This window comes from Neovison vison, chromosome 6 (assembly GCF_020171115.1).
Source record: "Neovison vison isolate M4711 chromosome 6, ASM_NN_V1, whole genome shotgun sequence".
NCBI classification, from domain to species: Eukaryota; Metazoa; Chordata; class Mammalia; order Carnivora; family Mustelidae; genus Neogale; species Neogale vison.
The window spans coordinates 66452257-66569699 of record NC_058096.1 but is presented as its reverse complement, the minus strand read 5'-3'; the positions used below and the strand labels follow the sequence as shown (position 1 = coordinate 66569699).

Below are 117443 nucleotides of genomic sequence, written 5' to 3'. Positions count from 1 at the left end.
CTCCTGATACTTCTTTCGTTTAAGATTAATTTACATGTATTTATTTACTTTTTTATTGTGGAAAAATGTACATAACACAAAACTTACCATCGCAACCATTTTTAAATGTCCAGTTCAGTAACATTAAATACATTCACCTTGTTGTACAACCTATTTACTACTTATTCATTAAAAAAGAAACAATAACTTTATGTCCTTAGTAATAAATTCAAATAGGCCCTAAAAGGTGTCAAATGAAAAATGAGAGTCTCCCAGTCACTCATTTCAAAAGAAATCACTCTTAGGTTTCTTTTTAGATCCTTCCAGAAACATTTTTAGTTTATATATGTCAGTATGTACATTCTATGCAATAGATACTTTTAAAATATTTATACAAGCAATGTCTTATTTTCAAAGATTTGTGTATGATGTGCTGCCCTTTGCTTTTTTCATTTAACAAAATGTCTTGGAGCTGTTTCTATGTCAACGCTCACCGCTCTCCTTTCAGTCTTGCTTTTTAAAATACGAGATTATGAGATAATTGATTTAACCAGTCTCCTGTTGGTAGCATTATGTTGTTTCTAGTTTTTTGTTGTTGCTGTTGCTGTGGTTTTTCTCATTACTGCTGGTTTTGCTATTACAAATAATGCTGCAATAACCATCCTTGTATATCTAACTTGTCATACATTAGCTGCTGTATCTGTCATCTCAATTCCTAACTGTGGAATTGCAGGATCAAAGGGGATGTGAATGTATCTGGTTTATTTTAAAGACTCTCTTCTTGATACAGTATAAACATGAAGTAGTTTTGTTTTACCTATCATCGCTTTTAACTATGTTATATTGAACACATTTCAAACTCTTAAGGGTACCTTGAGCAGACTTGTAAATTTCCAGTCCGTTTAAAACTTCAAAGCTGATTCAAAGCTGTCCCCTTCCCTCAGAGACTTGGGGAGGGGAGCCTCATTCAATGATAGAAACGGAATGGAGGCTGAAGAAAAGGCAAACACCTCTTGACTTTAAACAGCTTGTTGGCTGTGTGGCTGCTCTGGCTAACCCAGGCAGATGGATGATGCTATTTGTGTAGCAGGCATCAAAATTTTGAGTTTTTTAAAGGGGTCTGGCGAGGTTTCCCTCTCTGTTGCATAGTTCCCCTAACATAGACGATCTGGCTCCAGTTCAACCTTCTATTCATTTTCTACCTTTGCTCCTAATACTGGACCACTGGGGTCCTTCACCCACAGCTGTTTCTCCATGAATTGGTAACCTTCTTGGATGGAGTCCTGGCAAGATAATTCAAGCACAGGTATTTTCTTTCTTTTAAAAAAATTTTTTTTATTTTTTTATAAACATATAATGTACTTTTATCCCCAGGGGTACAGTTCTGTGAATTGCCAGGTTTACACACTTCATGGCACTCACCATAGCACATACCCTCCCCAATGTCCATAACCCCACCCCCCTCTCCCGACCCCCCTCTCCCCAACAACCCTCAGTTTGTTTTGTGAGATTAAGAGTAAATTATGGTTTGTCTCCCTCCCAATCCCATCTTGTTTCATTTATTCTTTTCCTACCCCCCAAACTCCCATGTTGCATCTCAACTTCCTCATATCAGGGAGAACATACGATAGTTGTCTTTCTCCGATTGACTTATTTTGCTAAGCATAATACCCTCCAGTTCCATCCACGTCATCGCAAATGGCAAGATTTCATTTCTTTTGATGGCTGAATAGTATTCCATTGTATATATATACCACGTCTTCTTTATCCATTCATCTGTTGATGGACATCTAGGTTGTTTCCATAGTTTGGCTATTGTGGACACTGCTGCTATAAACATTTGGGTGCACAAAGTACAGGTATTTTCTGTAGGGTTATCTCAATCCACAGGATAACCAAGTGTCCTTGCCACACCAGATCATGGAAAGCTAGCTGCTATACACTATCTCAACTCTTTTTCCCATAGTAGGTAGGCACACAGGAAGATAGACCTGTATATGCCTAAGCAGACCTCCATTAGGGAATGAAATGTCTATCTCCCTTACTTGCTGCCCCATTTCTATTAATGATTCTCTTGGCATAACCATTCACTTGGATTCAGGGAATGGAAAGCACCCATCCTTCCCTCCTCCAAAGAAGGGTAAAACCTCTAACATTGATCTTTTTTCACAAGACCACCACTGACCATTTCTCCCATTCCTCTCAAGTCTTCTTAAATTGACTCAGAACGTTGTTGGGAGTGCTGGTGGTGGTGGTGGTGGTAGTGCCAGTTTTCCTTTCTTCCAGAAGCTCTGTGGAGGTGTCTGGCCCCATCTCAAGGTGATCAGTCGATGGTTCTATTGAAAATGTATCCATATCTATTTTTTCTTACCCAGTGCCTTGTAGTGTCAGCTTCGAGTTTTAAATACAATTTAGAAACAGATGAAGTTCCCCTCAATTTCTTGTTACGTGAATTTAACTATTTATAAACTGCCCTCCAAAAAGTAAGGCCATCAATAATATATGGAAATGTCTGGTTTGCCCAAGTCCTCTCTAACACTCCTTTAACATGCCTGAAGACAAAACTTTCTGACAGAATCAAACCTCTCAGCTTTCTTTGTTTTCTACAAAAGGAGGAAGAGGAAGAAACCAGGTTGGAAATGCAGAACACCAGTCCCCTGCTATCATATAAGTATTTCCTGTGTAGATGGTGAACTACATTTTAAAGATTTATTATTTATGTGTGTATTTATGTATGTATGTATGTATGTATTTATTTATTTATTTTGGGGGGTGGGGTTGGTAATAACAGAGGAAGAGGGAGATAGAATCCTAAGCAGACTCCACACTGAGCATGGAGCCTGACGCAGGGCTTAATCCCACAACTCTGAGATCACATCCTGAACCAAAACCACAAGTCAAATGCTTAACTGACTGTACCACCCAGGTGTCCCAATGTTGGACTATTTTGTGTGGATTTGCTTGACCTCTAATAATTAGCTACAGAGTAATGTCTTTGTCCTGCCAGCCTGAGAGCAGGTACTACCAGAAGGCAATACACCTGTTATGAATACAGGGCCTACAGAGTAGAGGAGAAACCATCTGTCCGTGAGGCCAATATTAAGGTGCTTAGGGAGAGACCTCAGAGGAAGTGTGTAATAAAAAATTTGGCTGGCCTTGGAATTTTTGGAGTGATAGGAGAGTCTTTGTTATTTGTGGTCAGCCCCTCAGACCATACCTGATAGTTTATGTTAACAAGTGACTCATGGTGGGCCCCTAGATAGTTTTATGCTTATGAGATGGCTCAGGATGGAGGTTAGCCATGCCAGAAAGACTAACCATGTGATTACACAGTTGGGGTTTTAAGTGACCTGATACCAGTTCAACTTCCAGGAAGCAGAAGGGCTGGAGACTGAGTTCAGCTACATGGGCGATGATTCAGTCATGCCTGTATAATGAAATCCCAGTAAAAACTCTAGACACCAAAGCTCAGGTAACCTTTTCTCTGCTTTGTGTATTGTCCACATATATGTGCAATGTGTCCTTAAGGAAGATGAAAGCTTTGCTCTTGAGACCCTCCTGACCTGAACTGCCTCCTTCTTTGGCTGATGTTCTTTGTATCCTTTTCCTATAATAAAACTGTAATTGTAACTACAGCATTTTCTTGACTTCTCTAAGTCATCCTAAAAATATTATCAAACCTGAGAGAAGAGTGGGAACTCCTAAATTTGCAGCCAGCAGATTAGAAGTTGGCTTTGGGACCTCTGAACTTGTAGCCAGTATCTAAAGTGAGGGCAGTCTTGTGGACAACTGTACACTTAACCTGTGGAGTTTGGCCTAACTCTGGCTAGTTGGTGCCAGAACTCTTTACCAGGAGACAGAATCTCAAGACAAAAGTTGGAGCCATGAGGTTAAGTCACTTTTACTCTTGTGGAGAAAATATTTCCATGACACAAAGGATTAAGAAAATTAGGGGGACCTAGGCGGCTCAGTTGAGAAAACATCTGCCTTTGGCTCAAGTCATAATCCCAGGGTTCTGGGAACAAGCCCCACATAGGGCTCCCTGCTCAGTGGGGAGTCTACCTCTCCCTCTGCCCTTTCCCCTACTTGTGCTCTCTCTTACACACTCTTTCAAATAAATAGATAAAATTTTTTTTAAAAAAATTAAGAAAATTAATTTCCATCAGTTCTTCTGCTCATTAATGAAGGGTCAAACAGCCCTGTGGCTAAGCAAATAGATAGTACACCTGCAATGTCCTATCCTATCTCTGCTCCAGAAACTTGGCCCCATGGGCTACTTCTATAAGCCAAGGGAAGAGAACAGTAGATTCATGAGGGACCATAAGTTATTCAATTTTGTGTCCCTCATTGAGAACACACAACAGTTCTTCCTTATGCTAGTTACTCAAAATAATAATAGTAATAATAATTTAATGAAACTCAGGAAGTTCCACATATATTGGCCAAATGGCTTGAGAATCATCCAATTTATGGGTTAAAAAAGAATAGACCAGGCCAAAACAATAAAGACTAAAAGGAGTTATGATAAAAGTTTATGAAATAATAAAGGGCAAGGATGAGGTAACCAGAGAGTTCTTACTCTCTGTTAAATTTCAGTATTTAAATCTTGAAGCAGGAAAATTTAATATAAGAAGTATGCACAGTGGGTAATGGACTAAGAAAATCCATTACTCAGAGAAATAGTGCAAGCTGAAAATATCAAAAGCATTTAGAGGAAACTCGAGTGACCAACCAAAATAGAGTATTTCCTAAGAAAAAATAAAAATTAAGAAGATTTATCATAACTTTGTGAGGTCATGGAGCAGAGCCAAGTCTTCACACAATATGTGCTTAGGATTCACTCCAAAAGTAGAGCCCTCAGCTGAGTGGATAATGGAAATGACTCAGTCTCATCTCCCAAAAGGAGGGGACCCATTACATCAGATCCTGGCTTAGCCTGCTTAGGATTCTTTGGGGCTCATCCAGTTGTCGTGCTGAACTCTCCGTCTTGCCCTCAGATGTCAGTTTGTATACCCTAAAAGAAATCACTTCAGTCCTCCCTACTGAATCCCTGACAAACTTCCATTTCAACTGGCATTCTCACATACTCTGGTGGGAAGGGATACTGGTCAAATTTTGGTAATTTGTCATTATTTACTGAGGAATCCAGCTCCAGGTCAAAATCCTATATGTGATATTTCCAACCTGATCATAGGAAATTGCAAGGTTTTCCCTGGCTGGCCTCATGGGGAGAAGCTGCCCTCCTCACACCACACTTGAAGCCCTGCCAAAGCATTGCAATATTCTGGTGGGAGTTTTAGTCAAGGACTTAGCCCTCCTTCTCCCCCACTGCAATGAGCAAGGCTCACACATGTATCTATATTCCTAACCCAAATACTTCCACTTAGAGCCCTCATTATTGGGCTTGGCTAAGATAACTTTCTCCACTTTGACTCAGTACCTCTCCATTACTGTTCCTTTCCTCTCACTACTTCCTTCAGGCCCAAAGGTCCATAAAGAGGCATGAGCCTTCTGTTCAGGTCTTCTTGACATTGAGATGATTCCCCTCACACGTACTGCATTCACCTGAAAAATCTTTTAAATCTGTACCTTAACAAGCTAAATAGCCAGCAATAAGAATTATGCAAATAAATGTTAGTGTATCTATAACACTATGTAGATGTTAAAAATGATAATGGAAATAAATGAAAAGAGGCTTATTGTGAGTGTTCAAAGCAGCATATAGTCTATATTTGTATTTATGTAAAAGGAAGTATAGAGTCAGAATAGTTACCAATGTTCATCTCCACTACATTACTAATCATTACTCTGGGTGGTGAGGTTATGCATGTTTGATTTCCTTGCCTATCTGTATTTTCTCGTTTAGGACAACAATATATCATTTCTTTAATAAAAAATGACAAAGCTATTTTTCTTAGTGTGCATATACCTTGAAAGAACAATTCAGAATCAGGAATTCATCTTAAGAGTATAATTTTAAGTGTGCATGCAAAGACTTAGCTAAGTAATATTTATTGCAAAGTTACTTATAATAGTGAAAACCTAGAAATAACTCAATTTCTAGTGCTAGGAGATTGGGAAAATAAATATTAGTACATCCATAGGTTATAACATTAGGTAGCTAAGTTAAATCTTTTATGAAAAGACGTTCATAATATGTAATAGGTTTTTAAAAAACAGTTTACAGAACAGTGTATTTCCATATCTTTTGATCCAGAAATTCCACTCCTAGGAAATATTAGCACAAAGAAACAAGCATAAATATCTTGATTATGTCATTTCAGCGAAAAACTAGGAGCTACACAAATTTTATCAATGGAGTATCTAAAACAAATAATGACACGTTCATCTAACGGACTATTAAAGCAACTGCTAACATGAAATAAAATCCTATGACCTAACATGAAAAACATCATGATATATTCTTTCTTTTTTTAAAAAAAGATTTTATTTATGTGACAGAGATCACAAGTAGATGGGGTGGGGGGAAGCAGGCTCCCCATTGAGCAGAACGTCTGATGTGGGGCTCAGTCTCAGGACCCTGAGATCATGACCCGGGCCCAAGGCAGAGGCTTAACCCACTGAGCCACCCAGGTGCCCCATCATGATATATTCTTAAGTGAAGACATACCTCTATAGAGGGATTATAAAGTACTTCTAAATTTATATTTCTATACTATTCCAATAGTTTTACAATAAACATCCATAAGTTTTATAACCAGAAAAAATGATATAAAACATATTTAATATGATAAATTATATGAGTATGTGAGAGTATAATATGCATAGCAAAAAGTCTGAATGAATATCAAAATGTTAACAATTGTTATTTCTGGGTGATGAGGTTAAAGTTGATTTTTATTTTGCTATTCTTGCTGTTCAATATTATTTGAGATTTTTACAATTAATATGTGATTTTATAATAAAAAAATAAAATTGTTTTAAATTTTAGAACCTTCATTTTCATTCTTAATGATCTTAAATGCCCTGCCCAGGGCTTGCCAACAGCTCCTAGCTTCCCCTTGTGGAAATGCAGTATCTTACAAACAGAGGCAGCTTAGTTAGAGGCAAAAAAGACAAAGAAGCCTATTCACAAACGACCACACATTTTATGATTCCATTCATAAGGAATCCCAGAATAGGGAAATTTATGTATAAAGTAGATTAGTGGTTACTTAGGGCTGAGGGATGGTGGAGAGGTGAAATGAGGTCTAGGAGGTGATAGCTAAAGGGTACGGGGTTTCTTCCATTTTTGGTACTTAAATATTTTCTTGTATGTTTTATGCCACTTATATTGGGGAATATACAGTGGTTTAAGAGAATTTTAGATTTCAAGAAAGCTCAACAACTATCAGAGCCATGCTTCTTCATTATTCCCATTTTCCTGATAAAGAAGCATGCTAGAGAGCAAGTAGTGTTGGTCGCATGGCTCACAAGTAGAGAGGCAAGATGCCTGTCTATCACCACAACCCACCCTTTCTCTGCACATGACCTTTAGTTGTGCTGTGTTGGAGATGGGTTGGAACCTTTTCCTCTCAAGGGCCTCTTCACGATCCCCCCCTTATTTAAAACAATATGGTAAAATAGACAAAACAAAATTTACCAATTTAACCATTTTTTTAGAGAGAGAGGTGGGGGTGGGTAGGAAGGGAGAGGAACAGAGGCAGAGGAAGAGAATTTTAAGCAACTCCACACTGAGCCTGGAGCCTAATGTAGGGCTCCATCCCTTGACCCTGAGATCATGACTCCAACTGAAATCAAGAGTCTGTTGCTTAACCAACTGAGTCACCCAGGCAACCGCCACTTTAACTGTTTTTAAGTTATACTGCTCTATAGCATTAAGCACACTCACATTTTTGTACAACCATCACCACTATCCTTCTCCAGAACTTTTTAGTCTTCCCCAATTGAAACTTAATTCCCATTAAACAATAACTCCTCATTCTTCTCTCCCCTTCCCCACAACCCCTGGCAGCTACTATTCTACTTCTGTCTCTATGAATCTGACTACTCTGATCTGTCATATAAGTGGAATCATATAATATTCAACATTTCATTACTGGCTTATTTCATTTAGCATAATGTCTTCAAGGTTCATCCATGTTGTACCATGAATCAGACTTCCATCCCTTTATAAAGCTGATAAATATTCCATTGTATGTATATGCCACGTTTTGTTTATCCATTCATCTGGTGACAGACACCTGAGCTGCTTCCACCTTTTGCCTGCTGTGAGTAATGCTGCTATGAACACAAGAACACAAATATCTGTTCAAGCTCCCAATTTTGATGCTTTGGGGCATAAACACAGAACTAGAATCATACAGTAATTCTACATTTCATTCCCACCAGAACGGGTTTCTTTCTGAAGTAATAAAATCACCAAAAATTGATGATGGCTGCACAACTCTGTGAATATGCTAAAAATTACTGAATTACAAAGTTTCAATGGGTAAATTGTACATTATTTGAATAAATAAATAAATCCGGGGTTTTTTAAAGGCAAAAAAAAGGTATTAGCTTAAGAATGCTAAGGCTGAGCCCATTTCAACTTTCAACTATCCCCCAAAACGGCTGGATAACCAGCAAGCTTCCCAACCTTAAAGGACTGGCGTTTACGTCAACTGTATTGGATTCTGGACATCTAGTTTCAGGGAGTCTGGTGCTTATTAAAACTCTCCCTCTGGCTGCATGGGGCCACAGTGCATTAAACATTGGGTGACTAAAGTGGGTTGGAGAATATCCATTTTATTAATTTAATTATTCTTAATACAATGTTTACTTTTGTTTCCCACAGGTGTTCCTCTCTATATCTTGTTCCTGCCTGTCCCATGGAACTCATTGTCTGACAAGTGAGGCCTAGGAGACAGGTTCCCTACTCATAATGGCAACCCTTTCCATTGGCCATCCCATCAGTAAGCACCAACAAAAGATGTCTCTTAGCTTTTAAAGGCTGGCTGGGGTTGAAAAGTTAACCTAAGAGTCATTTAGGTGCATGACTGTAACAAGAAAAAAAAAAAAAACTTTACAATAATCTACTAATTACCATGACTCAGTCCCTCTGGTTCATATGAGACCAAAATCCACACATGTAAGGACCAGAAATCTTCCTACTCATTTTATAGGAAATTATTTATTTGTGTTCCTGAGATAGTTCATACCCATTGTGTTATTGGAATTCTTCTGCCTTTCTTGGTCAAAGATGTTGCTGCTGTTGTTTTTATTTTTTAGGATGGATTTCTTTTTTTTTTTTAAGATTTTATTTATTTTATTTGACAGACAGAGATCACAAGTAGGGAGAGAGGCAGGCAGAGAGAGAGAGGAGGAAGCAGGCTCCCTGCTGAGCAGAGAGCCTGATGCGGGGCTCGCTCCCAGGACCCTGGGTTCATGACCTGAGCCGAAGGCAGAGGCTTCAACCCACTGAGCCACCCAGGCGCCCCTCTTAGGATGGATTTCTCACATTGACATCATCTTTAAGGTTTTTAGGTATGCTTCCAGTGTTCATATGAATACTCGGTTCATCTCTCTGAATTTCTTTCTTCATTTTTAAGATAAAAAAAAAAAACTTTGCCAGTTTTGATAGTCTGTGATTATATAGCAAGTAAATTATAGAGGAAAGTATTTTTTTAGAGATTGATTTATTTTAGAGAAAGAGAAAGTGGGAAGGAGGGAGGGAGCACATGGTGGGAGAGGCAGAGGGAGAGAGGAACTCAAGCAGACTCCACATTAAGCACAGAGCCTGACATGGAGCTCAATCTCATGACCTGAGATCACTACCTGAGCTGAAACCAAGAGTGGGATGCTTAACTGACTGCGTCACCCAAGAGCCCCTAGAGGAAAGTATTTATTTGGGAGACATTTTTCTTCTCTTAAGGACTTTAGCCTCTATTGGGACCCTTTTTTTCCTACCCAGGGTCACAAACATGTAACCATTAGGCTCTATTAGTCTGCTTGAGGCTTTTTTGTTTGTTTGTTTTTGTTTTTGTTTTTGTTTTTATGGTAATGCTAGATTAAAGAACACAGCCTGGATTAGAAGCCAAAATTCAGACTCCTTCCCAAATTGAACCTAACCACACAAGCATAAGTAAAACTTGTACAACCACAGGCTTTCTACAGAAATGGGTTCTGCTCCAGCTAGTCTATCATACAAGGAAAAGATGAGTGCATCTCTCCTGTGGGCAGCATCATTCCAAAAGAAAGCCAAGCAGGGACATTGAATGCAATGATCCTTTTTCAAAAACAATAATCATACAAACCATTCTACTTCCCATGAAAGACAACAGGTGAGAGGTAAAAGTAAGAAGGATTACAGCCTTCTCCCTAACACTTCCAAGAAAGCAGAAGGCTATGTTTTGGGCCAAGGTAAGAAAACATGGAAAGAGAGAAGTTGGTACCTCTTACACTGGATAAATATTTGTTGAAAAAATAATAACAAAATAATAAATGTCATTCTGACAACAGTCCATTCTTAGAATGTAGCATTTGCTAACTACCCACAGCCTTCTAGGTATGAGTGAAAGTTGCAGCCAGCTTTTGGAAGTCATTTCCAGGCCAGGCAGGGAGCATCTCAAGAACCTAAGCTGGGTGCTGAATCTCGATGCCTAATGCTGCAAGTTGGTTAAAGAGGATGAGACCTGGGTAGCCTAGTAACTTTCAGGTCAATTTCAAGGTAAAAATTCTAAAGTCTTATTTTAAATTCCAAATGAAACAAATGAAAAGAGAGTTAAGATGAGGAACCAGGAAGGTGAAGAAAGGAGGGTCTTTTTATGAGAAGGTTTAGCATGGGTGACAAGAGGAAGGGTTCATTAGCGCTTAACCTGGGCAGAATTCTATTATTAATTCCACTTCATTGATTCAGTGTTCAGCTAATACCATGGGAGAGTCTACAGCAAGAATAATGGCTCTGCCTATCCCAAACACACCTGCCAGTCTGATACAGGGGTGCCCTTCCTTCTGATCTATCTTGAATTCCCCCACTCCAATTAAGTAGAGTCATTAATGTCACAACAGTTCTGGCAGAAATTGTATCTTCAGAAAGTATCCATGAAAACATGTATGGATGTGTTCTCTAGCTCTCTTCAAGGTACCTGTAGTAATACCTCAATTTATAATTCAGCTGGATGCCTAAGTAATTCCAGGTAAGGAGATATTTCACAAGCTACCTTTAAGTAATAGCCCAGAATATTGTGAAGACTTAAATTAAAAAGTTCCCCAAAACCTTGTGGACTAAAATTTCAATTTAGTTCAACATTCATTGTTGGAGAAGAAAAGTATTAAATATGATAAAGTTATTCAAAAAAAGGCAACATCAATTATTCTAGAGATGGAAACTATTAAGACATTTCTGTTAAATCAGTCATGATACAAGACATTTTCCATGATTGTTGTTCACTATTGTTTTGTAGGTCCTGGAAAATGTGATAAGATGAGATAAAAATGTGGTCACTATAAATGCTGTGAAGATATTAAATTATTTGTTTTTGATACGATTGTTTATCTAGAATTTTCAAAAGACTCTATTAAAATACATAAAGGGGTTAAAACACAGTTGGGTCAGATGACTAAATATCAAACAAAATTTTTAAACAAATTTTTTCTCCATATATGCCAATATGTAAATGTGGAAAATAGTACCCTCAGAATAGTGACAAAACTATAAAATATTTAGTAAAAATTTAATGAGAATGGGAGAAACACTTCCAGAATAGTAGAAAAGGACCTTCCAAAATCCACAGTTTATAAAGCAAGAACAAAAGTCTTGTCACATGCAACACATCTTTATAGAACAACAAAAAACCATCAAAATCAACCTTTTCTCTTCTGTGGAAATTAATCAAACTGTGGAAATTAATCAAAAGCCTGTATCAATCTGAAGGATATTTATTCAAATAAAATGCCTGAATCTTAATAAGAACTATAAGCTTTCTAGCATTTTAACCTGCCCTATTCCTATTTGCCTCACCATAGTTATGCCATAGACTGAAAAACCAACAGCCTTACAACTATAGTAGTTGTGGAAACCAGCAGTCTAGCAGCCACTGGAGGGAGCAGAGAGGAGCTGAGGCTCTCCCAAAGGTTCCATTCAAACAGAATTGTTATTATGTGACTATCTGGTAGCTCCCAGGAAAATCTCATTCACAGGGCTTATCTTTATCTGACCTGGCTCAGACCTTGATCACTGAAAGAAGCTCTATCACCAGGGTGTTTGTCAAAAACAATCAGTGGCAATTTTTTTTTAATATCACAGCCTCTTGACAGCAGTATGAGTTAGGGAATACAAGAGGCCAGCCAAAAAAAAAAAAAATACAAGAAAAATATGGAAAATGAGATGTTCATAGACACATGTTTTTGGTGATGTAGAAGGCCAAATTTAAGTGAAAAGCTGTGTGCACACCCAGAAAAAAACCTAATCTTCACATCTAGATGGACTGGAGGCTCTGAAAAGCAGGCAGTGAAGGCTAAATCACAGCTGTAAACTGCTGGACCATTAAAGTCTTGCCACACACACATACACACACACATAGCTCTTTGGCAAAGGATGAGGAACTTATTGTTTCAAAGCATTTAAGGAAAGCTCTGTTTAATCATTAGCTAATTGAGTAGAAACTTTAGTGCAGCACAGGACAAAGACAAAAACACAGACTTCACAAAATAAGTCCAAGAAAGTCACTAAACGAGCAAACAAACAACAACAATAGCTTCAACAACAAACTAACAAGAAATACAACAATAAACCTTGAAGCTGGTGAAGGAAATCAGATTACAAAGTTGTCACGGTATATAATTTAAAGTGCCCTATTTTTCAACAAAGAAATTATGAGACATACACAGAAATAGGAAAGTATGGTCCATACACAAGGGGAGAGAAAGCAATCAATAGAAACTGTTCCTGAGGAAGTTGAGATTTTGAACTTATGAGACAAAGTTTTTAAGTCAATTATCATAACTATGTTCAAAGAATAAAAAGAAATTGTATGTAAAGAATTAAAGGAATGAGAACAATGTCTCATAAAATTAATAATATGAATGAATAAATTATAAAAAAGAGCCATGTAGACATTTCAGAGTTGAAAATTACAATAATTGAAATGACAAATTCCCTGGAGGAGCTGAACAGGTTTAACAGGTAGAAGAAAGAATCTACAAACTTGAAAATAGACCAATTGATGGGGCGCCTGGGTGGCTCAGTGGGTTAAAGCCTCTGCCTTCGGCTCGGGTCATGATCTCAGGGTCCTGGGATCGAGCCCTGCATCGGGCTCTCTGCTCAGTGGGGAGCCTGCTTCCTCCTCTCTCTCTCTGCTTGCTTGTGCTCTCTCTCTCTCAAATAAATGAATAAATAAAATATTAAAAAAAAAAGAAAATAGACCAATTGAGATAATCCAGTCTGAAGGACAAAAAGAAGAAGAAAAATGAACAAAGCTACAAAGACTTTGTGTGACACCATCAAGTTTACCAATGTAAGCATAATGGGAATCTCAGAAGGAGAAGGAAAGGGTAAAAATAATATTTGAAGAAATAATGGTTTGGAATTCCCAAATTTGATGAAAAGCATTAATCTACACATTTAAGAAGCTCAATACCCTCTAATACAATAATGGAAAAGCAGTCCATACCTGAACACATCAAAGTCAAATTGTAGAAAAGCAGACAGATTCTTTAAAGCGGAAAGAGAAAAATGGTTATTCCAAAACAAGGATGCCTCAACAAGATTAACAGATGACTTTTCATAAAAAACTATGGAGGTTAGAAGGCAGTGGGATGACACATTCAAAGTGCTGAAAAGAAATACTTAAGAATTCTGCATCTAGCAATCATGTCCTTCAAAAGTGAAGGACATTCAGTTATTACAAGAAAACAAAACCAAAGATTTTGTGGCTTGCAGACCTGCCCCTCAGGGGCCATGCAGGTTTCTCCTATTCTGAGGGTTTTACACAGCTAAAGGGAGACCCGAAGGCTAAAATAGAAGGATACTAGAAAGTGACTGGAATCCACATGGAGTAAAGAGCACTGGTAAACTTAACTTCATAGGCAAATGTGTAAAACAGTATAAACATAACTCTTTTCTTTAAAAGATTTTATTTATTTGAGAGAGAGAGAGAGAGGGAGAGAATATGAGCAGGGGGAGAGGGAGAAACAGACACCTCACTAAGCAGGGAGCCAGATGTGGGGCTTGAGCTCAGGACCCTGAGATCATTACCTGAGCTGAAGGCAGATGTTTAATGAACTGAGCCACCCAGGTGTTCTTAAACATAACTCTTTTAAAAACATTTGTAACTCTTTAAGAGATAACTGCCTAAAACAGTAATTAGTTATAAAACTGTGTTGATGGCTTATAATGTACAGAAATAAATAATATTTGTGTGAAAATAATAGCACCAAGGAGAAAGGAGGGAATGGAACTATACTGGAACAAAATTTTTGTATGCTATGAAAATTAAGTTGGTATTACTCCAAATAGATTATTTTAAGTTCAGATGTTAATTACAATGCCCAGAGCAACCACTAAGAAAATAATAAAATAGATAAAATTAAAAGCAGGGTAGATCTGAGGATTTTAGTGCCTGGAATTAAGGACAATCATTTTAAGACATGTCAGCCTAAAATTCAAGATTCAAATTCCTGCAACAGGGAATCCATTTGTTCTAGTACAGGTTATTACCATTACTGTGGTCAAAAGTGTGGGGTTCCAAGATTGACAGGCCTCTAGAATTGCATGGGAGGGAAAGCAGGAAACATTTTCCCAAAGGAGTGAATCTGGAGTAGAAAAAAGATAAATGATAACTACTAAATATGTTAACACTTTGTAAACCAGATTTGATTATCTAATTTAATGTGACTCTGCCAGATAATAATATATAGAAAATTTGTGCTATAATATAAATAAAAGTACATTTGTGAATGGGGAAAATGGATTAATAGTGACTAAGCATGGCATTAAGGAGTAGGATGATATGTCAAATTCTTGAATAAACTGTGAAATACTGAAATAGAAAATTAGATTCTGAAGATGTTGCAAAATCCAGTATAGTTTCCTAAGCACTGTATTGTCTCTAATCATAAGGCATGTGAAATTAACTTGATGTCAACTTGAATAAGTTGTAGCTGATTGTTAAAATGCCAAATAAAGTTAAAAGAGAAGATACTGGGGAAAGTATGTGCAACACATACAACATATTAAAGAGTTACTATCTGTAATGTATAAGAAATTCTTACACTTTGGAAGGACCAGTAACTCAAGAAGGAAAATGAATGAACTATATGAATAAGCAATTACAGAATAGAAAGTCTAAAGGGGAAAAAGAATAGCTTCACCACTAGTCAGAGAATACAAGTAACAGAACAACAAACTACCTCTCTTCTTCTGTCAAAATGGCTGAAGTTATACAGAGTCAATCGTTACAACCTTTTAGAAGACAACTTGTTGACATTATAAATAGATTAATCCCATACCTAGGAATTAATCCTTCAGAAAGTAAAGTACCAAGGCATTTGGATATACATATAAAGATGCTTATCAAAACACTCATGGCAGTGGCAATTTAAAAAAAAAAAAAAGATTTTGCCATGAATAGAAGAAACTGTGAATAAATTTTGGTATATCTAAAACATTATGCATTCTCTAAAATAAATGAATTAAAGCAATACTAGTTGAGTTGAAAAGATTTTTAAGATGTATTACTTCCTGAGAAAAACAAGAAGCAGAGAAGTATATATATACGGTGATACCTCATTTTGTAAAATAAATAAAAAACAAAAACAACTGTATATATATATATATATATATATATATATATGAAGTTGTGTTCACCTGCTTAACTTTTTAAATAGTTGAGAGTGAGGGAGAGTAGTGAGGGGGAGAGTCAGGTAAGAAAAGATTTAAAAAGAGTGGATCTGAAAGAAAACTCAGCACACATGAAATGACCCCACATGGACATATATAGATGGACATGTGCATAAAGAGATGCATGAATATATGATCACTGAAATACTGACAGTGGCCATTTCAGGGTGTGGGAGTTTATTTCCTTACTTATACTTTTATGCACTTGAACTTTTACAATAAGCACAAAGTTTTTATACAACCAAAGAATAGTTATTTATTTTAAAATGTGTGTGTGGCCAAGTGCTACGGGGAATGAAGATGAGTCAGAAATATACCTTGCCTTGCAGGTCCTGACAGTGAGGAGACCGGAGGACACAACCAGCTGTAACATACAGGTGAACTTAGTGCTGTAACAGAAACACAGAGCATGGAATAGACATTAATTGATCACACATATCTGACAGGGAAGATCTGGAAGGACTTCCTTAAAGCAGTAGGCAGTTGAGTTGGATCGGGAAGGCTTGGAAGAAATTCAACTGGCAAAGATGAGGATAAAGGGAAATCTGGAATAAGGGGAGACTGAGCAAAATAAACAGGGGCATTAAAAATCCAAGGGGCATTCAAAGAATAGCAATTGACCTAGTTTAGTATAACAAACACAGGTGTTGAGTGGACAGAAGGGATTGCGAAAGTAGTTTATATTCCAGTTGCAGGAGGGAGTTACTGCAAGTTTGTGTGTTGGGGGTGGGGTAAAGGTAGGAGGAAAGTTCTGCCAGGAGAGTGGCATTCTTGGGTCTTTGTTGGGAGTGAGGAGAGAAAGGAGGCAAGAAAACCAGTTAAGAAACTATTAAAACGATTCAGCCCAAGGTAATAAAAGTCTGACAAGAGCACCAATGTGGGGACGCAGGGGAGGAGGGGAAAGATTCCAGAAACCTATCTGAGGTAAACAGGGTACCTTGGTGGAAGATGGAAGACCTTCTGGGCCTGGAAGTGAGGGGTTGGGAATACTACATTCTGAGAAAGAGAACGCTGGGATTGGAGGTGGGAGCCACATTCAAAGAAAGATGGCACTATCTTGCAGAATGTAGAGGGAATGGTGAGAATGATGAGTTAAAAGCATAGAGAAATTATGAGGTAAAATTAAAGCCCCACAGAGATCAGAAAGACATCCTCAATGTAGAACTATAGAACCAAAGATCTAGTTCTGCTCCCTGAAATCCTCTGTCCTAAGGAAAAGATGAACCCAAAAGCCTTCTTAACTATAGCAACACCCAAGGAAGAGAATCAAATGCGTCCTCCTCAGTTTCTTCATGTTCCAAATGAAAGCATCAGGAGCTGTGGAATGAGAACTCCAGAAAGAATCCTGAATAAAATCTCAGACATAGCTCTTGTTCTTAGACAATCTGGCTTCTTGCTCAGCTGCATTGAGATAACCCTTGGCTATCCGTGTTTCCTCTTACTCTCCTCCTGGGTAAAACCCTTTCTGTGAAAAGGATTCTTCTGGGCAATTAACTTCATGTATGAGACATCTAGGAATGTCACCACCGTCTGGTTGGGGTGGGAGAGGCTCCACCTGTCTTTCCTCCCTTGTCCCCTGGCCAGCCAAGGGTTTCCTCGAGGCACTCGTAAATGTGTGGCATTTCCCAACCAGCATAAATACGTCTGAGATTTTTAAAATAGAATAAATGGAAATATGAAAAGTCTAAAAGATTCCCGAGACCCTTTCCAGATCTCCCAACCAATGACTTCTTCGGGGTGTCTTATGCACGGAGGCTCAAACATCTTTGAATGGATGGACATCTCGTTTGTGGTTTACTTTCAGCTTTCCTGATAAAAGTAACGCCCTTGTCTTTCTGATTATAAAATAAGTACGAACTCAATGTAAAGACTTTGGAAAACCTAGAGAGCATAAAATAAGCACACTACTTGGTGACTCCACCCCAGAAATAAAAAAGGAACTTTCCCGTGGAAACCTTCCAGTCTGTTCCTGGCCAGTTTGGACCCCGCCCGCTGGGCCGGGGCGCAGAGGGACCGAGGGTCTCAGAGCCAGATGGGCGGAGGTGGGGCTGCCCCTGCGGCCGCGGGTCGACAGAGAGCGCAGCGCGTGGGGTGTGTGGGTTCGCGCGCCCTGGCCTTGCGGACCTCCCTGGCTGAGCAGGGGGCCGACGCGCCACGCGGGGCGGCGCCAGGGGAGGAGCGGGAGGCGCGGCCCCAGCAGCGCCCCGGCCGGAGGCGGCCAGGGAGGGCAGCGCGCGCCCCGCGCAGACCGCAGAGGCGGGCGCCGCCGTCCCGCCGCCTCCACGCCCGGCCCCCGGCGCGGCGATGGGCGCGGCCGCCCGCCCTGGCCCTGGCCCTTGCCCTGCCCCCCGTCGCTCCAGGTCCTTTCCAGCCCGGCGAACCCGCGAGAGACCCGGGGAGCGCGGGCATCCCGCCGCCAGACGCGGGCTTGGCGCTTCTCGGCGGTCGGAGACCTGGTGAGGTGAGCAGCGCGCCCTCGAGGATCCCAAATTCGGGATTTTGTAGGACCTCTCTGTGGACACTATGTATCCACAAAACATCAAACACTTACATGCGAGAAGTGGAAAGGGGAAGGGCTTGCTCTCCTTTCCAGAATCTGGGTGGTTTCTTTGGAAACGGTTAAGAAGCTGTCTTCGGAACTGGAGGCGAGCCCGACGTCGCTCACCGGGAGTGCCGGCGGCAACTTCCACAGAGGCGTGGGGAGGGTACTGGTTTTTGGTGGGCAGGGGCCTCCGGCTGTTCAGTTTTGTTCAGTGAGCGACACGCTGCTGAAATTGAGAGACCCTGAAACAGTTTTCCACAGCCTCCCCACGGAGCTTGTCTCCCAGTGTTCTCCCCAGGGTGCAGGGTGGCTGGCCGGGGGGATGGGCTCCCTCACCGCGAGTGTGAGGTCCCTAGCAGAGAAGGTTTCATTGCCTGTCAAAATGCCTTGTTCTGGGCAGAGAAGAATTGCCCGGGAACTGCAGCATCCTTGTACCCCAGCAAGTGCCCGTTTCCAACGTACCTAGAGGCCACCTCTTAGATGTTTGCATGGTGTTTAACTAAGTATACTCGTGCTTCTGTCAAAGATGAACCTTGTTTTGAAAGTTAAGTTTTGTTAACATTGCAGAATAGAAATCTGTGGGGAGAGAGGTCATGGCATGCGCTTACTCTTCCCTTTGTTGGTTTTCTAGGTACAAGCATGCATGAATAGCAGGCAAATTATATCCTAGCCTGTAATGAAATGTCTTTCTTGGTAGAGGACTTAAATTATGGCATCCCTAAGTAAAAGCAAAACATTTTCGGGTATAGATTAAAAGCTGGAAAAAATGTTGAGTAGTCGTGTTAAGTAGCGAGGCCTGCAAAGGAAAATTAATTTTTCTCCATCAATGGCGATATTCAGCACAGAAGGCCTTCTTGTAGGCTTGGGTAGCAGCAAGTCCATTTGAGTTCTGGAGGATAAAATGCGTTGGCAGGCCTTACTTGAGTTGTGGTTCTGGAAGTGTGGGGGTGGGGGCTCTCTGGTCTCCATTTTGGCAGCCTAATTCCACTTCAGGGCCACCATTGTCTCTGGAGTGCTGGTTTCACCTCCTCTTCTACCACCAGCTTTTAGCTTCCCCCTCTCCCTCAATAAAGTCTAAGTTGGACCTGGTCAGAGGCTGAGTTATGGTAGCCTGGGGATAGAGAAAGTCAAGTCTAGTGAAAGCAGAATTGTGGCCTAGGGGAATCTTAGGAGTGAAGGGATGAGGCCACAGACTTCCAGACTAGAAGGCTCTCAAAAGAGAGAAAATAATGATTAAGGGAAGGAGAGTCTCTCAGGAGGACAATAGATGCTTACAGTTCGTTTCGTGCTGAGGATTTTAATGTTTCCTTTTGTGTTGTCTGAACATAAGGGCATTTCCAGATGGGGTCGAAGGAGTTTGCCCTCCCACCCCCACAAATTCACATTTAATGGCACTTGCTTGTAGGTTTCCAGAAAGTCATTGGGGGCAGCGGGAAGAGAAGAAAGAAGCACCAAGGCTCTGACTTGCCAGAGACAGTGGAACATAGACTCACTTGGGCAGAGAAGTTGGATTTGAAATGATTGGAAGGAATGTTCCACGTTTAGTTAAAAATCAGAACCTCTATTTTACAGAAAGTTGTTGAGAATTATAACATTCATATTTAGTTGCTGATTAATTTTGCCTGATAAAGGATGCAAACCCCTACTTCTCCTTTGTTTAACTAGAACAGTTTATTATGAAAAAATTTCCAACCTACAGAGAAGTTACCTACCTCAATTTTTATCTTGAGGTATAAACTTGTTAATGAAAATCAGAGTTTGAAATCCAGAAATATGTGATCTGGCCCCAAACAGAGCTTGAATCAGAAGGTGGTTAAGAAATAGACGCGTGGGTCACCTGGGTGGTGCAATCCGGTAAGTGTCTGACTCTTGGTTTCAGCTCAGGTCATGATCTCAGAGTAATGAGATTGAGCCCCAGGTTGCGCTCTGCCCTCAGCAGAAAGTCTACTTGAGAGTCTCTCTCCCTTTCCCTCTGTCCTGCCCCACTTGTGCTCTCTCTCTAAAATAAATAAATAAAATATTTTTTTCTTTTTTAAAGAAATAGATGTGTAAAGGTTATTAAGAGTTTGAAGGGGAAATCTGGATCTTATTCTGACCCTTCCCTAGGAATTGGGCAGATGTCTTAATTTCCTTCTTTTTACCATTCTTAATACATCAGTTGGATTATATTTCTCTCCTGCTTAACACTCTCTAATGGTTCTCTTCACACTCTGAATAAAATCCACTTTCTTCCAAGGTTTACCTTTCAAAGCCTTATGCAGTCTGACCTATTTGACCTCATAGTCACTCTTCCCTCTCTTGTTCTTCCTTCTGCCTGAACACTCTTCCTTCAGATACTTGCACTGCTTCTGTCCTTAATTCATTCAGATCTTTTTTCAGGTGGGACTCCTTGATCAGGCCTTCCCTGATCCAAAATATGCCTTTGTCACTCACTCCCTGTCCTCTGACCCTGCTTTATTTCTTCATTGCTTTATCATTATCTGACATTACAAAATATAGCTGTTTCTTTGTTAATTGTCCAATATACCCCCACTCAAATGTCAGCTCCATAAGGACAAGAAATTTTTTTGTCATGTTCATCGCTGTGTTCCTGTTTGGCATATTATAAGTGATTAATAAATAATTATTGAATTAATTAGATAATTAAGTGACACAACAAGGCACTAACTCCCATAAAGGTTCAAAACCCTTGGTAAAATACTAGAAGTCTTTTCAGGTAATTTGGGCCAATCAATAATTTATAGGTTAATGATGATCCTGGAGATTAGTGGCTTCTTTTATCCTCACAGCACTTCTTTTTTAAAGATTTTATTTATTTATTTGAGAGAAAGACAGAGATAGAGAGAATACAAGTGAAAAAAGAAAGGAAGATGCAGGCACCCCACTGAGCAGGGAGCCCAGTGGATTTGGGACTCGATCCTAGGACCTGAGCCAAAAGCAAACACTTAACCCACTGAGTGACCCAGGTGCCCCCCCACCCCACGGTGTTTTGAAGCTGAATCCTGTGCTAGAGGTTCAGCCAGTTTTGACAAATGCACATTCCAAACAAGTTTCAAAAAAAAAAAAAAGTAACCCTAGAAATTTCCCCAGTGTCTCTTTCTGGTCATCCCTACCATCCAGAAGCAGACTTTGTTATGACTCCTATCTTCGTAGATTTGTTTTGCATTCTTAAACGTCCATATAAATGCATTCACTCTGACATACTTTTGCATTTGACTTCGTTTTGCTCAGTATGATGTCCGAGATTCATCCATGCTGTTGAGTGTATCTGCTGTTCATTTCTTTTTATTCCAAGATTGTATTCCTTCATACAGCTATCTACCATGTACTTACCGATTCTCTTACTGATGGGCACTTGGGTTATTTCCAGTATGGAGCTATTTTAAATAAAGCTGCCATAAAGATTCTTATAGGGTCTGCCTCATCTGGAGTCCTGTGTACGTAATTTGAAAATCTTCTTTGTGCCACCAGTGCTGAGAGAAGTATGACAAGGTTACTGGGGCTGTGATGCAGTAGCAGCCTGCCTGCAGCCCAGTGAGTGCCTTCTCTGAGACCACTCCAATGGGCACTGACCAACCTTCCACTTCAGAGGGAGAGCACTTGGAAAATGAATGTCTGTGCAAATTGGGGAGACCTCAGGTTTTTAGATCCTTAAAAGGAACTCTGTAGAATGCCTGCTATCATTGCTGTTGTATTCCTTCTTCCTCTCAGCTCTCCACCTCAGTACAAGTTGACTCTAATCAGCCACTGAACATTATGCTATCAAGGAGTTTAAATATTTATGAGCAAGAGTCTTGTTCAGAGCCTGATAAAATATTTATGTGTTTCCATGGGGCATTGGTTTCCATCTAGACTTCTCAAGGTGTTTTTCTGAGGCACTTGTCATAATCATGAGGTACTCAGAGATAGATGATATAGCCAGAGAATATCCCATGTTGTTGAACCCCACCTTGCAGTGTACCCTGCTTTGTAGGGAGGGGGAGAATGAGCAGACAGTAAAATGGGTATTAGTAATGTCTGGATCAAGAGAAAGGGGTGTGTGTTATGGATTGCAAAAAAGAAAGACCTGTTAATAGAGCACTGCTAAAGGTGTGAACCCAGAAAGGGTTGTGCAAAGAACCTGTTAGAGGTGAGGAAGAATTAATGAAGGTGGGATTCATTCCAGATGGAAGCATGAAGGAACCAGCCTATAAAAGACATAGTCCCTTTGACACTGATGTAGACAGGCCTTATACATGACAACTATACTGAGTGCTGTAATTATCACACCTGTTATGAAACTGTGGGGAAGGCGTGGAGGCTAGCCAGGGTTTCCAGGTGGAGAGCAGAGAACTAGCTATTTCAGGAGTGATTGTTATTTTCCTCCAAGGAAGAAGTGTCTTTTGAGTAGAGCTCTGGAGGAGGTGTGGTGCTTTGACTGGCAGCTGTAGTGTGGAAGAACATTCCCTCAAAGAGAGTAACTCGAGCTGGTATTCAGTATTGGGTGTTCGAGTCAGGGCCAGAGTTCTGGTGTGGCTTGAGTGAGGTGAAGAGGTGAGGAGGGTCAGGCCAGGGCAGGTTTGCAGTAAGAGATAAAGCATGAAAGCTATAGGCCAGCTTGTGGAGAACACAAGAGAGTGGACTTCAGTCTGTTTGTTGTAGGGAACCATGTAACTTTTGACCAGAGACTGGGTCAAAATGTAAGCAATTCGTGGGAAGTGCATCCAACCCAAGCAAGGCCTTGAGGTCTGTTTATGTCCAAGGTGCTTCCAGAATATCTGGCTGTGTCCAGTTCAGCCTAGAGATGTGCAGTCTATTCTAAAGGAGGTAGAATAGATGCATTCAAAATAATCCTAGAATTGACCAGAAACAGTTCTCACCAACTACCTTCTTGCCTCACATATACTCAGAATGTGCCAACTCAAATTAAATTTGTAGACTGTGTGCTGCATCCTTGCTCTTCCCCATGACCACTTTGCCAGGTGAGAGGGTCTGAGTACCCCTTTAATACCTGAACCCAGATCTGGGTTGTGTACTGAAGAAGTGGGTTGCCAGGCAACAGAGGACTCAGCAGTGAGGCTGTCAGACCATCACTGCAGAACTCAGGCTTGCTTTGACCGGGCTACTGGACAGAAGGTTGGAGGTCATGCAGATTGATAACCTATAGGCTGAACTGCCTGGCCCCTTTCCACCTGTGTTCTCCCTTCATATTGTAAATTCCTATTTAAAAGTGTCCCCAGGATGTTGCCTTTTTAGTTCGTTGTGAAAATAGGGAGGGAGATAGGGGATAGCCTATCACATCTGTACTTTATGATGTTTGTGACAAGGAAGAGCTCATTGTAGAAGTGATATAAGAAGAATTCCTCAGAGGAATTCAGTTTTCAGTTCTGCAGTGGGGAGCTTTGCATAGATGTAGATTAGCAGGAACCTCTGGAGTTCTGATGGAGAGAAGTGCTTTCTTGGTAGGAGGACAAGGAAGAGCATGGGAGGGCCTCGTAGATAAACTCCAAAATTCTGCCCAGGGTTTTGTTGCTTGGAATTGCTCTTTTGCTCTCATGCGTACCTGTTCCAGAAGGACAATGGGAACACCCAGGGGATAGTATTCTGGACTTTCCCACTGCCATCTCTCTGTGTTGGAATGTCAGACAGTTAATTGGCACTGCCACCTATTCATCCTGATTCTCCAAGGGTAACTGGGGAGACCTGGAGAGAGAAGACAGAAGCAGGTGTCTTAACTAGGGAAATGGTAAGCGCCTGAAGATGTGGCCTGGACTGGCGATGTGGTAAGTGTCTAAAGTATTGGACAAGCAAGACTCTAGACCAACAAGGTCCTTCTTGCCTCTAATCTGATACATTCCTGGTTTTTTCCTATGAAGTGGAGTCTCCCAAAGGCCACATTAGCTATAGTATTTTCTCTGAACATGTGAACAGAATGCATGCTTAATTGAGTGTCTTTTCCAAATGGGCATTTTGATGATTCTTTGTGTCCAGGCTGGTGATGGCTGCCTGTTTTTGGATGCTGTTAGGATAAACCCAGAAGATCCAATAAAGAGGGAGCAGAAATGGTAATATCAAGAGACAGGGAAGGGAAGAGAATAGTGACCTGCTGGGATCCTATGTAGTAAATTATCTTCAAGTGAAAATCTGGGATGAAAGAAGATCCAATAACTACCCAAGGGGATTTTTCCATGCAAATGTTGCTGAGTTCCAAGGCAGCTGTAAGGAGAAAAGTAGGGCTGAGGCATGAAGGCTGTTGTCACAGTTAGTCTGAGGAATATGAATACCAGCTTGACACACCAGAACACATAGCCACACCACAATTGTGCAGACGACAACAGCAACACAGTGCCCAAACCCTTTTCCACCTCCACATATTCTCTCATATTTATTTATAATATTAGGTATATATGTGAGACATTCATCTACACTTGTGAAGCTACACACAGACCTGCTTTAAAAGGATGGAAAAATAAAATAAGATGAAAATAGAGAGTGAGGAAAACCATAAGAGACTCTTAATTTTAGGAAACAAACTGAGGGCTGCTGGAGGAGAGGTAGGTAGGGGATGATGGGCATTAAGGAAGGTACTTGATGTAATGAGCACTGGTTGTTATATGCAACTAATGAATCACTAAATTCTGTGATTCTACCCCTGAAACTAATAATACAGTATATGTTAACTAAATCAAATTTAAATAAAGAATTAAAAAGAAAAAGTAACTATAAAGACAAAAAGAAAGTGTTCTAAAATATTGTCAGCAGTAGGATTCTAAGTGATTACTTTTTTTTAAAAAATGTAACCATATTTTCCATGAACTCTCTAGCATTTCTATGATAATCAGGAAAACATTGAGTAAAAAATCTATTAAAGGGTCGCCTGGGTGGCTCAGTGGGTTAAAGCCTCTACCTTCGGCTCAGGTCATGATCCCAGGGTCCTGGGATCGAGCCCTGCATCGGGCTCTCTGCTCGGCAGGGAGCCTGCTTCCCTTCCTCTCTCTCTGCCTGCCTCTTTGCCTATTTGTGATCTCTGTCTGTCAAATAAATAAATAAAATATTTTTTAAAAAAATCTATTTAAGACGTTAACTAGGGAGAAGAAGAGGCCTGGTTGAGGACAGTAGGATTTTACAAGAAGAGAAAAGATGCTGAAAGATGAATGAGTGATCAAAAGAGTTAATTCTTCACAGGCTGCTAGCTTCTGCACATTATTTTCTTTATTATTGAATATCATATATCTCTTACCCCTCAAAAGCTCTGGAAGCTTCTATCAGCATGAAACCAAATGCAAATACTGAGCCAGTGTCACTCCTCCAGGGCCTTAATTCTATTCTGTGGGTAACAATTAGAAAGCCCACAACTAGCTTCCAGTGGTCCTCAAAGAAACATTCCCCAAAGTGCTAACACGGGATGCTTCAAAACTGGGCGGCAGCCTCTTTCCCACAGAGTGTAATGTTTATCCCTGCAGAGGCTAGGCCAGCCTTGTGCATCTATTCTCTGAAGTTTGGAACAGGAGCCAACGAAAGCAGTCAGGAGTTGAAGTAGCGGGGTTTTTCCAGACAAAAGCCTGTTTTGTTCTCATCTGTGCATCTGCTGGCTGCTCACTGGCTCAGGCGGCGCCTTGGGAAGCTCCGTGGCTGAGGCTTTGGAGGGGTACCTATAGTTTTCATTTCACAGCCACCGGTCCTCTCCAGGGACACTATCAAGTCTATGCTTTAACTGGGTGTTGTTGGGGGACACAAGGAGAGGCCTGTCTTCAAGAGCAGAAGTTACTATTTACCTCTGCCCACCAGGATCCATTTAAAGCAAATGCCAGAGAACTACACATCCCACTGAACTCTGGGGCCTGGCATTGCTTGTAATTATAAAGTCAATAAATCCTTTTTATATTTTTAACTTATTACATTTTTAAATTATAAAAGCAGTACACATTCATTGTAACAAGTCTAATAAAACAGTCGTCTATAAAGAAAATGTTATTAATCTCCACTTCCTCCCCCACCATCTTCCTGACAGATCCACTATTAAAATTTAAGTGTGGGAGCGCCTGGGTGGCACAGTGGATTAAGCCCACCGAGCTGCCTTCGGCTCAGGACATGATCTCAGGGTCCTGGGATCGAGTCCCACATCCGGCTCTTTGCTCAGCAGGGAGCTTGCTTCTCTCTCTCTCTCTCTCTCTGCCTGCCTCTCTGTCTACTTGTGATCTCTCGCTGTCAAATAAATAAATAAAATCTTTAAAAAAAAATTTAAGTGTGAATTCCTTCACTCCTTTTTTATGTTCAAACAAATATGTAGTTATTTTCTATTTCATATGTAAATGAGATCATATACCATTCACTGTTATTTGTTTCATTTTATTTGTTATGTTATGTACATTATTCTACATATAAGTCTAATCGATCCAATTTCTTATTTTTAATAGCTACTTAATAGTTCTTTGTAGAAATTCCATAATTTTTCCCATTATTTCTGTATTGATAGATATTCCAGTTTTCCCTCCAGCTTTTTTTTAATACAATGAATTATGCCACAGTGAACATCTTACATTCATCCTTACACTTTGGTTTCCATTTCCATAGAAAGAGCTCCCAAACTGGCATTTCTGGGGCAGAGGGAATTCACACAATTTTACTTCTCACTGTGGGTCTCCCCTACAGCAATAGTTTTCCTCCCTTCTTTTGTCTTCCTCTCCCCTCTCCCACTGCCTTTCTCCAGGGGAACCTGTGTCTTTAGGCAGGAAAGCCCTGCAGTGAGAATTCCTCCTTGCCAAGTGTGGATTATATTAGCTCAGTGGGAAACAGGGTCTGCAGTGCCTTGGTTGTATTGTGTCTCTATTGCTTCTGGTTGGACAGACTGTTTACAGTTCCCCTTGCTCATTTATTCTGTGCTGTGGAATTATACATGGTCTTCATCTGTGGCAGGAGCAGCATGATAAGTTGCGGAGTGGGGGGGGTGCAGGGTTGCAGAGAAAATAAGCTCTTACAATGCTTTCTCACAACACCATATCTGCTATGTTCCCTTTTATGCCTTTTCTTTATTTTTTTAATGCTTTTTCTTTAATAGTGGAATTGAGAAAAGTTCTTTAATTCAATCCCAGTTTTTTCCCTCTATTTTGAGGGACTTTGGGGAGTTTTATGAGTATATAGTCAATCAACTACAACTGATTACTTGACATGAGGATAATTAGTTAAGAAGGTAGGGGTCTTGAAGCTTAAGGATCAGTGCCAAGCAACAGATGCGAACATTTTTAAACAAATGATTTTAATAAATGTGGTATTAGGAGTGAACTTCCCAGCACTTTGTGGTTCTCATATTTACTTTTGCTCTTGTTTGGATATAAAACTGTAATCTGGTCCACCAAACTAGAGAGGAGTGGGATTCCCACTACACCAGGGCTAGGGAAAAATAGTAGAGAAGCATGAAGGGAAGCTAGTGAGTACAAACAAGTGAAATACAAAATGCAAACTAATAAAATAGTAAGAAGTAAATGAGATCTTAAAATCCTCAGATAAAGGCTGCTGTATGACCAGGGACCTATGAGCTCATAGACACTTTAGAGAAATCTGTGATCTCTAATTCTTGTTAGAAACCCAGTTGTGAGTCTATGTTCAGAATGCAAACATTAGCTAATAGAGGGAAAGAAATGAAGTTCTGTAGCAGACATTTTGCTATTGGCACCCATAACACATGCTAACTTTTACTCAATAGCTTTGAAATGGATTTCTATGTCCTAGACTGAAAAGTAAAGGAGGAAAAGAATACCAGCATAGAAGTTATTGCAGTGAATTTCTAAGGAGAAATTTTAACTTTAGTTTGAACATGTATACACCTGTAGAATAAGCATTAGCCTTTGTGTTAATACATACTTTTATAGAAACTTTCAATTTTCAAATACACACTGACCAGTAATAATGATAGTAAAACCAGTCCCTATAATAGGTTTGTCTTTTATAACTTAGGAATTCTATAATGTATCTTAATTGGTCTCATAGTTAATAGTAAGGGTAGTTATATCTTATACTGTTTTCACTGTCATTTGTGTCTATAAAGATTATCTTTAAACAGTTTGGTCTTGTCAGTAAAAAAAAAAAAATGTAAGGCATTAAGCATGTGCATATAGTAGACTTCTGCTCCCATAGAGGACATCTGGAAAAGCTAAATTTAATTTATATATATATATATTTTTAAAGATGTCCTATTTATTTGTTTTAGAAACAAATAAACAAATAAACTTCTGCTGAATGTGGAGCCCAACATGGGGCTCAGTCTCATGACCTTGAGATCATGACCTGAGCCAAAATGAGAAGTCAGATGCTTAACTGACTGAGTCACCCAGGTGTCCTGAAAAGCTAGATTTCAAAAATTGAATTGAGTTCATAAAAGAGCTACTAAGGCAACTAGAACTTGAGAGCTAAGAGCCCATAAAGAAGAGAAACTCATTGAGTGCCCCCACATACTAGGTTGTTTTTCCCTTGAGACATTTGCTATTTACTAAGTAGCAGGTGAGGAGGAGCTAACCCTAAACCAAAAGCAGCTGCTAAGATCCAGAAAAGCTGTGTATTACATTCTACAGTCTGATGAAAGACCTGATTATGGAAAGAAGAGAAAGAGAATTAGCCCAGCAATCTGAGCAATTTTCCTTCCAAGTTGTTCACCAGTTTATAAGTAGCACAGAGCAAAATGGCAGAGGAAGGTTGAAATTTCACTCCCTCACAGTTTGAGCTGGGACATTGATTTTCTACTATCCTTGGTGCTCTTCGTTCTCAGGCCTTCACACTTGGGCTGACACCTACACCGTCAACTTTCTGGCTCACAGGCCTTCAAACTATACTGCCAGCCTTCCTGGGTCTCCAGCTTGCAGACAGCTGATCACAGAATTTCTCAGCCTCCTTAATTCCCTGAGCCACAGAACCTTATAATAAATCTCTTTTATTGATACATAAATTACTGGTTCTATTTCTCTGGAGGACCCGATTAATACAAATACCCTAAGCTTTCAGTTGGGACTTCTAAAAACTATGTCTAGGAATTAGCCCAGAAATAGACCTGGTCATATTGAAATGAAATCTAATTCCCAATCAGATCAGTCACTGATTAATTTCACTAATTAGATTAAAATAATCTGTTTTTATTCTAGCACCCTAACAGAAGCAAAATAACATATTCATTGGAGAAAAGGAAATGATCCAAAACTACTATATTTTTATTAAAGGGTTTCTGATATTCAGTGAGATAAAACAAAACAAAAGCAGGCATATCAAGATACAGTTTCCAAAATATGGTGCAAAAGAGAGAAAGCAGACTCCTTGAGTTGAGAAGACAGTTTCAAGTCCAGGGAGATGAAGGCAATTGGAGTTTACAGGACAGATTATCAAAGTGGAGAGTGCACAGAGAATTTCAGAGATCCTCACTGAGTACACCAAGTATGAAACTGAATCCTGGTCAACACAGGCCTATAAGGAAACTATCTAGAGATGGAAAAAGAACCACTCAAAAGGATTAGAGGGAGCACTAACTTGCTGCTCATACAGGGCTGGGAATAGTGCCTGTTTCCAATAGTCATATGAGAAAAGCTAACAACTCTGAGGCTATTGGGTAGTGTGCTTGGAGTGCCTTAGCAGTGGGGAATAATTAATCCTACTTTGACCACTGCTCTGATCTTGTCTAACATCTTAAAAGAGGACAAAAAGGATGGAACTATTCCCAATTAAACTGCATCCCAGAACAATGTTCAAGAATATTTAGAGGAAGAAACTAGTATTATGTGTAGTTATAATGACCCTAGAGGGCACAGAAAAATATCTGAAGCGATAACAAGTAAAACATTTTCATCCAAGATAAGGATAGCAGTGATTTCTCCTCAAAAACAATGTAAACAAAAAAATCAGTAGAACAACATCTTTAAAGTACTGGGAAAAAACTCAAACCTTTGACCATAGAATTCTATGCCCAGTGAAAGTACCTTTCAAAACAAAGGCAAAATAAAGACTTTTTCACATATATAAAAGCTGAAAGAATTCATCCCTCACAAATGTGCACTACAAGAAATGATAAAGGAAGTTCTTCCATAATAAGGAAATGTATCAGGAAGTATGGATCTATTTAAAAAAAAAACAAGGGGCACCTGGGTGGCTCAGTTGGTTAAGCAGCTGCCTTTGGCTCAGGTCATGATCCCAGCGTCCTGGGATCCAGTCCCGCATTGGGCTCCTTGCTTGGCAGGGAGCCTGCTTCTCCCTCTGCCTCTGCCTGCCTCTCTGTCTATCTATGCTCACTCTCTCTGACAAATAAATAAATAGAATCTTTAAAAAAAAAACACAGACACAACTACATAATGATTTGTCTTATGATTTAAACCTCCTTTAAAATATAATTGACAGCTTAAAGAAAAATAAAAAAACTATGGGGTTTATAGCATATGTAAAAGGAAATGTACGACAATGAGCACAAAGGCAAAGAATGGAGATATGGAAGTATATTGTTATACTACATATGAAGTGATATGGTATCATCTGAGATAGACTATGACAAATTAAGACATATCTGTAAACACAAGAATAATCACAAAATAAAGAAGCATAGTTAATAAACCAAAAAGAGATAAAATGGAAACAATTTCCCTAGGAGAAGTCAGAAAAAGAAAAAAAAGGAACAAGGAAGAGATGAGATAAATAAAAAACAATAGCAACATAATACATTTAAACTTAAATATATCAGTAACTACTTTAGATGTAAATACTCTCAACACCTCAACTAACGGTTGAGGATTTTAAAAAATGGTAGGTTTTTTTTTTTTTTTAAAGTAAAGCCAGAAATATACTAGGTACAAGAAACACACTTCATATATTATGATACAAATAGATTAAAGGATGGGAAAGATTTACCATGCTAACACACCAATCAAAATATAGATTGCAGAGCAAAAAATATTACTATAAATAAAGAAAATCATTTCTTGAATGATAAAGTGGTCATCAAGAAGACATAACAATATTAAACATTTATGCATCTAACAACAGAGTCTCAAAATACATGAAGTAGAAATGATACGACTTCAAAGAGCAATTGACAAATTCATAATTGTAGTCTAGAATTTTTTTTGAAAGATTTTATTTATTTCTTCATTTATTTAGAGCAAGGGCAGAGGGAGAGGAAGAGAGAGAATCTCTGACAGACTCCACACTCAGCAGGAATTGGGGCTCCATCTTACTACCCTGAAATCATGACCTGAGCCAAAATCATGAGCTGGATTCTCAACCTACTAAGCCACCCAGGCATCTCCGTAGTCCAAAATTTCACTGGCTTTTTCTCAGTAATGGATATAACAAGAAGACAGGAAATAATTAAAGATATGGAAGAAGGAGCCAACAGAATCATCTGGACCTCATTGATCTTTATGGAACACTATTCCTATCAACAGCAAAATATTAATTCCTTTCAAGTGGAACATTTAGATAGACCATATTCTAGGTCATAGAACAATCCTCAGTACATTTAAAAGGATTCAAGTAATATAAAGTATGTTCTTAACTACAATAGAATTAGTTAAGAAATCAATAACATTTGGAAACTAAATAATGCACTTCAAAATTGCTCATGAGTCAAAAAAATCAAAAGGGAAATTAGAAATTATTTTGGGACTGAAGGAAAATGAGAAGTATTTTCAAAAGCAGTACTTAGGTGAAAATGTATAGTGCTTGAGGTTTGTAAGAAGAAAAGTCTCAAATTAATGTTTCGGCCTCCATCCTAAGAAACTACACAAAAAGAGCAAATGAGATCCAAAGTAAGCACAAGAAAGTAATAACTATCAGAGCAGAAATCAATACAGTAGATAACAAAACAACAGTAGAGATCAATGAAAGCAAATGCTGATTAATTGTGACTATCAATAAACTCAACAAGCCTTTAGCCAGATTGATAGGATAAAAAGAGAGCAAGAACAATTTACTAATGTTATGAATTAAAGAGGCGATGCCACTATAAATTCTACAGATATTATAAAAACTTTATCTCAATAATCCTATCAATGTTGATAAGGTAAAAAGATTCCTTGAAAAAGACAAATTACCAAAGTTTATTCAAGAAATATTGTGAAAGCCCACATCTATTAAAGTCTCAGCAAACTAGGGATGGAAGAGAACTTCTTCGCAGTCTCTCCTTTGCTGTCCTGCCTGCTGCTCCTTTTCAGTGCTTTCAGTAAACTTCTGTCTCTTTTGTTCTGTCTTTGGTGAATTCTTTCACCACTCACACCACCAGCCTCCACCCCATTGGGTCCCCCGACATTTGGTGGAGCCCATACAGGAACCCTCTGTCAGCCTAGAACCGTCCTTGGATTCTCTGGGAATTTCTTGGGACTTTCCCTTGGTAGACTGACTAGTACCCCTTGGGGAACTGAAAACCTCCAGGAGAGGTTACTCCTCAGTGAGGTTACAAAGCCTTAAGGGGATCCAATGGGACTGCCCTTGCCGGAAAGAGTAAGGGATTTCCCCTTTTGCCCTTTGAAAGAAACCTTCCCTCCCTCTCCTTTTTCTTTTCAGCCCTTCAGAAGTCTAACCCTAGTACTCCTTAGACAACTGAGGGTCTCTAGCCAAGGCAGCTCCCCGTGTGGCCAACAGGTCAGACTGCCCATGCCTGAGATGGCAAAGGACCCCTTTCTTCTCATCTCCCACTAAAGCGTCCTGAGGTCTTCCGTTCCCAAAGTGTGCAGCAGTTGCCAGTGGAAGCTTTGTCCAGGGTGAATCCACGCACATTATGGACTTAGTTGGGACCCTTTTCTGACACTGGCTGACTCTCAGCCATCTTGCTTCTTTTAGCCTTCCCCCACCCACTTTTTTCCTTTGTTCCTGCAGATCTAGCCACCATCTTGATCTACAGATAAAATACATTCCTAACCGTCTTAGTGAATCCAACAATTCCATATACAAATTATGATTCAACAAGGATCCCAGCCCATACCATCAGAGGGTCCCCTCCCCTAAATCCCATGGACCTGGCCACGAGGGAATTTCACTCACATTCCTGTCAGCATGTTAATATAATACCCTGCTCTGCTCTGCACAGAACCCCTGATGGACTGACAAGTTAAAGTAGGGACAGCGTGCCCACCCCCCCGCAACCAGCATGAAGCAGCTGAAGATGAGATCTTCGCCCAGATGCCAAAGATTTGTTTTTGTTGATCTGCCGAGGGAGAATGTAGAGGCCACTTTTAGGCAACAGGTTTAAGCAATGGAAATCTGAGTAAGGTAAAAAGGCCCACAATGACCTCCTGGCTGAATGTAAACAGGCTCGTTAGGGAACCCACCTCAAAATATCCATAAGCCCTAGCTAACCAATCGGATACTTAAAACTGGGCACAGGAAGAGTCCATGTATTCCCATACCTCTTCAGTCTCCCTCTTTACTACAGCGCCCACCCCCACTGCCTCATGGCAGGCAGCCTCCTTTACTGTCCTGCCTCTGCTCCCTTGCAGTATATTCAATAAATTTCTATCTCAATAAACAAACTTCTTAACCTCATAAAGGGATTCTATGGAAAACCTGCATCTTACATTATATTTAGTGATAAAAGACCAAATACTTTCTCCCTAAGATCAAGATCAAGGCAAAGATGACTACTCTTACGAACTCTTACGCATTCTATTCAACATTGTCTTGGAGGTCGTAGCCAGTACAATAAGGTAGAAAGAAATAATAATAAATGAAAAGCATCCAGTTTAGAAAAAAAGTTAGAATGCCTTTATTTGCAGGTGATCTAATCGTCTATGTAGAAAACTCAATGGAATCTATAAAAGAACCACCAGAACTATTAAGTAAGTTTAGCATGGTTGCAAAATATAATATCAATATACAGATATCAATTGTAGAGATATATAGTTAAGCAATCACAACTGAAAGTAAAAAGTTGTAATATTTTTATAATGTGAAATACTTGGGGATATATCTGATATATCTGATAAAACTTGTGCAAGAACTACACACTGAAAACTACAAAACCTTTCTGAGAGAAAGAGGACCTAAATAAATGGAGAGATAGACCTTGTTCATGGATGGTATGAATTGAATGTTTGTGTCCCCCTGAAATTCATCTGTTGAAATCTAGTCCTCAATGTGATGGTATTTAGAGACGGGGCCTTTGGGAGTAATTAGGTCATGAGGATAAAGCCCATATAAATAGGATTAGTGCCCTTATAAGAAGAGGCCAGAAAGCCAGGTAACTCTCTTTCCATCATGTGAGGATACAAGTCAGCCATCTGTCTTGGACTTCTGCCAAGATCATGAGAAACAAATTTCTGTTGTTTATAAGCCAACCAGTGTATGGTATTTTGTTGTACCAGCTGAGCTAAGACAAGGGGTATATGGCTCAGTATTGTTTAGATGTTGATACTCCCTGAATTCATCTAGAGATATAATACAATCTTAATCAAAATCCCAGATGCTTTTCTTATAGAAATTGATAACCTGATTCTAAAATTCATGTGAAAATGTGAAGTATTTAGAATAGCCAATACAACTTTTTTTTTAAGGAACAAAATTGGAACTATTATTACCTGTTCATTATTTTGAATGCAAGAATGGTTTTTCAAATATATATACATGTCAAAATTTATCAAATTGACATTTTTAAATATTAACAATTTATTATATGGACTTTGTACCTCAATAGAGCTGTTTTTTTGAAAAGCTAATGATGGATGGGAAAATGAGAGTAAAGAAGTATAATAAAAGGAACATAGAACAAGCTGGAAAAATAAAAAAAATAGTAACATAATAGATATTTAACTCATTTATGTCAGTAATTATCCTAATAAAAATACTATTCTAATTAATGAGAAAGATTATTAAAGAATAAACATTAAAAATGATTATTAAAATATTTTAATTGCTGAAAGAGTTTATCATAGACTTCATTATCTTAGTGTACCACACTTTATTTGTGTATAGCCACAAAGAAATAGTTGATTCATGAGCATAATATAAGGAAAAAATTTAAAAATTTTTCTCAACACCAAAAAAAATTTTTTTAAATGGGCAGAGGACCTTATTGGACATTTTTTCAAAGAAGACAGATAGAGAAACAACAGACACATGAAAAGGTGCTCAGCATCACTCATCATGAAAGAAGTGCAAATCAAAACTACAATTAGATATGGCCTCACACCAGTCAAAATGTCTAGTATCAAAAAGACAAGAAATAACATGTATTGGTGAAGACATGGAGAAAAGGGGAACTCTTGTGACCTGTTGGTGAGAATATAAATTTGGTGAAACTACTGTGGAAAACAGTACAGGATTTCCTCAAAAAATTAAAAATAGACATACCATACGATCCAGTAATTTCTCTAGTAGGTACTTAAAGAAAATGAAAACACTCTTTCGGAAAGATATATGCACCCTGTGTTTATTGCAGAATTGTTTACAATAGCCAAGATATGGAAACAACCTAAATGTCCATTGATAGATAAATAGATTACAAAGATGTATATGTATATATTTATACAATGGAATATTACTCAGTTATAAAAGGAACATTCTCTTGCCATTTGTGATAACATGGAGGGAGCTAGAAAGCATTATGTTAAGTGAAATAAGTCAGAGGAAGACAGATACCATATGATTTCATGTATATGTGGAATCTAAAAAGCAAAACAAATGAACAAATAACAACAACAACAACAAAAAGCAGAAAGAGAGCCATAAACAGAGAACCACCTGAGGGGGTGCTGAAGGGTGGTAGGAAGGAAGACAGGCAAAATGGGTGAAGGAGAGTAGGAGCTACAGGTTTCCAGTTATGGAAATCATGGGAATGAAAGATACTACGTAGAGAGTATATCTAGTCAATGGTATTGTAATAATGTTGTATGGTAGCCACACTTGTGGTGAGCATAGAATATATAGTTGTAGAATCACTATATTGTATGCCTCAAATTACATAACATTGTATCAACTATACTTCAATAAAAACAACCAAAACCTTTCTTTTATCCTTGGGTTCAGCTGAGTTGTAGTTTGAAATGAGCCTCTGCACTTGGGATGATTGAGGTTTATTTGGGGGGGGTAGGGGTGATGGGTGGCCTGTGATTTTACATGTAAAATATTACATATTTGTACGTTTCTCAGGAGCAGGTCTATAGCTTTCATCAGTATCTCATGTCCATAAAAATACTTAGATCATGGTTCAAAGAATGAAAACATTGAGTGCTATTCTAAGTGTCTAATTTCTTAATAGTACTTCTCTGAAATTAATTTCTAGTGAACAAGTCGAATGACTTGATTTATATATGTTGTACATGAGCTTCCTCACAGCAGCTTGAAGTATCAAATTACAGGCTATTTCAAATGTTTGTGTGGTTTAAACTTTGATAAAAGCCTTTCCTTTAGTGGGACTACAGTTCTCATGGTATGATCTCCACACCAGCAGCTACAGCATTGCCTGCAAATTTACTAGAAATGCATATTCTCAGAACCTACTGAGTCAGAAACTCTGGAGATGGGGACCAGCAAACTGTTTTTTAAGGTGCTCTCTAGGTCATTGTGATGTAAACTGAAGTTTGATAATCACTGTGTTAAACTATACCTAGAAAAGCTTCCTTTCCTCAGCTTCCAGGCCAAGATTAGGATAATTTGTTAAGGAAGTGACTGCAGAAGGGACAGTCTAGTTTGATGGCTTATGTTTTCCATCTCTTCATCCTCACCGAGCCAGAATGGCTCTCACACAAATATATTGGGTTCCACAGCAACTCTGAACAACAGTTTAGAGAAAATCGGTGTCTAACTGAAGGAATTTAGAGACACAGCATGGAAGTTCACTCATAAAAGTTCTGACTAGGAGGCTTTTCAGAGAGGAGCCCCTAGTAATTCCAAAGGCCTTGGATCTCCACTTCTTTTGAGAAAGAGAACGTTCAGTCTTCCAAACTTTGGTCCTGAACCTCAGGACCAAAGTTTTGTTTACCTTTTTCCAGCTGTGTCACACCCTCACAAATGTTCTTTAAAGGAGTGTTCAGTATCACCATGGCTCTGTTTGCAAGGTAGGTTAGAGAGTGCAGTTCGCTGATGTTCTGAGTAGCCAAATGGAGAGGTCTGAGCTGTAGCAGTATAAAACTTGAGCTGTCCAAAACTAGCCTCTTAAATGTCAAATTCTCAGGTCCTTCTGTTAGCTTCTGAAGCTTGATTTGTTGTGATACCTTATTGTTTTGTTGATGAATAATAGCATAGAGCACTTCACAGCAGTTCTCATTAAAGGAGGGCAGCCAAGTGGAAGTCATTCTTGGCTCTTAATAGTTTTCAAATGAGAATTTTATTGCATATTAATGAGCACCAATTGACATTTGTGACTGGTTTTTATGGAAATTGTGCATGTGTAATTTGCATAATAGTACCTAAGTGCTTTTAGGTAACAATGCAACTCTGAGAAGGGCTTTAGCACGTTGTTTTTTGGTTTTTGGTTTAATTCCCAGCTCCACTCCTTGGCAATAGTGTTGGAATATTAACAGGTCTCTGGGACCTCTCTGTAAGGGGTCTTTAGGATCTCTCTATAAGGCAGTAATGCTCAGTTTCTGTGGTTATGCTAGCTTATACTGAGAGCATAGAAAGAGTCAGAAAAACATATCAACACAGGGTTCTAAAAGCAGGAGATGTTCCCACTAGTCAAAGAGGGATGTTCAAGCCCTCCATGAATGAAACCTCCTGCTTCTACTGAGTTACAGGGTTCTAAAAGCAGGAGATATTCCCACTAGTCAAAGAGGGATGTTCAAGCCCTCCATGAATGAAACCTCCTGCTTCTACTGAGTTACAATCCTGAGGATTGTTCCTAGAAATTAAGGACTCCTATCTGTGATGTTTTTGTTTTGAATTTTATTTATTTATTTATTTATTCATTTGATAGACAGAGATCACAAGTAGGCAGAGAGGCAAGCAGAGAGAGGAAAGCAGACTCCTGGCTGAGCAGAGAGCCCGATGCAGGGCTTGATCCCAGAATCCTGAGATCATGACCTGAGCTGAAGGCAGAGGCTTAACCCACTGAGCCACCCAGGTGTTCCTGTCTATGATGTTTTATGTCTCTGGGTCCACTTCAACAAATATGTATTGATCCCCTACTATGTACTGGGCACTGTGCTATGTGCTAGAGCAAGAACACTTTGGCTTGTTCCCTGCTGCATCCTTAGCTCTTAGCACAATGACTACTGCATAATAATTAAACAATCAGTATTTGTTGAATTAATGCGCATGGCCGCTACCACTGGGAATATGTAATTAATTATTTTTTTAATAAAATCTGATTATAAATATAGTATAAAGATCATTACTTATAATGTTAGAAGATACATTAATGATTCAGAACTTGGAATTCTGTTAGGATATTTAGAGAAACAAGATGAATAACTTCAGTTATGCACCTTCAAGTCTTCTGTATAAATGACCCTTCTGTATCATGGAAATGAACTGAACCACTATTTATTGATGACCTAGTACATATAAGTTATATTTGCATATATCCTATACAGCATATGATTTAGTCATCAGCAAAACCTATGAGGTGTGGATAGTATTATCTTTATTTAATTGATGAGGCAGCTAATAATTGGAGAAGTGACTAACCTAAAGTACCACAGATAGAAAATGATGTATCTGAGACTTAAATTCTTCCTCAACTTTATCTATATCAGTGCCACTTATTACCGCCAATGGTCCTAGGATATGTGAAGTGAAACCAAACTCCCAAGGACTGGGATAGAGGATTGAATTGGCCCAGGGGCCCTGGGATGTGCCCAGTATTCAGTTGACCTATGTTTATAGGAAACTTACTACTCACAACACTGTTTCCTATATGCTGTGGGGGACCCAATCCAATAGCCAGTCTGACTGACTGGCTGACTCAGTATAATTCTATCAAGTAGCCATTTAAATTTAAATACTATACAGTAAAGGAGGAAATCAGATTTAGCAGAAGAAAAGTTATAAGTAATATGAAACTAAGGGTTCGGTATTATCTTCTATAATGTTGAGCAAAAATGTTCTCCATATTTTGGAAAGATCCCTAAGTGTGGGCTGGGAAACACAGGAAGACAGAGACTTTGATACATAGGAATTAGGAAAGAATGGTGGTATAGTTCAAGAATGTATACAATCCTAAGGATTCAAAGTTCTTCTTTCTCTGAGATCCACACCAGACTAAGGAAGTGAATCAAATCCAATCCCCTTCCTCACTCCCTGCCCACCTTCCATCCTTGCCAAGGGACACCCAGGGGTTCCATTCTGCTTTTAAAATCCTCTAAGAGAGATGTGTTTATAGCAGCCATCTCTCCCCAGCCTTTCCTCCAGTGAATCTGGATTCCCTATACAAGCCCTGCCCCAGGGTCCTTTGGAATGATCACTCAGAAAGCAAGTATGTGGAAAATTTAATTGGAGAAACTTCAAAGACTTCAAAAAGAAACTTATCATCTCCCTCTTTTATAAGACAAATCTGAGGTTCTGAGAAGATTCCTTCAATCTCCTTTACATTGTTGGGGAGAAAAAATACAAGTTCTTCCAAAACTTATACTCTCCCAAGAGAATATTCTTTCTCTTTCTACTGTGTCCCTTTTCTCTCTTGGCCCTCCTCCACAGCCTTCTAACAATAGCTCTTGAGTTCTTACCCCTATGACCCTGTCTGCTTCCCCAAGTACAGGTCTCAAATGTCCCAAATGTCCCAACCGCAACTTCATTTAAATGTTTTTAAAGTAGCATAGAAAAAGTACTGAACTTGAGAGACCTAGATTCTCTTCCTACACTAGGTGATCCTGAGGCTCTCAACCTCTGAGGGCTATTTCCTCACGCATAAAATGGAAGAGATTGGACTTGGTGATATCCGCTGCTGCTTCTTGCTCCACCATTCTGTGACATAAGCCTGACCAAACATCTCTTCCTATAGATGCAATACCTTCCCACCCTAATCTCATACTCATGCTTTCTTAGAAAGAATTTACAACTGTGAGCCATCTCCTATATGAGGATCTGTGTGGCAGGTGTTCCTTGCAGGAGGTTGAATACCCTCTGCCCTGCCTGCACCTGGCTGCTGTCCCTTTGAAAAGTAGTGCATGCTCAGGAATAGAAGTGAATTTTACTCTTGGGGTGAGTGACTCATATTCGGGATGTTTGTGAATCTGCTACAGGAACATAACATGATGCATTCAAAGGCAATTAAAAATGCATTTTATATTCCCTGCTGTTTATAATTTCTGTGTATCTGCTGCCTGTATTAACGTAGTTAATGGATAGCTGATACTTCAGACAGCTTTGGAGCCAGAAGGAATCTTAGTGAATGTCTAGTACAATGCTGTTGGTGGTGGTGGTTTGATTAATACATTTTTTATGCATTTGTATGTGGCTCTGTCTTGTCTCTTTTTGCAGGTAACCTGAGGCTGAGGTACTTTGAATAATACATCTATTTGCTCACATTGGGTGAAACATCCCTATTATGGTGTCTCTTCCCCTTCTTTTAACTGAAAACATGTAGTGGGGGGCACCTCGGTGGCTCAGTGGGTTAAAGCCTCTGCCTTCGGCTCAGGTCATGATCCCAGGGTCCTGGAATTGAGCCCCACATCAGGCTCTCTGCTCAGCGGGGAGCCTGCTTCCCTTCCTCTCTCTGCCTGCCTCTCTGCCTACGTGTGATTTCTGTCTGTCAAACAAATACATAAAAATCTTAAAAAAAAAACAAAAAACAAAAAACATGTAGTGGAGGGCACCTGGGTGCCTCAGTTGTTAAGGGTCTGCCTTTGGCTGGGTTCATGATCCCACTCCCTGTTCACCAGAAAGCCTGCCTCTCCCTCTCCCACTCCCCACTGCCTGTGTTCCCTCTCTTGCTCTCTCGCTCTGTCAAATAAATAAATAAAATCTTTAAAAAAATGTAGTGGGATGAAAAATTTGAGGTAAGGAAATTAGGACAAAGAGAAAATAGAGGGTGATAAAATAAGCCAAAGATACCTAACACTGCACAGTTGCTGTAACTGAGCCACACATTTGGTTCTGCACTTCAAGAGAAAGAGGAACATACTATGCATGACATAAAAATGTTCCAGAAAAAAGGTCAATTTTTCCTAGTATTCAAGAGGAAAAGTTTATACCATGTATCCTTATGGAGGAACCACTAAGTCAATGTTATAGACTACACCATCAACAATTTCTTATTGATACTTACAATGCTAAATTAATTCACTCATTAAATAAGCATTTTTTGAGTACATGCTGTGTGTCATATATGTTTCAGGGCATTACAGTTGCAATTCCTTTTGGTGCTAAAATTATCCTGTCATTGGCTAGGGGAAGACAATTGATTCCTGTGTCCTTTCAACATGGTTCTGTAGTCTCTGATATTTTTTATTTTCTAGTATGACAAGATAGCCCAGATTGGTTTTGAATATTTCCATCTCCACAACTTAAATTGACTATCTCGCTAAAGAAACCTGATTCCTTTTAGTGAGTGATTTAGAGACCATAATCTGAGCACTCAGAGTGTTTATTGTTATTGGGTTGTAATTACTCCCAAGCCTCAGTTAACAGATCAGAAAATATGACTGTTTTAAAAGGAGGAAAATAATTCCAAGATCATATTTCTAATTTTTTTTTTTTGGCTTTTTAACAATCTTTATACCTTTTTTCACTATTTTTAGATTTTATTTATATTTAATTAACATAGAATGTATTATTAGTTTCAGGAGTAGAATTTAGTGATTCATCAGTTTTCTATAACACCCAGTGCTCATTAAATCAAGTGCCCTCCTTAATGTCCATCACCCAATTACCCCATCCCCCCACCTACCTTCCCTCCAGCAACCCTCAGTTTGTTCCCTATAGTTAAGAATTTATTATGGTTTCTCCTCCCTCTCTGTTTTTATCTTATTTTATTTTTTCCTTTCCTTCCTGTATGTTCATCAGTTTTCTTCCTTAAGTTCCATGTATGGTTGAAATCATATGATATTTTTCTTTCTCTGACTGAGTTATTTCCCTTAGCATAATAAACTCTAGTTCCATCCACATCATTTTATTGTGTTTCTAATTTAAATTAATGATAGAAAGGTATTTATTTAACTTATTTTTATATGTGAATCTCTTTTCTCTCACTTTGAAAGTCTTATTTCCTAGTAACATAATCATAATTATTTATTTACTTACCTAATAGATACTTATATGTGGGTATATGTGTATATATGTGAGTACCCACATATATAATATAGGAATATTATCCATTTAATGCAGTTTAAGATTTCTTTGTGGGTATTTTTTGTCCTTTGCAAGTATAATCAAATTACAGTTACTTAAATCCTTTATGTGGTTATACTATCAACGTGATATAGTTTGATTAAGTTATACTATCAACTCAGTACAGTTAGATAATTTAATTTGTTTTTAATTTTTAGATATTGACTTTCTTTCTGATTCAATTTTGCTTTTAAATTAAGTAAATTTACATGGTTTCAGAGTCAAAACTATAAACATTGAGAGATCTATTTTACCTCCCTGTCCTCGCCCCCATTTTCTTTTCCTCCTCTTATTGGTAATGATTTTATTCTCTTATTGTTTCTTTTTGAAAATAATCCAATGACCTATCTGGATTTCATATCTTTTATTATACAAAAGGTAGCACACTGTGTATGTTGCGTTGCATCTTGCTTTTTAAAAGATAATCTGTCCTGGAATTCATAGCAGTATGTAGATACTTTCTCATTCTTTTTTAAAAATTAAGATAGTCCTCATTTTTAAAAACTAATTATTATATAAAAGTAATAGATTGATTTTTCTCAGGAGTTGAGGGGACTGGTAGGTGGGAGGAGTGGTCTGCAAAGAATATGCCAAGGTGTTAGTACTTAATTCTGGGTGTTTGGGGTGACTGGGTTGCTCAGTAGGTGGAATGTCTGCCTTCAGTTTAAGTCATGATCTCAGGGTCCTGGGATTGAGCTCCACATCGAGCCCCATATGCGGCTCCCTGCTTAGTGGGAAGTCTGCTTCTCCCTTTCCCTCTCTCTCTCTTTCTCAAGTAAGTAAAACCTTTTTAAAAAATTTGGTGTTTGATATTTTCTTCCTTATACTTTTCTGAGCTTAAGAAATATCTATGAATTTAAAGGCAGTTTAACTAAAACTGCAAACAAGAACAGCAAAGGAAAACTCTCAGGAGTCACTAAAATATGAACATCTAATGGAATTAGATCAAAGAGGGAAAGTCCAGTGGAGGATGTGCATAAGAAGTTTCTGTAGATGGTGGAACTGGGCCTAAACAGAGAACTGTAAATACTCTATGAGGGTTACCTGACGTGTTAGAAATTGCTGGTGAAAAGGGAAGAAGTAAATCCTCCCAAAGCTTTGTTTGCTTATCTGATCATTGTTATATGGTTCTGAATATTCCCTATAAGAACAGGAAAGAGATTGATGTAGAAAGCTGTTGTAATTTTCACTATGGAATTAACCTTTGATATTATTATTTATGTGGCCAAACCTGGCAACCTCATTTAAAATTGCTTCATTCCCCCAGGACATTTCCAAATGTTCTTGCTTTGATCTACCTTTCTCTCCATTGTCTTTAACACCTTCAAAATATTATTTAATTTATTTAGCTATTATGTACACTGGTTATTGTTTGGTGTCCCCCTGTTGTAATATGAATTCTGTAAAGACAGGGATTTTCTTTTGTTCACCAGTGTATTCCACTGGTTCTAGATGCCTAGAACGTGTCTGTCACACTGTTAGTTTCAAAAAAAAAATTTAACTGAATGAGTATTAGCAACAGAATTCTGCGGGAAAAGGAATGTATAACCATTCCTTTTCTGCATAAATGTATATTCAGTCTTTCCTTTCACATTCATCTCATAGCTTCATGGCCCTGGAAGCCTTTCTTGATTCAGCTTTATTGTTGGTAATGCAGGCACCAACTCGGCTCACAATGCGAATATAAACCAAGGAAGTTGTGTTTGAAAAATGAGAGGATGTAGAGGATATGGGTGTAAAGGAGAATTCAGTATATGTCTGTTTTTATAATAGGTACATGCTTATAAGCATTGCTTTAAAAAGTAACAAAAACACTTTTTTGGATTTACCAACAAATTTACCACTTCTAGCACCCTTCATTCCTTTATAAAGATCCAGATTTGCATGTGATATCATTTTTCTTCTGCCTGAAGAACTTCCTCTAACATTTCTGGTAGTGCATATCTCTCCAATTTTCTTTATCTCAAAATACCTTTTTTGTTTAAAACCTTTTCACTGAAACACATTTTCACATTTTCACTGGGTGTTATATTCTGGGTTGACTTTATTTTTCTTTCATTTCTGTAAGGTGTCATTCAGTTCTCATGGCTTAAATAATTTCCAATGAGAAATCTATTGTGAGTCTTACTGTTATTCTTCTGTACATAGTCTAGCTGCATCTAAGACTTTATTGCACATTTTTAGTAATTTCCTTATACTGTATATTAATGTATGCATGTGTGTTTTAACATTTATTCTGCTTGGGTTTGGTTGAGCTTCTTGATCTGGATGTATATACGTTTTATCAAATGTGAAAATTTTTTGATGATTTCTTTCAAGTATTTTCTTCTATTTCCTTCCTCCCCCACTTTTATCCCCTGGGATCCATTTATGTGTACATTAGAGCGCTTGCTATTGTTTCATTAAGTCACTGAGGCTATGTCCATTCTTATCAATTGTTTTTCTCTCTGTGCTTCATTTTGGATAATTTCTAATGCTTTGTCTCTAACCATTATTTTATCTTTGTAGCATCTAATCTATTGTATTTTTAATTTCAGGATTATATTTTTATCTCTAGAATTCTATTTGGGTCTTTTTTATACTGTTCACTTCTCTCCTCATTTTGTTCATGTTCTGTTTCATATCTTTGATCATATTTATAATAGTTGTTTAAAGGTTCCTCTGTACTGATTATATTATTTCTGTATTTGTTTTTATTGACTTTTATTTTTTTAAATATGTGTATATTTATTTTAGAGAGAGTGGACAGGGAGGAGGAGCAGTGGGAGAATCTCGAGCAGACTCTCCACTGAGCAAAGAGCCCACTTCGGGGCTCAATCTCATAACTCTGAGATCATGACCTGAGCTGAAATCAAGAGTCAGGCACTTAACCAACTCAGCCACCCAGGTGTCCCAATTCATTTTTTTTTTAATGTATGTTTTTTTTTTTTAAAGATTTTATTTTTCCATTGGACAGACAGTAGTAGTAGACACAAGCAGAGAGAGAGGAAGGGAAGCAGGCTCCCCGCTGAGCAGAGAGCCCGATGCAGGGCTCCATCCCAGGACCCTGGGATCATGACCTGAGCCGAAGGCAGAGGCTTTAACCCACTGAGCCACCCAGGCGCCCCTTAATGTATGGTTTTAAGTCATACTTATTGCTTCTTTGCATGCCTGGTAATTTTTTATTTGATGATGGAGGTTTTGAGTTTTATGTTTTTGAGTACTGCATCTTGTATTCCTTTAAAGGACATTGGGTTGTGTTCTGGAAAGCAGTTCATTTTTTTCTGGATAAATTTCATCCTTTTGGGGCTTTCTTTTAAGCATTATTAGGACAGGTCTTCCCAAAAGACTAGACTGGAGTCCAGTAGTACCTAGACTAGAGTAGCTTCTAGTATTTACTTCCCCTACTAAGATATGACCTTTATGAAGATTCTGTTGAATGTCATATAATATGAGGCTTCTCCATTCTGGCTGGTAGGAATGCAAAGCATTCCCAGCCCTGTGTGAGATCCAGGAATTGTTCAGTTACTTACTAGTGGTTGTATTCCATCTCAAGTAGGTTCTTCTCATTCATGCCTAGTTCAGTACTCAGAAAAAGGCTAAGGAGCTACCTTTCAGATTTCCAAAGCCCTCTCTATCTTTGTATCTTCCTCTTCTTCATTCCTCCACCTTATAAATTCTAATTGCTTTGACCTCCCCAAACTCTAATCTATTCTCCTTCCCTCAGCAAGCCATAGATTATGTTTGGGTTTCCTTCCTGGGATGTGGCCTGGAAACTGCCTCTAGGCAATAACTTCAGGTCAATTATCATCACTGAAAGAATATTTTTTATATTTCTTTATATATATGTCCATCATTGTAAGATTCACCTCACTTGTTTTCCACAGTTCTATAACTGCTATCCAGTGTCTGAAAAGAACAATTTCCTGTCTATTGTCTAGTTTTCAAATAGTTTACAGTAGGAAGGCAATTTTTATAGCAGTTGATTCTTTATGAAGCAGAATCCTACCAACTGTACTTTTTCAGACAATAGTTGCAGGACTAGTTTTTCAATAGCCATAAATAATATATAGAAGAAAAGGGAGGGATTTTATGGAAAGACATAGTGCCATTCAAAGTTGTAATAGACTATCCTACACTTGACAACAGTGTAGCTAACACACTACCTATTTTCCTGATCCTAATCACCGGACAGGACTTTGTAATCTGTCAAATAAATTGTAAGCCCCACCGTGTGTAGAGTGTTGGGTCTCCTAACGTCTGTGGCCTAGATAGTTTATGTCTGGAGATTGGAGGGGGTGGGGTGGCAAGGGTTGTTTCTAGAGTTGCCTAGCAAATCTTTCTCTTTGTGCCTTGGATTCTGTATCTATCTTGTTGTCAAATCCCTTACCATTATGCTATCTGACACACTACTCCCCACTCAATTTCCCAATCAACACTTTTTGAAATCATTCAACTCTCCTCTCAATGACTAAGTCATTCACTGTTTCACCAGCTCCTCCTGTATGAATCTCTGGATATACGCTAATGTTGGAGTTGAATGCCTGCTCCATGGCAGAACACAGTATCATGGTATGTAAGTTCCTGCACTAGATATCCATGGACCAAATGGGGGCTTAGCATTCAAAGTTCCATGCCAGTGATTTCAGTCTGTCCAAGGGAACCATTGGAATTTATCCCCCCAGGGAATTTATGTTCATATGTACTACCCCATCATATTCACAGAATCTCCCAAAGATAATGTGAGCTTGAGATTGTTAGTACTTCTCAGATCCACAGTGCTGACCAAGGTTTCTCAACTTTAGAATTATTCTCATTTGGAGCTGGATAATTCTTCGTTGTTTGGACTATTCTATGAATTGTGATATGCTTAGCAGCATCCCTGGCCTCTACTTACTAGATGTCAGTAGCACCCATTTCAATTTCGACAACCATAATATCTCTAGACTTTGCCAAATATCCTCTGGAGATACAAAATTGCTTCGGTTGAGAATTACTGGTATAGAGACCCTATTATGTGCCATACTCCAGGGAACTCCTAGACGTTAAACTTAGGGAACTGAAGAACCCCCAACAAGCCATTTGGTGTCTTCTTTGGAGAGGCCAGCTTAGAGTTTGCCCCCGTAGGGTGGACAGTGGGTGGATATTGACCTTGGAATGTAAATTCTTGTGTTCAAGTGGTGCCTATGCAGATGTGGAAACAGGTTCTCTACTCTGCTCTTCAATTTTCTTATTTAAAAATGAGGAATGATGTTGTTTACCTCACATGACATTGTTGTAAGAATGAATGAGGTTTTACACACACACACACTCACTCACACACACTGATGTGTATTTCTATATGTATAATGTAAGGATAAACTAGCATGGTTTTAATAATGCTTCAAATATAAGTATATATTTATTTGTCAGTATGATTAAAAGGGCAATATAGAAAAAATAACTCTTTCAGTCCTTCATGTAGAATAGCTTCCCTGTGGTTTACAATATTGGACACAATAGGGGAGATCCAAGCTTAAAAAGAGGAAAAGGAAAAAAAAATAGTCTTTGCAGCAATAAAATTTCAACTGAAGTAGGATGCAAATAGCCATGCTTGTATATTTAGTTCTTAATTTTGCATTCAGTAATTGGACAGTCTGTACAAGAATTTTAATGTACTGATGGAAGATAGTGGCTTTTAGTTCTCTTGGGATTTCATTGTAATGAACCTGGTAAATAATTCAGGAACATATGAGAGGCCAATGAATGGGCAACACCTGGTGCTATATTGTTCATGCCTAAGCATGCAGAATCCAAAGATGGCATTCTACACCTGTCACTATTGTTCTGGCTTAAACACAAGTTCTAAGTTCAGTGGCTATTGAAATAATAATAATTGATATTTTTTCCTGTTCCAATTTCCCTCCACAATACAAGAAAACTGTGCTAAGCTGTTTCAGAAACACAAAACAGAAGTGTCACCCTCTTTCAAGTTCCCATTGGTAAAATTTCTAATCTGTCTTGTCTTTCAGGGAATAGATTGCTTTGAAGAATTAGGAACATGTCTACCTTTTCTGTTGAGGGTAATCTGAGCCTATCTGCATTTCTACTTTTGTTCTGTAAATTGAGCTTCTTTTTAGATCATGGTATTCATATTGCAAGCATCTTCCAAGAGAAATACCACTCATTTACACTGTAGGAATTCCTAGAGCTCCTCAGTTTCTCTCCCTATTACCTGAGTAGGCAATCCCACTTCTAGGAGTCTACAAGTTTGAAAACAAACAAAAACCTTTTGTCAAAGGGTTTCTGTATCATTCTGAACCCCCCCCTCCTGCTGCCTGGACCTGGGATGTTCCTCTACTTACTGAGTAAACAAGAACTCCAGTGACTGGAGTTCTTGACATTTCATGCAGACAGCATGGGTCTCCCAAGGCCACTTCCACTCAGGATCAGAGAGGGCTTAAGCCATAAGTTGCATGGAAAGATCTTGGGAGGACAGGAGATTTCCCAGAAGAGAAAAAAGGAAGATGGGCCTCACATGATTAAACTAAAGGTCTTATAGGCTCGGCCAAAGAAAGGATCTGAAAAGAGACTGTTAAACTTTATATCTATAAATTGTTAAATGAGCTTTGCCTTTATTTTTAAAATGTTTTTATTATAGAGGCTTAAAAATATATTTATTTAAATATATGTTAAGCCATTGTTATGTGTAATAAAGTACATATATAAAATAAAAATATAACTATGTGTAATTAAAATGTATAAAATAATATTCTTAAACCTCTGTAATAAACCATTTATATATATTATATATTAACATAATATATATAATTTATGTTATATATGTTTTTATATATGTAATGTGTGTCTATATGTGTGTGTGTAATATATACACACACACACAACTCATAATTTGTTTGTTAACAGGTTTAATTGCCTTCCTTTCCTTCTGGACCTGTGTGAGTACTTGGAGCAGTGACTGCCATCTGGTGGCAAGCCAGAATCATCACTTTGTGTGATCTAATGGTTACAAAGATGCCCGCTCTTGGCTCCTGTGGTCTGCACTGCCAGCGGGACACACGGAGAGCCTGGAGGGTGTCTGATGAAGGATCCTGGTGAAATAACCCTTCACTTCCACCTGAACCAGTTGTTCATCCCAGATTCTGAGCCAAGAGCCAGCTCCAAAATGGTGCCTCTGAAGAAAAGATTTGAATTGTTCTTGTGTTTTAGTCTAAGATGTGCTGGCTAACGACCAGCAGGTAACCAAGACTGTGAATAAGTACATACCAAAAGGGGCATGTGATGACATGGAGCCTGAAATAAACTGTTCTGAATTGTGTGACAGTATTCCTGGCCAGGAGCTGGATCGGAGTCCTCTTCATGATCTCTGCAGGACAATTGTGAGTTGACAGCCATGGATTGTCAGGGCTGCTCAGATATACACCTTGTTGTTGCTGCTGTTGTTAGTGGTGGTGGTGCAGTGGTAGGGGTGAGGAGTAGGAGGAGGAAAAGGAGGAAATGGGGGGGAGGAGGAGGAGGAAGTGAGGAGGAAGAGGAAGAGGAAGAGGAAGAGGAAATGCTCATGCAGGACACATATTCTCCAGCTTTGGGAATGGTGGGGAAGTTCGTGTTTAAGCTATAAAAGAGCCTTCATTCCTAACAGTTTCTCTTTATTCTGTTCTCAGACCTCTTCCCACTATAGCAGTAAGACCATTTCTTCATTATCTCCTGTCCTCTTGGGTATTGTTTGGACATTTCTCAGCTGTGGACTTCTTCTGATAGTCTTCTTTCTTGGCTTCACAATTCGCTGCAGGAATAACAGGTAAGTAGCCCCATAAGTAGTTTCTCACCCCCTGTAGCCTGAATCATGAAACCCACAGTATTAGTATCATTTTGACATCATGAGCTGTTAGGAGGTATCAGTAAAGCTTATCTCCTATTGTGGCATTAAACTATGTGAGTAGTTCCCCTGAAATCATCCTGGCCTTGCAGTACAGTTTCCTTATGAGGAAAAATAATCTAGCCCAGTATTGTGGTAACTACCACAAGGATATCCAAAGAGGAAAATGAAGAGTCTCTCCTCATAAAGGAGAGGTATGATCCTTCTGAGAAAATGAGGTATTGGGGGGTTTTGTTTGTTTGTTTTTTAAATAGTTTTAAGAGTCGAATTTAGTGACTCACCAGTTGCCTACAACACCCAGTGCTCATCACAACAAGTGCCCTCCTTAATGCCTATCACCCTCTTACCCCATCCCCCCATTCACCTCCCCTCCAGCAACCCTCAGTTTGCTTCCTAGAATTAAGAGTCTCTTAGGTTTTCCCTCCCTTTTTCTCTGTTTTCATCATAGAAAATGAGGTATTTGTCTTAAAAACATAGAGCATGTAGATAAATAATCAAAAGCAATATTAAAGTCCATGGCCAATATAGTTTGGAACCAGACTAAGTGGGCTAAGGTATCTGAAGAAAATGGTAAAGCCCTACTCTTCTGCTGACATATTAGATAATTTCTGGTTGGTTAGAAAAGTCACTGACTCAGGTACCTGAAGGGCTCAGTCAGTTAAGCATCTGCCTTTGGCTCAGGTCATGATCCCAGAGTCCTGGGATCAAGTCGCATCAGGCTCCCTGCTCAGTGTGGAGTCTGCTTCTCCCTCTCCACCTGCCTTTCCCTCAGCTCATTCTATCTCATACATGAATTCTCTCTTTCAAATAAACATATAAAATCTTTAAAGGGAAGGAAGGAAGGAGAGAAGGGAAGAAAAAAAAGGGGGAAGAAAAGGAAGGGAGGGAGGGAGGGAGGAAGGCAGGGAGGGAGAGAGAAAGAGAGAGAGAGAGAGAAAGAAAGAAAGAAAGAAAGAAAGAGAAAGGAAAGAGCAAGCCAGTCAGTGGCTCATCAGGGTAGGTATCCATGGCTTCCAGGGCTGGCAAAAGAAACTAAGTGAAGCCTTTTTTTGAAGGGGCTTGCAGAATTCTGCCTTCACTGCTATTGGATTCTTCCTTCAGGGCCCACCCCATCTCTCCCACACCAACACTCTTTACCATCATCCTGCTCCTACTGTCCCAGCCTGTCACCTGAGAAGCCCTGCTCTAGCTCCCTCTTCTTTGCCCACAGCTAAATTCTAGATGGAGTCCACATCAGATTCCAACAACTGCCTCAGAGAGGTGAAACTTGTCTGGTCCCTCTCCAACCTTATACTTTGAGATGATCACCTGTGCTCCATTGCCTGGGTTTGGAACTCAGATGAGGGTCTATCCGTTGGATTTGTCTAGCAGGCATTTTGGGGCACCATTGGCCATTTGAGACATGGAGGACATGGAATTATTAAATAGCAGTGACTTGAATGGCTCTGTTAACCTCAGCATGGTTGTGACTCATGGCAATCAAACCTTAGTATACCTCTGATGCTGCCCAGCCACTTTTCATTCTGTTCCTCAAATTCACTAAGTCTGCTCCTACCTCAAGTCCTTTTACTTACTGTCCCCTTGTGTTCCCACTGCCTAACCGTCTTCTCCAGATCTTCCTGTGACTGTTTCCTTCTCATCTTATAGGTCTTGGTTCAAAAGTCATCTCTTTGGAGGAGCCTTTTCTGATCATTCTATCCAGAGTGGCTTATCTACAGAATGACCACCCAACCCCAGTATTTCATTCCATATATTATCACCCTGTTTTATTTTCTTCATAGCAATTATAACTCTCTGATATCACCATATTTATTTATTTGCCTGTTTATTGTCTGTATCCCCCATTAAAATATAGAGTCTGTGAGCACAGGGACTTCGTCTGCCATGCTCACCACTGTCTTCAGCCTTTAGAACAAACTCTGGAACATAATAGGTGCTCAGTAAATATATTTTCAGTGACCCTGGGAGGAAGGATATTTATATCCCAATGGTGACTGCTGCCAAGAGAATGACTGGGAAAATCATGCATTTCAAAGTTAGAGAACTATAGAGTAGTTCTCTACTATAGAGAACTATGGAGTACAGTCTCTTCAGCTGCAACAGGTTTTTGTAGTGCAATTTAATACCCACCTGGCAAATAAGAAAATAGTACCATTGGTTCATATGTAATTTTCCCCCAGCACATCAATGGTTTAAAGCATTCACGGCCAAGACTTCCTACAAATAAAGAAGAAAGCCTTAAGCTAAGAATATTGCACTACCATGGCAGTGCAAGTAGTAGCTGGTTTAATGGCTTTAAGAACTGTTGTACCTCCTATACTGTGAGGCTACCTAGGAGTAGATGGTGAAGTAGAGAAGGTATTTCCCATGTGTTTAAAAACAATTAATTGTTGAAGAAGCACAGATCCAGAGCAGATTTTTAATTTGGATTATAATGTTATCTACTGGAAGTGAATGTCCTCTAGTATGTACATCTTGCAGATTTAAGGCTGCAAAAATCAACTGTGACTTGTGTACAAATGGTGGTAATTGACATTTGCTGAGTGCTAGTTTTTAATTGGATGATCATTATTTTTATTAGTATTTTGGTTACAAAGTTAAATATGTTCCAGCTGTTTTGGCCCCATACCATTTTTCCCATAACCCATTATTTTTATACACAATTATGTAGAATGCAACTTTTTAAAACATTTATATATCCTGTTAAAATAGGAACACTTATAAAGAGTGTTGTAGTAGAAACACCTATATATCTTTCATTCCAGTAAAGATTTTGCTGCCTGTTTTGCTTGCAGTAGGAGCATGACTTGACATAAAGAATAAAATAATAAGAGGCACCGTGAATAGAAACATATTTTACAATTAAGTAGCTTACAAGTTCAGGCAAGGAAAGATAAAATAACCCAGTTTCAAAGTGCTTTCTTAAATGATAAAATTTATTCAAAGGTGCAGCATCACAGATCATTTCATTTCAGTTCTTTGCTCTCTAAATTTGTGAGTGTGTGTGTGTGTGTGTGTGTGTGTCTGTGTCTGTGTAGCACCAGAGGAAGAAAAATATTCTAATAAAATTAAATATTATGTGATGTTCAAGTTTGGATGCAGATACATTTTTGATAAAGTTTTAAAAATGTAGTCTGTGAAAGAAAATCAGTAAAGATAAAGAAGACTTGAACAGCACTATCAACCAACTTGACCTAATTGACATTTATATAATCCTACATCCAACACCAGCAGAATACACATTCTCTTCAAGTACACATGGAACATTTACCAAGATAGATCATATTCTGGGTCATAGAAAAAGTCTCATTAAATTTAAAAGGGTTCAATTCATACTACAATAGAATTAAATTAGAAATCCATAACAGAAAGAATTCTGGAAAGTTTTGAAATATTTGGAAACTAAATAGAACACTTTAAAATAACTCATGGTCAAAGAAGAAATCAAAGAGAAACCAAGAAGTATTTTAAACTGAATGAAAATGAAAATATAACATATCAAAATTTGTTAAATACCATTAAATCAATACATTTAGGGAAATGATAGTGTTAGGCTCCATATTAGAATAGGGGAAAGATCTACTTTATGAAACAAACAAACAAAAAGAAAGAGCAAATTGAGTCCCAAAATAAGCAGAAGAAAAGAAATAATAAAGATGAAAGTGGAGATTGATGAAATAGAACAACAAAAACAAAGTCAGAAACAAACCATGAAACCAAAGTTCTTTGCTAAGGTCAATAAAATTGACCAATCTCTACTTCAAATGATCAGGAGGGAGAAAAGTAGAATATGTAACTACCTAAATAAGGGAAGAGAGGTGACATCACCCAAGATTCTACAGATATTAGAAGGATAATAAGGTAATGTTAAGAACAACTATAGCAGGGGTGCCTGGGTGACTCAGTGGGTTAAAGTCTCTGCCTTCTGCTCAGGTAATGATCCCAGGGTCCTGGGGTCAAGCCCCGCACGGGGCTCTCTGCTCAGCAGGGAGACTTCTTCCCCCTCTGTCTCTCTGCCTGTTTCTCTGCCTACTTATGATCTCTGTCAAATAAATAAATAAAATCTTTAAAAAAAAGAACAACTAGCAGACAGTCTTTAAAATGTTCTGCATTAATCCCAACCTCTTGATAGTCACACTCTTGGGAAAACCCCTGTCTTTGAATATGGGCTAGAATTACTGACTTGCTTATTAATGTGGTATCAGTTTTAGGATAAGGTTACAAAAAGACTGGCTTCCTTCCTTAGATCTCTCTCTTTCACTTGCTCACTGTGAGGGAGGCCACCTTCTTGTTGTGAGCTGCCCTGTGGGGAGGACCACATGGCAAGCAACTGATTTCTAGTCTGCATCCAGCAAGGACTGAGGCTTACTAACAGCCATGTCAGTGAATTTGAAAACACATCTTCTAATGCCTAATAGCAATGAGATTGGAAGTACATTTTAACCCAGTTGAGCCTTGGAGGACTGCAGCAATGGCTGGCTCCTGGACAGCATCCTTGTGTGAGATCCTGAGCTAGAGGCTCCCAGTTAATCTGTGTCTTTATTGTTGAAGAAGTATTACCAGTTTTACAGAATATCTTCTGAAACACTGAAAATCATGGAGCATTCCCTAAATCATTCTATGAGGTCTGTATTACCCTGGTATCAAAACCTAATGAAGACATTAGAAGGAAAAAACCCTGTAACTTAATACCCTTCATGACATAGATCCAAAATTCTAAATAAGAATTAAACAAGTTGAGTCCAACCAAATACCAAAAGGATAATAGATCATGACAAAATGAGATTTATCCCAGGAATGAAAGATTGAATTAACATCCGAAGATTAATCATATAATTCACCCTATTTACAAACTTAAAATAATGATCATCTTTCTAGACAGAGATAAAGCATTTTGACAAGATTCAACATCCATTCCTGATAAAGTCTCAACAAACTAGCAATAGAAGAGAACTACTTCAACATAACAAGGTTCGTCTGTGGAAAAAAAAGAAAAAACTATAGCCAACCCCATGGTAAAAGACTGATTGCTTTCCCATTAAGATCAGAAACAAGACAAGATCTCCACTCTCACCAGTTTTACTCAGTGATGGAGATTTTAGCCAGTGCAATAAGAAAAGAAAAAGAAATGGAAGGAACCTGGTTTAGGAAGGAAGAATTAAAATGGCTTTACCTTCTGGTGACCTGATTGTGTATGTAGGAAATTCAATAGAATCTATTTGTTAAAGAACTACTAGAACTAATAAATGAGTTTAGAAAGGTTGAAGTAAATGAGATTAAGTTACAAAACTCAACTGTGTTTCTAAATACTAAAAACAGACAACTGAAAAAGCGAACTTAAATGCATTGCCATTTACAATAGCATCAAAAATATGAAATATTTCAGGATAACTATAACAATATGAAATATTTGTACACTAAAAGCTATATAATATTGCTAATCTAACAAATACTGTGAAATACTTATATGCTGAAAACCGTAAAACTGGTGAGAGAAATTAAATCCTAAATAAATGGAAAAATACTGTGCTCATGAAGACTCAATATTGTTAATTCTCTCTTAATTGATCTATAGACTAAGCCCAATTACCATTACAATCCTAGCTGACATTGTTAAAAAAAAAAAAGATTTTATTTCTTTATTTCACAGAGAGAGAGCACAAGCTGGGGGAGCAGCAGAGGGAGAAGGAAAAGGAGGCTCTCCTCTGAGCCTCCCCCCAATGTGGGCCACTATCCCAGGACCCTGAGTTCATGACCTGAGCCAAAGTCAGATGCTTAACCAACCAAGCCACTCAGGTGCCCCTTGAGAAATGCAAATTCAAACCACAATTAAATGTCGCTACATTCTTTTAACAATGGCTACAATTTTTACTTTTTTTATTATGTTATGTTTGTCACCATAGGGTACACCATTAGTTTTTGATGTAGTGTTCCGTGATGCATTGTTTGCATATAACACCCAGTTCTCCATGCAAACATGCCCTCCTTAATACCCATCACTGGGTTAACCCATCCTCCTACCTCCCTCCCCTCTAAAATCCTCAGTTTGTTTTTTGGTGTCCATAGTCTCTCATGGTTCTTTGCCCCCTCTGATTTCCAACCCCCTTCATTTTTCCCTTCCTTCTCCTAATGTTCTCCATGCTATTCCTTACGTTCCACAAATAAGTGAAACCATATGATAATTGACTTTCTGTGTTTGACTTATTTCACTTAGCATAATCTCCTCCAGTCCTGGCCATGTTGATGCAAAAGTTGGGTATTCATCCTTTCTGATGGCTGAATAATATTTGATCGTATATATGGACCACATCTTCTTTATCCATTCATCTGTTGAAGGGCATCTTGGCTTCTTCCATAGTTTGGCTATTGTGGACATTGCTGCTATGAATACTGGCATGCATATGGCCCTTCTTTTCACTACATCTGTATCCTTGGGGTAAATACCCAGTAATGCAATTGCTGGGTCATAGGTTAGCTCTATTTTTAATTGTTTGAGGAGCCTCCACACTGTTTTCCAAAGTGGCTGTACCAACTTGCATTCCCACCAACAATGTAAGAGAGTTCTCCTTTCTCCAGAACTTCTCCAACATTTGTTTTTTCTTGTCTTGTCAATTTTTACCATTCTAACTGGGGTAAGGTGGCATCTCAATGTGGTTTTGATTTGAATTTCCCTGATGGCTAATGATGATGAAAATTTTTTCATATGTCTCTTAGCCATTTGTATGTCTTCTTTTGAGAAGTGTCTATTCATGTCTTCTGCTCATTTTTTGACTTTGATTATTTATTTTTGGGTATTGAGTTTGAGGAGCTCTTTATAGATCTTGGATGTCATCCCTTTATCTGTAGTGTCATTTGCAAATATCTTCTCGCATTCCATGGGTTACCTCTTTGTTTTGTTGACTGTTTCCTTTGCTGAGAAACTATTTATTTTGATGAAGTCCCAAAAGTTCACTTTTGCTTTTGTTTCCCTTGCCTTTGGAGATGTTTCTTGAAAGAAGTTTCTGTGGCCAATGTCAAAAAGGTTACTGCCTATGTTTGCCTCTAGGATTTTGATGGATTCCTGTCTCACATTGAGGTCTTTCAACCATTTTGAGTTTAACTTTGTATATGGTGTAAGAGAATGGTCAAGTTTCATTCTTCTGTATATAGCTGTCCAATTTTCCCAGCACCATGTATTGAAGAGACTGTCTTTTTTCCTTTGGATATTTTTTCCTGCTTTGTTGAAGATTATTTGACCATAGAGTTGAGGGTCCATATCTGGGCTTTCTGTTCTGTTCCCTTGGTCTGTGTGTCTGTTTTTGTGCCAGTACCATGCTGTCTTGGTGATCACAGTTTTCTAATATAACTTGAATCAGCCAACATGATGCCCTCAGCTTTGTTTTTCTTTTTCAACATTTTCTTGGTGATTTGGGATCTTTTCTGGTTCCATACAAGTTTTAGGATTGTTTGTTCCAGCACTTTGAAGAATGCTGTTGGTATTTAGATCGGGGTGGCATTGAAAGTATAGATTGCTCTGGGCAGCACAGACATTTATCTTCCAATATCTGCCTGCAGAATCACGGCTCCCCAGTTCATACCTTAAAACCAACCTCCAGAGATATTCTGTTAGTAGATGTCTGGATATATCTTCTTACATCTCAGGCTGATTTCGTGGGTGTTCAGAGTGGTCTGATTGATATCTAATTCAATTCAGGTGACCAGTTGAAATAGGGTCCCCTAATCTTCTGCCATCTTTGCCTCCTTGACCTACAATTTTTAAAAATTGACTAAGTCAAGGTTGGTATACATTGCTAGTCAAACTTCAATGTGGCACAACCACTTTGGAAAACAGTCTGGCAGTTTCTTCAGAAGTTCAACATACACTTACCCTATGATCCAACCATTCCGCACCTTTGGTTTTTACTCAAGAAAAAAATAAAACTATATGTCTATACAAAGACTTGTACACCAACGTTCACATCAGCTTTATTTTAAAGATTGGAAACAGAACAAATATCCATTAATAGGGGAATGAATAAACAAGTTACAGTGTATCCATACAATAAAATACTACTCAACGTTAAAAAGTATGAATTGCTGATACTTGGGAAAACCTGGATGAATCTCACAGTAATTGTGCTGAGTAAAAGAAGCCAGGCAAAAAATTTGCATACTATATAATTCCAATTATACAGAATTATAGAAAATTTACCTAATCTGTTGCTAACTAATCTGTAGTGACAGAAATCAGATGAGAGTTGCCTGCAGTGGGTGGAGGGTGGCACAGAGGCACAAGAAGGAGGGATTACAAAAGGACATGTAGAAACTTTTAAGGGTGATGGATATGTTCATTACCTTGATTGTGGTATTTCATAGATAGTTACATATATCAAAGCTTACCAAATCATGTACCTTAAATATGTGCAATTTATGGGATGGCAGTTATATTCAATAAAGCTATTTCAAAATGTAGTCTACAAACATTCTTATTTTTCTGAGAAGGTTCCCATGAAGGAAAAATGTACACCATATCTGCTGTCCTTCTTAAAGGGTACTGTTGGGACACCTGAAACCCATCTGATAACTGTGTTAGATATTAATGACTATCATGGGAGAATGCATTATTTTTTTCTAGATTCCTCTTATAGTTTAATAATCACTTAACTTGGAGCAAAGTAGGTACTTAAGGCCCAGAGGCTCTCCTGATGCCTCTTATGTAATGCATAAAATAAGGGCAGTGTCCAAAGTTCTGTATGAAGCTAAACTTATTCAATTAAAGAACTTTTATTCCAAAAACTTATCTCACTGTCACTTGTGATAATGAGTATAAATTTACATGTTATTTATCAGAATGAAAGTGGCATTTGTACAATCATCCCCAGGATCTTGTATTTTACTGCCTGGGAAATCAAGAAATTTGAATAATAAGAATTGTGTAGGGATGAGCTTTTGCCCTGCTTGCAGGTTAACAAGTTAACCTGTTACTATCTTATAGATGCTAACAAAAGACATGAGACTCGGGCTCAGAGACAGAGTCCTTCATTATTCATGGCAAAAGCAGTAGTGAGAGCTTCATGTTGCATTTGTGCTGGTTACCATACCCTCAAGTCCCATGAGGATGATACAGGACCCAAGAGGAGGCTTGAACACATGGGGAGCTGTCATTAAAGGAGGGGAATCTGAACCTGAGAAATTCCCCATTTTTATAGTGAGTCATAACAAGCCTGGTCTTTTTCTGGGGAGAGATGTTACCTCAGTAAATATTTGCTGAGCTGAACACCTACTGGCTCAGGATTTTGTGTAGAACGTAATTTAAGTATTCCCAGGAGCTTCAAATGCATCACTGAGGTGGAAAAACATGAGCAGATCCAAAAAATACATTCTGGTTTTTTAAAAATAGCTTTTCAAAAAATAATGCCTGCAGGGATAGCATTTTTTTTTTCCATATTGTTTGTTTCAGGTCTGCCCTCTTTGTGACTTAAATAACTGGAGCTGAAGGGATGGTGATGGGGAAGAAAGGAAAGCAGTTGGCATCTTGTTGGCTATGAGAAAGTTTGCACTAATATTGTACCCTACAAAGCTTTCTGGTATCTTCTCTATAATCCTTAGCTTGATGGGTTATTGGCCAAGAAGGAAGAGCCAGGGCACCTGGGTGGCTCACTCATTAAGCATCTGCCTTCAGCGCAGGTCATGGTCCCAGGATTGAGACCCACATCAGGCTCCCTGCTCCATAGGATGCCTGCTTGTCCCTCTTCAACTCCCCCTGCTTGTATTCCCTCTCTCTCTCTGTGTCACATAAATAAATAAAATCTTAAAAAAAAAAAAAAAGAAGAAGGAGAAGGAGAAGGAGCCAGACAGACCTAGAATAAATACCATCCATATAGCTGATTTGGGGATAGGTATGCAGAGCCTAGGACTGAACTGAGGCAGAGACAGGAGCAGCTCTTGCAAGAACTTATCCAACAAGAAAACTAAGTTTCATCGTTGGAAAAAAATCATAACCGTTATCACTTCCAAAGGCTTGAGCACAGAACCAAAAGTAAGTGGTGTATCGTGAGGTCAAAGTCATTGGCATTCAGAAATGGTGCTGGAAAAGAGGTGAGAAGCAGAAATAAGGTGACAAGATCTAGGATTATGAACAGACATGAGGTTTTCTTGGGTACTGGCTGGGAGATGAAATAGGGATGATTCAGCAAGAAGTTAATGAGGCAGGATCAGGTTTAATGGATAGGAGTGTTTTCTACACAGTCCTCTGATGCTGTTTGCCCATCCTGTATTCAGACCTAAATCACTATGACCTCTAGATGAAGTTGACACACACCCCCATTGCATACCCACCATTACAGTTAAGCACGTCATTGATCCATCACAACTGATTGGATTGGAAGGAGGAGAGCACTGTCTCCTCTGGCAGATAATGAGCTCCTTGAACTTAGGACTACATCTTACTCATTTCTGTATCTGCATTGTGCCTGGACTATACTCCAGGTTTCCTGACTGAACAAATTAAATGGACGAGAATACAGGCTATGACAATAAAGGTTAAGTTCTTACAAGATGGATATTTTCATCCTTTAACTTTAATATGGTAGCAATTCTACTTAAAATTATGCCACAGGTAAGCAATTGCTTTCCATTGTTCTTTTCTTTCCCTCATGGTGCTTGTCCCCGCAGGAGCCCAGGGAATGACATCCAGAGCCTCAGTTTCCCATTTCTCCTGGTTGTAGCCTTTTATTCTAAACGATCCTTTCAGTCTTATCATACCATTAAAATCTGTTTGCTTTGGGGGCGCCTGGGTGGCTCAGTGGGTTAAGCCTCTGCCTTCAGCTCAGGTCATGATCCCAGGGTCCTGGGATGAAGCCCCATATTGAGCCCCGCATGGGGCTCTCTGCTCAGCAGGGAGCCTGCTTCCTCCTCTCTCTCTGCCTGCCTCTCTGCCTACTTGTGATCTCTGTCAAATAAATAAATAAAATCTTTTAAAAAAAATCTGTTTGCTTTTGATGCCCTGTTGGCCACTGAATGCTGTATTTTTAAAAGGCCTTCTCATAATTAGGTTCTTACAAATGTGCCTATTATTTTAATAAATATTTATTGAATTAGTCAACAATCTATCAGGTACTATTCTTGGTGTTAGGATTACATCAAAGAACAAAGTAGCCAAAAATTCCCTTCCCTTGTGGACTTTGCTTTCCTACAGAGGTGAGCAGGCAATAAACAAATAAAACAACTGTCAAATATATGGAATATTAATATATGGAATATTAATGATAAGTGCAGGAAAGAAAAGTAAAACAGGGAAAGTGAATGGGGAACATCGGGTGGTGGTGCTATTTCAGAGTTCAGTCGGGAAAGAACGCACTGAGAAGATAACATTTGAGTATGGACTTGAAAGGCAAAAGAAACAAGTCATGAGGTGAAAACAATTCCAGGCAGAGGGAACAGAAATTACAAAGGCCATGAAGAAGGAAAGATGACCAATGTGGCTGGAACTGGGTAAATGAGGCAGAGAGAGGAAAAGATAAGGTCAGAGAGGTAATGGAGGAGCGGGGCAGAACATGTAAGGCCTTGTAGGTCACTGTAATGACTTTAGCATTACTCCAGATTATGGGGAGCCATTATAGGGTTTGGAACTGAGGAATAACATGACCTGACTTACATTTAATGGGAAAACTGGCTGCTTTTTGAGAATAGACCTTTAGCATTTGAAAGAGGCACCTATGGCACTCCCTTAAAGTCATGTTCCTTGAGTGCCTTCATTCATGAATACAAATGGCTAAAAAGTGGAATTTAAGACATCTTAACCAGCCCTCAAAATGGCATAAACCAATTGCCTGTCACAAATCCCTGTATCTCCAACTGGTTCTGTTCTCTGATTGAACCCTACTAATATGCTAGGAAAAGATATGCAGTATCTCTACATAGAAAGTCATAAAACATTTTTGAGAGAAGTTTAAAAATTTCTAAATAAATGAAGGATATATTATGTTTATAGATTAGAAGACTCAATATTATAAAGATATATGTAATTTCTCCCCAGATTGATATATGGATTCAGTGTAATTGCAATAAAAATCCAACTTTTTTTCTTTTCTGGTGAAACTCAACAAGCTGATTCCCAAATTTATATGGAGCTTCAAAGGGCCAAAAGTAGCCTGGAAAAAAGATGGACAAGGTGGGAGGATTTCTACTTCAGTATATTCAGATTTATTAAAAAGCTAGTGATTCAAACATGCTAAGTATGCCTTTGGGGCAAGGATAGACAAATAAACCAATGAAGCAGAAACAGAGCCAAGCAAGTATGGACACATTTTAATTAATGGTCCTGGGTCAGTTGACTATCCACATGGGGGGAAAATGCAACTTCAGTCTTACATCAACAAAATCATCTACTGATGGACTATAGATCAAAATAAAAAAGTCAAACAATAAAGCTTCAGGAAGATAAATAGGAGAATATCTTCATAATCTTGGGACAGAAAAACATCTTAAGTAGAAGACAAAAAGCACTATTCATAAAAGGAAATATTGTCAAATTGCCCCACGTAATATTAAGAAGACCTTATGTTCACTAAAAAACCCTAAGAGAGGGAGAAAAGCAAGTCATAAAAGGGAGAATATATTTTCAATGCATGTATCATCAAAAGATTTTTATCCAAAATAAAGGACTGTGAACAGATAAGAAAGGCACAGAGAACACAATCGTTTTCAAATGAGCAAAGATATGAACAAATGCTTTATAAAAGAATATATCCAGGTAGCCAATAAACAAATGAAAAAGTGTTCAAATTCATTAGTCATCAGGGAAATGCAAAGAAAAGCCACAGTGAGATAACACTATGTACTCACTGGAATGTCTACAATAAAAAAGACTGACAATACCAAGTATTGGGAAGAATGGGGAGCATCTGAAATTCTCATGCATTGTTATGAGAGTTTACAGTGTTACAATCATTTCAAAAAACCATTCAGCAGAATCTACTAAACCTGAACATATTCATGCCCTATGTTACAGCAATTCTAACAAAAACTGCATGCATATATTCACAGAAATACCTATACTAGATAGCTCTGAATAGAACTATTTCTAATAGGGCCAAACTAGAAACTACTCAACTTGCCATCAATAGTTTAATGTCTAAACACATCATGGTCTATTTAATGATTGCCTATATACAGTCTTAACGTTAACAGTCTACAACTACCTGCAACAATATGGATGACTCACAAAAACAATGTTAAGCTAAAGAAACCAAGCATAGGTTTGCCTGGGTGGCTGAGGGGGTTAAAGCCTCTACCTTCGGCTCAGGTCATGATCTCGGGGTCTTGGGATCAAGCCCCACATCAGGCTCTCTGCTCGGCGGGGAGCCTGCTTCCCCTCTCTTTCTCTGCCTGCCTCTCTGCCTACTTGTGATCTCTTCTGTCAAATAAATAAATAAAATCTTAAAAAAAAAAAAAAGAAACCAGGCATAAAGGTGAGACCCTATATGGAACTACTTATATGAAACACAAAACAAAGCAAATTTAATCAATGATGTTTGAAGTCCAGATTGTAGTTACCCTTTAAGTTGAGGGGGAAGTTGGGGGAGCACAGTGACAGAAGGGAGCAAGAGGAAGGCTTCTGGAACACTGGCAATGTTTGTTTCTTGGCCTATATGCTGGTTACACAAGTGTGTATCTTCATTTATCTTTTTGAATATATTGAATATGAAAATATTGAAGTATTTATCTTCAATAAAAGTTTTAAAAATTATTCTTGAGTTTCCTAAAAAAAAAAAAAAATCTAAAAGGAAGATGTGTGTCATTTTATCAGAAGAGACAGCACTATTTTTTAATAGTATCTGAAAAAAATTCTCAATTTTATATCCTGAACATTGATGGTTAGAATGGATAGGTTTACTGTAAATGTGAAGGTGAATTCCATAACACTTTCTTATGGTACCATTGTTAATAGTAAAAAAATTAAAATTTCTATTCATAGTGAATGATGTCAAACACAAGCAACAAAAGAAAAATACATTCAGTGTCATCAAAATTAAAAATTTTGTGCTTCAAAACCCTAGTCAAGGGAGCACCTGGGTGGCTCAGTGGGTTAAAGCCTCTGCCTTCGGCTCAGGTCATGATCCCAGGGTCCTGGGATCAAGCCCCACATTGGGCTCTCTGCTCAGCGGGGAGCCTGCTTCCCCCTCTCTCTCTGCCCACTTGTGACCTCTGTCTGTCAAATAAATAAATAAATAAGTCTTAAAAACAAACAAACAAACAAACAGTCAAGAAAACTAAAGGAACTCAAAGAATGGGAGAAAGTATTTTCAAATCATCTATTTGATAAGGATCTTGTATCTAGAATACATAAAAAATGCTTACAACTCACAATAATTTTTTTTAAAAAATAAATAATCCAATTTTAAAATGAGAAAAGAATCTGGATAATCGTTTCTCCAAAGAAGATCTGTAAAGGGCCAATAGGCTCATGAAAAGAGGTATGACAACATTAGCCATGAGAAAAATGCAAACCAAACTACACTGAGATACTACTTCATGCCCCCTTAATGCATCTAGAATTTAAAAAGACAGAGGAAAACAAGAGTTTGCAAGGATGTGTAGAAAATGAAACCTCACATACTGCTGATGGGAATAAAAATGGTGCAGCTGCTGTGGAAAATAATCTGGCAGTTCCTCTAAATGTTAAATGCAGAGTTACCATATTATCCAGTAATTGGATGTTTAAGTAGATACTCAAGAAAATGAAAATATATGTCCACACAAAAACTTGCATATGGATGTTCACAGCAGCATTCATAATATCCCCAAAGCAGAAATAATCCAAATATCCATGGATAAATGAAATTGTATATCCATAAAATAGAACATTATTCAACAATTTAAAAAAGGGAAATCCTGATTAATGCTACAACATGGATGAATCTTCAAAGCATTATGTTAAGTGAAAGAAGGCAATCACAAAAGACTATAAATTGTAAGGTTCCAATTATGTGAAATGTCCAAAACAGATAAATCTACAGAGACATAAGGTAGATGAGCAGTTGCTTATGGCAGGGAAAAAGCAGATTAAAACTATGAAACATACACCAAATGGCTTAAAACTTAAAGGTGATGTTAAAATAAAGGTGTGAGGTTATAAAATTCTCATCTGCTCATGGTGAGAGTGCAAATTGTTATAAACATTTTGGAAAGTAATTTGATATGTCTTATAAAATTAACAACACATATGTCTTGTGAGCCAGTAAATCCACTTCTAAATTATATACAGAAGTGTATGCACATTTGTACAAAGAGTTGTATATAAAGGATTTTCACAGCAACATTATTTGTAATTACCCCAAATGTCCTTTAGTAGTAAAAGGAGTAAGTTGTACTATAGTCTTGCAGTGGAATACTATACAGCAGTGAAAATGGCAAGTTCCAAAAGAATCTCACAAACATAAAATTTAAAAGCTAGCTACAAAAGAGCATGTACTATATGAGTCACCTTATATAAAGCTCAAAATCAGACATAACTAAAGTATAGTGTTGAAAGTCAAGATGGTGGTTTGCTTTTAGTGGGGAAAGGATTAATAATTATAAGTAGAGATTTTGAAATGTTATAATGTTTTCTTTCTTAACTCTGGAGATAGTTACATAGATATATCCTTTGTGATAATTAACTGAACTAAGTATAACTTTTGCACTTAAAAAGTACCTTTCCTAGTCCAAGATTATTTAAAAAAACAAAAACAAAAACAAAACAAAACAAAAAACACCTCAAACTGTCAAGGATCTGTAATCGCAGGAGTCATGGATAGAAAGTGGCAATGTCTTCAGGGGCCTTTTAACATGAGGACGGAGTTAACTTCCAAATACCATATTTACATAATACCAAATGTACCACATGTGTTCAGCGGCTTCACCATAATAGCCTTTTTTACTTTGACCAAATTACCTCATCAAGATTTGTTCTTAAGTTTTGTTTTCTTTTATTTTCATAAATGTAGCTGAGCATTGAAATTTCACAGAATTCGGTTCCTGACAAGATTAGATAGTAATATGACATTAATCACCATTTGACCCTATTCTATGCCTTATTCAATCTCCATCCCACCAAAAGCTTGTTTTTTGGGATGGGGGTTATCAGATGGTAGCATTTTTCAGGCATTTCGAATTTTGCCACTTCACTGGTGAAAGATGCTATTCTTTCGTGTTTGTGCCTTAGGAGGAGGTGGAGCTCAGGAGGCGAATCTATGCACACTGACCTTTGTTTCTATCTGACGGAGCAGATGTAGGAATTAATCACTGTCATTCCTGGATGCTGTGGCTGCAGCTGTCCCCCACTGCTTTTCTGCCTCTGATAGATTTATTAGTGTATTTTGTTTGCTAGAAAACATGCCTCAGCACAGAAGAACTGGCAAATTAGAGAAGCTTATCTATGAATATAATTTTCTAGGAACATGTTTTATCTGCACCTATATACTCTGAACTCTTTAAAAGAAAAAGAGAAAAGAAAAACAAGCTGGTAATACTGTTTATGGAACACCCAACAATTATTTCCCATTCTGAGAAATTTCACCTTAGACCTCTGTCCTGCAATTTCAAAGAACTGTCTTCTAACCTTTATACTCTTCTTTTTGCAACCCCCACCCCTACCCCTTAACTCCCAACACTTAGTTTAGTACCACTCCGAGAATCTGGGCATACTTTGACTCTAGGCACACGAAAATAAGTGGTTTTCTTTTTTTCATTTTTTTTAAAAGACTTCATTTGTTTATGACAGAGATAGTGAGAGAGGAAACACAAGCAGAGGGAGCTGGAGAGGGAAAAGGAGGCTCCCCACTGAGCAGGGAGCCCGATATGGGGCTCAATATGGGGCTCGATCCCAGGACACTGGGATCATGACTTGAGCCAAAGGCAGACACATAATGAGTGAGCCACCTAGGCTCCTCAAAAATAAGTATTTAAAATTAATACTAAACTCATTTTATTGCAGACCCCACTGCAACCTTCAGAACATAATTAATACTCTCTACACTCCAAGCATCCCTGCTACATAGGTATCTCTGCAGCCTCACCAAATCTAACCCCTGACGTGATTGACACCGGCCGGGATGGAAATCAAAGTAGCCCCACCTTTTGGGTATTGGGAATTACCTCTAAAATCCAGTATAAATGTCCGGGGCCTGGTCTATCTGTTTTCATTTCACCCCCTTCTCTCTGTCAAGTCAGCATGCTCCGGGGCGGAAGTTTTCAGGGAGCAGCCAGTGCCTGTTAGGAGTCTGTTCCTTTCTGGTGGCCCACTGCCTGCCAGAGTCCAAGACCTCAGCCTTAGATATGTACCTTACTTGTGCCTCTTTGATACCAACCCCTCCCTCCCTGGGACTTCTGCTTACTTTCTGCACTCTCTGATCCTGCTAGGTTCTCTCCCAAAATTTACTCCTTTGTTGACTTTTCCTCTGAATAATCAGGTTTTAGACATCCTTGCATGTTCAATCCCTATATTACTAGAACTTTCTTTTATGCTCTTAGCATCTGGTTTATGTATCTTAATCTTGATCTTAATCTTGATCTTGGTTTATGTATCTTAATCTTGATCTTATGTATCTTAATCTATGAGTCTGCATAGATCCCTGAATTCAAACTCCTCTGGCATAACCTTTCAGCCACCATTTGAGCCGTCAATTCTGACGAGCTTTCTTTTCTGGTAGTGATACCAATGCCTTATTAAGAGAAGACAGGTTAATCCTCTAGATGTCAATCTTAGTGATTGGGCCCACCTCTCAGAAAAAGAGAAACAAGTAAACCACGTGTATCTGTCAACAGTTGAATGGATAAACAAAACATGTTATATACATAAAATGGAATATTATTCAGCCTTAAAAAGGAAGGAAATTCCAACACATGCTACAGCATGGATGGACCTTAAGGACTTTATACTAGGTGAAATAAGCCAATCACAAATGACAAATACCATATGAATCCACTTATATAAAGTATCTGGCATATCAAACTCAAAGAAATAGAAAATAGAATGGTGGTTGCCAGGGGCTGAGGTGGTTGCCAGAGAGAAATGGGGAATTAGTGTTTAATGGGTACAGAGTTTCAGTTAATGTTCAGTTAATTGTGGTTTAATGGGTATAGAGTTTCTGTTTTACAAAATGAAAAAATTCTGGAGATTGGTTGCACAATAACATGGATATATTTAATACTAATGAAATGTATACTTAAAAATGGTTAAGATGGTCATTTTTATGATATTTTATTATATGTAATTTTACTGCATTTTACCACAGTTAACATTTTGTTTAATTTTAAAGAAAAAGAAACAAAAACTCCTATTAGAAACAACTCATTTGGGTCAAATAATCTATTATAGAGCCATTTCCTTAAAGCCATTTTTTATTGCTTGCACCATCTCTTAAGAGATAATGATCATTCTTAAATTATTGCCTTCTTAAAACTTGTTACTTTATTTTTCATGTCCCAGATTTGTTTATCTAAATCTCTGATATCCTCTCTTTCAAGTATTCCAAGATTTCATTCTATCATACTCAACATCTCTTACTGATTTCGTAGGTTTTGTTCACATCTCCATTGGCCTTCCCCTTTTCAGGCTGCAGAATGGTCTGTCCTCATTCAGTAAAGGCCCTGCCATTCCAGATTTCCTTCTCTAGAATTTATTTATATTCCTCATATAACCAAATCCAGATGTTTCATTCTGGTACAGTATGAGACTTTACCCTGGACTTTAAATTCTCAGAATAAAGGGGAGGAGGTGGCCTAGTTCTATGTGAGACTTAACGACAAACAATAGTACAATAGAAATGTTATTGGCAAAGGGAGTCTTATTCAAATCCCTATGGGTAAGACTCTCTTAGATACAGAAGATAATTATAGGAATATACACTTTCTCTTTTTCTTTTGAGATACAATTCACATACCATGAAGTTCACATTTTTAAAGTATATAATTCAGTAGTTTTTAGTATATTCACAAGGATGGGCAGTCATCAGAACCAGCTAATTCCAGACCACTCATTATTCCAAAAAAGAAATCTCAGACCCATTAGCAATCTCTCTCTCCATTCCTTCCTCCCTGCAAGCCTCTGGCAACTACTGGTCTACTTTCTGCCTGTAGATTTGCCTAATCTAGACAATACATATAATTGGAATTATACAACATGTGGTTCTTGGTGTCTGGCTTCTTTCATGTAACATTATCTTAGCATAATGATTACAAGGTTCATCCTTAGGGGAAGTACTTCATTTTTATGGCTGAATAATGTTCTGTTAAGTGGGTATTCCATAGTTTGGTTTTTTATTCATCAGTTGATAGATACTTGGTCGTTTTCACTTTTTTGACCATTATGGATAATACATTGCTATGAACATTCATGAACAAATTTTTGTGTGTACATGTGTTGTTCTTTTTTTTAAATTTATTTTTTAGTTTCAGCATAACAGTATTCATTATTTTTGTGCCACACCCAGTGCTCCCTGCAATCCATGTATTGTTCTTTATCTTGGGTATACATACCTAGAGGTGGAACTGTTGGGTTATAATATATTTATATATGTGCTGAACTGTTATCCAAAGTGACTATATCTTTTTACAATCTCACCAACAATGTATGAGGGTTTAAATTTCTGCACATAGTTGTCAACACTTACTATTATCTGTCCTTTTTTTTGTCACCATCTTAATGGATATAAGTGGTTTTATGGTTTTGATTTTACTCAAATCATTGTGGTTTGGGTTTGCATTTCCCTGATGGCTAATAATATTGAGCATCTTTTCATGTACTTATTGGCCATTTGTATATCTTCTTTGGAAAAATTCTTATTCAAATACTTTGACGATTTTTAAACTTAGATTATTTATCTTTGGAATATACTTAAACCAGTGATTTATCAAAGCTGGTTCACAATAGAATCTGATCAGGAAGTTTTAAAAAATTCTAATACCTATGCTTCACCCTAGGCCAGTTATATCAAATATCAATTGGTAGAACACCAGCAGCATTTTTTTTTTTAATTCTCCAGGTGATTCTGTTTGGGAATCAGTGTTATATACTGGATGACCAAGCTGATGATACTGATACAGATATGTTAATGTCTGGGTGCCTGGGTGGCCAGGTTGTTAAGTGTCTGCCTTCAGCTCAGCTCATGATCTCAGGGTCCTGGGATCAGGTCCTGGGATTGAGCCCCGTGTCAGGCTCCTGACTGAGCAGGGAGTCCACTTCTCCCTCTCTATTTGCCTCTCTCCTGCTCATTCTCTCTCTCTCTCTCTCTCTGTCTCTGTATCTCTCTGTCTCAAATGAATAAATAAAAAATCTTAAAAAAAAAAAAAGAAAGAAATGTTAAAGGCTTAGAAATTATGCCAGGTATTATAAATTGAAATAAATGTGAGTTGTAAAAAGCCTAATCAGGTCAACAGGTAGAGGTGAGCCTTTTAATAAGAATTTAAAATAGGATTTTTTCTATAACAGGAAGTTTAAAACCAATGACAGAGAAAATATCCTGGCTGTGTTTCTTGCTACTGACTAGGACTTGATCTTAGGAGGTAACCATGGGTGAGCCAATAAATGTGACTAATCATGACACAATTAAATCCATAAGCCCAGAAAATTTATCTCAACTATTCAGGGTTCAAAAGGAAACTATGGCAAAATGTGGGTATTAACTAGGAGAAAATTGAAATTTAGGCTTTTGAAAGTCAGAAGGAGATTGGAGCCTATTTTAAGAGACTTTATTAGAAGTATAGGGAAAAAGTAACTGAGAATAAAAAAGAAAAAAAAATCCAAGCACTTAAAAATGTGACAGTCACAGTGAAGGGAAAATGACATCTCTCAAAGAATGTATAAAGCTCCCCAGAGGAAAGCAGGGAGCCCACAGAGTTTGTCAGGTTAGGTATGAAATAGGAAAAAAGACTTTGAGAAGCACCTTTGAAGCCAGTCCAAAATACATAAAGGGATTATTTAAATGGATTAAAAGGGAGAAGCTAGAATAACAGTGGAATCTTCTGCTGCTAATAGTAGGGCACAGGGAGTGGTCAGAGACCAAAAGACAATAAGACTAAACTAATTATGTGCCTCTGAATTTATTGAGAAAGATACCAAAGTGATGACCACAGTGAAATTGCCCCTTACGAATAGATCAGAAGAAGCTGATCAACTAGTTCTCTGTGTTTTGCGTATTTCAAGTCAGGTAGACAAACAAATACTGACAAGTTGCTGGAAATTGTTGGTGTTCCTCTTGAGATTTTTGAAGTCCTCTAGAAGAAATTTTTCCCTTGGTCATGCCTCTTCCTTCTCTTACCACCAAGAGATCCGGCCACCTCCACTTCCTCATCTCCATTCATTCCTCAACCCATGCTCTGATTTCACTGAAATGACCCCTTGCTCAGGTCATTAAATTAAGTGATCTCTTTCTAGACTTCATTTAGCCTCGGGCCATATAACACTTAACCTCCTCTGTTCCTCCTTTCTGAAACCTTCTTTTTCCTTAACTTTACATACACGAATGTCCTGACTTACCTCTCTGCTTCTTGACAGCTGCTTTGACTGGCCCCCGCACTCTTGCCTCCCCGTTTAATGTTGATACCACCCTGAGCTCCAGCCTACATTCACTTTTTATGCTATACCCCTCCCCTGATCTTAATCCCTCTTGCAACATATCCCCAAGCCCTGCCTCTTTCAAGTCCCATTTTTCTAACTTTACAGTTGATACTTTAAGATGGACGTTCCTTAGTATATTCAGATTCAGTGACCAAAAACCAGACTCAAATCTTTCCACGAATCTTGCTCTACCTCTGTGTAGTTCCAATCTCAGTTAATAGCACTACCATCTATCCGCTCTTCATTCTGAATTCCTTTGTCTCCCTACACATCCAGTTAGTCACCAAGTCTTAGATATTATCTTCTCAAATGTCAGCCTGTCTTCTGCTGCCCATCTCCATTGCCCAGGGTAACCCTGTCCTCCTTTCCATCTGCGTTATTGCGGTAGCCCCCTTGCTGGTCTAGCCCATTTCTAAGTTAGCTACTGCTCTTTTGCCAGCATTTTTTCCACAAACATAGACTTGGTTTTCAAACATAGACTTCTACTGCTTATACAATGCCGTAGATAAGCATTTAGGATCTTTTGTAATCTGGCCCTAATGTACAATTTCTACTTATTTCCTTTAAAGGAGGTTGTGTTTTCATGATACAAGGTACCAGCTGTTTCTTAAACAACCACTGCTTTAATCACCATACCTTCGTTTATGCCCTTCCTTGTTTCATGACTCATTTTTCACTTCACAAACTCCTCTTTATCCTTTAAGACAAATTCTTATCCATCAAAATGGGGGCCCTGGGCCATCCTTATCAAAATCATCTGGATACTTGTTAAAAATACAAATTCTTGGGCACCTGGGTGGTTCAGTCTGTTAAGCGTCTGCCTTCAGCTCAGGTCATGATCCAAGAGTCCTGGGATGATTCCCACATTGGGCTCCTTGCTCAGCAGGGAGTCTGCTTCTCCCTCTGAACCTCCCTGCCTGTGCTCACTCGTGCACCTCTCTCTGTCTCTCCTGTCTCTCTCTCTCTCTCTCACTTTTTCTCTGAAATAAATAAATAAAATCTTTTTTAAAAAAGTACAAATTCTTGGGGTCCTTACCCTCAACCCTACTGAATCTGAAACTCTAGAGGATGATGACCAGATTTGTATTTTAACAAGCTCTTCAGGTGGTTCTTATCAATTCTAAAATCTAAAAACCACTGTTCTAAGGGCATTCCTTTATCAATGCCTACAGTACTTTATATATACCTATATTTCTTACTACATTATTTCATAATCATAGTTACCTATACACTTACTCATCTCCTCTGCTACAAACTGAGTCTGCAAAGTCAAATACAATATTTTGTGTATTTCCCATCACCTGCCACAAGGTCTGGCACATAGGAGATGCTTGATAAGAATTCAGAGCCTAGGGGTACCTGGGTGGCTCAGTGGGTTGAAGCCTCTGCCTTCAGCTGGGATTGAGCCCTGCATCAGGCTCCCTGTTCAGCCTGGAGCCTGCTTCCTTCCCTCTATCTCTGCCTGCCTCTCTGCCTACGTGTGATCTCTGTCTGTCAAATAAATAAATAAAAACTTAAAAAAAAAAAGAGTTCAGAGCCTAAAACACACCCATTCCCTCCAGGATTTGGTCCAGTTAGAGTACATACAAACACACAGAATTGGATAATCAAATGATATTTTTACTCTTAAAGGCATACATGTGTCACACAAGCCAAAAGCACATATACCAACAGTACCAAGTGTCAGCAAGGATGCAGGGAAACTGGATGTCTCATACATTGCTGGTGGTTATGTAAAATGGTACTATTACCTCAGCCATCAAAAAAGAATGAATTCTTGCAATTTGCAAAGACATGGATGGAACTAGAGGGTATTATGCTAAGCAAAATAAGTCAGTCAGAGAAAGACAAATACCATGATTTTACTTATATGTGGAATTTAAGAAGCAAAACAAATGAGCACAGGGGAAGGGAAGGAAAAATAAAATAAGAGAAAAACAGAGAGGGAAGCAAACTATAAGAGTCTCTGGAACTGTAGGAAACTGAGGGTTGGTGGAGGGAGGTGGGTGGGGAATGGGGTAACTGGGTGTTAGCTATTAAGGAGGGCACTTGTGATGAGCACTGGGTGTTATATCCGACTGATGAATCACTAAATTCTACCCCTGAAACTAATGTTAACATAGTTAAGTATGTTAACTAACTACAATTTATTTATTTATAAATTTTATTTATTTATTTTAGAGAGAGACAGTGAGAGAGAGCATGAGAGGGGAGAAGGTCAGAGGGAGAAGCAGACTCCCTGTGGAACAGGGAGCCTGATGCAGGACTCCATCCCAGGTCTCTGGGATCATGACCTGAGCTGAAGGCAGTCGCTTAACCAACTGAGCCACCAGGTGCCCACTAACTACAATTTTAAATAAAATCTTGAAAGGAAAAAAAAAATAGTACTATTACTTTGGAAAACAGTTTGGCATATTGGTATAAAATCAAACATATGTTCCCTGTGTAATTCAGGAATATTGCTTCTGAGTATTTACTCCTAAAAAACTGAAAACACAAAAATAAATGTTTACAGCAGCTTTATTTTTAATAATCAAAAAATAGAAACAACCCAAACATCTTTTAGCATGTGAATGGATCAACAAACTGTGGTGCATTCATATAATGGAACTCTACCCAAAAATAAAATGGGACAAGCTATTAATACATTGCAACAACTTGTGTGAATCTCAAGGGTATTATGCTGAATAAAAGCAGTTTCAAGAGGTTACACACTGTATGATTCTACTTACATTGTATTCTCAAGAGATGAATTAATAGTGATAAAGAACAGATGAGAGGTTGCCAGAGGTTGTAGCTGGGGGGAGGGTGTGACTAAAAAGAAAAGTCTGAGGGTAGTTTTGTTTGCACGATGAAACACTTAAGAAAACTGATTAAGGTGCTATGTGCATTAATCTGTATGTATGGTGAATTTCATAGAGCTACACACACACACACACACACACACACACACAAAGAGCACATGTAAAAACTGGTGAAATTCAAAATGAGCCTATACTTTAGTTAATACTATTGCACCACTGTCAAGTTTCCTGGTTTGGATAATATAATCTAGTTATGTAAGATGTTGTCTTTGGAGGAAGCTGGGTTAAAGATCAAGCTGTTTTGCAACTGCTTGTGAGTCTCAGATAATTTCAAAATAAAAAGTTTTTTGAAGAAAAGAAAGCACAGAGATTGCAAGTGAAAGCCAAATTAGAAAGCGCTCCTTGACGTGAAGCTAAAATGGGGCCTGGGAAAGGAGGAGGGCTCATTGCCTGGTAGACCTGGGGAAGGAGAAGAGAAGAGGGGAGATTCCTGCTTTGGAGACCTTCTGGTAGAACTTGACCTAGGTCTGTTCACCTCTCTTCCGTCAGAGTGCTCACCCCTGCTCACCTGGGGGAGTGGGTCCCAAGGTGAAGAGGGAAGTGAAAGTTTCCTCCTCAGAAGTTTCCCACAATCCGAGAGAGGGAGGAAAACCTTTCCTCAGTAGGCCTCTGTGGGAAAGCAGAGAGAGGGGGATAAGGGTTACTCCTTAACAATGTTTACAAAAGGTTAAGTGTGTCAACAGTGAAAGAACCCAGGCTCTGGGCTCAAACTCCACCTCAAATCCCAGCCCCATCTCTAACTAGGCATGTGACTCAATTGACTTATTGAACTTTGCTGAATTTCATATCCCTATTTGAAAGTATGGATAATGACGCTATGTATCTCGGAATGCTGTGAAGATTGCATTAGATAGTGTATGTGGAACCCTTAGCAACCCCTCCTTAGCAAATATTAAATATATAATCGATGTTGGCTACTCTTTTTAATATTATTCCATGTTATTGTCAATATTCTAAGAAATAGAAAAAAACATACATTCAAATGATTCTGACTGCAATATAATTTTTTTATGATTTAGAGGTACTTCAAGATCCTTCTGTACTTCAAGCTTATCATAAAATCAGCATTTAGTCCCTAGATGTGTAAATTCAGACAATTTAACTTAAAATTAACAGTTGCTACTTTCTATCACAGGCCTCTTATGCGCTTTCATTTTAGATACATTTTCTCTGATTTTTAGTACTGGAGAGAATAAATATTATTTTTCCCATCTTTATTTTATTTTTTTTAAGATTTTATTTATTTATTTGTTTGTTTTTCAGAGAGAGAGAGACAGAGTGCACATACAAGCAGGGGAAGCATCAGGCAGAGGGAGAAGCAGGCTCCTGGCTGAGCAAGGAGCCCAATGTTGGACTCGATCCCAGAATCCTGGGATCATGACCTGAGCCAAAGGCAGATGCTTAATGGACTAAGCCCCCAGGCACCCCTATTTTTCCCATTTTTATATAAAGAAACCACCTCAGCATGGTTGGGTAAATCACCCACCATAAACAGCTAGTCAGTCTAGTCAGTCTGATGTCAGAGCCCATGCTTTTCCTACTACATCATCTTAACCTCAGTGTTAATCCACAAAAGCTGCTTCAACTCACAGGTTATCTCACAATTATTCCTTTCACATCAGATTACAGGACAGAACACACAACTCCTGTTACAGCCTAGTGCAGACCCTTCCAGGCCCTGCTGGGGCCAAGACCTGGAGATTCTAGGCAATGATGGAAACCAAGAGCCCAAAGCCTGTTGTGGCAAGAATGCAATCTGGGTTTCCAGCCAGTAGGTAAAGTCAGGAACCATGAAGGGAGCCCTGACAATGTCCAAGGTCCAGGCCAGCACTCAGAATTGGAAAGAGCAAGCAAAGCCCAACAGAAGGCACTTCAGAGGGCTCAGGATTTCCTCTCTGTCCACTTGACAATAGATGCCAGCTAACAAAGCCTTTGAGGGGCCTCAACCCTTGGCCTACCACCAGTGCTACTGCTGGACATTAGAAATCAGGGTCAAGAAGACCTCTAGCAGAAGTCCATTATCAGAAGGATGGTCACCAGGTCCCAGGTGACCATGGCAACATACAGGGGAAGTGAAAGCACACTGGAGGGAACCAGGAGTCAGGGCATCTTCATTAGCTGTCCCTTTGTGGTCCCTTTCTGGCTATAAAATTGCCATACACAGTCCCTTCATCATAAAATGAGAGGGTCAGTCCCAGTCCCTGATTTAAGTGGTATTCCTCTTGACCCTCAGACTCCAATTCTGTCCTTGGCAATTCCTAGGGCAGAGTTGGGGAGAACAAGCAGTTTGTGCCTTCCTAGTGGTCTCCCTTCTATCTCTTGTAAATACTGAAGCCTGCTAACTTTAATGATTTATCCAGGATAACAAACAGTTTCCACTAGATTCAGGGCCCTGTGTCAGGTGCTAATGAGCAAAGCTAGGTAAAACCCAGTCCCAGCGTCAAGGATTCCCAGATTCTGGCCCAGCAGGGAGTGATGCCCGCAGCCCTAGTTGCTAGGATTCCTCTCAGACTCACCAAGGCCCCAAGTTCTCCCACCACAATCCTGAGGACCAGAAAGAAGGGGAAGGAGAGGAAGGAAACCTTCCCAACATGGCTGGCAGATCCTCTGTGCCTCAGAGACTTTGATGAACATGTCATGTGGTAGACAATAAATAATATTCTGGTTACAACTGACTCCATGGGATCGGATGTTTCATGGGGCAAATGTGCTATGCTTTATGCTCTACTTAAAATCAGGGCATTTGCTGTGCCCTTTGGGAAATGCTACATGTCTTCTGGTAGCTAGGGACTGCTCAAGGCCTGCTCCCACAGCTAAGGGGAGAAAGGAAGCTGAAATCATTGCCTCATAAATTATAACAACACACTCTAGGGTCTGATGTTATATGAGAGGAAAGGATTTTCGTGTTTCTAGGGGATTCCCCCCGGCATTTAAAACATTTAAAATATTGCATGAGACATGACAGAAATATATTTAGAAACTTATTCTTTTTAAACTGATGTGGAATGTGGCCATAATACTCCTAATTAAAGCCATACAAGCTCCTTTCTGGTAAGGGTACCCTTTTCGGCTTTTCCCTCTGCCGCCTCTCATCACCAGCTTATTTTGATTCTATCAGTATGTTTTTTCACTACTGTCCTAAACATGAGCTGATAAAATGAAGTAATGGTCATTTGGTCTTCCATCTAAATTTCCACATTTCAGCTTTAAAAATATTTGCAGGAATGAATTCTTTTAAAATGATCCTTTGGCCTATTTATATAGTCTAGGAAAACTATATATTCTGAAATTTGTACTCTGGAAATTTCTATGCATATTCACATATAAATATTTATAACGAGCATACATTCATATACATAGATTTTATTAACTGGCCCTGTGATACTGAGAAAACAACTGCTAATATTAAATTAAAATTTTATTCTATTCTAAAAGAAAAAAGGCAGAATTAGAAAATTGCCTTTGCAGTGAAAAAGTTAGAAACCAGGGAGGTGGTATCCAAATGAGCTGAGGATAGAAATTATACCTCATTTGCCTTCCTATCTCCAGTTCTTAATACTTTAACAAATAGATATCTAGGAATTGTTGAATTAATGTTTGACACAAGAAGATCATTAAAAAGATAGTAACTAATAAAGCATTGAAATACTGAGTTCATCTGCTAAAGGGGAACTTGGGGCCAGGATCGTTAGCACGTTTTCTTTTGCACTTAATAGCTGAATGTTTGTGTGATTAATGGATGGATCGACTGATTGATTGATTAAGATGTAAATTCTAAAGCATCTCTGATGACCAGGTCAGCCTGTGGACGCTGCATATGGTAGAGAAGCAGAAATACGAAGTGTGACTGGCTTATTAACAAGCCAGCAGTAGGGAAAAAAACTTGCCTCTGCCATAAGTTGAGAAGGAGAGCGCTGGAAAGGAAAGTAGACGTCATCAAGTCCAACCACCACTAATCCCCTAGCTATCCTGCAGGCAGAATGTCTTTGTTCTTCCAGTTCATCTCCAGCTCCAGCAGCTGCAGCCGTGCACTGACAGAACAGCGGTAGGAGCCTGCTCTCTCCATGTAAAAGAAAGCTATGCAAGTACTTACAACTACAGGAAAGCAGGCAAATTTAGAGAAGCCCGGCCCACCCTGAACATAAAGCAGGACTGTGTTTTAGCTCGCTACAGAACATAATTTAGTAGCTGCAAGGATGTATAGAATAGGCGTGCATTGTAGCCTAGCTGCAAGCAGCAAATCAGTCCAAGATCAGCAGATTTTCTGAAGTCAGGGAATGGATGCATGTTGTTAACCTCTGAGCAGATGTCGGCTGAGACTGTAATCTGTGTGGTCCTGAAGATGAGGACTCATCCATCAACTGCTTGACAAGGGCTGTCATCATATCACTGGGCCTCCACAGCCCTCGACACATGATGTAAGAGACATCTTGGACAAAAGCATTTCCTGGGGGAATTCTCCAGGAAGAATTCAGCCAATGGAAAGGAATCTTTCAAGTGGCCTGATTTCATTGGAGACAAGTAAACACATATGTGTGTGTGTGCATATATGAATATACACATCCCCAAGATGCTGCAGTTTCCTAGAAACAAAGAGAAGCTTCACCAGCATTCTGTTAGGATTCTTTCTTTCACTTATTTTTAGACTCCCCCAACACCATGCTGAGTGGGGAAGCAAAGGAGTGGATCATCTGAATGACAAGGCTTTTCAGTGACAGTTTGGGGTATGGAGAAGATTTGTCAAAACCCAGTGTCTGGGCACCTGGGTGGCTCAGAGGGTTAAGCCTCTGCTTTCAGCTCAGGTCATGGTCTCAGGGTCCTGGGGTGGAGCCCCGCGTCTAGCTCTCTGCTCGGCAAGGAGCCTGTTTCTCCCTTTCTCTCTGCCTGCCTCTCTGCGTACTTGTGATCTCTCTCTGTGTGTCAAATAAATAAATAAAATACCAGTGTCTATGGAAAGCCACAGTATCCAAAATAATCTTGGCCCTTTCATGTTCAATAATGCCAGGAAGATCTCAGCCATTCCAGGCGAGGGCTTCCTAAAGTTCTTACCATAACATAGAATTACCCTTTTTGTCTTAACACACAGACATTGAACCAACTTTTGACTTTCCCTCTCACTGTCAGAGAGCTCTACTGCTTTAGAGCCATTTGGAATCCTTTGGAAAGGGTGAGAGCCTCATCCTTCTGCCTAACAGAGGAGAGCATTGCCAAAGAAAAATGAAATTAGCGAAGAAAACAAAGAAAAGAGGAAGTGATGGGTCTTTCATATTTTTAATGAATTCATTGATTCACTCATTCATTCATTCAACAAATGGTCATGAAACACATGCCATTTTGTAAGGACTGTGCTAGGAGCTGAGATACAGATGAATAAGAAAGAGCCTGGCTTTTGAGGAGTAGAAACTGTCCAGTGAGACAAATATAAAAAGCTGGTAATATAACGTGACAATTGTACTAATGCACATATACTCTTATAAAGCCATAGAGGAAGGCACCAAAGCTGGACTGAGGACATCATCCAAACAGATACACGCTCTTATTTCTTTGAAGTCGATGAAGTGGGTCACCCACAAAGAAAATGTGAAACATATCTCATAGAACAAATAAAAAGATTAATTGGTGGTACAGTAAGCCCTAGCTCATTCGTTAATTTTGGTGGCAACAGTCTGCAAGGCTATAAAATTTTCTCCCCTGGCATTCTGCTGCTTGGATATAAAGGCAGACAATGGATTGAAATTTTTTTTTAAGATTTTATTTATTTATTTGACAGAGATCACAAGTAGGCAGAGAGGCAGGCAGAGAGAGAGGAGGAAGCAGGCTCCCTGCTGAGCAGAGAGCCCGATACGGGACTCGATCCCAGGACCCTGAGATCACGACCTGAGCCGAAGGCAGCGGCTTAACCCACTGAGCCACCCAGGCACCCCAATGGATTGAAATTTTGATGGGAGTTTTGTCAGGCACATGCAGCAAAAGAGCTTGTTTGGAAAAGGAAGTGGGTGTTGCTGAGAGAACAGTTCAGATGGCCAACCAGAGGTGTCACGTTGGGTACAGAAAGGAAGAGAGACTGACAGACTGTGAGGAAGCTGAAGAGCCAGGGAACTGGAGGTCTGCAGGCTGTCAATGAACAAGTATGTTAGAAGTGAGCATATGAGAGGGCTGGAGTATAGGGGACTTATTCATTCATTCATGAAGTGCTTTCTTTCTTTCTTTATTTTTTTTTAAAGATTTTATTTAGTTATTTGAGATAAGGAGAGAGAGAGAGAGAGAGAACAAAAGCAGCAGAGACAGCAGAGGGAGAGAGACAAGCAGACTCCCTGCTGAGCACAGAGCCCATTGTGGGGCTTGATCCCAGGACCGTGAGATCACCACCTGAGCTGAAGTCAGACACTTAACCATCCAGGCACCCCTTTACTGAGTGCTTTCAGTATCCTAGGTAATGTTCTAGTGCTGGGAGTAGATCATGAACAATTCTGATTGGGAGAAGATAATAAACAATAAATCTATAAATTGTGTAATACCTTAGAAAGTTATAAGTGCTGTGGTGGGGTGGAGATAGAATAGAACAGGGTAAGAAGGATTTGGAATTCTGAGAAAGAGTATGATTTTAAATGGGGTCGTAGCCCTGATTGAGAGGGTAACTTTTGAACAAGGACATAAAAGGACAGAGGGAATGAGCCATGCAAATACATGATTTAGAATATTCTAGACAGGGAGAACAGCCACTTCAAATTCTTGAAGTGTGTGAGTGCCTGGTGTTTTCAAGGAATAGCAAGGAGGCCTGTGTGGAGTGGAGTGGGCAAGAGGAAGAAGTAGGAAATAAGATAGAGAGCTAACGAGGGCCAAATATAAAAGCCTTATACACTCTGGTAAAGACTGAGTTTTCCTCTAAGTGAAACAGAAAGGCATTGCAGGCTTCTGAACAAAGAAGTGACATGATCTGATTTACCCTTAATGGATTGCTATGACTGCTATGTTGAAAATAGACTTAGGAAGGGTCTAGAATAGAAGCAGGGAGACCAGTTAGGAGGCTATTATAATAATGCAATTGAGAAATGCAAAGTCAGACTTTGATCAGGGTGGTGGCATCAGAGGTGGTTAAGTAGTGGTTTGGATGTATTTCAAGAATAGAGTCAAAAGTATTTCATGACAGATGGGATGTGGGTGGTGAGCAAGGGTCAAGGAGGGCTTCAAGATTTCTGGCCCAACTCAACAGAAAGATGGAATTCCCATTATCTGAACTGGGGAAGAATGTGAGAAGAACAGGTGTGGGGAGAAGACTAAGAGTTCAATTTTAGATGCATTGAGATCAAAGAGGGGAATATTGGTCTTCAAAATTTATGAAGAAAAATCATTCTGAATAATTATAACAGACAAGATGGGATCCTGGGGATGTGTATCTAGAAGAAGAATAAAGTGAAGTCATCATGATAAAAGAATTTGGAACCCTGGAGGTGAAAAGGTTAATGAAGTTTCCCAGGATGGTCTCCTAGAGTGTTGGCCCAGACAGGAGAGGAAGGAACAGGGCCAAGCTGCTCTCACCATTATGTTACAGAATTAGAATATATATGGTTAGAAGTCACATAAGTATATATGTATATATATATTGCTTTGAGGTGTGCAGAATTTGAATTGGGTTTAGAAATTGAACCTAAAACATTAGAAATAAGCAAAGTAGCAAAATGATCACTATGTGCTGAAACACACGAAACAACTTTATGATAAAGTTATTTGGAACATATGTAGCTGAGGTAGATTTGTAATCCCCCTGTAGCATGGATCAAAAACAGTGGATTGAAAAAGAAATTCAGTTGACTCTAACAATTTAATCTTAAGTGTTTTATTAAAAATCTTTTTAGAAAGACATTCATACTTGGTTTTAGATAAGTTTAAAGCTTAGTGACCCACATATAACATTTCAGAAACCATGACTCTGTGACGTTTGAAAAAACTTTTCTAATAGCCACAAGAAGTGCCCTCAACCCTATTTACAAGCCATGTTCCCAAATTCAGTTCACCAGAATTAAGAAGAAACAATAGGATGACCAGTCAGTCCTCCATAGCAAGTATAATAAACTTCGAAGTTCAGAAACCTGTGTTTGATAAACTTTTAAAACATCATACCTGTGAGCTGATGGATGTCATATAAGCATCAGAATTCATTAAAGACTTTTGAAATGATAATTCAGGTTTATACAGGTTCTACAGATATAGATGGATATTTATCTATTTATATTGAGATGTACTTGAGAATAGAAAAATCAAGAAAGCTCATCTTACATTGCCAATGAATAAATGAAGAGAAAAATATGAGATAGCTATATAATCCTTAAAAAAAAAACACCTTGTTTCTGAGTGCTAGTAACCCAGTCCAAGCCCTTACCTCTTTATAATTGCAACATAGGTAATTTTGTTGGGACCGAATATTTATAATTAAGTATATAATATTGAAATCTTCTTGCTTTGTGGAAATTATGTGTTTGTGGTTGATTAGAATATTCAGCATGTGTAGATTTCATCTTTAATTCAACAGAAATATGTAAGTGACATTGGTGGTTGAACTCCTATTAAACTAGGAAAGACATTCCCCAGACATACATAATTCATCTGCTGAATAGGAGATGATTCACTTTTCAGTGACTTCACAGGTGTTAACTTCACCAAACAAAATAGGTAAATCATCTTCCATTCATTTTTTTCTGATGCAACTTTTAAGTAAAATTTTTTATGAAAAATATAAAAATAAACTTATGTAAGTCCACAACATGTCCATTTAGAAAATGAATTTGTATCAACTTCTGAGGTGTGAAGACCATGTAATATATATTTTATTAAAAATAACTAAGCTGACCCTGAAACAAATAATATGTTATATGTTAATAAGAAACAATAATTAAAATTTTTAAAAAATAACTAAACTGAATTCCTCCTAACTAAATCAAGAGAGGGAGAAAGTTTAAATCAGGGTTGCATGCAGTACTGAATAACACAAAGAAGATCTGATTGTAGAGTGATGTTCAAATAAAAGGGCCCCAGAGAGGAATTAAGAAAGAAACTTACCCATCAGTGATCTGGACAGCACAGACGTGAGGCTGTGAACTCGGGCAGCTGCTTGTCAGGGAGGTCATCATCAGCTATTCATGGCTCATGCTTGTGCGTAGTCATGGGGAAGAACAGCCTGAGTTATTTGTCCTGCAAGATCTACCCAGTGGTTTTTCCACTGCGCAAGCTTCTGACTGCACCAAGTAGCCAGTCCCAGATCAGCAGTGTCCCTTTTCTAAGCAGTGTCAGCACTGGTCTATCTAAGGTATTACTTTACTTAACAAATGTATTGTGAAGCTGCTGGTTCACACTGTTCTTACTTCGGCAATCAGTATTAACCCCATAATTCTCCTTCTTACGAGAAGAGACAAACTAGTGAAGATTACTCTCGCTCAGTCACAATTTGAAGACTTGCTGACTGAGGAGATGGATGAATGAGTGGATAGGGAGGATGGGGCTAGATTTTAAATTTAGATACAGGAGACTTTAAGTAAACAAAATTGATCTGTATACAGGCAGTTCTCTTCTAAGTGATGAGATAGTATTTTAAGAAATTAAGTCTGAAAGTAATATACAGAAGTATTAGGACAGGAAAAACACTGGTGTTACAGAGGGTTAGAGGTTACATCAAAAATCTAAAAATTCGTAGTTTTGCATTACCTTAGTTTTCAAAGAATTTTGCCACACACCTCATTTGATCTTTGCAATAATCTGTGGGATGGCTAGGAAAGATAACATTATTTGCACAGATGAGGAAACAGGAACCTAGAGTGGTTAAGTGACTTGCCCAGAGTCCCGCACTTGTGATTGGCAGAGCCAGGCTACTCATCTGTCACACCTGACTCCACTTCCATTGCTCCTAACTTCATTGTATCCTGGATGCATGCAGTAGCAGGAATGGAGAGTAAGAGACAACTCGGAGAGATTTCAAAATAACAAGTGAAAGAAACTGGCAATTGATTGGGTATAGGTGATAAACAGGAGAGGTAGGGCACCTGGGTGGTACAGTTGGTTGAACGATGACTCTTGGTTTCAGCTCAGGTCGTGATCTCATGGGTCATAAGATCAAGCCCCAGGTCAGGCTCTCCACTCAGTGGGGAGTCTGCTTGAGGATTCTCTCCTTATGCCCTCTCGCTCACACATGCGTGCACTCTCTCTAAAACAAATAAATCTTTTAAAAAGAAAAAAAAAAAAAAGAGGGGCACCTGGGTGGCTCAGTGGCTTAAGCTGCTGCCTTCGGCTCAGGTCATGATCCCAGAGTCCTGGGATCGAGTCCTGCATCGGGCTCTCTGCTCAGTAGGGAGACTGCTTTCCTCTCTCTCTCTCTCTCTCTGCCTGCCTCTCTGCCTGCTTGTGATCCCTCTCTGCCAAATAAATAAATAAAATCTTAAAAAAAAAAAAAAGGGAAAGAAAAGAAACAGGAGAGAAAAAAGTGATTCGTGGGCTTTTAAAGTCTGAAGATGGTGAGATTAACATTATCATTAGCTAATGTTGGCTACCTGCTTACTCTGTGCCAGGCCCTGTGCCACCCACTTTGCTATATTACGTCCCTGAGTCCTTACAACTCTGTCAGTGGGAGAGGGAGGTATTATTGTTATCCCCTTTTTATAAGGGGAATCCATAAAACTTGTTCTCATTTTTAGAGGGAAAAAAAGAAAAATCAAGGTTTTTGCTCCAAGACAATGTAAACCTCAGCTGGATTTACTGGCCAACCTTATCTGTACCTGGGGCCTGAGTCCCAGGACAATGACTTGGTATTTTTGTGTGTGTGGACGTAATTATGCTGCCAGCCACAAAGTAATCAAAGCTGGGCCATTGTTGGTTATCATGTTTGCAAGTCTAACACTGCCAAACTGTTTAATGCCTCTGAGTACTTTGACTGTCATTGAAGTAGGCTGCACTTAGTAACTGGTTTTGCCTTGGCTCTCAACTTTAAAGTGGTCAGCCAGGTAATCCAGGTACATAGATAAGAATGCTTTCATCCTCAGTTACTATTTTAAAATGAAAATATAACTAAGTATAATTATGAAGTGTCTATTAATATAAACATTGAATTTATGTAGAATACACTATTTAGACTAAAACTCTTAAATCCAATGACATTTCTTAATTGTTATCAGTCACTGTCTAGAGTAAGCCTGGTTTTCCCCTTAAGTTAACCAATTCGTACGTTTTTACCTTGTCCTGAGCCTCCGTTGGTGCCCAGGGTCTGTCTGACACCCTGATTGTCCACACTTCCCTCTAATCTTTAAATTATTCTGTAAACTAATTTAAAACTATTTGACCAAAAAAAAAAAAAAGCCGATTAAGGAATGTTATTGTATTTAAGTTTTAGTCTAAATAGTATAATTTAAAATTTAAATAAATTTAATATTTATGTTTATAGTCCCTTGATAATTATTAGTAGTCACTTGATAAATCCCTTTCAATGCTTGCTTCCTTTTTCTCTTTTGGTCAAGCAGAGAAAAGAAAAACAATTTTACATTTCAAATAGAGTAAATTGTGAAAAAAAAAATCACAAAGACTTTCCAAATAGCAGTTTACCTTACAGCTCATTTCTAAGGGCTCCAAACTGTATCTCTTTAGGTATCTACCTGCTAGTTATTTACTCACTAGGCTGCATATAGTTGTCTCTTAGCAACCATAAATTTCATGGAAAAGTCCTAACTCTTCTCTGATACCACCTGTTTTTTAGAAGTTGGCCTTTTTTTTTTTTTAAGGCTTAGAGTTATATAAGCAAGAAATGCCAGAATTTAGTTCTTTTTAAAAATAAATTTAAATCCTAACAATTTTTTACAGGGCTATAAAGTGTTTTCTTCCCAGTGGCCCTTCACTCTGAGGTTACATTGGAGATTATACTTGTGGGGAACTTCTGTTTACTTCCACAGCAAAGGGTCATGACTATAAGTGTCTTTCTTCTTGATTCACTTTAGGATTGTGAAGATGTCCAGTCCCAATCTGAATATTGTGACCTTACTTGGCAGTTGTCTGACTTACAGTAGTGTTTACCTCTTTGGAATTCAAGATCGAGATGCTTTAGTGGGAGGCTCAATGGAAACTCTCATTCAGGTAGGTTAAATCTTAAGTTTTTGTTTTGAACAAAATGTCCAACTTTTGATTTTTTTTTTTTCAAATCAGCATCTCCTATAGGTGGTGGTTATCTTTATCCTTGGAATGGGCACTCTCAAAGGTGATCACTGAAATGCTTACTGCAGTCCACATCCTGTCTCTTGCCCTGTGTGGACTGAGGCTTTGCAGATCAGAATGTGGAGAACAACAAAAGTCTATCTCATGCCTCTTGCTTCTTTCCTTTTCCCTCTGTAGATAAGACTCTCCATGCTGTGCATTGGGACCTCCCTTGTATTTGGCCCTATTCTGGGGAAGAGCTGGCGACTCTACAAGGTGTTTACCCAGAGGGTCCCGGACAAGAGAGTGGTGAGTAGGCAGCAGTTACATACCAGTGCTTAATTGCAAACAGCAGGTTTATTATTGATTATAAGCTGGAGAAGTTTGTGTTGGATTACTAGGTAGGCCCTTTTATGGCAATCTGAATTTCCTACTCCTCATTTCAAACCTTGGAGTAGTGTGGTCTCCTAAGTCTCCAAGCCTGGAAAGCTATGTGCCAGTGCTCTTGGGAGATAGGACTTTGAATGTATTTCTGCTTCATATGTACCCCAGGCCCTGGTACTTCTGGTACCATGTTAACTGGCCAGCATCTAGAACCAGTGTGAGAGAGAACAAGATGCCCAGAGAGATTGTTTCTTGGCATAAATATGAGCTGAAAGTGGAGTGAGGGACAGTGATTACAGAGAAGCTGTAGCAAGTAAGCAATTATTTCCTTTACTGGAGCCCAGTTCTTTTCCATGTGGAAGACCATTTTCTGCACTAGGAAGGATGGGCCTGAGCAGTGAACAAAGAAGAGGACATCCATTCACCAGATAGAATCAACCCTAGAAGCTCTGTGGCAGCCAGATCACCTATATCCCCGACATCAGATGTCATCCTGACCACATTTCCCCATTTTATCAGGTTCCTTGCCCAAACCTCAAAGTTCATTCATCAAACTCTTTGGCAATAGGTCCTAGCCAGACCCAATATATCACTCAATAGGAGTTTACTTCTCTGGAATGATTTTTTTTTCAAATATTAGTCATTATTCAGTGAATATTCATAATAAGCTCAGCTGTGAGTAACCATGATGAAAAAAAAACTGACTAAAGGACAAGAAGTTTATCTATCCTTCTATAACACAGATTTCTTTACAAAAAAATGGTTTTATTGGGGTGCCTGGGTGGCTCAGTGCGTTAAGCCTGTGCCTTGGGCTCAGGTCATGATCTCAAGGTCCTGGGATCGAGCCCTGCATCGGACTCTTGGCTCAGTGGGGAGCCCACTTCCCCCTCTCTTTCCGCCTGTCTCTCTGCCTACTGTGATTGCTGTCTATCAAATAAATAAATAAAATCTTTTTTAAAAAATGGTTTTATTGAGGCATAAGTGACATGCAATGAATTGCACATATTTTAAAGTGCATGATTTGACAACTTTTGACATAGGTACAAATCCATGAATCATGGTATAAATCTGCATAAGTTTCTTCAAGAATCTTTGTTATCTCCATCTCCTGTCCAATCCTTACATCCATTCCTATTCCCAGACAACCACTGATACACTTTCTGTCACTAAGGATTTGTTTACATTTTCCAGAATTTTAAATAAATGGAATCATATAGTATGTACTCTTTAAAAAAAAAAAAAAAAGATTTATTTATTTATTTAAGAGAACAAGAGTACGAGCATGCCAGGGAAGGGGCAGAAGGAGAGGGAGAGAGAGAATCTCAAGCAGACTGCCCACTGAGAACATAGCCAGGATGTGGGGCTCAATCCCACAGCCCTGAGATCATGACCTGAACCAAAATCCAAGGGCAGACACCCAACTGAATGAGCCACCCATGCACCCCTATGCTCTTTTTTTTTAACCTGTCTTCTTTCACTTGGCATAATTATTTTAAGATTCATATGTGTTGTTGGATGCATCAGTGGTTCTTTTTTTGTTATTGGTGAGTAATATTCCAAAGTGTAGACATACAGTTTGTTATCCATTCATCTGTTGATGGATGTTTGGGTTTGTTTCCATTTTAGGGCTATTAAAAGTAAAATCGCTATGAAAATTGATGTATGAGTCTTTGTAGTAGGTATATGCTTTCATTTCTTTTGGATAAAAACCTAAGAGTATAATGGGTGGATCATGTGGTTAAGTGTCTGTTTAACTTTTTAAGAAATTGGCTTTCTCCCAGAATGGTTGTACCTTATTACATTCCCCCCAGAAATGTATGAGAGTCCCTCTCCTCTATATCCTTGCCAACATTTGACTTGGTTGTTCTTTGTAGTCATTCTAATAGAGGTTTATAATAGTATCTCATTGTGTTTTAATTTACATTTCCTTAGTGTGATTTTTTCACATAGTTATTTGCTATCCATATGTCTTCTTTGGTGAAGTATCTTTTACCCATTTTTTAAAAATTTAGTTGTTTTTTTTCTTACTGTTGAGTTTTGAGAGTTCTTTTTTTATTCTGGATAAGCCCATCAGCAGATATATATGATTTGCAAAGACTTTCTTCCAATTTATGTCTTTCTTTTCATTCACGTAAGTGTATCTTTCAAAAGGGAAGGCATTTCTAATTTTGATGATGTTCCAATTACCAATTTGTTCTTTTATGGATCATGTTTGTATCAATCTAAGAAACTTTTGCTTAATCCAAGGCCTCAAAAGTTTTCTCCTGTGCTTACTTGCAGAAGTTTTAGAGTTTTCATTTTTTACATTTGGGCATATGATCCATTTTGAGTTAATCTTAGAATAAATATGATATGATTTATGGATCAAAGTTAATTTTTCACATATTAATATACAGTTGTTCCAGCTCCATTTATTGAGAAGTCTGTCCTCTTCACTGAATTACTTTTTACCTTTGTTGAAAATCAGTTGTCCATAGATATGTGGATCTATTTTTGGATCCAATTCTGTCTCAGTGATGTATTTGTTTATTTTGACAACAATACCATAATATCTGGATTATTGTTGCTTTATATAAAATCTCGAGTCAGGGAGTGTTAGTTCTCCAACTTTGTCCTTCTCTTTCAATATTGTTTTGACTAATCTAAGTCCTTTGAATCTGCATATGAATTTTTGAGTCAGCTTCCCAATTTCTGCAAATTTCTTCTGAAATTTTGACAAGAATGTGTTGACTCTATAGATCAAATTGTGGAGAACTGACTTCTTAACAATGTTGTATCTTTTAACCCATGAATACAGTATATATCTTCATTTACTTAGGTCTTTTCTAATTGTATAGTTTTCAGTGGAGATCCTTTATAACTTCTATCAGATTTATTCCCAATTATTTAATTTTTATGCTATTGTATGTTATTGTTCTTTATTTTACTTTCTGATTTTTTGTTGTTAATATATGGAAATATAATTGATTTTCATATGCTGATCTTGTATGTTGTAACCTTGTTAAACTACTTATTGTAGAAACATCAGATCTTTTTTGTACATCCAGCAGATTTTCTGCATAGATGATCATATTATCTGTGGATAAAGAGTTTCTTTCCAATTTTCTGTATGACAGCCCTGTCTAGAAACACTAGTACAATGTTCAATACAAATGCTGAGCACAGACATCCTTGAATTTTTTTTGACCTTAGAGGGAGAGCATTCAGTATTTCAAAACTAAGTATGTTAGTTATAGTCATATTATAGATATCCTTTACCTAGTTAGGGAAATTCTCCTCACTTCCCATTTTGCTGAGGATTTTATTAAAGAATTGATGTTGGGTTCTGTCAAATATTTTTTCTGTGTCTATTAATCATATTTCTTTTTCTTTTTTAGTTTGTTCATATGGTAGAATTACATTAAATGATTTTAGGATCTCAAACTAACACCATTTTCCAAACTCCACTTCACTTGGACATGATGTATTATCCTCTTCTTTTATTGTTGGACTCCTTTTCATAAGATTGTGTTTATAATGTGTATACTCATGGAATACTCATGTGTATACTCAAGGAATATTGTTCTATAGCTTTCTTTTCTTATGAAATCTTTTTCTAGTTTTCATATAGCATAATGCCAGCATTATAGAGTGAATTAGGAAGTATTCCCTCTTCTTCAGTTTCTGGAAGTGTTTGTGAACATTTCTATAATTGGCATCCACTTACAGTGTAAGTATCTCATGATTGTATGTTTCCATTTCCTCATCTCCTGATCTTTGTGTTGTTTTCACTTCTACATATAAACCCACCAGAATTGTTACTCATTTTTGTTTAAACAGTTATCTTTTTTAAAATAATTTTTTTATTTTTTTGTAAACATATAATGTATTAGTAGCCCCAGGAGTACAGGTCTATGATAAACAGTTATCTTTTAAAGATATTTAAATAATTAAAATCAATGTGTATTTTTCCACGAAGGTAATATTCCTTGTATAGATCCATATTTTCATCTGATATCATTTTCCTTTTGCTTTAAAGATATTAACATTCTCATGCAGGTGTGCTAATGCTGAATTCTTCCAGCTTTTGTTTATCTGAAAAAGTCTTTATTTCCCCTTTGTTTCTGAAAGCTACTTTTGCTGGATATAGAATTACAGGTTGAGGCTTTCTTTTCTTCTTTTAGTACCTTGAAGTTTTCATTCTGCGGTCTTCTCACGTGGCCTTCTCTGATAAGAAATTTGACGTTATCCTTGTCTTTGTTCCTCTACAGATAATGTGCCTTTTTGCTGGTTGATTTGAAGATTTTCTTATTATCATTGGTTTTAAGCAGTTTGGTAAAGCAACTGATGACTGATGCATTTTTATCTTACAGACACCGTGAATCCTGCAACTAGTTACTCCCTCTTCTTTTCAATGGTCATCAAAAACTCAGATCCACATTTCTCCCTCAATTCATGAGGGCTGTGTACTCTCTTCTTCAGACCTTTCATCCTAATTCTCCTGGTTTTTTTCTTTTCCTTGATTTTTTTCAACTTTTCATCCTTTCATAGTATATATTTTTTAATTTTATTTCCGTAGTTACAAAAGTAACACAGCCTCTTTCTATTAAGTCAAATGATTTATATATGTATAAAGAAAATGCTAGTAATCTCTCTTCCACCACCCTCATCTTTCAATCTCACCCTCCAAGTTAATGGTTTTTAACAGTTTTATGTGAAAACATTAATATCTCTATATGCTCATTATGCACATATCTAGAAATAATAGTGTGTTCATTTTATAAGACTCCTTAATCCTTTGTGCGAAAAGGCAGGATATGGGACAGATAAACAAATAAAAACATTTAGTGGTAATGGTGATGACATGGACATAGATAGACACCATTGCACATCTGTAGTATGTGTTTCATCTTTGATGGCTGGATGTGAAGCCCCTTGGGAGGGCTGACCCTGGAACCTCAGCGTACTCTAGGCCCTGTGTCATTTAGCCAGCAAGCCAAGGAAATGTATGGCCCTGACTCTTTTGCAGATAATCAAAGACCTGCAGCTACTGGGGTTAGTGGCAGCCCTGGTGATAGCTGATGTGATCCTGCTTGTGACGTGGGTGCTGACTGATCCCATCCAGTGCCTCCAGATTCTCGGTGTCAGTATGACGGTGAGGGGCCCAGTCCCTTGATAATCTACTTTCCGAACTGGGAGGATAGGCTTCTGTGGGTACACTGAGGTCATTCTCCCAGCAGTACTCATTCTGTGTTCATTCTCCCAACAAGAAGATAAATGACCCAAAAAGCATGGAGAGTCGGGAGCTGTGGCTGTGGTGAGTGCCTTGCCCCTTGTCTGCAAAGAGTGCTACCACAGCCACTGCCCCTGCTCCACGTGTCTTCCAACAGCATCTACTGAGATGTCGGAACATGAGAACTGCCCAGCAGTTATCTCTGCTTTCACATGATCAACAATGAGAACTTTCAACCACAGGAAGTTGACTTCCCCTAGTTATTGAGAAGTATAAGTGGTATTTTCAGGTGGTCAGTGGTATTTAGAGTCAGTCAGCCCTCCTTCAAATTCCACTTACCAGCCATGTGACCTTGGGAAAGTCATTTAAACCTCTTGAAGTATCTGTTTCCTCATAGGTAAAGTGATGATGATAGTATTTCTTATTTCCTAGGGCTGTGGCTTAGATGAAGGGAAACAACACAGGGAAAGGGCTCAACTGTGCCTAGTACATAAGTTAAGATAATGGGAAGTATTATAAGTTTCCAGCCGCACAAGGGGCTGAGGTATACAGTGAAATCTTGACTTTGCAGATTTAATATGTACAGTTTCAACTGTTAAAAAATAGCAGAAACAAGATGTGAAATAATTCATAATTTTGCTGATGCACTAATAGGAGTCACTGTGGTAGCGAAACAATAACTGAGGAGTAAGCCCTGCCATCACCAAGCATCCACATGTCAGCCGGACTTTATCATCTTTTCTTTCACACATAGCCACATTCACTTAGATTATAACCGAGTCACCTAAATGTTACAGTTTTTACGTATTAAGGGCGAAATCACATGCTGTAGAAGAGTTCATGCTCCAGATGTCCCCAAAGATCTCCTGTGTGTTCCTAGTAATTGTGGGTTTCCTCTGTCCTGACTCTGTGTACCTCCTAGGTGACAGGGAGAGACGTGTCCTGCTCTCTGACCAGCTCACACTTCTGTGCTTCCCGGTACTCTGATGTCTGGATTGCTCTTGTTTTGGTGTGCAAGGTTGGTAACCACATCTCCTTGGGATGTAATATGTCTGTCACCAACAAAATAGCCACACAAAAAGAGAATTAGAGGAATTAATGAGGTGATTTCTGCAAAGAATCTTGAAATCAGAGGAAACCTCTATTTATGCATAAATCTCAAAATCATGACCCTCATTATTTCTCTATTCTTTATTTGTCTTGGGGGTCATTTTTCCAATTCTTTGAACCCTCTCATTTAATTTTCCCCTAAATCATGTGAAATTTACCCACAGTTTCTCTCATTTCTTGGTCTGATTTTTCTAATTAATTTGGCAATACCAGTTTTCTCCCCAACTCCCTGCAAGGGAGATTATGCAAAGACATTTTATCTGGCTTTATTTGTTCTGTTGATGCCCTGATTAACCTCCTTGTATTTTTCTTCAAGATTTGGGTCAAGGTATTCTGCTGCCTTCCACCAACCTTTCTCAGTCTGATCGGAAGAAGGGCTGGCCCTCAGACAGATGGCAATATCCCTGGTGTCCTTTGAGTGGTTCCAGCTGCCTCAAAGTGTCCTCCTACCGCTCTGAATGTCCCACAGTTAGCCTCATTTGTCTCTGTTAGCTGGCAAAAGTAGGATATTATTTCTAGCAGGTACGGGAAACCTGTATAGGGCCAGAGGTTCTTAGTACGAACTATCCTATTAGCTGATTTCAGCATGGAGAAATAGAAAATCTGGCTATGAGGAGTATAGGGCAGGCCTATTTCACTCGCTAAGAGACTACCTGTTGATTCTTGGAGAGAGGCCTGGTGGTCTTTAAAGGTAAACTGTACTCACTTTACCCCTAGGAAAGTGTTCAAGTGGTTGCCTCTGAGAGATAGGGCTGGAATTGGGAAATGTTGCTTTTTTACTATGTGCATATATTACTTTGATAGAAATGTTTTTAAAAGAGAACAACTGGGCAGGAAATAGCTCTTGATCTCTAGTTTCTTGCTAACAGTTAAGAAAATGAACCTCAGAATATGACAGAACGGGATTTGAGTTCTGACTCAGCCCCTTCCTAGCTGACTCTGAACCTCATTTAACCTCTTTGATCCTGGGTTCCCTCTTACATAAAATGGGGATGATGACAAAATCCTCTCAGAACTGTTCTGAATTTCAAACAAGTTAGTGCATGATCAGAGTTTTCAGCCACTCCTGGCCCATGGAAAGAGCTCAATAAGTGTTAGATATTATGATTATTAATATTCTACTGCCCCCTAGACAGTTTGATTCAAGAAACCCTATAGAAAAACATGTCCTCCCCAGGACAGAAACTCAACATTTCCCCCACAGAAGCTCCCTTTGTGATTCAAGTTGATTTATTTTCTCCATAGCCTTTTATACAATCGCATTTCCATTTTATTTCACTGTAATATCTTTCTGAAGGCAAGGAAAGAAAAGGAGAAAAGAGTGCTAAGCATCAGGAAACTGACTGAGCCAGCCCCTCACAGGCTCGCTGGTCAATGAGCACTTCCTGAGGATGACTTAAATCTTCACATTATGTTCCAGGACCCCACGCCCACCCGAACCTGGCAACTACCCCCACCCCACACTTCTCAGAAGTGAATGTCAATGACATACAAGCATTAGATATGATTTACTCAAACACAAGTTGTGGATGTAGAGAGGCTTTATTCATACCTCGCTCCCTTTTGGCAAGAGGTTTAATGGCGTTAAAACATTTTAAAGAATGAGATGTGAATAGTTCAAAATCATAGAATTAATTTCATTTACTTTTAATTAAATTACTAGAGATCCAGTCTGCCAGATGCCACCTGATGGTGTCAGTTACCCCAAACTCAAGCCCCACTGGCCTGACTTGTGTATTTTCTAGTCTTTGAAGATCTCAGAGGAGCCACCTTTGGCCCTTAGGCCTCTCCCGGGATACTGGGCATTAGGGGTGCCCAGAAGGCATCCCTTCCCTGTTGACTCCTTCACTGTGGGCACAGCCAGTCCTCCAAAAAATTATCTTTAGGGCTCCTGGCAGATGGAGTTGGTCAGATTGTATGATTTCAGGGTCACTGGTAGGTACCCTGCTGATACTGGCTTTGCTTTCATTATTAGTTCTCCCTGTGAATATCTGTACTTTCCACCCAAACCTCAATCCTCATGGCATCCTCACATTCTGTGTGACAAAACATGGACATCTGTGTGCTTGCCTTAAATCTCCCTACCAGACTGAGCTTCCTGAAAGCCAGGACCATGGCTTATTCCTCTTTGCAACACCTTTGCCTATCCTGCACCTAATATCATACTTTGTACATAGACAAACATATGTTGAATCTATACATTATGTATTATTGATCACAGCTTTGATTTCTGTTTCAGTACAGCTCCCTCTAGGAAAGGCAGCACTTTAAAGTGCATGAGTAATTTTCTGTGTAGTACAAGTGAGAAATCTGAGAGCAGTTTTATATTCATGGGAAAGAGGAAAGAATAGGTCACTGGGTTCCTGGCGATGGGGGCAGGGAATGTCACACAGAGGATGAAGGGTATAGATGAAGCCTTTACTGCCTGTGCCTGCTCCACAGCCTCGCTTAGGTCCCAGCCTGCCTTTGTTCTCTTTTTCCATCTCCCATAAACACCCACTGGCACAGAGCCGCTGCTAGCCTATAGAGATCCTTTGTGTAAATTAGAAAAAGTCATCCCTTCTAGACAGATGCAGTCTTGCAGGTGCAGGGCTTGGGCAAGCAGATGGTGTCTTTGGGAAAATTAGGGGGGAAAAAAAGCCCATTCCTTAGGGCGCTGCCCCTGCCACAGCACACAGCTTGACAAGCAGACCACAGGGCTGTTTCCGCTTATACGTGCCCCTCAGCTCCATGTAGTGCAAAACCACACAGCAGGTGCAGCAGTCCTTACCACTGACAGCACGGCATGCCCACTGCCCTCCAAGTGCCCAGCAATGCATCCTGTAGACCTGCTACCCACCTACACCGTCCTGCCTGTGCCCTGTCCCAGCAGAGTCCTGTCTGCTGGCTGACTTGCTGACCTCCAGTAAACTAATTCCCAGGGAAGGAGAGGAAAATCACATTTATTTAGCACCTAGTAGTATAAGGGGCTGCCCTTAGTGTCTTCCCATGTGCTGTATCAGTACATCTTCATGACAACCCTTTAAGGTAGGTCTGATTATCTCTATTTTAAAGGTGAGGAAATTGGTTCCAACCTTACTGCTCTTTGACACTGAGTCCACTGTTACACTTCTCTCAGCCCCGGGTTCTCTTCTCTATCTTCAGGGCCTGCTGCTGCTCTACGGTGCCTACCTGGCTGGCCTGACTGACCACGTCAGCTCTCCTCCTGTGAATCAGTCTTTAACCATCATGGTTGGGGTCAACCTCGTAGTAGTGGCTGCTGGGCTTCTCTTCGTGGTCACCAGATACTTGCACTCCTGGCCCAACCTGGTCTTTGGACTCACATCTGGAGGTATCTTTGTTTGTACAACCACGATCAACTGCTTCATCTTCATTCCTCAGGTATGCTCTAGGGAGAATTGGCAGGCTGGTCCTCTGTCATTCCAGAGGCTTCCCTGGACATGATAAACCACTCACTTTGTTTTCTATTGAGACTTTTGGATACCATTTATTGGGGAGTCAGAAGGAAGGCAAGTTCCTCCTGAGCTGGCTCTCTCCGTTCTTGCCTCCTCACTTCCCTGAAGAGGGCGACTCTGCTCCCCATCAGCAGGAAGGACAGGCCAGAGTGGCTGAGCAGGCATGGCAGCATGTTTCTAGCCCTGGCCGGCTGCCTCCCAGACCTGCTTGTCCACCTACCCTCCCATCGACTTCACTCATCTCCAGTCCCCTCTTCTCCTTGATAATGTCATTTCTGGGAGTGAGGACATTTTCTTTCTTTCCTATTGGAGGTTGCAGATTCACAGAGAAAACCTCATTTGGAAATTTATGCCATTTAAAATTTTTTTTCTTTTTATTAGAAGACAATATAGAGCATTTCTTTTTATAATAAGGAGAAATAAAAGCTGAATAAAAATGTGTTTCACACTATGGGAATTAAGGGGAAAAAAATCAAATGAGGAAGAAAGATAGAAGCAGAAATATCCAGAGAGCAAAGAGAAAGAAAGGGAGTCAGAGGGAAAGAAGGACTCCATGGGCTCTGAAAGTAATGTTAAATTATTCATGTAATGCCCTAGGGTACCACTGAACCACATATATCTGAGTTAATGAACTTGGCATTAGGCACCTGTCCTGTTTCCCTTCTAGATCTCTTTCTCTTCCCTGGAGGCCTCCCTTATCCCACTACTCCCTCTACACCCCATCTTGATTCCCATTGCAGCTTGCAGTTGACTAGGAATGTCTTCATGAGGGAGCTAACCAATAATTAAAGTGTTGGCTGAGGGAGGGTTATGACTGCACTTTGGGGCACGATGGTGTGACACAGGCAAGGCCTTTACTCTCCTTCCCTTTCATAAATTCTCATTAAAGTAATCTAGAGAATAAACAAATATGCAAACATCTGTAGCAGTGCACTAAAAACCAAGGATGGGTGTTACATCTCTGCTAGAAACTAGAGTAATTTTTGCTGAATCTCTATGTTATAAGAACTAGATGGAAGGAAGTCATGAGAGCTGTGGCTTATTTGTCTGGGGTATAGCAGAAAAAGGGCTGTTCCTCTTGGGAGATGGGAAAAAGGAGTGGGCAGGGATCTTTTGCGTGACCACCCCTCAGGTTCTGTGGCCAATGTTGATGATTGGTAACCCATCCATCCATTGCCAACCCCTTTCTTCCTTGCTCATCTCTACTATACAGACTGAAAGAGCTCAAGACTTGCTTTACCAAATTCCCTCATGGTTAGTGGTTCCCAAGTGATACCATTTCGAACACTAAAGGTTTCCTAGCAGACTTATGAGAAAGCGTTTGCTTCCTAACAACGACAACAAAAAAAACCAAAGGCATGGCTGGCATCACCTAGTCTACCTTCTTCTTACCTTGAATGTTTGTGATAACTGGAGCTATGGAAGTCATCCTGCGACTACAAGTGAAAAGGCAAGCAAACATATTTCTGTACAAGGAAACTATAGCTCATCTCACGTAGGACTGTAGATTCAGGAGGAAAGGACCTATGAAGAAATTCTGCAGTTCACAAGAACTGGACCACAAACTTCTGAAGATCTGGAGAAGCTGCCTTCCTCTGAAGTAAAATAGTTTTTGAAATAGATCTGATTTGTTTTGTCAATGGGATTCAAAGGATATTGCCTCTCTTCAACTCAAGGGAACTATCATGAAAAGGACATAATCTTAGAAATAGTGAATAGTGGCGCCTGGGTTGCTCAGTTGGTTGAGCATCTGCCTTCAGTTCAGGTCATGATCTCAGGGTCCTGGGATTAAGCCCCACATCTCCCTCTCCCACGCTTTTCCCTGTTCCTCTACTTGCTGCTCCCCCTGCTTATACTCTCTCTCTCTGACAAATAAGTAAAAAAATCTTTTTAAAAAATGAAATACTAAATAAGGATGAAAAATACTGTGTGAAACTTAAAATACCAATAAAAGTATTGAACAGGCAATTGGACATGGCAAAATACTGAATTAGTGAATTAATTTAAAGTAACAGAAAATAAGGGGACAGATAAAAAATGAGAGACTAGTTAAGAAAACACAGAGAACAGATCTGGGATACAATATAGAGCTAATAAGAGTCTCTGAAAGACAAGAAGATAATTTGGGGCAGAAGTAATCACCTAGGCACTATTAGAGGAAAGCCTTTCAGACCTAACCAAGACCTCTATCTGAAAATTGAGTGAATCCGCAACCTCCATGATGCGCCCTACTTGTAACTTCCCCCTCCACACTCACCTCTGTCCCTTTCCCATCCTGAGCCTCAGATGCAAGACTTCCACTGTCCTTGGTGTTTGAATCCTCAGTGGTAATATTTAGGTACACTCCCATCTACATACAGACATAAACATACAGGACAAAAATCAGCTTGGATTCTCACTTCCAGGTTTGACCTAAGCAACAAGCAGTTGGTTTGTTGAAGTGGGAGTGGAAATGAAAATATTAGGGGGCACAGCAATGGGGTGGACAGACAGTGTGGGCCTTTCTCTTTCTTTCTCTCTGACTCACACCCCACTTTTCTTCCTAGTCGTTTTGAGCTTCCATTATCTTAGTCTGTCTTTCCTCTTCTATTTTCTGTCTCATGCTTTTTCTCCTCTTGAACAGAACATGATTTAAAACCAAAAAAATATATTATAGCTTATCGTAGTTTAGGTTTAGGAGGGTAAATGATTTTTCAAAATATGAAAGTAACTGAGGCTTGTCAGTTTTTTGTATGCCCCTGAATTGATTTTCCGCTCTGGCTCAGTGGCCTTCGGTAGAAGAAAGATTCTCCCCGTGAGACCTGCACTGTGTCTTCCAGGAAAATAGGACAGCTGAACAAATTTGGAAAGTTGTGTGAGGAGAGCTGTATAGGGAGGGGAGGCAGCAGGAGGTGGACTGCCTTCTTGTGACTAAGCCTTCAGACTGGATTGATGGGAGGGGCTTATGAAAGCAGAAGCGTAGATACGTCAAGGGCAGCTAGGTGGCGCTAGAAAGCTAAGTGAAATGGATGACATTACTGAAGAGGCAAGTGGGGGCCAAGTAGCCCTCTACACAGGCCCTCAGGAAATGCCTAAGTATTTATGCCAAACACTGAGGTCATCACCAGCAATGAGCCAGTCTCTGCTTTTGTGACCTGAACATGACCCATCCTTATACACATCCCCACCTCCATCCCTCTCTCTCTGAGAGGCAGGTGGGTTCTGAGATACGGCATTTTTTTTTCCTCCTCTGCATTCCCCAAGTGTTCCATCTGCTCCTCATGAAGGTGTTAGGAATTTCTACTCTGCCTTATAGTTATCTGCATAGGTCGCAGCGCCCCCTAGTTTTCTAGGGGAAAGCTTCCTTCATTTGTTCACATATCTGTCCATCACTTACTAACTGCAGGAAATGTGTAGGTCAACACACGGACCCACCTCCAAATCTAGTAGGGGGCAGATGTGAAAGGAATTATAATACATCTGTTAGGTGTCTGAGGAAGGTACGTTGCCTAATGCTGAGGACGGGGTGCCTCAGGCTGTCTGGGAGCTCAGTGACACCTTCTCAGGTGTATTTGGGCCCTGACTGGGGTATTTGGGCCCAGTCTTGAGGGAAGAATAACAGTTCACTGAGCAGATTGGGGGAGGACAGTAGGTGGCATTTTTGATGGGGGAACACCGTGACCAGAGGCAGACATAGGAGACAGAACAGGGTCTGTTTGGAGCACCATAACACTTGTGCATCTTGCACTTTTTGAAGCACAAACTGAAACAAGTGGAGATTGGCAGGATGTGAGAGAGGCACATGGGGTGAACTTCCAAAGACCCTGGTTTACCTGGTAGAGATTGAGAGTCTATCCCACTGTGTTAATGTTTTATTGTTGCTGTAACAAATAACCACAGATCCAACAGTTTAAAATAATACATTTATTATTTGATAGCCCTGGAGGTCAGACATCTGAAATGGGCCTTATTTGACTAAAGTCAAGATGTTAGTAGGTGTGTGTTCCTTCTGGAAGGTCTAGGGGGAATGTGTTTGCACTCCTTGTCTGGCTTCTAGAGGCTGCTTGTTTGGTTCATTGCTTCTTCCTCCATCTTCAGAGCCATGAGTGTGGTATCTTTATCTGTCTCTCTTTCTGACCTCTGCTTCCACTGGCAACATCTCTTCTTCTGACTGTCCTGCCTTCCTCTTATAAGGACTCTTGCAATGACATTGGCCTTGCCCTGAAAATCGAGAACAGTCTCCCCTTCTCAAAATCCTTAACTCAGTCACAGATTCACAAGTTCCAGAGATTAGGAGGGGAAGAAAATATTTGGGGAAACATTATTCATCCTACCACACCCACATGGCCCAGAGGCCGAGAAAACAAGAAAATGCTTGCCTTCTGGAGGAAGTGCCATGAAGAGGTCCTGAAATTATGACCTGGGGGTCATTTATAGCCATGGACCAGAAATGTCAAGTCTTAAGGACCAGGATCCCCACAAAGGGGAAAAGGAGGATTTAGTCAAGGGGCACCCTGGCTGTGCCCTCCAGCTTAGGGTGAGACAGCCCAGAAGCCCTGGTGGTGCCCTTACACCAATATTGAGAATTTCTTCCAGCAGCCCTGCTGAGACAATTCAGATGGGCATTGTTGGGGGAGAAAAAAGGAAAAGCTATACTGCTAAGGAAACAAGGCGTCCTGGGAGAGAACAGAGATACTACAACACTGCAAGGGTGAGTGCCAGGAGAACACTAGAGGTCTGCTCTATCCACTGAAGACCACAGACTGAGGCTGAGTGCCAGGCTCCTAACTCCTGAGTCGCCAGCTGAGCTGATGGCCTTGGGAGATGGATTTTGAGAAGGGCATGCAGAGGAGATGGTCCTCGCCTGACCCAGCACAGATCTTGCAAACTCCTGATACCATAAAGGACTCATGCTGAGTCAACAGAGGACCCAGGAGGACTTGGGTGAGAAAGTATTGCAGTCGATGGTGGGAATTTAATATCCTATCTGCTTTACCAAATTTGGGTTGCACTCCGTAGTCAGAGCTTAATAAATGTTTGATGAATAAGCAAATCAATTCCAGGATCCCTGTGTGGCTCCCCACAGACCCCTCAGCATCCTATCTAGAGCCAGCATAAATCACTAGGACCCTTAATGATGAAAATTCCTTAAGGAAGAAAGAGAAATGTCCAGCACTACCACTCCCCCCACCCCTGGCCCAAAGACCATGCCCCTGTTTGTGAATGCTTTTTTTTTTTTTTAAAGATTTTATGTATTTATTTGACAGAAAAAGAGAGCACAAGCAGGGGAGCAGGAGAAGCAGGCTCCCCACCAAGCAGGGAACCTGCTGTAGGGCTTGATCCCAGGACCCTAGGTTCATGACCTGAGCTGAAGGCAGATGTTTAACAGACTCAACCACCGAGACACCTCATGAATGTACTATATTCACTTCCATTCTTATGAAATTAAACCAGGCCCAAGCTTCCTCAGATTGTTTCTCAAAACCAATTTCTCCTGAAAAACCCTCCATAGGACCCCCACAGTTACCAGTCTCTGTCTCATCACCCCTGCTAAGGAGATGTGATGTAGCTCAGGGCTCTGGTAACAGCTGGGGTTGTGCTGCTAACTGACTGGGGCCTTGAAAGGTCATACTCCTCCTGAGTCTTTCCTCATTTGTCATGTAAAAAGGACAGTCAGCTCGCAGACCTAATGTTCTGTCATTTCTATTGATTTTTATTGACATTTGTGGTTTTCTATCTGTCTGAGACTTGATTATTGATTTGGGTTAGAAGTCCTCTGGCAAAAACTGGGCTTTCAGTAGCAGTAAGTGCACCATTACTCCACAAATGAGAATAATTAAGAACAGCTACTTACAACTAAGAGTAGTTTCATTTGAAACATACAATGTTTAGCTTGCCTTGCCCCATGATAGCTCCTAAACTCTGGCTTGAGAATATGGCTCTAGAAGCATACTTCAACTCTGGCTCACCTTGACCAGTCTACCTGTCATTGTCTTCCTTTGGCATTTTTTTAAACTGAGAATGACCTTGACCTTCTCTATACCTGCTGTCTTTGCTGTTTACGAACTTTCCAGAGTAAAATGTGTTTTGAGAAGAGAATAGTTTATACATCACGTGTGTGTCTGTGACATGGTCATGCCTGATGTTCTTGAAAAAGAGTGAGAGAATGTATTTCTGGGAGTGTAATTAAATAAATAACATGTGTTCTTTTATCTAACAGCTGAAGCAATGGAAGGCATTTGAAGAGGAAAACCAAACAATCAGACGCATGGCCAAATATTTCAGCACTCCCAGCAAAGGCTTCCATACCCAGTATGGTGAGGAGCAGAGCTGCCATGCCGGAGGAGAGAGAAACTCCATGGACAGACTCCTCACAGAAGTAAGCTAGACCCCTGCCTGGTGGATTCTGTTAGCAAGAACTCCAGTCATGCCAAGGTCGACCCCAGATGTCTCATTGCTGACATTCCTATACTTCCATTCCCCCACTTCCTAGCCACTCTCACTTCCCTCAGTCCCAGGCAGAAAGCTCAGCATTTCCGCAGGGACCCTCCGGTCGCTGACCTCACCCACTGCATTCATTCACTGGCCAGATGTGTACCAAGTATTGTGCAAAGTGCTGACGAATGAATGAAGTACAGTCCTTACCCTCATACAGCTCATAGTCTATCGAAGGAAACAGATGTTGATCAAGTAAATTATAATTATAAACTGTGTAACAGTTATGAAGGAAGGAGCACCTGGGTGGCTCAGTCATTTAAGTGTCTGCCTTTGGCTCAGGTCATGATCTCAGGGTCCTGAGCTTGAGGCCCAGTGTTGGGCTCTCTGCTCAGTGGGGAGTCTGCTTCTCCCTCTACCCTTCTGCTCATGCACACTCTCTTGCTTTATCTCCCTAACAGAAGTAAATAAATAAAATCTTTAAAAAAAAAAAAAGAATTATGAAGGAAGAAATCAGAGTGGTAAGACAGAATAATGGGTAGTGAGTAACCTACTTTAGAATGGTCAGAAAATATCCTCTGAGTTGAGACCTGAAGGTTAAGTGCAAATTGACCAGGCACAGGGAAAAGCATTCCGAGCAGGCAGAACAGTGTTGTAAAGGTCTTGAGCAGTAGTGGATCCTAGCTTCTTCTGTATGATATATTCTCTTAGAATAGTGCCCTCATTTCCAAGATCTTATGGGGCCCATTATTATCCTTTCCAGGTTTGAACTAGAGATTTCAGTCATCCTGCCAACCCAGAAAGTCTCCAAAATGGGGTGGAGGGCTTAATAGGGCCTCTGAATATCATAGTAACACCAGGGGAGGACTGGGCCAACCCCAACTCCTTTTTCTTCTGTTCTTCAGCCAGATTTGGCACCTCTCCCAGAACTGGGCAGTATGATGTGGGCTTAAAGAAAGCACCTGGAAAAGCTTGAGGCTGCCCTGCCTTAGAAAGGAGGCCTAGGACTCTGCAGAATCAGTTTTTCACACTCACTAAATTATATTTCATACTTTTTCAGTACAGAACACACCTGAGGAGGTGCTGTGTGGGAAACTACACTTGACTGTAACTGACCTGACCCCAGGGTATCAGTTGTCTCTGCATGAGAAGATGGTGTGATGGGGACCTAAGGAACACAACAAGGGAAGGGATTCACCTCCCGGGCACCCCTGCTTGTGCTCCTCTATCCCTCACACCACACCCTCCGTCTGGAGTTCTTTAATCTACCAGAATAATACTTCTCCATTTCTTGACTATTCATGAAGCATCCAGGACCTTATTTCAAAGCCAGATTTCTTCCTACCTGGCAAGGGAGTAAGTAGCATTGCCTTTGATACTCTGTGAAGTCTTCAAAGAAGCATTTTTTTTTTTTCCCAGCTAAACAGAAGGCTGGAAACTTGGTGAAAACAGTCAGGATGATTTTTATTCACAATCAGCTAATGCTGGAACAGCCAAGTGGCCTGACTCTTTAGCCTTATGGTAATTTGTGACGTGCTTTTTGTATTTCTGCCATGCTACCCTGTTTCCCACGCAGTAAATGAATCTGCTCCATCCAGAAACATGCCTGGAGTCTGCAGAGGAAGGGCCCTAATAGGGAACAGATGCATAGACAGCAAAATCCTGGCCTCTTTCCCCCGGCGACCTGCACCTGGAACATCTTCCCCAGAACAGGCCTGAGAACAAGTGGCTTGTCCTAGTGCCCCTCCACAGGCCTTGAGAGCTTCCAGTATCTGAGTCTCCAGTTCCAGCACTGCCTGCTAGATCAACACAAGTATCCCTCCTGCTTCCCTGTGTGCACAGACCCTGACTCCAGCTCCTTGGTTGCAGGTCCCTTCTGTGCAGCCCCCTCCCTAGGCCCCTCTGCCTCCTGTGTCCTCTTCTTACTTTCTCACGACATGAGCAGTCCATCTTCTCACTGATGCCCCCCTTGACAGTACAGCCAGAGGTCCTCCAGAGGCTGCTGTGGCAGCATGCATCACTGACTCGCCAGGCTGTGGGAAGGCCAGCAGACAGAACTGTCCCAGGGGTTGAAGACCCTCCCTTGTACACTCTGCAGCAGAGGACATTCACCTACAAGAGGGTGACTCTATTTCTCCTTATGACCTGCCCTTATAAAACACAACGATGGATGTTTTGCTTCTCCGATGGGCCAAAAGTAGTAATTAATAAGCTCATTTAAATGCACTGCCCCGGTAGGTCAGATTTTGGTCTCACAATTGCGACACCTCATACCACGCCTTTAATTAGTCTGCAGCTATGGTGAAGACAGAGTCCCACTTCCTTTTCTGGAACAAGGAAAATTCACTGTTTAGGCTGACGTTTCTAAATCTGTCACTAGACAGCTTCAGATATTTGGTTTGCTGGGAGGAAAGTATTCTTCCCAACTCAATGTTTATCCTATTTTTCTACACTCAAAGGAATTTGGGGCACAAAAAGTCAACACTTGGAGTTTACTTGCTGGGGTAGTTGTCATTAGCTGGTGGCTTCCTCCTAACTCTGTGGTGCAGTGGAGACCTCCTGAAGCCTATGAGAATGTGCGGGGCGGCGGGGGGTTGCGGGGGGGTGGCTTCAGGAGAAAGGGCTGCTGAGGTGGAAGAGGGTTGGCATCCTTCTTATGCTCAGTCACGCCCATGAGATTCTCTGAAAGATATCAGGCACCACCCAGATATCATGAAGAGCTCGAATGGATGTTGTCGAGTTACTCATCCACTCTGCTCCTGGTGAGTCCTTGAGTCATCTACACTTTCCCGGCAACGCCCCGGCCTCACCACTCTGCAGGTGAGCAAAAGGAGGATGGGGAGGCAGGAGCTCAGCTGCAAAGGCCTTCCGCTTATTCACCAGTTACTCACTGGTCCTGGACTCTTTCCTGATAATAAAAGAAGAAGACTCAGCCAGGATGAACCTGAACTACCAATATTCGGAAAGTCACTCTGCTGCTTATAAAGAGGGAACGGGAGATCTGCTTGGAGTCACTGCCAGAGGACTATTGCTGGACTAGTTTACTTAAGTTACTGCTCCCATAAAGGTCACTTCTGGGCAACACTCCCATATCAACTTGAGAAAAAAAACCACAGGTTCAGTCCACAGGTGACTTGCTTCACATAGCCCAAGGAGGGAAACATTCTTTGATTTCTAGGACACAATCAATGAATATCCAGATGCTCATCCTTAGCTTCTAGAGAGGATGACCCCAAAGAGGCAGCATTTCAGATTTGGACAAGCACTTCCTAGAAGCAGTTTGGATTATTACTCCCCAAACCCTGGACCCTGCTATTGTCTGCCCCAAGACCATCACTTCTTCTTTGCGCTCCACTACTTTTCAACATCAGCAATCTCAGAAGTGGACATAAGTTCTGAGCTAGACAGTCGCCGATTGTACAAGCAGAGGTCGCTCAGGGCACACCCACCACCACCCCCTTCCTGCTGCTTCATGCCCCATGATCTTGTGGCTAGGACAGGCACACTCCTGCAGCCCCCACCGGCCAGCCCTCCTGGGTGCAACCTGTATTATCAGCTCACAGCCCTGCAGGACGCAGGTCGCTCCAGAGCCAAGGTGCCCCAGGCTTAGTCATCTGGCTCCTTGTGATCAGAGACTTAGTGTCAACTATTCTAATAAAAAGGGGAGGGGTTCTCCAGTAATTCTGGTGCCTGCGCTTTTCTAGGAGCTACTGACAACTAATGGCGTGACACAGTAGCTTCGGCACGCGCCGAAGGTCCAGCCAAGGGAGGCGATGACATCAACCTGAGAATCTTGTTGCACCCCTCCCAACCCCCAGCTCGGGTCTTCTCTCTTTGGCGCAGGAATCTCCACTCTTCTCTCTGTTCTTCCCAAATGTTCTAGTCTGTTTAACAAGAGGCAAAGTATGTATTTCCTCATTCATTCATCCCCGAGATATGCTGGAAATTCATCTGTATTTTGCCAAAGTGAGGCAAACCCTGCGTTGGGCCATCTCAGGCCATCTCAAACATTATCCAGAGCGGTGTCTCACAGAAGCAACCTGACCCTCTAAGTTCTGAGGAAAAGGGAGGGGCCTGCAGCAGCCAGCAAACAGCTAATGCTATGCCTCATCTGACCTCCTGTCTCAAAGACAAAGCCACACACTCTGAGGATTTTGGTGGGGGGTGGGGGGGTTAAGATCACCCAACAATAAATCATGGCTAACCTTTATTGAGCACCGTGTGTCAGTTACTGTGCTAAGCAATTCACTCACATCCTCGGAGCCTGCCATCACCAGCCAATACGCAGAGGAACTGGGATTTAGAGCAAGGTTCTGAAGCCACACTTTCTCCACCATGGGAAACAATGTAAAAATCCTCTGAGGCATTCTTTATTGATGATTTCACTTTTATTTTGCAGAAAAATGCTATGATTGAAAGCCTGCAGGAACAAGTAAACAACGCCAAAGAGAAGCTAGTGAGGCTGATGTCAGCTGAGTGCACCCTCGACCCCGCAGAGTGGGCTGTCCCTCCTGCCTCCTCCCACAGCAAGAACATCCTGGTTGCAACCTCTGCCCATAGCCTGGTAGGTCAGGGGCCTTCAGAATGCCTCTCTGACTCTCAGAATGATACCAGTGTGGTTGTGCAGGACTCCCAGAGCACAGGTGTACAAAGCCTGGAGCCGGCTGTGAAGGACACCAGCTCCTCCCCAGGGCAGAAGGAGAAAACTTCTAACTTGAAAGACGTTTCTGATCATTTAAATTTGGGCTGCAACCAGAAGCCACGGCCTGAGCAAAGCCAAGGAGCAGAAAGACAAGACCAAGTACTCATGAACCACCCCCAGAATCTCATGCCAGCGGGAGAAGGCCCCGTTCCCCAGAGACAGGGGCAGCTGGAGAACTCAGAGGAATCCCAAAAGCGGCTGTCAAGGGTCAATTCAGTGATCAGGGAGAAGCTTCAGGAAGTCTTACAAGATCTGGGCCTGGGTCCTGAGCCTCCCCTCCCCTCTTCCCTGTCCTATCCGCAACAGCCCTGGAAGAGCAGTGCTGCCCACAGCTTCCAGAAGATTCCCCTCACCAAGGAGCTCGGCTTTAGCCCATACATGGTGAGGAGAAGGCGGGCTGCACTGCAGGCTCGCTCACATTTTCCAGGCTCTATACCTTCATATGTGGGGCATCGTGCAAATAGGACTGTTTCTGGGGCACACAGTGGGAGGCTAAATGTGCGCAGTAGGGACAGTGTCTGCTTGGATCCCCAAACGGCTGATTCCAGAGTCCCAAATTCCTCTTCCAGGAAGACTTCACTACTCCCAGATCCTCAAGGCAAGCCGGACACCCTGGAGGGCAGCAAACAAAGCCACACAGAGCCCCAGGGTGCCGGAGGGAACCATGCAGCCTTTCCCCACCAGCCTTCTGGCTCTGACCGGGCACCGTGTCCTGCTGCCCCACACCTATCCAGAGCCTCACCGGACATTCTGGAGCAGCGGCAGCTGCTGCCCCTGGGATTCCCACGCTGTCTCTCCATGTCCCCTCCATGCAGCTACCTTGACACTGAGTCCAGCAGCTCAGACGAGCTCTTCTGCCGCTGCCACCGGCCCTACTGTGAAATCTGCTTCCAGAGCTCCTCTGATTCCAGTGACAGTGGCTCATCAGACACCGACCCTGACACTGCTGGCGGGCTGGCTTCCTGGGAGAAGCTGTGGGCCCGCTCAAAGCCTATCGTGAACTTCAAAGACGACTTGAAGCCCACACTGGTGTGAAAAGCAGCAAAGTGAGTCTGGATATAGAGGTCAGTTCAGGACAAGCCTTACCAAGACCTCTAGGTGGAAGGCCAGTTGTGGCCTTCGGGAAACAGATCGGTCCCCTGAATTGATCAAGCCTTTACCATGTTTCAGCTGTGCTCACTTGAGCACTGTGCTACCTTGAGCTGTTCAAAAGAGGGGTATTGCCTGTCTTGTTACTACCTCACAGCATTCCTGTGAAAGACTTGGTTGAGCGACCTTAAAAAATAACTTTTAGATAAAAGGTGCTAAATGAGCACAGAGGGTCTTCTGTCCTGGTCAGTCTGTATTCTGTGAAACTCTTAATATATACCAGGTGGAAAACTATGCAGACATACAGATGGAGAGATGCAAGGAAAGTTTCTGCAGAACCAGAGCTGTAGACTGGGACCCATCAAACTGGTCTTCTGGTGGACAGACCTGCTAGGAAGATGAGTCTCTTACATTCTTGCGTACCCCGCTCTTGGCAGGGGGTGGTTGTATTTCTGCTGAAGTTTGTGAACACGACCACCCCTCATTTCCAGCTTCCGGCCAGACTCAGCTCAGAGTCACCTGTACACCGCTGTTTGGTGCACATGTCTTTCCGCCATTATGACATCTCACCAGCTTTCCTGAGACTGTCAGGTCTCCATGGGCCCATAGGCTGCCCAGGTCTTGCTCCTGAGCTCGGATGATACCAGAGGCCCAGACTGTCTCCTGGTCCCTGTGGCCCATCCCTTTGACTTTTCTGGTGGTACAGTTTTGTACCAGGTCAGGGCAGGGGTGGGAGAAGCACACACCAGCAGTTTCTGATGGGGTAGGAGAGGCCCTGTTTGTCAAGAGGTGGTTTTGGTGACATTGGGATTACATGAGCACCGACAGCTACATAAAACTGGGAATACAAAATGGGGAAATATAAAGGAAGAAATGGGGGAGAAGGCAGGAAAAGAGACTAGGTTTTGAATATTGAACTTGAGTCTAGGGTGGTACTTGGCAATATAAAATTTCAGGAACTCCTTATGACAACCCTGTGAAGTAGGCACTTTTGTTCCCATTTCACGGATGGGGAATATGGGGAATTTGAGGCTTAGAGAACTGAGGTAACTTCCCCAGACATCACACTGCTAGAGAGTGGCCCATGTAGGACTTGCCCACAGTTCATGGGACTCCCAAGTTGGTAGATTTCCCTGAGGGCACATCTCTTCCCTCACTCTCCTGGGAGTGACCAGCAGGGCTGGGCAGGCCAGACAGGAGTGCGAGGGAGTGCTCACTCTGCAGTGTGAGCAGAGGCTCCTAGCCTCAGACAGCAGTTGCCCCACCCCCCACCACCTCACTACCCCAGGGCACCCCCCCCACAACTCCCACCAGAGCCAGGGACTTGCTGAAGAACAAGGGTAGGAGACAGAACGGCCCCCAGTGCCACAGGGAAAGCACAACTGGGTCCACTTTGCTTTAAACTACTGTTGTTTACAGGCCGTCCCCCACCCCTACCCCGTGTGTGTTCGTCTTTGCGTATACATGTTTGTGTGCAGGAGTTTGGGCCTCATTAGATATGCTTGCAGGGGGGCAGTTGGCTCCAGAAGTCTCACAGAAGATTGAGCCTGAACTCTCAGGGCCTACTGACACTTGGTGAATCTCCAGACACTGGACTGGGAAGCCCTTCTGGTAGCACGGATTCCTCTACTGTCTACTTTTAGATGCAAATGTCATAATTTATTCTGTGTGTGGGTTTGTAGTTTCCACTTGTGCTGTTTGTACGCTGTCCAAGTGACACCTTAATAAACCAGAAATGGCTCCCAAATCAAGTCTGTCTAGAAATTGTAGTCTCGTGCCACAGAACACGAGTAGTAGTCTCGTGTAGACCGAACCACCCAGGGAGCAGAAATGAAGCAGCTGTCAGAGTTGCCCCTGGCTCGCCCCAACTTCCAAGTATATCTTCTTTTTTTTTTTAATTATTATATAATGTACTACTTGTTTCAGGGGTACAGGTCTGTGAATCATCAGTCTTACACAATTCACAGTACTCACCATAGCACATACCCTCCCCAATGCATTTATAACAGATTATAACAGATTCTTCTGTGGTCTCCTCGGGCAGCTTCCTATCCCAGAACCACCTGCTCCAGTGGATAGAAGAAACTCTGGAGACCCTCCACTCTTCCAACCCATGGCAGTGGGTCTTGTAGTTGGGCTTCACCTCCTTTAGCTTCTAGCAGCCTCCCATTCATTAATGTGGACTATGGAGGCTCTAAACCTGGCACTCCTTCTAGCTTCTTCCTCCCTCTGCAACTATACCTTCAGTCCCGCCATCTCAGCACTACCACTTCTCCTTCCCTCTTCTATCTAGAATCTCTTTCTCTACTTTGTGCACCTTGTAAATTACTCATCCTTCAAGACTCAGGTAGAGTCTGAACACCCCCCCCAAATAAAATGGACTGACCCCCTAGTTAAATATAGAAGAATATCTGCAGGCCCATGTTTTGAACTTAGTTATATAGAGGCTTCTACTCCCCATGTTACCTAGAATTACTTTGTAATCATTGATAGACTTGATTGAAGAGATGGAGAATCTACCTGAATTTTCCTTGGTTATCACTTAGTTCAAAAACTGTGTGTCATGGAGCGTCTGCGTGGCTCAGTCAGTTAAGTATCTGGCTCTTGATTTCAGCTCAGGTCATGGTCTCATGGGTCATGGAATCAAGTCCCAAGTTGGGCTCATGATCAGCACGGAATCTGCTTGAAGTTTCTCTCCCTTTCCCTCTGCTCCTCCCCACATCACACTCATTCAAGTTCTCTCTCTCAAATAAATAAATAAATATTTTTTAAAAAAAACCTCTGTGTCAAATATCATGACTGCCCACCTCAAATACTGTCTTTAGATCTAGTGTTTACTCAGTGTACTCATCCCCATTCCTCACCACCTCCCTTCCTAGATCTTTTACCCCAAACCAGCTAACCCAGTGATGAAATTCTTAAAGGTATGAATGTGCCATGGCTTTTGGATGCTCTTGACTGTTATGTCCTCGGAGAAGGGTAGTACCTTGTACAAAGGAATCTGGAAAAGGAAAAGGAAACATTGCATCTACACCTGTGCTCTGGTTATGTATGTCTTTCTTGGTTTTAAGGTCTGGCATGGAGCCAGGCGTGATTCTGACCCAAGCATCTCTTCTCCTGCTGATTAAAATCTTGATTTAAGGTTCCAAGTTGAAGATTCCCACCCTGATCCCAAAGTCTAGTCCTTTCTCCTGGCCTGTGACAAACTCTTTCCTTAAAGGATCATCTTGGCCTTCCTGGAGCTCATAGCAGAGAAAAAAGCATCAGAATGTAGGAGGCTTGTTTTTAAAGAACCATATCACTTCTAAAATGGTGAAGAGAAAAGTCAACGCAAGTTCCACAAAATCTCTTCTGTATCTGTATTTATTATTATATTTAGATGTGTCTCCTGCACAGGTTACAAGTTGCTGAAAGCACTGAGTTTGTCTTCTCCATCTTTGTATCCTCCAGAGTAGCCATCAGAGAGTTTCACACTAAGTAGAAGCACAATAAATGCTTGTCGGATGGATTTCTGGACAGATAAGTAAATAAAACAAAGGAAGGCAGAGAACCAGTTCTGGGGTTAGCGAAGCAGCAGAAAGGGAGGCAGAGCCATCTGGTTTCACTGCTTTCCAATGAATTAAAAGTGAGAAACAATATCACTAAAAGACCCAGAATAACTGAATTCTGAAAATGAATTGTGCTTTAAGTCTCCTAGGGAGAAGGGGGATAGAATGATAGAGTTAATGGAAGAGAAGCAAGAAAGTTACAGGTATTAAGGTCCTCTTTTAAGATGTTTTCATCACAGACTTGTTACTGAGTAACCAGCAGCATTAGTAGGAGGACAGTCTGTTCATCTTTCTCACCATCAGCTTAGTTAGTCCCCTTTCTCAGAGCCCCAAACAAAGCACTTTCTCCATACCCTCTGCCTGCTACACTTCCCCCAGTAACACCATCTGGGCTTTGTCAAGGGAGGTCTAGTGCAGAGATGGCATTTGAGAGCTGAAAGCAGGGAGAAAGTTATTCTTTGTACTCAGACTTGGCTCTTCCTCACCTCTGGTACCTACTCTGATCTCTTTCTCCCTGACATGTTCCTCATTTTAAGAATCCAGCCAAGCTGCATTTGAATCAGGGAGCATCTTGGGATGCTCAGTGCACTATTGAGGTCACAAAGTGGCAGGAAATGCCAGTGTAACGAGACAAAATAACCGGTTATGAGCTTGACAAGATCTGGGTCAGTGTTTCCCAACCCTTTTCATTCTTTGACTTACCTTTGGATGTCTAAATATACTAAAAAGACAGGCTCAGAGAATAAGTGCTTGGGAGGGGCCCTGGCAAGGTCTGCAGGTAACTAAGAGAAAAAGCAAAAGCACAGGAAAAAAGAAGGGAAGGAGGACAAGAAGTTCAAAGAACAGAGAGAGACAGGAAGATGTGGTGAAGGAGGGAGGAAGACGAAGAACAAAAGGCATCCTGCTTAGCTTTGTCAGTGGATGGACTGGGCAATTGCCTCTCTTGTAAATGAATGTGCTGGCTCCAGTTCTGAGTTAGAGAAAGTGAAGCTCACTTCTGTGAAGAAAGACAGGGATACCCTTGTAGAGCCCTTTCTTCGGTACATATGTGACCATCAGTTCATTTCTCGACTTTCCCCATAAGACTGTGAGCTTCTTGAGCCTACAACTTGTTTGTAATTATCTTGCTGTCCCCCGCACCTAGCACTGTGCCCAGCACATGGCTGATGCTCAACAGATGTTTGTCAAAAGACATAAATCAAGAGAAGAGCAGCCCAGCCAGAACGGTCGAAAGGGGGACAACTCACAAGAGCTGAGGTCACCCGGGAAGCAAGGTTCAGGTATTTCATCATGGATGACTGTGTTGTAGGTTCACCTTGTTTTAACAAATCCCTCGTTAGAACACCTGAAAGCTTTGTCAAAAGAAGGCATTTTAGAGGAACTCTCTTCTCCACTAATTTTAGTACAATAGTTTTCCTCACGGCAATGCCAGGGCTTAAAGTCGCCCTTGTGTCCGTGTGACTTCCAGCAAGTTGCATAACCTCTTTGTGGCTCAGTTCCCCCAACTGCAAACTGGGATAATAACACCTACCTCATGGCGTTGTTATGAGGATTCAATGAATTAATGCTTATAAAGCGGCTGAACTATGCCTGGCACAGAGTAAGCATTATAGAAGCATGTGTCTTGGAAAGTTACTTGGAAAACACAAATTTACAACTAGAAATCCTGTTTTCTTGTTTTATGACCCAATCCCCCTTCTTTGTGTTCAATTTGTTCCCGAGGGAAGGATCTTCTCAATAGATTTGGAAAAGGAAGGATTACCCTTTGGTTCAGCCCACTTCTTGGGCAACAGAAATTTCTCCTTGAACCCTTTCTAGGTCAGGCACACTTTGGGGAGCAGAGCCACCTGTAGGACTCAAATATTAGGGTAGGCCTAAAAGAAAAGGTGTAGTTGGAAAGTCAGGAAATCTGATCTTGTTTCAGGGGGAGCCAAAAGACACGACTAATATCCTTGATAGAAATATTTTGGATTTTTATAATAGAAAAAATACTTACTGGGTGTCACTTAATACTTGTCTCACTTAAGACCTATAACCATGCCATGAAGTAGTTCTTGTTTCCGTTTTGCAGATGAGGAAACTGTCACCAGGAGAGGCCAGGTTAACTAGCCCAACGTCACACAACTGTGTAGAGGCAGAACCAAAGCCTGAACTGAAATTTGACTTGATTCCAAAGCCGTTTTTGGATTCCCTGACACAAGTTCCAGAGCATGTGCTACAGGCGTGCTACCAGAAGACAGAAGGAATTTCAACCCGGCAGGACAGGGGCCCAGGCTGAGGTTTTCTTAGGACACCAAGCTTTCCTTAGGAAAAGCAAGCTGGTCAAGTTCTATAAGCCTATTGCAAAACCTCCCTTGCTGAGTCATTGAACAGTGTCCTGGAGGGAGCTTTCTAAAGCTACCTGGTCACTCCTGCCCCCTGAAGGAAGCTCAATGCCACAGACACTTGATTCTGAAAAGATCTTAACTCCCTTGTTTGAAAAAGTATGGCCAGTCCTCCAAGCTGGAAGTTTTTTCTCAAGCACTGCGCCCTTTAAGGGGCACAAAATGATGAAGCTGGACAAGGGTTCCAGAAGACCCCATGATGGCTAGAAACACTGCAGACTACAGATCTGCTGAGACTCAGGGAGGGCCACAGAATCTCTTCAACTCAAGTCCATTTCACTGAAAAACTTTCATTGTGCCCACTTCCTCAAGATGAAATCTCACCTTGGTTTGGGGTTCGAGGTTCTCCATTATGGAGTTCTGCCCTCCCTCATTCTCCACTTGCCTGAAACTCTCCTCCTTGCTTCTGCCAAATGGGTTTTTGCCTGTTACCAGAGCATGCCAGCACTACCTCAGGCTCTAACTTTTGTTCACACCAACCCATCTCTCCCACCCTGGCCTGAAGTGACCTCACTTTCTTCTGGCTGGTTCCAACTGGCCTCAGAATTCATCTGGTGATAAATTATATACTCCTGTGATGCCCTGACAACAATTCCATTGTTTGGAGCTGTTACAGAAATCCTTTATTGTTAAATTTTCACATGTTCATTTCTTATCCCTCCAACTAAATTATCCGAGACTGGAAGGCAAAAGCAATGTCTGATTTATCATTTCATGTCCACAGTATCTTGGAGGTGCCTGCTGCCTTGTAGATCCCAAACATTTCTAGGTTTTTAAAGACTGACCAACTCTCTTTCTGTTCCTTCCTTTCTGTTTGCTCAAAAATATCTTGATTAAGCCGACAGAACCCAAGTTGTGAGATCCCTAAAACTCTGGACCTAATTTCCCCCAACACTTTCAAAACAAACAAATAAATAAAAACCAGCAACAACAAAAAACACTGCTCTAGATGGTTCCTATGAACACCCTCAGGAAGCATAAGGGTCCTAAAAAGAGGGAGACCAGGTTATTTTGGTTGTGTTCCTACTACTCCCACCATAAAATATAGGACAGAATTGGAAACAGAATACGGATCTGTCAATATATTCTGAAGGCACAAGCAGGCACTTTGACACTCAGGAAAAGGAGGCCATACCAGTGGAATGCAGCCAGATGTCTTATTTCCAGCAGTTATCCCAGTATTACACCAGAGCTGCAAGAGTCTCATGACTGGGCAGAGTGGCTTGGGTCTTGCGCTATAAGCCGTTGGTGTCAATCCACATCCTAAAGGGATTTCTTCTCTCTGAAGCTCTGCCTACAGTTTCCAGGGGATCCCAGATCAAGGTAGGGTCTTTATATTAACTTTTATTTTTTTATTTTTTTTTAGTTCACAAGGTGATTTTCAGGTGCAGCCAGAGTTGAGAGCCACTAGACTTTTGCTCTGGCCTCCTGGAATGCCAGAAGGAAGCTCTAGCCTCTATCCATCCTCTCCAGCCCCATGCGTTGCCCAGCCCCCAGTCTGGAGCAATCCCACTCTTCCCTAAACTCAGCTCCCAGGTGTAAGGGAAGGCAGATGGACTATGAACATTCTGGACCCTGCTATACTCTCTCTTAGGCTCTTCTTTCATCTCAAGCATAGATTCTTCCTCCTCCATGAGCCTTTTCCTGTCTGTACACTTTGGCACACTGCACCTTCCCTCTGCAACAGTTATGATCCAACACCCATCCAGCACATACTTACTCATCACGTGGCACTGGAATGCAGCCCCTTACATGGGCTTTATCTTTATCTCTCTCCTGAAATCCCAAGCTCCTCAGAGTCATTCTTCGAACTTCTTTTTGCTCTGACAGGGATGAACTTGGAATGGACATAAAATGCTTGAATATTGAATGGAGAGGGAGAGAGTGAAGAGAATGAGGAGGGAAAAATTCTTACTCAACAAATATGTATTACACATCTATCATAAAGCAGGTAGAGAGACAGCAAACAAACAAGAGTTAGAATGATTTCCAACATAAAGTGTAATAAAAAATAAACCAGAGTAAAAAGATGGGCAATGAATAAATGAATGAATTTATCAAATGTCTAGTAAATTCAAACTCCACAAACACTTAATTTCTATCCACTCAGGA

At 40.1% G+C, this 117443-nt stretch overlaps 1 protein-coding gene across 1 annotated transcript; it reads left to right on the top strand.

Moving 5' to 3' along the window:
- Positions 1 to 49831: 49831 nt before the first annotated feature.
- On the top strand, positions 49832 to 110288 carry GPR156 (G protein-coupled receptor 156). The gene is made up of 9 exons (XM_044251460.1): positions 49832 to 49924; positions 50210 to 50346; positions 86841 to 86976; positions 87232 to 87342; positions 92426 to 92551; positions 93552 to 93647; positions 96884 to 97120; positions 103394 to 103552; positions 108008 to 110288. Exons 1-9 carry the CDS (start codon positions 49832 to 49834, stop codon positions 109343 to 109345), a joined length of 2433 nt encoding a protein of 810 aa, XP_044107395.1. The 3' UTR covers positions 109346 to 110288.
- Positions 110289 to 117443: the final 7155 nt, after the last annotated feature.

Coding starts and splice junctions, on each gene's coding strand:
- GPR156 (XM_044251460.1), top strand. CDS start 49,832: ATGGAGCCTGAAATAAACTGTTCTGAATTGTGTGACAGTATTCCTGGC. Junction 49,925..50,209: donor ATGATCTCTGCAGGACAATT/GTGAGTTGACAG, acceptor TTCTGTTCTCAG/ACCTCTTCCCACTATAGCAG. Junction 97,121..103,393: donor GCTTCATCTTCATTCCTCAG/GTATGCTCTAGG, acceptor TTTATCTAACAG/CTGAAGCAATGGAAGGCATT.